Below are 144,179 nucleotides of genomic sequence, written 5' to 3'. Positions count from 1 at the left end.
CGACATGTCAGCAATTCGTTAGGAGATGTCTTCACAATAGATTCTATCCCCCCAACAGAATCCTACTGAAACTGGAACTCTTTACAAATAGTTTATTTAAGGGATTCTACTGGTTAAGATCGTCAGAGATTCAGATCTACATATTTTCTAGAACACTTTTTAGTGCATTGTTTGGTGAGAAAATTTCTTAGTAAATTTTCATATTTGTGATCTCTCTTTGAGTGTGATCGTGCTTCGAGCGTGGAGGATCGTGTGATTGGACTTCAGCCCCTAGAGCTCAAGGAGGAAAGCCAATATTTGAAAATCGCCAGAGGTTCTGGCTGCTACTGCAGTAGAAGACAAACGGGTCATTTGTTTGGGTAAGTAAGAGAGTCAAGTTGTAAAGGTTTTGTAATTGATGAGTCCTTGTAATTAATTTTCAAATAATAAGATTGAATTTCCTGGGTTTGGTTGTCCCGTAGGGTTTTACCTTTAAAGAGTTCTTTAAAGGGTTTCCCTTCGAAACCAATCATTGTGTTATGTAATTTATTTTATGTTATTGATTAATTATTAAATTAATTGCATGCTTGGATACTAACCAATTTATTAAGTGAATTGGTAGATATTTCCGTTGCATTACAGGGGTACTTGGGTAATTTCATTTATCTATAACAATATTAAGTTTATCTAAGAGATATTAGAGGTTGTTTAGATAAGTCATAAGTGGAAAAATTGAATCCCAAGGAATCTATACTTATCCAGAGAAGAGGTTGATCTGAAATCTGTTACAGTAGTGAAGAGTTATCACGAAATGTCATAATTCCGTCAGGAGACGACTTCGCGATTGTCAGCAGAGTTCTACTGAAGATCAAATTTCAACCAGACTCATTCCGTCAGTAGAATCCTACTACAGATCAAACTCCTATCAGGTTTGTTCTATCAGAAGAATCCTGCTGCAATTGGAATTGATTTTCAGATTGTTTGTTTAAGGGATCCTATTGGTTAGGATCTGTAGAGATTCAGATCTACATATTTCTAGAGCACTTTCTAGTGCATATTTTGGTGAGAAAATTCGTTAGAGAATTTTCATACTATTTTCTCAGAGAATGGTACTTGAGTGTGAGAAATGTTTTATCTCTCTTTTTGAGTGCGGGCATACTCCATGTTGGAGAATTGATTGATGGATTTTTAGCCACTGGAGTTCCAGGAGAAAAGCCAATGTTTGAAAATCGCCAAAGGTTCTGGTTACTACTACGGTAGAAGACAAATGGGTCATTTATCTAGTCAAATAAGAGTGTCAATTGATAAAGGTTTTGTAATTGAAATTTACTTGTAATTGATTTTCAAATAATAAAATTCATTTTTCTTGGTTTAGCTACCCCGTAGGGTTTTACTTTTAAAGAGTTCTTTAAAGGGTTTCCCTTCGATACCAATTTTGGTGTTACGCACTTTCTTTATTTTGCGTTATTGCTTAATTATTAAATTATTACATAATTAACGACTAACTAATTTGTTGAGTGCATTGGTAAATATTTCCATTGCGTTACATGGGTACTTTGGTAATGTCACTTATAACTCAATTAAAGTTCATTTCTAGATTCTATTTTATATCTTGCATATTAATATTATGCTGTTCTAACTACACCGGCAACATTGTTTTCTGCATTTTCGTCTGCATTTTCGTCTATGTCCCAATCTTTTTTTTTTTCTCAGGAAAAGTACTCATTCATTGATAATAGAAAGTAACATTACATATAAAGCTTTATACACAAGAGTGGTGGATCTTTCTCACTATGAAAATCTAATAAATATAGTGAAATTTCAATAAGGGGTATGCTTCCAATTACATTATTGGAGGCTGCCCATTGTGCAATTCCATATGCGCATCGATTTTAGGATCAATGTATTTTAACGTCCTCCTAGAATTCGAAATTGTTCAATATGAATCTTGTGTCTTGATTAATGCCTTGTATTATGCAATCTTAACCTTTTTTTTTTTTTTTTGTTTAATCTTTCAAGGCTATTATTGCTCTCTGGGAGTCTCTTTCAACTTTTATTTTCTTAAATTGCTTTCTTTGAGCTTCTTTCACTTCAATGTATGTTGTCATTGCTTCACCTTGGTTCAGGTTGCAGCTTTTTGAGTGGGCTACAACAATGAATGACATGTCTTTGTTGTGTGATCTGCCTATCGCCACTGATGTTCTACCACTTGGTCTAACTACCACATCAAATGTTACGGATGTTTGTTTTGAGGTAGCAAGGATCCATTCAATGTTTTGATTTTGCTCTTTCCATTCCCAAGCACTGCAATAGTCCCTATAGGACTAGCTGAAAAGTGCTACAAACTTACTTATAGACAAGTTTTTGGAATTGTGAACCACTTGATTTTTGTAAAACCAGAGGTTGTCCATGGCCACCACAGCAAAAAGTTGGAATTTATGAGTATCAGATGTTTCTATTTGGAGTTTGACTTTAGGATTTAGGATGCACATGATCCACGTGTTGATATCTTGATTGCCAATGCAGGAGAGGTTGAGGGGCCAAGGAGATTGTCTCCACAATACTCTAGAGTAAGGATAGTCAAGAAACAGGTGAGAGGCAAATTCTTCAGCCGAGTTACAGATGGGGCAGACCAATTGTTCTTCTTGGAGTAATATGTAATTTTTCAAAAGGACTCTGATGGGGAGTGAAATTCCCAAAGTACCCCTGTTATTCCAATAAATCACCTACCATTTTACTTGAACAAATTGGTTAAATCTCAATAGTAGGAATGTTGAAATAAATCAAATACTGTGATCAACACACAATGATTGGTTTCGAAGGAAAACCCTTTAAAGAACTCTTTAAAGGTAAAACCCTACAGGGTAGCCAAATCCAGGAAAGTCAATTTTCAATTACAAGTATTCATCAATTCCAAAACCTTTTCAACTTGACTCTCTTACTTGCCAAGACAAACGACCCGTTTGTCTTCTACCATTGTAGCAGCTAGAACCTCTGGCGATCTTCAAATATTGTCTTTCCTCTTAGAACTCTAGAGGCTGAAATCCTATCACTTGATCCTCTACACTTGGAGCACGATCACACTTAAGGAGAGGTGAAAAAATCAAAGTGAAAATTATCAAGATAATTTTTCCTTCATAAGCACACGAACATGTATATGAATGATCCTTAATCCAACTCCTTGCAGAGTCATGAAAACGAATTTCTTTAAATAATAGATTTGGAAAAAGTCCCAGTTGAAGTAGGATTCTGCTGACACATAGATTCAATCGCGAGTACGTTTCCTGACAGATTGCGAACGTATCACGATAATTCTTCTCTGTAGTTACTGATCTGTGTTCAGCATCTGTTTTGGGTAATCACAGTCTTTTTGAATTCAAATTTCATATTACTGACTTATCTAACCAACCTTAAAGACTTCTAGATAAGCTCAATGTTGTTCAAGATAAAGTCAACAATTATTTTACATTCATTCAAATTCAAACTTATAATGATAAGATAAACTTTATCATTTAGTCATCTGATCATGTTGTTAAAGACTTTCCATATGAAAAGCTTTAATTTGTCTTGGATTTTCAATTTCTAGATTTTTTTTTTCTAGAAATGAGAAGGTGTATTGCTACTGGCTTGGTTCACCAAAGCTGCATAAGCAGACTTGACAAAAAAGTTTCCAGAAGAATGATGTTTCCATTTGAGCATGTCTCTTAGTGTGTGGAAATGAAGTTAGGCTAGGGGATTTTCTCTATTTCACGAGTAGTGTCCTAGGAAAATAGAGCATTAAGCAGAAGAGAGTTTCATCTCCTACGTTCCTCAAGGATTAATTCAACCACCTTCAGCTGAGGGTATTGAGTTATGTTAGGAGATGAAGGGAATGGAAGCTGTGGAGATAGGGAAGGAATCCAGGGATCCATCCAAGCTTTGGTATTGACCCCATTTTTTATTTGTATGCACAAACTAGAGGCTAAGAAGTCTTTTTGTTTGAGCAAACCCTTCCAAAAAATGGAATCCGAAGGTTTATGTCCTAGTCATTTCTCTTTAGCTCTTGCTCCGACACATAGCAGAGAAGGGGTGGCATGTCACAGGTGAAAAGACACTAGGGTTGTGTTTGGTTGTTCATCTCAAACAAATCATTGATGGAACCCACTACTTTTTCAACTTTCTATAGAAAAAAAAAGTTAAATTCATCTCAACTCACTTTATATATTTCAGCTTAGAAAGTTAAATATATCTCAACCTAAAAAAGCTAAACACATCTCAATAGGATTCACAAAATATTACTATTTACAACTCAATTCAACTCATCTCAAACATCCAAAATGAGGAAGAAATTTTGTTGGGTTACAGAATGGCACTTGGGCTTATATAGGATCAAAGTGAGCCATAGACAGATATCTTTGATCACCTGACACCAACTTCTCCTTTCATGTGACCAATTAATCAGAAAAAATGATATACTCATCAAGAGAGTTCATCATTTTTTTATCGAAATGTGTTTTCGTAAGTATTTATATTTATTTATTTATTAGTATTATATTTTATATTTTTTGTATTATTTTAAAAAATATATAAAAATACTTTAAAAAATTAAAAATATATATATATATTTTAACACATCTTGGTTTAAAGTGTTGTGGCTTCTTTCGATGTGAGTAGCACGTATATTAATGAAGAGACAGTGGTCACAACCATTTGAGTGCCACCAAGGACAAGGCGCTCCAAATGCTCGTATGCATGAAGCAAACGTTTGACTCCAAGGTGCTCTAAATCTTGCAAAGACCATTGTTTATTTGGATTTACTTTGATGTTGTGAGAATTCATTGGGTTTCACGAGTGAGATCCAAATGTGAGTGAGAATGTGGGGCAAAGGAAATGGTAAGGTGCCTAAACAAATTTCACAACAAGGAAAGGGAGAGACGAAGATGAAACTGAGCAAAATGGGAGAATGTGGGGTGGAAGCTGGGCAAAGGGGAGAAGTGGGGTGGGAAATCTCAAAATTGGGGCGTAAAAGGTTGTGTTTCAACAGACAGTAGGTAAGAGAAAAAAAAAGGCCACGTCAAGTGTGCTATGGATCAGCCAAGAACAATGGCTAATCTGTAGCTTTTCTCATGTCTATATATAGGAGTTGTGGACGAGTTTAGGCGTAAGGGATCTGGGTTCATGGTTTTTATCAAATATGGAGAGTACAGCTAGAGGAGAGAGTGGTTGTCGTGATCATGTTTGGTGGACCCACTAAAGGTATGAACTTGTTTCATAATTTTTTGATTTGGAAGGAGAAAATTTCCACCCATTTATTTACTAGTCCCTCGGGAATCGTTTAATCATTGTTAGAATGGTGGCTTGAGTTTCTGTTGAAAACGTCATTCCAAAGACTTGGCTTGATTGTGGATCGAACTTGGCTCAACACTTCGCTCGACAATCCGCTCGAGCAAACTCCAAATAAATTATTTGCTCAACATCCGCTAGACCGAATGCTAGGCAAATTATTCGCTCGACACCTCACATGAGCGAATGTTTTTAAACTAGGGTGCTTGCACCGTTAAGTATAAATACACACGTTTTTGCATAGTTTTGAACAGTATTGCTGCCAAAACAGAGTGAAAAGAGAGAACTCATTTTATGAGATTTTGAGAGCTCATTGGGTGTATTGGGGCTTTTGGGATTAAGGAGTGACTTGTGATTTCTTTCTTATACTCTACCTTTGTGATAGTGAATTCCTTGGGACCGACTCCGTTAGTGGACGTATGCTTGTTCAAGCCAAACCACGTAAATTTTGGTGGTCTTTATGTGATTTTCAAATTTGGTTTTTGTTTGCTTCCGCTTTTATACTTCAAATTAGTCGTTGATAACAAATCAATCCTAACAAACTAGTATCAGAGCTCCAAGATCTGTGGGAGATCTTGAGGGATGATTATGGCAAAATTTGAAGTGGAGACGTTTGATGGTCAGAATAGTTTTAGTCTATGGCACATCAAGATGAAGGCTCTGTAACGACAACAAGGCCTGGCAAAGGTCATAGATGAGAAGGTGTCGGATGAATATTCTACATTGACAAAGGAAGATGAAGAGAAAGCACATAGTGTTATTCTATCGTCTTTCTCTATTGGAGTATTCCGAGAGGTCGCTAATGAAGAGACTGTCATTGATCTTTGGAAGAAACTTGAGAGTCTGTACATGAAGAAGTTACTCACCAACCGTTTGTATTTGAAACAACGATTATACAGTCTCAAGATGAGGGAAGGTACTCCTATTTTCGATCATCAAGATGAATTTAATAAAATCGTTATGGATCTAAGGAATATTGATATTAAGCTTGATGATGAAGATCAAGCATTAATTGTGTTATGTTCGTTGTTGTTTCATTTGATAATTTTGTGAACCCGATGCTATATGGTAGATATACTATCTCCTTGGTAGATGCAAAATCTGCTTTGAATTTTAAGGAGTTGAGAACAACATTAGGTGTACAAGGCATGAATAATCAAGTCAATGGCTTGTTTGTGAAATATTCTTTTGGTGGTAGATCTAGGGAAAGAAGTTCGGCAAAGAGTAAGGGTAACTCCAGTGGCAGTTCAAAATTTAAAAAGAAAAATGTTAAATGTCACTATTGTCATATATTTAATCATTACAAGAACGAGTATCCCAGATTGAAGAATAAGGACGAAGGTAAAAGTTCATCCAATGTTGTTAGTGTTGAAGAGCAGCCTAAAAGCTCTGATATTATCCTAGCAGTCAGCGGCTCTAGCGGCCGTTTTGGTGACAAGTGGGTCATGGATTCAGCTTGTACGTTCCGTATGTGTCCTAGGAGAGATTGGTTCACTATCAACGAATCAGTCAAAGGTGATTCTGTTTTGGTTGGAATCATATGGGTTGTGATATTGTTGGAGTCAGTTTAGTCGAGATTAAGATTCATGATGAAACCATTAGAACTTTGTCTAACGTTCGACATATTTCATTTTTGAAGAAATATCTTATATCTTTGGGCATTCTTGACTCCTTTTGGTTATCAGTATTCAGTTGAAGGTGGAGTCATTTGAGTCTACAAGGGTCCTTCAATGGCTATGACAAGGAAGAAGATAGATGGTCTTTATTTTCATCTTGGTGAGACAATGTTTGGTACAGTTGCATTTTTAGACGTTCCAGATTCAGGTATTAGTCATTTATGGCACGTGTGATTGGGCCATATGAATGAACGAACGTGGTCATTCGTGAGTATGTAGCTTTTGCTTTGTGTGATCATAAGACATGGAAGTTTGATTTTTTGTGCTGGCATTGTATTCTTATGAAGTAGTGCATAATCAGGTTTACTGCAGTTTATTTTTTCTGATTTTCGGGATACATCTTATGCAAGGTGATGCCCTATTTTTACATATGTTGTATGATGACCATTTTGAGGAAAGGTTGGTGTGACGCCTACAAATTCCGCTTGGGATCGGAAGGACATCTGATGCGTCCGGACATGCAACACAATGTTACTTGCCCCCGTTCATGACATATAAGATGCAATGTTCCTAACATGCATCTAGCATGATGCAATATTCGCAGCGGATAATTTTTTTTTTTTTTTTAGCAATACTTTACACCAAACTTATAATATCCCAAATACTTAAAACATACTTTATACATAAAGACATACTAAACAACTGGGATCACAACACTAGTCCAAAATGGTTGTGAACAAAAGAGTGCTGGAGATTGAACTCCACAAAATACAAGTAGTAACCTAAGGCAACTACATCTAAGTCGCACCGTCGCTTAGTCAACCGTTTCCAGTTGGTCGATTCTCGGTTCTCTATTAGATCTTGTAACAAGATCTACCATTCAGGAGGAATGGTAGTTGGGACTACCATAGTGAGATTTGATTACAAATATCAGCAAGTTAACAAAAAACCTCATACAGGTTAATGATGCATGCATGACAATAAAGGCATGAATGCACAATCAAAGTCAATAGTAAACATAACATAACCTAACATAACATGGTATGAAATAATAAGCATAACATGACTTGTCATAACATGGCATGAAATAATAAGCATAATATGACTTGTCATCACATGGCATGAAATAATAAGTATAACCTGACTTGACATAACATGGCATGAGCTGACATAACTTGAACTGAAATTGAAATTTAGCTTGACGTGACATAAACTTGAAACTTGACATAAACGTAAACTTGAACATAACATAACATGAAACATGACTTGAACATGAAATATATGAACTTGGAATCTTGCTCAGTAGACTTAATTAATAAAGTGACCATACGGGTGCTACACGGGTCCCCTTAAGCCGTGTGTCCCTACCGATTACTGCATCACAACACAGGTGTCTATACCAGTTGTGAGTGCTTTAATACGTACTCCACAATTGTTGTGGCCCTACATATTCTACATGTCACAATTGCTGTATCTCACGTAGTGTATGCTCTACAATTGTTTTGGCCTCATACTTCATACTCCACAGTTGTTGTGGTCCCATGATTTGTTTGTGCCACACTTGCTGTGGACACACGTAAAATAAAGTGGCTCCATCGGCATTAGTGTCTAGCGCACTCCGGTGACCAGTTAGTTAGGCCCCATTCGCAACTTGTTGACTGTACTTCATCAACCCAGGGAATTTCACACCTATTTAGACACTCCAGCGTGAACAAAGGAGTTCCACTAGGATATTACCCTATCCTAGAGCTTAGGGTCGTGATTGACATGAATAACTTAACAACACTGTTCTCGAGATACACAAACTGTATTCGAGACGGGATGACATGAATATGAAAAGACAGAAGTCCTGACGTAGCATAACGTGACATGAACGTAAGATGACAAACATGACATGCATATAACAGACAAAATTTTGTAACATGGAATAACATGTAATAGACAACATTTCATAACATGACATAGCATGTGACAGTGAATATTACGTGACATGACATACATGTAACAAATGGCATACGTAATGTGACATACTTGCAACAGATAGTAACATGAGACAAAATATATTATGTAACAGACAATTATTTCGTGACAGAATACTTCTAGTAAAAGATAAACATGAGATGACATAATATGGAATGTCATATATAACAACATACAAACATAAAATGTAGTTCCCTTACCCATCACACATACACAGTAACCTGATAGTAAGTTAAGATCTAACTTACCTCGATAGTCGCGTTCCACTAGAATAAGCGCGAAACACGAGGAACTGTAAGAGGGTATTCTAAAAGTTAGAAATTAATTATTAATGATTAGAAATGTGAAAAGAGATAACTTAGGGTAAAATGACCATTTTACCCTCTACAGGTGGGAAAATGACCATTTTACCCCTAACTTAAGGATTTCACATCCTAACTCCAAAAATTACCAAAATTTACATCCCTAATGTAAATTTTGTCCTAAACTCAAATATCAACTCAGAAAAATTTAAAATCATTCACAACTATGGAAAACTCACTATGGCCGAAACCTACATAGGCCATTTCTCTTGATTTTGGTTCAATTCTTTCAAAATTCAAAACTCATGATTAAACCAAAATTTTGTAACAACGATCTTTCTATCCTAAGTTTTTTAAAAAAACACACTATTAAGAAAAATCTATTCATCAACACCAAACTTTTTAACAAAAGTAAACCCTTAAATCACAAGTTTTGACCTTAATAAAAATATCACAAAGAATTCCAAAAAAAATCAAATCTTACCTCTAACATATTCATAACATCATTCTAAGATCAATCAAGCTTTAAATCATCAAACAAAAGTCACCAAAAATCACAAAACAACACTTGGAGTTTTTGGTTTTAAACATAGTCCAAAACAAAAACTTTTCTCTCAACTACCTTTGATCAATCTCTTGATTTATGGCTTAAAGACATGTGATCTTCAAACTAAAACATCACATAGTGTAACAATGTGTCCTAAAGATGTTCCAACCATAAAACTTAAAATCACATGGCTAAAATTCAACAAAACATGGATCTAACCCAAAAACATCAAATCTTAGGCCAAACCGAAATCCTCTTGCATAGAAAATCATATCTTTAAAAAGAATACTAAATATTTTTGAAATAACATCCTAACATGTATATATGAGGCTTAGGATCATCATATATAAATATCAAAGCCTTTGGAATAAGATTAAACCACGAAATATTCAAACATTCACAAAACAAAAATTGTTTTTCCACTTCCAGTTTTCAAGTTTCTAAAGCTAAAACATCTATCATAAAAAGCTTTATTCAGGTAACAAAACCTTAATTAAAATTCTTAAACACATGCTAGCAACACTCCATAAAATTTTCGGACCAAGATATGTCCATTAGCTTGGTCAAAAATTCCAAAACATATCATACTCTCCAGTTTCACGCCCAGAATGACCATTTCATGGTTAAAAATACTTTTGACCGAACAAATGAGTATGTATTGAGACTAATAAGATATCCACCGAAACTACACTCAAAGAAGAACAACTTTTATGAATAAGTTATCGTGAGAAAATACTTACAAAGGGTCGAAAATAGCCACACAAAAATACCCAGAAATCTACCTGAGAGAGCTCTTTTAGATTTCTCTCTAAGAACGGGGAAAAGAAGTGATAAAATGGAGAGACGTGTGTCTTGTACGACTTTATACTTATGGAGGGTGAATTTATGGGCTCGAAAGACCCTTGATTGGAGTTGGCTATGTGACATAAAGTAGAGAGTAATAAGGGCAAAGGACTGCCTGCAGCAGCTGTGAAAGATGGAGGTTGATGGAGTGAACTTCTCCTTCACATCAAGGCACTAATGGGTGCAGCCAATGGCAGTGGATGGTCTGCCATGTGGGGGAGGAAACTTCCTCAAGAAACTTTGCCAAGGTGGCCAATTTCGTGGGCCTTGGTGGGCCCCAACCAAGTGGGCTTCGATTTGGGGTTTAAAGGGGTTTGGTTAGGGTTTGAGATGCTATCAAGCCCAAAACTAATTTTTCTTGGCCCAATCAAATTTTCAAGGTTTAAAAGGTTGGATAATGATGTTATAACAAGGATTTTATTAATTCATAACATGTGGAAGTGATTTAATCAAGTGATTAAACACAATACTAGAAAATCGGGTTAGAAAGGGTTTGGAGGCCAACTTTAGGGTTTGGGAAACCGTTTAGGGTTTCGGTTTCAACCAAGCTTTTGGGGTTTCCATTAGATTCCAACCATTTAGGGTTTTGCTAGGGTTGAAACCCTCTTTGGTCTGGCACACTTTGGTTGATTAGATGAAACAAAGTTTTACTTAGGTGGCATGATCTCACACCTTGATTTCCTTCATAAATCTATCTAGTGGTTTCTCTTTGTGCCAAGTGTCTAATACCATTCACTATGTGTGGCTAAGATCTTGCCAAGTGTCCAAATAAAACTTCTCTAACCTAATTTGGACATTCCACACTGTGATTTTAAAAATATTGCACTAGGTGCGCTTATCTAGGTTACTATTCACTCCAAAAAAATGCATAATAAACTTAGTACTGAAAAATTCTAAATATTCATATTAACCTATAGTGAAAATCGTTTATCGAAATTCAACCCCAAAGTGCCCCTAAAAATAATTTCACAATTTCGAATAATCGTTTCGTTCGAATTTATGAAAATGGGTTATTGTGCCATAAAATCCTAAATAATCTACTGAGTCTAATGGTGCAGACCATAACGCATTCTAACACTTCTAACTACCTCGAATAATTAAACTTATAAATCTAGCACCACAGTGAGTGATAACACTGATTATGATGACAGACTAAAACCTAAGCGATTGGTTGATTCGTAAAAACGTATGGGGTTTTCACGAGGTTCCTAAGGTCAATAGAAATTCTACCAGTGAATTTCTTGTGGGCTGTTACAGTTGGACTTATTTTTCTGAAGCAATGAGTGACATGTTTGATGTGTTCAATTACTTGAGAAGGCTAGTGATATATAGACAAGAAGGTAGAGCGTTTTTCAGACTATACAATTGGGTCCACTCCACAAAAATGAGGTAGCTTAATGGAATGAATTAGAGTCTTGTGTGAGAGCCCGCAGTATGCTTTTGGTATGCTAGGCTTGTCTGGTGAAGCGGTCAACACAGCTTGCCATTAGATGAACATTTCCCCTTCCACAACTTTTCAGTTGTTGTTTCCACAGTAAAGGAGAGCAGGGTTATAGCAAGAAGGTGGATTTGTTTGGAGAGCTTCACAATAGAGTGCATATGGTATTCTAGATCATGCTATTGGAAAATAGCTTGATTTTGATTTTGGCATTGGCGCACAGTTAGAGCAAGTCTACAGTTTCATCATGTAGGTAGAGGAGGCAGTTTGGCCCCCTTCAGGATATGCTTATGCAGACTTTGTGGTGTACTTACTTTGGCAGAGAATATTTGGTGTTAGCCTTCGTGTGTATTCGAAAGTCATTGTTTAAGTAAGCAGCTATATAGTGTTGCATTGTTATTTTTGTGTGAAGAGGTTAAATCTCTTCATTAGGACCAAGCTTGTGATTTGGTCAAGTTGTCTATGGAATTGAAGATTTTTGGGCCGAAATAAGTTCTTCAAGGATAGACGTTGTGTTATGTTTGGGATTTGTGAAAGAGTTTTTTTTTCGATCATTGGTGGACATCTTTCATGTCTTTGTTGTCTAATGGTGAAATTCAATTTGGTGGAATTCATTTTTATTTAGGCGTGACGGAATTCAAGCCAAGGTAGAGATTTGTTAGAATAATGGCTTGATTTCCTATTGAAAATGACATTCCAGATACTTGGCTCGAATGTGGCTCGAGTAAACCATAGACAGATTGTTCGCTCGATAGCCCACTCAAGTGAGCCCTAGGCAGATTGTTCGCTTGACACATCACTTGAGCAAATGTTTGTAAATGTCGTTAAGTATACACATGTTTTTGCACAATTTTGAACAGTATTGCAGCCAAAACAAAGAGCAAAGAGAGATAACTCCTTTTGTGAGATTTTGATAGCTCATTGAGTGTTTTCGCTTAGGGCTTTTGGGATTGATGAGTGTTTTCTCTTTTGTACTCCACCTTTGTGATAGTGAATTCTTTGAGACTGACTTCGCTAGTGGACGTAGGCTTGTTCAAGCCTAACCACATAAATCTTATTGTTCTTTGTGTGATGGTCGAATTTTCTTTTGTTTGCTTTCGCTTTTGTGCTTCAAATTAGCCGTTGATAACCAGTCAATCCCAACCATCATGATGGTGAAACTTGACTGTTCGATTGAATTAAGGAGACCCTTTGCATATTTTCGTTAAATTTTATTGAAAATGTTGAAAATCGATCTGCTTCACATGGAAAAAAAATAGATTTTTTTTTATTGGAGAGCTTAAAACCTCATTTCGAGGTCCTTCAAAGCTGCAATGTTAAAACACTTCTGCATCAGTACATTTTACAGCAACTGCAAATAGAAACAATATTGTCTCAAGACACTACACTACGGGCAAAATCATTGAAATGGCAAAGGACATCTTAGAGAAGCTTGTTAGCGTGATATGCCAATCTGACGATGATTACCTATTAAATTATAATAGAAAAATTTTACTGCCCATCCTCTTATCACCATCCTCTCACCATAGATTAGCATAATTTTAATCAGCTCCTGACTCTGACCCCAAACACAAAGATGCAATATTGATCAAGGCTTATAAGCACACATCAATGCGAGCAAAAACTGTAGAAAATTAGTAAGAATGAGTAGACTGCATTTTTACATGGTTTCCTATGGTGAATCTAGATCATTGATAACCCACTTCACTTATGGGTCTCTAATGGAATCGATCACGATGACGCTGAGCCCAATAGATGTGTTTCACTGAACTGAAAAAGCGCATGAAATGATACCTTTGTTTTGATACCGTGGACGATAAGTAGAGGCAAGGCCCTCCCAGTCATCCCTCTTTACACTGTTACTTTCAGGGACACCAACGTTGGCCACCGTGGCGGGAACAAAAGGACCAAATTGGTAGCTCTTTGAACTCTGCTTTGAGTCATTTTCTAAATTCTTTCTATTAATCAACCTGATCTACCAAACTTTCATATTTCATCTGCTTTTGTATTTTCAAATCCTTTTTTAAATTCCCATCAAATAAAGAGTCAACTTTGTTCCTCTTAAAGCATATGTTTGTGACATCACTTCCAAACATTCGCTTCCTCGAATCATTTGGAATAGAAACATTGTCAGATTTTCCCCTGTGCCCTAACCACCTGAATGTAGGCTTCCTGGTGTCCTTTGTATGGGTCTGCATAGCATTCAAGAATTTGTGGAAATATGAGCAAATGATTGTAATAGGATAAGACTTGCTAGAATTGTAGAGAACTGAAAAGATCAATTTTAAACAGACTTCACACTAATGCACTAATGTTTTTGCCTTCTCAATTAGTTTGATTGAAGACAACACATTTGCAATATCGTATAGCCGTCTAACTTTTGCTGCAAAGTTTCAATATCAATAGATAGTTTGTTAGAGCGTGCTGAGAAATAGCAAAGCTCTATGAATGCAAATCATTTGTTGAAATGCCTCAATGGGCGAGTACTATTTCAGAGTTGGATTATAGAGTATATTTTCCACTTACAATAGCACTCGGTGCTTGTATAATTTTTATAGACAGAGTAAAAACAAATCCAATGATTTTACAGAATATTTATAGAAGCTTCTATAGTCTTCTTTCGTAGCTTTATGAGGTGGCCTCACATGATTTTTGCCTTTCTATTGTGAGGTATTCTGTTGGGCATTCGGTTGTGATACCTTGACAGTAGCTTAGGGATGTGAGCTGTTGTGCAAGGATGCAGAAGAATTAGTTGCGCTAACATCCCCGCGCGATGCAAGCGGCACCTCCATGATGGTGAGGCTTGATCATAAAAGGGAGAAGCGAGCTGAGGAAAGCGGCTTTGTAAGAATATCCGTAATTTGATCTTTGCTTTGGAGAAACTTGACAACAAGTGATTTGGCAGCAACACGATCACAGACAAAATGATAGTCCAAATCAACATGTTTAATTCTTGAGTGCATAACAGGATTAACAGATAGGTAAGTAGCACCAAGATTATCACAAAATAAAGTGGGAATATCAGTAATAACAATTCCTAATTCAGTTAATAAAGATTGTATCCAAGGTATTTCACAAGCCATATTTGCCACAAACTTGTATTCAGCCTCAGTTGAGGACCTTGCAACGGTAGGTTGTTTCTTTGAACCCCAAGAGATTAAATGTGAACCAAAAAAGATGCAAAAACCCCTAGTAGATTTACGATCATCAGGGCAACCAGCCCAATCCGCATCCGAAAAGGCAGTTATTTTAAAGGAAGAAGTAAGAGACAGGTACAGGCCAAAGGAAGAGGTGAGACGAAGATAACGAAGAATGCGTTTAATGGCATGCTAGTGAGTGAGACGGGGACAATGCATGTATTGACAGACTCTGTTAATAGCAAACGAGATGTCGGGTCTAGTAAAAGAAAGATATTGAAGGCTTCCAATAACACTTCGATAAAGTTGTGGATCCTCAAATGAGGGTTTATCAACATCAGTGAGTTGAGTGGAAGAAGCCATTGGAGTAGTCACTGTTTTGGACCGGTGCATATTAGTGTGGTGAGGGAAAAATAGAGGGCCGAAATAATCATCTAATCCTATAGAAGCCAAGAGTTATGAGCTGGGTTGGGTTTGTCATCGATGGTGGGAGGGGGAGGAGGAAAAGAACCATCGACATAGCCATATAGTTGATGGCTTTTGAGGAAAGTAAGCAGTTGAGCTTTCCAAAGAGGAAAGTTATCGTGAGAAAGTTTAACAGTGAGAAGATGGGCAGCGGTATTGGTGAGGGAAGGAGTTGGAGGTGGGGGAGCCATTGATGAATTGTAAACGGACAGAGGTCCTATATGGCTCGTGATACCATGCTGAGAAATAGCAAAGCTCTATAAATGCAAATCATTTGTTGAAATGCCTCAACGGGCGAGTACTATTTCATAGTTGGATTACAGAGTATATTTTCCACTTACAATAGAACTCGGTGCTTGTATAGTATTTATAGACAGAGTAAAAACAAATCCAATGATTTTATAGAATATTTCTAGAAGCTTCTACAGTCTTCTTCCGTAGCTTTATGAGGTGGCTGACAAGTTACCAACGTGCGTTGCTCCTCCAGTCAAGCCATCCATCACTCCTCAAGTCAAGCTCCCTTGATTCTCGATCTCTACTATATGGAAACATTCCTTACGTACTCTGTAATTAATGTGTAAATATCTAGATGATCTCCAGAATTTATTTCCTCTGTTAATTTCCTTTTCCACTGTCGTCATTTACGTGTATAAAGCCATGTATCATTTCGAATCAAATAAGACAAGTTTAATACTTTCTCTTTGTGGTATCAGAGCCCTAGGCTCTGTCTTCATTCCCTGTTGGTTCTTCAACCATGACTGAATCAAGTGAAGTCACGGTTATGTCCAATAGTGCAAACTCTTCCTCTATGGGGAACCCAAACTCTTCCTCCCCACATGTTGTCTCGATCAACACAGCCACACTTATTCCTCATAAACTTTCGAAAGGAGGAAACCATTCTATGTGGAACTCACAGATGACAAATCTTCTTCTCGGGTATGATCTCATGGGATTTGTAGATGGCACTCATCCATGCCCACCAGCTGATAATCCAGAGTACAAAACTTGGATTCGGCAAGATCGACTACTGCTCCTTGCCATTCAAACAGCTGTCACTGGACCAGCAGGTCCGATTGTATCTCGGTGCAAAAATGCTGAGGAGGCCTGGCGTAAACTCAAAGCTACCTATGCTAATAAATCTAATACTCTGATGGTTGGTCTCATTGACTCCCTCACCAAGGTTAGTCAAGAAGGAAAGAGTATTTCTGAATTCATGCAAACTGTTAAAACCATTATTGATGATCTTGCTATGATTGGGCACGACTTGAGTGATGGAGAAATAGTAGTACACACACTCAATGGTCTCACCAATGACTACAAAGAACTCAAAGCTGCTCCAGCCGAACCCCATCCTTATAATACCAGGCTACGTAATCATATTACCAAGCCAAAACAAATTTTTGATCTTCACATTACCACCACCACTCCCACCTCCGAGCCCTCCACATTTAAACAGGCCCAGCAACATTCCTCATGGCGTCAAGCCATGAGCGATGAATACAATGCATTACTCTCCAATCACACCTGGTCCCTTGTTCCCCGAACTTCCACACAAAATGTTATTGGATGTAAGTGGGTCTATAGAATTAAGAGGAATCCTGATGGGTCCATAGCTCGTTATAAAGCTCACTTAGTGGCAAAGGGCTTTCATCACCGACCTGGGATAGACTTTTCTGCAACTTACAGCCCTGTTGTTAAACCTGCAACAGTTCGGATATTACTTACTCTTGCTGTCACTAACCGTTGGTCACTTCGCCAACTCGACGTGAATAATGGGTTCTTGCAGGGCTCTTTATCTGATGAAGTCTTCATGGAACAGCCACCTGGCTTCACTCACTCGGACCTTCCTGATCACGTTTGTCACCTCCGTAAGGCCATATATGGGCTTCGACAAGCCCCTCGTGCATGGTACCATGAACTTCGCAATTTCTTGTCTAGGAAGGCTTCACAAACTCTCAGTCCGATAACTCTCTGTTTATGCTCCACTCTTCCAATTCGGTTATTTATCTCTTGGTTTACGTTGATGATATCATCATCACTGGGTCCTCTGCTGCTCATGTGAATACTTTTATCACCATTCTCGCCAAACGATTCTCTCTCAAGGACCTTGGTAATCTCTCATATTTTCTTGGAGTTGAAGCTCAATTTACCTCTACCGGCTTATTTCTGTCTCAAAGGAAATATGTCAATGATCTCCTGCATCGAGTCAACATGGCAGATGCCAAGGCTGTTTCTAGCCCTCTTGCTGCTACTGAAACACTCAAACTGTCTGATGGCTCTCCACCCACTGATGCTACTTTGTATCGTCAAACACTTGAGTCGTTACAATACCTCTCTTTGACACGTCCTGATGTTTCCTTCGCTATCAACAAGCTCTCTCAGTTCATGCACTCTCCGTCAACTCTTCATTGGTCTGCAGTTAAACGGCTTCTTCGCTATCTGGTTGGAACTCTTGACTATGGCATCATGCTTCGAACAAACTCTCCTCAGACTCTACATGCGTTTGTGGATGCCGACTGGGCAGGTGATCCTAATGATCGAACTTCTACCTCTGGCTATGTTCTTTTTCTTGGCACAAATCCTATCTCCTGGAGTTCTAAAAAGCAAAAGACCGTTGCTCGATCTTCCACTGAGGCCGAATACCGGGCCATCGCCTCTACCGCTGCTAAAGTGAACTGGGTAATGAACCTTCTTCAAGAACTGCGTGTACCAGTATCCACTGCTCCTATCATCTACTGTGACAATGTAAGTGCTACGTATGTTTGTGCCAACCCAGTATTCCATTCCCGTATGAAACACATTGCCATCGACTTCCACTTTGTTCGTGATCAAGTTTCTACAGGTCGTCTACGTGTTTCCCACGTTCATACTTCTGATCAGCTTGCTGACTCACTCACCAAGCCACTGCCTCGTCTACACTTCCAAACTCATCGAACCAAGATTGGTGTCCTCAAACGGCCAATCAATCTTGCGGGGGCATGACAAGTTACCAACGTGCGTTGCTCCTCCAGTCAAGCCATCCATCACTCCTCAAGTCAAGCTCCCTTGATTCTCGGTCTCTACTATATGGAAACATTCCTTAAGTACTCTGTAATTAATGTGTAAATATCTAGATGATCTCCAGAATTTATTTCCTCTGTTAATTTCCTTTTCCACTGTCGTCATTTACGTGTATAAAGCCATGTATCATTTCAAATCAAATAAGACAAGTTTAATACTTTCTCTTTAGTGGCCTCACATGATTTTTGCCTTTCTGTTGTGAGGTATTCTGTTGGGCATTCGGTTGTCATAATTTGACAGTAGGTGAGGGCTGTGAGCTGTCGTGCAAGGATGCAGAATAATCAGTTGCGCTAACAGAGCGTTGCAGCTCCATTTCAGACATTAGATAATAAATTAAGCAAGTAAGATTTACTACTTTCATTATTCAAGAGTCATGGCCAGCCCCAAGCAATAACCTCGCAGCATCATCGAGTGAGATCAATTCTGCCTAAAAAAATTATTGAAAAGCATTAACCAATGACTGATTACAAGGCAAATCAAGAGAAGTAGAAGGATAATGTTTCACTGACACTAGAGCAAACAAAGAGGTTGACAAAATTCTGGGCAAGAAGCGCCAAAGATTTTTCCCTCCGATTATCTGTGAAGAACCATAGAAGCACAGTTCCAGAATATCAAATTCTGCTCCAATTTTAATTTCAGTTTTTATGTGCTATCATTTCTTAAAAATGATTGATTTGCAACACATAAGTTGAAACACAGAGGATATAATCAATTTCTGTTTCCTTGAAGCTACGAGTAAAAATATCCAGGACGTAAAGGACGATTTTACAATCACATTGATTCATCAAATTCACATGACTATGATTCGTCAAAAAAAAAAAATAATAATAATAATAATAATTGAACTTAAAATCGTATCTAGCCCATGACAGCAATGAAATTCGTAATTCTTGTGTTAGCCGACTCATCAAAGCAATAAAGTTTGGTTGACTTTTTAGAAATATTGTAATCGTATGTAAATAGTAGCATATTATTGCAACAAAAAAACAAAGGAAAAAGAAAAAGGAACACCTTTTTTCAAGGATTTAACAACAGAACCAGGGTTTGACTTATCATTCTGACTTCCAGTGGTGGGATTAGAATCCATTTCATCGTCATCCTCATCATCCGAAATCTGCCCAGGGAAAAGGACATCTTCCCCCTCTATTACAATGCTCAAGAGACAACAAAGGACAGCTTTTTTTAAGGGAAAACTTCATAAAACCATGCACTTCACCTACTTTTGCATGGTCATGGCTGTCGATGGTATTGATGCTCTCGTTCAAACCCTCTTCCTGTTACAGCAATAGAATCAATATTAGTTCTATGTTCCGAATGATGAACATTCCAACAATATCTTCAACCCGCTTATACGAGTAAACAGCACCAAAAAAAACAAGTAGAGTTTTTTCAGCCTTTTTGGATCGGAAAACAACTTATATATCATAAATAAGGTACTCGTAAAAAAAGAACTAAAAAAAAAATAAACAACAAATAAACAACAAAGCAAGACACCCTTACGACTATAATAGTAGAGGAAAAGAAATTACCCTGAGCTTAGCTAAAGCCTTAGGGATTTCTGCAAACCCTTTCCAGTTATATCGGTTCTTCGCCTTCCTTGCAAGAACCTAACAAATAAAAGCAAGTGGCCATACATGTTGAAGACCCAATGTACATATAGAACCCGAAACAATAATCTAAGTTAAAAAGAGCTGAAATTTAAGAAGTTCAAAGCTCAATAGTCTCACCCCAATGCTCTCCAAAACATTTACAATATCGTAAATCCTTCGCCTCTCAACCCCTGAAAATCTCAAATCCGTTAGATCCACAAAATTAAAAAATTAGATAAATACCTCAAACATTTGCAATCCAATGAAGATCTAATCGCGAAGCCGCATCGTCCAGCACCATTGACCGGACACCATCTCGATCGTACAGGCTCAAGAAACTGTAGGAACCGAATTGAAAGTCAAAACAAGAAAAAATAAGAAGCTTTCAAGACGAAGAGAAGAGTACTTGGAGCAAAGGAGGCTAAGGATTTTTGCTTTCTGCTATAGGCGTGGGGGCGCGACCTCGAGGGCTCAGATAGAGCGGAAGACGAAGCAGGCAAGGCCATTGGTGATCCTTTAAGAAGAAAGGAAGCGCCCCTTGATTTGCTCTCTTTCTTATGGCTTTCAGAGTTTGGATAAGCGGGAAGCGTATTTGAATTTCTCAGTTTTTATTCTTAGGACTTGCCTCCGAATCCTTGTGGGATTTTCTCGGTTTTTAAATTTTAATAACCTTATCTCTTCTCTCTCTCTCTCTCTCTCTCTCTCTCTCTCTCTTTTAATTATTATTATTATTATTTTAAATTAATATATACAATAAAAATAAAAATGTTATCTATATTTACAATTTTATTTACATAACTATATACACTCATGTATCAATGGTGAATTTTAAATTTTAAATTCAAATTTAAAATAAAGTGCCGATAAAATGGAGTTGCTGTTCAGTATGTATAATATTGTGTATAAAATTATACGTATAGCATTACTCGAGTATAAATTACCAACAAAAAATCAAAACAAAATGAAAATAAACTTAAAAATTAAAATTAAGAAAATATATTTATGAAAAGCAACCTCCCAAAGGTAGCTCAAAAATCATGTGTAGTTCCCCTCTTAGGTTTCTCTAGGTGGGGGTCTGGACTCCTGTCTTCATATAGGTTTTATCAAGGTGTTGTTCTTTGGTTACACGAAGGTTTGGATTCTATTCTGTGGGGAAACTTTACAAAGGATGCTGAATTGAATGCTTTGTATGACAAGCTATTGTTGACAGAGCAAGAAGAGGAGGAATTACATGTTGATTCTAGACTGATCGAGGATGTTCTTTCGAAAGGTACCAAAGGTCTGATCATGAAACTTTTGACAAGTAAACACTTCAACAAGGAGGCTTTCAAGAATACGATGCGTAAGATTTGAAGGCCTGTAAAATCCATCAAATCTAGTGATCTTGATATTGTGATGGTGTTGGTGGAATTTGAGGATGATAGAGATAAAGCAAGAGTGCTGCGGGAGAGTCCATGGTCTTTTGATAAGCAACTTGTGTTGCTCAATGTGTAAGATTTGGAGGCCTATAAAATCCATCAAATCTAGTGATCTTGATGTTGTGCTGGTGTTGGTGGAATTTGAGGATGATAGAGATAAAGCGAGAGTGTTGCGAGAGAGTCCATGGTCTTTTGATAAGCAACTTGTGGTGCTTAAAAAATTTGATGGACATCAACAAGTTCACCAAGTGCGTATGACAGATGCCTCTTTCTGGGTAAGGATTTTTTATCTTCCTCTTATGGTAAGAAATCAATATGTGGGAAATTTGATTAGAAGTGCTTTGGGTAGAGTTGAGGAAGTTGATTTGGAACTTGATGAGCTAGAATGGGGAGACTTTATGCGTGTTCGTGTATGTATGAATGTGACGAAGCCATTGATGCACAGAAAGAAAATTAATGTGGGATTGGATTTTCTATGTTGGATTCATTTTCAATATGAAGAATTACCAGATTTCTACTGTTGTCGCTGTTTAGGGCATGGACAATGGGAGTATGATTGATGGTAGCAAAACCAATCTGTGTACGAAGCTGATGGATTTCCCTATGGTTCTTGGTTGCGAGGTGGTTATGTTGCTGATTATGGAGGGGAGAAAAGGCAGTTGAAGAGAGGGGTTGAACCAGTGTCACCACCGACAAAGCCAGTACGAGAAAGTAGTCCACCGAATCAGGAAACACATTCATTAGTTGCAGCGGAGTTTCAGGGAGTAACAGTGGATAAGGGTGTAACTAAGAATCAGGATGTAACTGAAAATGAGGAAGTTATTGGAGCCAATTACGTTATGGATAAAGTTTTGCATTCAATTTCAATGGAGGAGAATGCGAAATGTGTAGAACTGGGAGGTTTTGATCATTGCATCAGATCAGGGGTGTTGGATATTCAAAAATCTGTTGTAATGGTCGACGGGGATAGGAATGAGAGTTCAGTGTTGAGGCCGAAAGCTAAAGGGGCTCTTAATGGGCCGAGACTTATGGGCCCATCATCTATTACACAACCTGGCCTATTTTAGGAAGATTTTTCTCCAACTGAAGTACCAACATCCCGATTGGGAAGAAGGGGAATGCAGAGACAATTTCTGGGTATTCAAATACAAAAGGGTGAAGGAAGCCGCAGAGGAAGAAGACGTAGATAAGTTTTGGAGGATGACCAAGAAGTGGCAAGGGCTTAGAAGAGAACTACCAAACTTTCATCAGAAACACTAGAAGATAACATTTTGTTATCAGTGGAGGCTGTTTCGCAGCCCCGCCGGGAATAATGAAAACCTTGAGCTAGAATTCACGTGGGCTTGGAAACCCACATGGAATTCGAACCCTTCATGACCTTGTTGTGAAGGAAGATCCCGACTTACTGTTCATTCAGAGACAAGATTACAAGTTTCTGAAATGCATAAGTGTAAGTTTCGAATTGGTTTTTCTAATTGTTTGGTTGTTAGTAGTGAGGGGCATAGTGGTGCGTTGGCATTATTTTGGAAGCATGATGTTAATTTATCTATATTGAACTATTCCAAAAATCACATTCATGCTTTAGTAGTGAATAATGATCAGAGTGGAAGCTAGTGGTATTTGATAGGAGTTTATGGTTATCCCGAGGTGACCAAGAGGCATCATACTTGGGCTTTAATGAGATATTTGAAATGCAATGATGGATTACGATGGTTGTTCTTTGGTAATTTTAATGAAATAATCACTCAATCTGAGAAGTGGGGTGGTAGTGATAAACCAGAATGGCAGATGAATGATTTTAGAGAAGTTATTAACGATTGTGAAGTAAGGGACTTGGGTTTTCAAGGCTTATACTTGGTCCAATCGAAGGGAAGGGTCAACTTGCATTAGTGAAAGGACAGGGTTTTGGCAAATGCAAAATGGTGTTTACAGAATGCTATGGCAATTGTAGTTCATGGTAGTATTGCTTACTCTGATCATACTCCTTTATGGGTGGATACTGTTGAATTATATTCAGGATGGATGGGTCAAAAACCTTTTAGGTTTGAATCCATGTGGGTGGGGGAGGAATATTGTACTAGAATAATTGCAGATGCTTGGTGGAATAAGGGGGTAATGGTGGCTTGCAAAGTATGGAGGAACACATTAGATCAAAATGTGGTGTAACTGGAGATCTCGACCAGTGGGTTTTCTCAAACTTAATGTCGATGGGGTTCTATTCTTTGATCATATGAAAGCTGGTATTGGGGTCATACTTCGGGATGAGTGGGGGGATGTAATACTTGCAGCAAGTAAGGTGGAACATTTATTGAATATCCAAAAATAATAGAACTGGTGGCAATGCTAAGAGGTTTACAATTGTGCCTTCAAAGAGGTATTACTCATCTGTTATTAGAATCAGATTGCAAGATATTGGTTGATGAGTTACTAAAAGAACCAGCTGCTTCTTCAAGACTAGGAAATCTGCTTATGGAAGTTAAAAGACTCATGTATTATTTTGATGTTTGTTCTTGTCATTTTGTTAATTGCATGGGTAATAGAGTTGCTCACAAACTTGCTAGATTAGCATAAAATGTGAGATCTCTAGTTTCACTTGATTTTTATTATTTTAAGGTGTTATTCTATTGTATTAATTAAATATGTTATTTGTTTTGGTATTTTATTTTAATTTAATTTAGAGAATGTTATTTTAATTATTTGTATTGTTTTTATTTTTGGACTTGTGTTTATTTTTGGGCTTTTTATTTGCTTGATTATTTATTGGGCTTTGTGTGTGTGTTTTTCTCTGTGGGCCGTGGGTGTGTGTGTGTATTTTTGGTGACCCGAAATCCAGCCCAGCCCAGCAAGGGGGCCCAGGCCTTGTGCGGAACACGGCCCAGCCGTGCGGCCCGTGAGAGCCCAGTCTCTCATTTGTGGAAACGGCGTCGTTTTGATGGAGCCCTAGCTCCATCTTATTTCTCTTCTCTCGTGCCGCACTTTGCAATCTTCTTCCCGAATCTTCTTCTTCCTTTTTCTTCTTCATTTCTACTTCTCCCCCCGAATCTCCACGCAGCTACTGCCGAAATAAATCCCAGCCGAGAGCCACCTCCACCTACGTCTCACTCTCTCGTGCCTTTCGGCATGCACCCCGAAGGTTTGCTGTCAACCCGTGGCATCGCACGGTCGCTAGCTCTTCCGCAAGCTCCTCGGTGGCGATGGGCATGGCTTCCGTGAGTGCCGCCGTGCCACGCGTCCGCAAGAGGATTTCTTTTTCTCCACGGGGCATGCTGCCGTTATTTCCTTCCTCCACCGTGCGACATGCAGGCCATGCGAACCGCCATTTTTGGCCTATAAGTAGACCACGGCTTCTCATGGGTTGGGGATCTCCATTGGAGTGTGTTTGGTTTTGCTTGGGTTAAATTAATCGGGATTTTTGGTGTGATCCCAGAACAATTTTCTCTTGAAATTTCTGGGTTTTGGTTTGTAAATCCGTGAGGTGTTGTGATGTTTGCCGAGCTCTTTGTGCTTTCAAAATCTTGTATTTTGGTTGGGATTGTTGTTGAGTTTTCATCTGTTTTGTTCAACCCGTGAGTTGAGAGAAACGGTTTCAGCCGTGAGACGCCGTCGCCACTGTTGGCAGCACTTCCGTTCACGTGATCTTCCAGATTTTTTATCAATTTCATCGTGTGTATGTAATTTTCTCTTTATTTAAATATTAATTGTAATTTCTCAAATTTATAAATAAATTGTTATATTTATTGGCTTTATAAACTGTTGTTTATTTGTACATTATTGTTTGATGAAAATGTATTGTATTTTTGAAGTGTTGGGCTTTAAATGGTATTGTGAAAAATGGGCCTTGGGCCGTCAAAGTTGTTGGGATTTTAAATGTAATTAGGCCTTGGGCCGGATTAGCGGATGGGACTATGCGTGTATTTATGAAATTGTGTTTCGGCGTTTATTGAGAACTTGTAAAATGAAATATTTAAATGCGTTTTCTAATAAAACTGTTGATATGCATAAATTATCATTTTGTTAAATTATGCGGTAATGTCATGAAGTCTGTTGGTTATTGATACTGTTGTGTGGGTGCGTGTGTTTCACGACCCCAAGCCGAGATGGGGCATTATCTCGGTGGAACTTCTCTGGTCACTCGGAAGCGTAACAGACTGACGTGACATCCTCTGAGTTGTCGCAGGGCGACGACGGGAACGGACGAGACGGTAACGCTCTCGTACCGATTCCGAGACCTTTGGCTGGCGAGGTTAGAGGATGCTTGGCCATGTACGCGCTGGGCGCGGAACTGAGCATCGCTCGTTACGAAATCTCATGCACGGACGTTACCCGTGATGTGACGAAAAGAGCCAGGGTGTGCGGATTGTCCATAGGGGAGACTGTGGTGCATGCGTGAATTCATAATATATATGAATGGGTCAAAAAATGGGATTTTTGGGTGAAATAATACAAATGATATTTTTGGGAAAGAAATGTAAGTTGTTATTTGTCCGCATGGGAACACGTGTTTGTATAAATATGTTTTAAATCTCTTGGATGTTATTTTGGTTAATTACTTGCTGAGATGTCATAATCTCATAGTGGTGTTTACCCTACGGTTCCGTTTTATGGTGCCGTAGAGTTTGACGCAGAGCCCGAGTATGAACCTGAAGGACCGACTCTGCCAGAAGCTTAAGTCGCTGTTATGTTGTTCAACGTTTTGGGACTTGTTTCCATTATGTTATTTGCTTTCTTTAAATTATCTGACGGAAGACTGTAAAATATTTGTAAAGTTATTTTGCTGTTTTATGAACAATTCTGGTACTTAATAAAGAAAGACCCTTTTATTTTCACCGCTGCGAAAAATACTGTACATTTTATGTATGTTGTACATACTTTGAGCACTGAGAGTTATTGGGGTGCGTGATCCGTGTGGTCATCATCCCGGTGTCACGAACTCCATAAAAATAACACGTGGGGGTCGGGGCGCCACATAAAATGTTGAGGATTTAGTTGTACGGGGAGATTATGTACCTAATTCTATCGCCCAAATTATTTGGACGGATAAGAATCTTTTGTAATCCTTTATGCAATATATGAATATTTTCTTATAAAAAAATTCATGTGTAGTCAATTAAGCTTGGTAGACGAAAGATCTAATAGTGGAATCCTTCTTCACTAATTCAGTGCATATTTGAGACTGCGATGGAAAATATAATTTATAGCTTTAGGGCTAATAACTTATAGCTTAAGTAATAAGTTCTACTATTAAAAAGTTATTTATTGTTTGGTAATCATATGTTTAAGGCACTTTCAAACATATTACATTTGTTTGGAAATAAATTAAAAAAGTGATTTCTAAGGTAGAAATGACGATTATTTGAATTTTTTAAAGATTATGATCATATCCTTTAAAGTTTAAAAATTGTAATTATCTAAAAGTTGTATGGGTGTTTTCATCTATTGACAATGTTTTTAAAATTCGAATTACATTCCGCATTATCTAGAAAAGCACATTTGAAGAAAATACCAAAATGATGTTTTTCCTCAAATGTACTTTTTGGCTTAATTTAGATTAAAAAGTATTTGAACATGCAACACCCAAACAACTTAATTTTTCTATTAAAGTGTTTTTAAGGCTATTTAAGCACTTTCTAGAACTCCTAACACAACCCCAAATAGACCCTCACTATATCTGAAGTTGTTTTTTAAAAAAAATGTTTTAGATTGAAATTCTTGAACAAAGAAAGACAACAAAATTAAGGAGGCTTGTAGGGGCCATGACCCTTTTTTTTTACGGAAAATTGTCATCATTCATTCATCAAGAAACTTACATCCATGACTGGATACATTCTGAGATGTCCTCATATCAAACATGACATCATAAATCAAAATAATGTATTTGGACCTCCATCAGTACACTATTTCCTTTTGTGACTGGTCTGACATTCAGTACATAAACGTCCAAGATACAACACTCTCTGCCTAAATAAAGACTCAACCTCACCCTTCATAGAAGGAGAAAACTCAATCTCTACAGACGAAAGTCTGAGAGATGAATTCTTTTTTTATTTTAATTAGCAATAAGAAAACCAAAATGGAAAGCAATAAGATAGATACGAAAATGAACGGATTACAGTTTGGACCAACTCCGGTAGACTTTAGAATCTGTGATGGCACGTGAAAGTTTAACACTTGTCTCTTTTCAGCAACAAAAGTCAAATATGAAAGATCTGGTAGTGGCAAGTCCGTTGATCTAGCGCGTGTGGCGAGAAGAGCTGCCTGAAGGGGTGGCGCGTGAGGACCACGCGCAGATGTGGGCGGCGCGTGAGGACAACGCACGGTGATTTTCGTAAAACCGTCAATTTCCTTTGAACGATTTGAGGCCTATGAGTCTGCTTGGGCCGTGCGTGTTTCTCGAGAGTTGCTGAAAAGTTGTAAATCTATCTTTTTCTGCCTTAAAGGAAGCAAAATAAAACTAAGTGAAAAGAGCTACCTTGATAGACAAGATGTGTGGATGGAGGAAGGAGGGAAAGAGAGGAAGGAGGAGGAGGAAACTTCCTTCCTCCTCCGGCTAAAATCAGATCTGGAGTCCTTAATTTTTTACGAGAGAGAGGAGTAGAATTAGTTTTTCTTTTCAATTACTTAAATATATGTAAATATATAATTGAAAAGAAAATGTATTTAATGCATATATAATTGAAAAATAATAATTAAATTTGGTCCTTTCAAAACTAAAAGTCATCTTCTTATAGTTGGTAAATTGTTAAAAAATTCAATATGTTTAACCTAAATTCTATTTATAGTTTATAAACTATGTACAGAAAATAAATCGGTCTAGTGTATATTGTATTGGTTATTTTTTTCATTTGTGTTTGTTAATACTTTTAAATGAATTTGAATCATATTGACTTGTTTTGTTCTAATTTTACTTTTCATTTCCTAAACAAGCAAATATTAAAGAAAAACAAGATACATGCGGAGGGGTGTGGTTCCTCAACAAACACTTCATTACGACAACCACAACGAAAAAGTGAAAAAAAAAAAAAAAAAAAAGGTTTTAGGACCAAATACTTGGCCCCCACCCATATCTTGCAAAGAGGGGACCGTCTTAAATGAAGATTTTTTGTAGTTCGCATCGCTCTGGAGGTGTGGAAGTTGAAGGTGCACTGCAATTTGTCGTCTTGAGATGTTTCCTGAAGAGACTTGTATTTCCTTCCCCAAGATCATCCGTTGGGGATAGCGAAAACATAGTAGGAAGACCAACATCGGATAGACTAGGCTGTGGTAGGCCAAGTTTTTTCATGCGCACTTGTGGTGGCGTATGGAGACCACACGCTGGTGATTGTGAGATGGGGTGGGGTAGATCTAAAAGTTCTTGGGTTGGAGAATCTACTGGTATGATGCGTGTAGCCAACAAACGCATTTTGGCACGGCAGTGCGTGATGGCCATGCGGGGAACAAGCCGCTCATGAGCATCACGCGCTGAGATTGTCGCTACGGTTCCGCTTCGTCCCGATAGATCTGCAGCTGGGGAGTTGCGTGGTGGGGAGCGTGTCGATAGTCGGTCACTAGAGTGCGGCAAATTTGGCCAAAACTGAATCGGTAGAAATGGGAGGAAGAGATAAAAAATACTAACATGAAAACATATACACATATCGGTACTAAAAAAGGAAGGGAGAGAAGGATGGGAGCCAAGGCTCCACCCTCCTCTCTAGTGGAAATACTTGAAAAAAATGAATAGTTTTTCTAGAGAGAATGATGAGCTTCTCTATCTAAAAATGAAAAAAACGAGTTTTTTTTTTCTCTAATTGTTACTTAATAGAGTTGTGTTTAGACATCTTAGATGTGGGTTGATTTCATTTTTGGGTTTTCTCAAAATTTTAGATTTGATTGGATTATAACATTCTCTATATACTTGTTTTATATTCTCTGTAATTAAATGCATATATAGCTATTAGATAATGATATCTTTACACCTACTTTACTACTGCTTTACTATCCAATTATTTTTTTTCTTGAATTTAGATTAAAAATCTCATAACATGACTTTCTTGCATAATCTAAAAAAAAAATAAATTGAATCAACTAACATAATCATGTAATTTAGTTAAAAATAAATCCAATTTTATAAAAGTTGACCTTCTTTTGCTCTTTGAGTAAATTTTTATAAAATTGAATTTATTTTTAATTAATTTACATGATTATGTTGGTTGAGTTAATTTATCTTCTTCTAGATTATGCAAAGAAACCATATTTTGAAATTTTTAATCTAAATTTAAATAGTACAAAGGAAAAAAATAACTAAGTAAAAAAATAATAGTAAAAAAAATGTAAGGGTATCATTACCTATAGCTACTTATGTTATTTTAAGTTGTAAATAAAAACTATATATATGTTTTATCTATTTTTATTTTCAACCATAAAAAGTGGGACATTATCTCCCACTCTTTTACTTTTGGACTCTACATTAGGCAATGAATTGAATATTCTCTCTCATTTGGCCCCTCCGGCCAACTAGTTTTCACCAAATGCCTTATATAATCTTTAATGGGGGAAAATAAAGAGAAAAATAGGGAGAATAAAGACAAAAAAGATAAGAAGGAATGGAAAACGAAGAAATGGAAGAATTCCGTTTACGTGATGGGGAGGTAAGAAAGGGAGTGTTGGGTTTGTGGAGTCTAATTTATTTTTGTATCGGTTCAATTTAATGACTTAATTTGATAAGGATTCATTACAATTTTTTGGTAGAGTTTCAATGAGATTTGAACAATTTTTTTTAGCAAGCATGGCCAAGCATAATTTTAAATTTCGTTCCGTTCCTGCCAGAATTTTCCGTTTTGATGTAGTATGTGGTATACAATACCTCTTCATTCCGTTTCGCTCCAAATTCCCACCCGTTCAGGTCCATTTCGGCCATTTCGGGCCCTATTCCGGTCTAGATTGCTTTTGTAATTTTCTTGTGCTTAGATATCATTTTTGTAAATTTTAAATCTAGATGGTATGTAATTAATTCTAGAATAAAAAATGTATTTATATAATTTTAATTTTTTGTAACTTTAAATATGTCTCCTCATTCTTTTTTTCTTTTTTTTTTTTTAAATATCATTATTTGTAATAATTTCTATATATTTTTTCTTTGTTTTAATATCTCGACTTAAGTTTGTGAATTTTTCAACATATATTCATTTTATGAATTTTCAATTCTTCCATATATATACACATATACATGATACACACTTGCATATATATATATATATGTATTTATTCTATTAGTTGTTAGTTTATATATACATATAAATATTTATATATAATATATAGTTAATCCCAAAACAATACACTGGAATACACTGATATCGAAATATTTCGTTCTAGTACTTAAACCGAAATGATTACCGGAACGGAATTTAAAACATTGTGGCCAACCCTTGTAGAGGTCTACGGGCGAAAATCCTAGTCAAAACTTTTAACCTGGTTTGTGACTTAAAAGTTGCTAGACAAAAAGTTCGCTCGAAAATTTCTTGACTCCTTGCTCGAGCAAAGAACACGATGATTAAAAAATTAGGGCTTTCACTATGTAATAATATATATATATATATATTTATATTTGTTTATTATGAACAATATGACTGGTTATGAGCTTTGTAATTTCGCCCCACAATGTATTTTGATATTTTTCAAGAGAATAAACCTATACAATTCTATGGGTGTAGACATGTTGCCGAATCATGTAAATATTTGTGTTGTGTGATTTATTTTTTGTTTTACTTAAATTTTTCTTGTATCGTTTTCACAACAAGGAGAACTTGAAACTAGTATTTGGGGGAGAGAGCCTATGGAGTAGAAGGGGTTGAGGGGGGTGGGGAGGGAGGGGTGTTCATGGAAAAGAAATGGTCGATAGGTTGGAGTTCTCCTATGAGCACCTAGGTTTATGGAATAGTTTTGTTTTTCATCTTTATCTTTTAATAAAAAAGAGGAAGTGGTACAGTGTATTGAGTAAAGCTGGGTGTTGTGCACACCAATGTCCTTGCGTTTCTATATCCAAGTCCACCCATGAGAGCCTAAATGGCCTTTAATCTTTCATGTGGAAAATGGCCCCGTTTGGTTACACCACATAAAAGATAAGATAAAATAAAAGTGAAATAAAATATTATTAAAATATAATTTTTCTAATATTAATTTTATTTTAAGATTTAAAAAAGAATTGAATTATTTATTATACTTTATGTAAGAGTTTAAAAAAATTATAATACTTATATGAGATGAGATGAATCTATCAAGCTAAACCAAGCATGATTGTCAATGACAAGGTCGAATCAAGAGGAATATGAGTGGCAATGATGGGGGTGATGACAGTTTAAAGTTTTGCATATCCAGAGACTTTTGGGTGAATAAGATTTAGGTCTCGTTTGTTTTCACAATTCCTCTCAAATAATCTCATATCATCTTATCATTACTTTTTTTTTTCTAAATTTTAATACAAAATAAAATAAACAATTCAACATTTTCAAATCTCAAAACAAAAATAATATTAAAAAAATATATTCTAACAATATTTTATTTAACTGTTAACTTTAATATCAACACATCTCATCTATGAAAACAAACGAGGCCTTAAGAGTATCAGTAGTGAAGTGGCTAAACTTTGACCAAAATTTAGTTAAAGAATCTACTATTTTTCACTTTAGCTAGCCACTTTTTATTGATATTAAATAATAAACTCTCTAAATCTATCTATATTATATTAAAATATATATTTCTAATTTATAATTTTAATAATAAATACAATATTTATTCTTTATTAAAAAGCGCAGGTTAAGGCCTAGTTTGGATAGCAAAGTCATTCCAACTAATCTCATCTTATTTTATTTCAATATTCAAACACTACATACACAAACACTTAACTTTTTTATCTAATCATTACGTAATTATTACAACTTTTGTAAATTTCAAACAAAATATATATAAAAAAAAATCAACCTTTTCAAATTTCAAAATAAAAATAATATTATAATAATATTTTAACTTCATAATATTTTTATTTAAATTTTTCTCTATCATTTTCTAAAGCTCCATAAAATATATTAACTCAAATAATTTCATTATTATTCATAAATAATTTTATTATTATTTATATATAATTTCATGTTAACTCTAGATGCATTATTTTCCTATTGGGTTTTGGCAAATTAACAGTCCATTTCTGATTGTTGTTGGACCAAAAGTAAACCTCAAGCCTGGGAAATTCTCTCTTGGACCACCCATTTCTGATCCTATCTTTGATCTTCCAACTTGCACAGAAATAGTTAGGAAAAAGAAAGAATAATGCTATTATACTGTCTTATTTTGTTCTCTCATTTTGACCATTCATTCATTTACTTCTTTTTTTCATTTTTTTCTTTTACTTATTGATTAGGGAAGTGACTATTAGTGTATTAGTATTTTTTTTATATTTTTAAAAATATGAATAAAAAAATTTAAAAAATGAAATTTTGCCTAGGGGCACACCCAGCGCCAGTGGTCACTGTTAGACAGCACCCTAGTATCACTAAAAAAGAATAGTGGTTAACCCAATTCAAAAAGAGAACTACTATAGACACAAAGAGATTATACAAAAATAAACTCACAAACTAATGTGGTTTCATATGATGCGTTAGATCTATTTTACATAAAAATTAACTTTATAATATGACATATTGCATCAAGTCACGCCAGTTTGTGAATTTTCTTTTGTGTAATTCTTTTGTAGTTAAAGTATTTCTCATTCGAGAAAGTTGAAAACAATGGAAAGGCAAACGCCTAGGTGAAGGTTGTCGTCGCCAGTCCGATGGATCTCTTTGTATAGCTAACCCAATCTATTCTACGTTTTCTTTATTTTATTTTCTTCAATTTTTTCTAGCAATGGGAGAGGGAAGCTTGACTATATCTGTGACGCCCTCAGCCCCCGCTTGGGATTTGATAGTGATTGAATGCGTCGAGACATGTAACAAAAGGCTACATACCCCTCATACATGACAGTTAAGATATAATGCACCTAACATTTAGTAATATGCAATAAAAATCGTAGCAAAAAAGTTATTTTCTATCTACTTAAGCACGGTGGCAAAATAATTACGACACATGGTACCAGTAAGTGCAAATATCCCAAAAACTTGCATATAAGCATAAACACTTCAAAATAAGAGTTGTGTTTCCAAAAGACTTCCAAAATAAGTATTGTATCATAATTTCATTCCCAAAACTCGGGATCTATTAAAATAATGTCTAATCCTCAAAAGAAATTTCCATCTTAAGTCTTTAGGGCTTATTAGGCTTCGTTAGGAACCGGTCCTTGCCACGATTCCTAAGTTGCTTAAACTCGTCAATGAGTTTAATTACTTCGGTAATCATCTGGTTTATGATTTCCAGCTGCTCCTGGATGGGAGGCCCAGAAGAGCTCACTACCATTTTAGGCACTATTCTATCAGGAGGAAGTGTTGTCCTCTTCCTCTTCATTATCGAGGTTTTCTATACCTGTTACAACACACCATATATATTACAAACATATAAAAGCAAACCACAAATGAATGCATGAACATGTACTTTGACATAAAACCTGCCATATGCAACTTGACCTTTCCATAAAACAACTTTTCATCTTTTAAACTCTTAACACATGTTCATATCATTTGAGCTCAGGTTCTTGTCCATATTATAACATATCATGTCATTTTCTTATCATATCGTATTGAGATCACGTCTAATCATTTCATATTATTTCATGTCGTTTCATATCATAACATAGCACATCATGGCATAACAAATCATGTCATATCATATCATGACATATCATAACATATCATGTCATATAGCTGAAATGCCTTGTTTATATCATATAATTCACATGATTGGATACCTCATGGTTCCTCTATGCACCGTGTGTTCCCCACTAATTACCGCATCAACCAACGATCCACTTAATCGAGGTAACTACGTCATAAACATAAACATAAACATAAACATAAACATAAACATATTCTTTATGGCAATTCGCTTATTTCACCTTTACCGTATTGCACCCACTAGATTTAGGTACAACATCGCTCCGATATCCTTTCATAGGAATCATTCGAGACCCGTCAACTGTACTACGTTGACCCAAGGGTCTCTACTCGACTTTAAACACTCCAGAATAGACAGGAAATTCCACTAGAGCATTTTCTCATTCTAGCATTTGGGGTCGTGATAAAACATCTTTGACTCTTTCTTTTAAAACATGGACCCAAATGCATGTGACATGTGACATGGATTCATGATGAAATATTAATCTTGTTCATGCAACATGTAAAAGCTGAATAAATAGTTCATCCCATAGTATGCATCTCGTAACATAGCTTGAAAATATTAAAACATGTAAACAAGAATAACTTCATGCAAACATATTCGATTCACCCATCAAGACATGAAAACAGATTTTAAAACTACAAAAGAGGCTTAGGCTGATTCACATAGACCCTCCAAAATATGCATTTTTCATCATCTCAACTTCTATACTCATGCCTTCATTTAATCTTATGCATAAACAAACAAGCAAAATTCCTTTATAAAGCCAAACTGAAACCAACATGCATGTCATCCAAACTTTTTTTAAATGGAACATCACAACACATGGTTGTTCCTCCTTCTCAATCATAGCCGAATATAGCAATGTAATAACACAAAGTTCAAACAACATCTTCATGCAAAAATACACTTAGGCCGAATATGATAACCATAGAATATTGTGTTTCAAACCACAATTTCATACCAAATAGTCATAGCATCACAAAGGCCGAATACATATACAAGAAGTAATAGCAATAATCAAACAAATAATCACACAAGAGTTCACGTAATATATACGAATAATATCTAAGATAGGTTGTAAGTTTACTTACAAAAAGTCCAACGATAATAGTAGCAAAAATCTGGAAATATAACATAGCATATTAGAAGTCAACACACAAAAATCCTAGATTTCGAAAATGTGAGTGAGTGTGAGTGTCGGGGTATTTTTTCGAAATCTTTTTCTCAAGATAAAAACCCTAGGGCCGAAACCTTTGAAGATTAAAACCCTAGTTTGTCTTCCAAGTTAAAATTGAATCATAATTACTCTAAATCTCACGTTCATATGTTCAAAATATTAAGAACACTTCGGGTTTCAACTTCCTTGAAGAGAAAACCCTAGTTTATAGTGTGAAAGTGGGTGGTTGTGCTGAAAAACCCTAATACGAAAATGAAGAAACGAGTTCCTCCACTTTGGCTGTGCATACTCAACATGAAAGGATGACAAGATCCTTACCTCTAAGTGTTGAGCTCGTACTCGAAATATTGTGGGTGGTTTCTTGGTGATATGCGAAAATGGTGGTGAGTATGGTGTGTTTGGCTAGTGAGAAAATGTGAGAAAATAGAAACTTGAGAGAGAAAAGGTGGTGGCCGAAATACACTAAGGAGACAAGAAAACTTTTGAGCAAAATGACTCTCCCATTTTCGGCTACCTCCTTATATGGTATTTCTCTATGCTTTTTCACCAACCAATGTGTGCCCTTCTTCCTTTCTAAATCTGAAACCCATCTTTATTCTCTTTTGCCAACATGCCCTTCTACTCTTGTCTAGGTTCAATGCACCAAAAGGTCAAAAAAGTAATTTCCTCCAAAACCTAATCTTCTTAAGATTTCCCTCCAATGCATGGGTGACACATGGCGGGAGGAGTGTGTGTGCCTTGGGTGCCGAATCTGACAAACTTGAGGTGACTTTTTTTTGTCATTCCTCAGGTAACTTTTGGGTCTTTTTTTCTCCCTCCTTGTTGCTGTTGGTTAGCTCCCTTGATTCTTACAAGAATTCTTCTAGAAATAGGCTTTTTGTCTTTCCATGTATGATACATCTTGGAACTCTAAAAAACTATTTTCATCCTAAGTTTGACACGTGTCCATGTGAATCTTGTCTCTTTCAAAGGTGGCGCCTAAAATCCTTCATCCAAAACCCCTATGCCCTTTTGGGCTTCATCCACTTTTCTTCCAAGGTTCTAATACATGGTTGACAAGTATCACCTTAGTCCTTTTCTAGAAAGACCAAAAATTCCTTTCATTGCCATGTGGCGCCTCCTCCTCCTTGTCCAATGGCTTAACTTGGGCCTTCTAAAGCAAATATCCTTATGGGCTTATTTCCAAATCCCTCTATTTCCTTTTGAGGGCTAATAAGCCTTATACTAAAATATCCATATCCATCCATAAAAGATAAAAAATAAAAAAATAGAAAATGCCTAATGAATTCTTTCAACACTTAGTCAAAAATCCAAAGGCAAAAATCATAATCCATACAAAAATGTAAACGGGGCTCCTCATAAAAAATCCAGAGTTTCACAATATCTAAAACGCAAAACCTTATTATCTCTCAAACATTCCATTAAGATGACCTAATGATGGAAAGAGGCAGGTAAATAAAAAAAATGTAAAACCCCAAAATGAATTCACTTCAAAAGATTATAAGAGAGAAATAGAGCACCTAAAAATGGTGGAAATCTCCTTGGTTGCAACCCAAGAAATGGCACTTGAACGCAAGAAACAAAGATTAGAGAATGAGAATAGTGGGAGAGTAGAAATTGGAGCAAACACTTGGCGAAAAAAAATAATGTAATATTTTAATAAAAAATAAGAGATAGCTAGTTGAATCCGTAGGCCAATTTGGCCAGCCGAAATACCTCACTCCAAAAACACTGTATATATAAACAGCTTACTATTTGCCATATTTTGCACGGAATGACCAATCTTTAACCATAATTTAACTTTAGCCATTTATAGGGCTATAATCAAGCCAAGCCGAGTCAGTTTTTAGTAGGGGGTGCTATCAGCATGGTGCACCTCCAGGGCCGGGGGGGGGGGGGGGACCCTTCCCCACACCCCGCCCCGCACCATGCAGGAGATTTCCCCCTGCACCTTGGCCCAGTGCTAGGGGCCAGGGGAAAAAATGCCATCAGCCTCGCCCCCCGCCCAGACCAACCCATTGGGTCTAAAAAACTATTTTTGGGCCCAAAATTAATTTTTTGGACCCAAATTATAATATAATTAAAATTATAAATTAATATTTATAAATACAAAAAGAATTTAAACTCATTAGAGTTATATTTTGGATTCTCTTGGCCTCTTAGGCCAACCTTTCTATAAGAGGCCAAGACAATACAATAGTCATACTTAAGCAATGTGAGACTTAGTGACAATCCAATAACTTGAATACAATTTTAAGTTTTTAATAAATTGTATATATCTATATACAAAATATTTATTTATATATATATAAACATAAAAAAATATTTTTTTTATATAAGTGGAGTGAAGCGGGGTGGCGGGCCAGGACAGGGCCCCATTGGGGTCATCTCGCCCCCTGCCCCAACTGGTCCTTCTCCCTGTAGGGCGGACGGGGGTGGGGTAGCAGGGTGCGAGGCCCTGCTGCCCACCCCTAGTTTTGGCTTGCCAAGTTTAGCTCGACTCAAAATACTTGAACTCGAGTTCAAACTCGAGTTCAAGATTTTTGTTTATTCTTTGTTCAAGCTCGAGCTTGTCCCACAAACAAACTCGAGCTCAACTCAATATGTTTAATTTTTTTAATAAGATTTAATAATTAATAAATTAGATAAATAAAAAATTTAATTTTGAGTTTGTACAACTAACAAGTAGAACATGTATTGAATTATAATATTTTTAAAACTTATAAATAGTTAATATCTAACTAGTTGATATTATCCATAATAACAATATATTATATGCCTACATATATTATTAATACATATGCATAATATAATAGCATATATCTATTTCATATATGATTCCCACATATTAGTATATGAAATTATTAAATCTTATCAACTAATTATTATACAAATTATAAAATATAGCTATGAATTATATTCAATATATAGACATAAGTAATTAGGTTACATATTATATATTTAATACATATATATTATATATATATATGTTTATTAATATATGAATGAGTTTTAATCGAGTCAAGTTAACAAATTGACTGAGGCATAAACGAGCGGGTCTTAACGAGCTTTAGTCAAGTCGAGTTTTGTTGGGTATGTATTATTTACAAATCGAATGGATATTTGCTTTTACGGATGAGCTTTTTTTTTTAATGAATCGAGTTCGATTCAAGTTTAACCGGACGATTATTGAGTGGATTATTGAACAGACTGATTCATTTACAGCCCTGCCACTTCAATGCTCAAATGCTGGATGGGCTTGCGAGTCATTGCAGGTTTCTGGTATTTGCGCAAAGGGGTGTAGGCCGAAGAGTTTGGGTACGATGACATCATGTGGTGGCAGCGGCGTGGGAGTGGCATGGGGGTGAATAATTGGGCTCATCATTCACATATTGGCCCGGCCCATTCAGATCCAACTATTGAAAGAGTAATGAAGAACCGGAAAAGCGAAAAGCCCTCAGACTCTTTGTTTTCAAATTCAATCTTTGGGGGCGGGCCGCCGGAGCGCGACCAGCACACGCGGTGCACGTTAGAGGCGTCAATTGTTTGATTTTTTTTAACTCTTATGAAGAAGAGCGCGAGGAATTAAGCTAAGTGACTGTGTGTGAGAGAGCGAGAGGGAACGATGAATTCGAAAGAGAGTTGCAGAACTGAGCTCCGGACTGCGATTAATCAGCTCAGTGATCGTGGCCTTTACTCCGCCTCCAGATGGTACTCAACTATGAACCGTCAAAACCCAAACCCTAGTCTCTTTCCGATCTCATCGTTTGTTTAAATGTTGAATCGTGCGTTTTGTTGTTTGTGGAAATAGTATTTGTTTTTAGTTTTTGTTTTTGCCTTTGATTTTTAGGTTTTGACAGCTTCGCAAGTACTTCTGACATACCAATGTAGGAATCCGCCAAACATTTAAAATACTTTGTGATTCATATAAATATTATTCTTTTTGTTTCTATTTCCATGTTTGTATCCATATTTAGTGTTGAAGTTACGATCTTGATGCTCCATTTAGTAACCGAGGAACTTCGGAAAGAGGAAACGAAATCTTAGAATTCAAAACCCTATTCGTAAGTTTGAGATAAACTGAGTCAGATAAACCGACTGCAGTTCTTTATTTTCCCTCGTCAAATTGATGTATGAAGCCAAAATGACAAAGGAAGCCCAATCCTCAGTATTTGGATAGCATCCGGGTCTGTAGGGGTTGAGTGCCAGTTGAGGGTCTTGATCTTTGGCAGTTTCATAATCACTAGAGAGGAATTGAAGGAGGAGGAGCAGTTAAGGGGAATCCATGAGCTTACAGAGGCCGAAAGCTAATGGGTATACACATGCGATCTCCGTTATGCTTGGTCAAGTAATGAACCTACTTACCAACTAAAGAAGAGGAAATGGCATAGTGTAGTAACAGTTGGATGTGTATGGTCTCATTAGTGTAATGGCAGTTGATAACAGCTTTTTTATATTGGTTGATTAGGTAACTCTCAACGTGTGTTAGTACTTATGTTTGCATTCCTTATTTTCTGCATCCATGAATGCCAAAATATGTTTTTAGAATTATATTGCAACCCTATTTATTATTTTTTATTTTGATCTTTTTTCTTGTTATAATAATTGTCAGTAATTTTTTGTCAACAGTGGATTTTGATACGCCCTTTTTATTGCAGGGCAGCAGAACAGTTGGCAGGAATTGAGCAAGACCCGGCAAAGTTCACACCTGCAAACACCAGATTCCAGCGTGGAAGCTCTAGCATCCGCCGGAGATTCCGAACGAATGAGATCACTTCGACACCAGTTGCTGGTGTGTCATATGTGTCAACTCCAGTGATGGAGGAGGATGATGCGGTTGATGGTGACTCTTACCTTCTGGCCAAGTCTTACTTTGACTGCCGGGAGTACAGGAGGGCTGCTCATGTCCTTCGAGACCAAACTGGAAAGAAATCTGTGTTCTTGCGATGTTACGCTCTACATCTGGTTTGTTGCCTTCTGTTCCAGTGATGTATAATTCCCGTTAGTAGTTCTGTTTTTTTTACTAATCTGATTATATGATGGTGGATTTTGATGTGCTGGGAATGACAAGAGATTGAATTTGGTAGGGTGAAGGGGAAAAAATTGGTTAACTCCGTATGATAGAACAAGAATATTGGTCATAACACGCCAGGATATTGGTCAGTGCTACAAAAAGCATGGAGTTTGAAAGAATTGGTCTAGTTGCCAAAAAGAATCATGGTACAATGAGGTTTTTTTTGGATGAGAAAGGGCGACCAAAAGCTAGGCTTCCTTTACAAAATTTAGTTGTGAAATTTCATCAATGAAAAACTTAATAAAAAATGCACTAATGAAAAAAATAATGAAAAGAAACAACCAAAGGCCCTTGTATATGTAGGTTATAAGGTTAGCAACTTTTCAGAATTTTGTTTAGATCAAATGACTGTAGCACTGAAAAAAATTATGCAAAAACTTTGGTCACCACTGAAATTTCAAGAAAACTAAACAATATCACGGTGTACTTGGGGGACAGAAAGGGGTCATACCTTTCCTTTCCTTCTCTTTTTTTCCCCAACTTTGATCTGCTATGACCGTACAACTGACATTATATAAGTGTTGATTTAAAATGTATATGATCAATGTGATCTCAGAGATATTTCAGGACTTTTAGGTATAACGATATTGTTAATCTTATTGTTTTATGTAAGGCTGGAGAAAAGCGGAAAGAAGAAGAGATGATTGAACTTGAGGGACCCTTAGGTAAGAGTGATGCTGTGAACTGCGAACTGGTCTCTTTGGAGCGTGAGTTATCAACGCTTCGCAAGAATGCTGCAATTGATCCATTTGGGTTATACTTGTATGGTCTTGTGCTCAAAGAGAAAGGCAGTGAGAATCTTGCCCGTACAGTTCTTGTTGAGTCTGTGAATAGCTACCCTTGGAACTGGAATGCATGGTCTGAGCTGCAGTCTTTGTGCACTACAATTGACACCTTGAACAGCCTTAATCTCAATAACCATTGGATGAAGGACTTCTTTCTTGCCAGTGCTTACCAAGAACTTAGGATGCACAATGAATCTTTAGCAAAATACGAATATTTACTGGGAACTTTTGGTTTTAGTAATTACATCCAGGCTCAAATTGCAAAAGCTCGGTACAGTTTAAGGGAATTCGAGCAAGTCGAAGCAATATTTGAAGAACTTCTAAGAAATGATCCTTATCGAGTTGAAGATATGGATATGTATTCCAATGTGCTCTATGCAAAAGAGTGTTTTTCTGCCCTAAGTTATCTTGCCCATAGGGTATTTATGACTGATAAATACAGACCTGAATCTTGTTGCATTATTGGGAATTATTACAGTTTAAAGGGGCAGCATGAGAAGTCAGTTATGTATTTTAGGAGGGCACTCAAACTGAACAAAAATTATTTATCTGCTTGGACACTTATGGGTCATGAGTTTGTTGAGATGAAAAATATTCCAGCCGCTGTCGATGCGTATCGACGGGCTGTAGATATAAATTCATGTGATTATCGAGCATGGTATGGATTAGGACAAACTTATGAGATGATGGGCATGCCTTTCTATGCTCTCCATTACTTCCGAAAATCTGTGTTCTTGCAGCCAAATGATTCTCGGTTGTGGATTGCAATGGCTCAGTGTTATGAAACTGAGCAGCTTCGCATGCTTGAGGAGGCAATCAAGTGCTACAGAAGGGCAGCAAATTGTAATGACAGGGAAGCAATTGCCCTACACCAACTAGCAAAGTTACATTATGAACTTGGGCGTCCTGAAGAGGCAGCATTTTACTACAAGAAGGATATGGAGAGAATGGAAGCTGAAGAGAGGGAAGGACCAAATATGGTAGAAGCCCTGCTTTATCTTGCTACATACTACAAAGCCCAGAAAAGATTTGAGGAAGCAGAAGCATATTGTACCCGTCTTCTGGATTATACTGGCCCAGTGAGTTTTTGTATTTTTCTTTCTTCTGTCAATGTTTCCCAAAAAACATAACCCATCTTAAAATTTTTTAGGACTCTCCAAACAATTTGAATCACAAACTTTGCACTTCATTGTCCATGATTGCAGGAGAAGGAAACAGCAAAGAGTTTACTACGAGGAATGAGAACAGCACAGTCTAATATCCCTTCAATGGATGTTGAGCATTTCCCCCCTGAATTTCTTATTACTACATGGATGTTGTAGACCTCTTCTCCCAGTTTCTGGCTTAGGGAAATCAGTGATTGATAAAAGCTTTGGATAAGATCACAATACAAGCATAAGTTGATGTATTTTCAAACGCAATCAAAGTGGGGATGTGCCGAACATCGTTTGAGTCTGTGGAGCTGCAGTCATCTAGGATAGGTGCTGGTGCACTAGTGTAACATATGGACTTTTGATTTATCATCCTGAAGCCTGTGTACGTGTAGTTCTTCCTGAGTTAATATGTATTGTGATCATCTATTAATGTCATATCAGGCCTAGAAATGTCATTCTTGTTTTGTCCCTCCATGGTTCACATGGTGCTGCTATATTGAATTTCTTAACCTATTCGTGCATTCTCTTGCTTGCCTATTATATTCTTTTTCATCTTCTTACGGTTCAGTGGGTAACTCTATAAATTCAGATGCATAGAGTTCGAAACTGGTAGTCTATTTGGGTAGTAATTATGAGTGACTCAGTTTTGCTTCACCATTATGCATAAAGAACTGAAGGGCAATGGAGGTGTGAGGAGTAAGGATCCCAGTGTCTGGATCAAAGTTCAATTGGCAAGGAACCCGACGTTGAGACGCACAAACAGTAACTTAGGACGGACATGGAGATAATTTATGGTATGTTTCTCATGCAGGCACTTGGGAGTTGAGTTTCATGTACTCTTAGGTCGGAGGCAGAAATCATCAAACAGATTAGTTGAATAGATATTCTCTTCATCCAAGCATTTAGCTTCGCTTGATTGAAGAGGGACCATAAGCTATTTATATAATTTGGGAAAGTAAAAAGGGAATATAGGGTGAGAAACAAATGCCCGGCTGCAATTTGATCTCCAAACCTATTTTGATTTTCGTTGGGAATGATGGAACTTAATTGGCTGTGAAGGGCGAGATAGATCAGACGACCCCACTGTTTCTTTGTGAACCAATGAGCGAATTAGCAGTTAACCCGTATAGGAATCGTAGGTCTCAAGGCTTGTTACATGGTAATTGAAACCCTTGTTGTCTCTGTACATTGACTTCCAATCACAATCATTACAGCTTTAGGATGATAAAGACATGAAACATTGTCTTCTTGGAAAGCAATCTAATCCCATGTAGTTTGGGGGGAGCAGAAGCCCACGAAGATCACAATTCGAACGACATAAGCACCAAAAATCAAAAGCTCCTGCTTTTAAAAGTGTGGCAAACATACAGGGACTGCTCTTTCGGATGGCAGACCCCAAAAAAAAGGACGCTATAACACTGATTTGAGAATCCTGTCGCTGGAGAGCCTAACTGTGGAAGGGCGAGGAGCAGCAAGATAGTCTACTTGCCCCGTGCGCTGATTCATTCGTTGGGAGCCAGAAGCTTCTAATTAATATCGATATCCCTCCCTCCAACCTGACTGATGAAATATTTATACAACACTTCAACATGCTTCTTGCAGCACAGCCGAAGTGGATTCTTTTTGTCAGTCTCTCACGCTGCCCATCAGCTTGTTGATCTATCCTATACTTTACGAGCACGGTCGCGCCAAGACCCTTGTTGCTTTGCAAGCACCTAAATCCATGGAAACAATCAATCAAATTGTGCACAGTCAATCCCAAACCCCTCCCCCCTCCAACCCAAATGCAATAAAAACTACCTTCTCACTTAAGAGGCTTGTAACAAGACCATTTTCATTGCTCTCCTTTTTATCATCCTCCACTTCTGGCTCACTCTCCGTACTTATGGAAGGTCGAAGTGATGATGCTCCAAACATGGCCTCATCATGGGCAGCTTTGATTTGTTCCTCTCTTTTTGACTTCATATCACAAGAAATAACTTACACTGGAAACGAGGAACTCTCTCTCTCTCTCTCTCTCTCTCTCTCATGAAATCCATATTGAAGGAACTAATATGCATGATTGTTAAATAGACTATCACAGGTGACAGATAGGAGAAAGATAGCACACGGTACCTCAAATGCAGAAAAGCGAAAGCTCTGGCCAATGTTCTTGACTAATGCTGCATCATCTTCTGCAACTGCAGCCAAGGCAAAAACATGTGCAAAACATGTGCTATCAGCTCTCTGCTTTTCTTGACCCAAGCCCATTAGAACTCTTAGTTACAACATATACAGTACATCTGATTACCACATCCATAAATCATAGACTCAGTCATAGTATCATGATGTCTTTCAGATTCAACCATTCATCAGATTAGCCCTGTTGTGTGTGGATTCCAATTTATAGTATGTGCAAAACATGCGATTGAGAGGACATATTTGATGCAAAGACATCTTCAGCAGGCTTCATGTGCTTGGGATATCATATACGTAGTTCTTAAGCTTGTTAAGGCATTTCTTGGGGCAGGTGAAACACAGGGATAGAAGGTAAGGTGGCAATGCCCGATTATTTTGTACAACACCTATAATCTGTTTTAGGGCATGAAAGGTGACCTTCCAGTACTGTAAAGCCACCCCCATCTTCCCAGCAAATAAAAAAGGTAAATGAAATTATTATTAACTTGCTTTTCAAGAAGATTTAATGGAGGTTAAATAGAAAATTCCTTAAAAAGTGAGCTCAATTTTTCTGCAATGAAGTTTACAGAATGAGAACTCCACCCAGCACTTTATTACTTTTTGTTTCAATATAATCATAAAATCTGTAGATTCTAGGAGTAAGGCCTACATTAATAAATAGAAAAGCATATAATATTTTTTCTAGCATTCGAAGTAATTAATTGAAAATTTAGCAGATGATCTGGCGGTTCAATTCCATGGGAACCTCTTTGGATTTCTTAAAGGATTAGTAAAGCCCGATGAATTGAGTTTGATCGATGATTTCAAAGGAATTCAATAATAACAAAAGCATGGGAATGCAAGTAAAAACCAGTAACAAGTAACGGGTAGCAGTTGAATCACTCTCACAGCTTAGAAAACAGCACTATATATATTGCAGAATCCAAGCCTACTAGTAATAATATGCAAATTACAAACCAAGAGAATTACATGGCCAACATTTATCTCTTAGTACAAACCAAAAGGAAGTACAATGCAGTAGAAGAGTTTACCTTCAATCTCCTCATCATCAAGTGGAGCGTCCTTGTTGAATTCAAATCGTTCCCAACCTGAGCCCATGCCCTTTGTTGTGTCCTTCTCAGCTGCATATAAAGTGAGATACAATAACTGGGAAAAAAATTGTATAAGACAAATGATTTTAATTAGCAACCAGACATAGAAGTTTAACCATTATTTTCCATGTTTTGCAAATCTCCCTCAGTTAAAGACAAAGTAATGGTGAGAGCTTGAAATAAAAGAAGAGAGGCAGCTTCCTTTTTTATGGCATGGAAACTCACCAAGGCAGGACCTTTTGAACCCATACTAGGGGAGTAAAATTGTAACTCCACAAACAATAATGCTCAAAGATCACAAGGACGAGTAATAACATCATGTGCAGAAGTTGAAGAAGCACACCATTCAGCACTCCTTAGACAAAGGCAGTGACAATGCGGGTTGCTCAATCAAGCACAAAAACATAATCAAATCTTTTTTTTTCCCCCCTGGTATCATCCTTGTCTTCATGCTGCAAGGGTGTCCTTTTCGAAGGACAACTTTTGAGCACTTGGTAGGAGTATGGAGTTAAAAAATAACTGCAAATATTTTATTCTGATATGATGATATCAATGACTCAGATTGTAACCTTGGCTAATTCTTCTAGAATGCAAGCCCATAAATGGTTTGGCTTTCCTTGAGTCATTATTTTACAAAGGCTATTTTCCCATAAGAGGGAACTGCTGCCTCCTAAATAGTATTATTTTACGAAGTTTACTTTGACATTCCCTAAGCAAGATAAGAGTCAAAAGCAGAAAAGATTGAGCTAAAAAAGGACTGATCTTCGCCAGGAAGAAATTCATAAGAAGAATCAACATAGCTGATAATTTTCTCAATATTAACTATGTTCAACGTAGCACTGTATTTGTTGTGTCTGTGCTTCTGCAAGTAGTTATACCACTTTGTACACCACCTAGCTCGCTCCAGATCTGGGAGTCTCAAAATCTGAAACCTTTGTCCACATATAAGTACTTCCACAGCCTAGCACACATGAATTTTTTTTTACGTAATCGAAGAATCAAAAGCCTAGTAATTTGTTTGCTTTCATTCAAGCATTCTAGGTTAACTTGCTAGTCAAAAATGAAAAACACCATTACGTAACGATCACCCAAAATCTAAATAAACAAACAAATTTGATAATTTACCCAAATGACGTGAAAGGAACAAAAGGAATTTTTATTATTTTTTATAAGTGAACAAAAGGAATTTAACATCCGTTCAGAGTAACATCCGATATTTACCAGTTTCAGTAAGCTGAAGTTTCATCTTGGCCTTCACTCTTTCAGCTGGTGTCTGTTTACAACAGAGAGACAGATTGTTATGATACTTCACAACTGCTGAAAACAACAAATACATTAAATCGATTTTTCGAGGGTTCAAACACTGAAACATAAGCCCAAATGAAATTGACATCGATCACATTGTAATTATACAATATATAATCCAATAGATATAAATCGAAAAAGAAATTAAACAAAATTGAAAAGGGATTCATCAGAAAAAAGAGAATAAATGCAAAAAAATAAAAAAGAAAAATTAAAATTGAACATACCATATTTTCATAGCCTTCGATCAACTTTGAATAAACAATCCCACCGTTCTTCTCCCTCCCCACTTTACCGACTCTATCCCCATCCCCATTCCCATCTTCACTTCTACTCTTCTCCGACCTCCTCCTCTCACGCACTCTCTCCCGCGGGGACAAGCTCCGACTCCTTCTCGATTTCCGATCTCGCCTCGGTGACACACTCCTTCTCCTCCTCCTCTCTCTGTCCCTATCCCTATCTCTGTCTCTGTCTCTGTCTCTATCTCTATCCCTGTCTCTGTCTCTATCTCTATCCCTGTCTCTGTCTCTGTCTCTGTCCCTATCCCTATCCCTCTCCCTGTCTCTGCCTCTCTCTCTACTCCTACTTCGCCTCCTAGAGTGCCTATCCCTCTCTCTTTCGATTTTATCAGAAACCCTAGGAATCGCATGTTTTTCTGCTTCGGAGGAGACAGGTTTCTTCCTGAGCTTGTTTTGAATGGATTGGAGTTGCCCTTGCGTTTGAAACTCGGAGGCCTTGGTGGGGCTCGAGGCTCTGACGAAGTTGCTGAGGAAAGAAGACGAGGAGGGCAGAGCTGAGCCTTTTGCTGGGACATTGTCGGAGGAGGAGGAGAATCCAAGACCTTGTTTGAACCTGGCGGCTCCTTCGCCTTTGCGAGTCAGCTCGTCGTAGTACGCCGCGGCTTTCTCTTCCTCCATTCTCCCAACGCAAACAGAGACTTCACACAGCAGTCAATCTGCAATTTGTTTCGGGCAATAATGGCAGTACAGTATGTCAAGAAAATCTTAAAACCGGACGAGGTGAAAATGCAAGATTTACACCCTCCAACCAGGAAAAGACACCTCAAGGTCCTCAACGGTTTCATAAAACTCACCGTAGAATCACGTACTAATTTCAGTCCCTCTCTCTCTCTCCTCTCCGCAAAAGCTCATTCTCTCTCCAAGCTTTCTCTCTCCTCACTCTCAGCAAGATATCTCTCTCCTCACTCTCAACAAACTGGGATGTTAATAAAAGCTTAACATCAGGCCGATTTACGACTTTTTTTTTTTTTCCTTTTCTGAACCATCACCAACCGAAAAAAAGTGATATAGGAGAGAGATATAAATTATAAGATCAAAGAAAGTGATAAATTATTAAGCTTTTTGTCAAATGTCAGAAAGAAAATTTATGAAAATTGTTGAAACAAATTAATTTTCAGTAAAAAACCATTGCTTTTGAGTTGGTGTTGGTATATATTACTTATTTTAAAATTTATTCATGGTATTAAACGAACCAAAATACAATATATATATATATATATATATATATATATATATATATTATGATGGAGAACCATCCCCGGATCCTAACTTATCCATGGAATCTAAACACTCGAGGAAACTAGTACCACAACTCACCACCGTAACCTCTCACTTAATTCGAAATTTGATTATAGAGAGAATCGAACCTATGATATAGGGTTCATGCACACAATTCCGCCTTTACCACTTGGACTACCCACATGTAGTGAAAGAGGGAATCAAAATATGTTTCACCTTGGGAATAAAAATAAAAATATTAACTCATGATGAAATAAGGTTTCACCTTAATATATAATATGTTTGGTGTGTCAATAAACAAACTTGAAATAGGTTTTTTATATTTAATTTCCTATCTCATCGCCCATTTATAATGATAATAAATTGGGTGATTTGGAAGAAGAATCATTAAAAACAAAAAGGTGAGATCAAGGGTGTACTAGATTATGCATATTACCATATATAGTCATGAGCTTTAGGTCCTAATTATGAGTTAACATCCAGGGGTTAAATGAGAATGCAACTTCTATGTCTTAAGCAATGTAGAATAGATTGAATCTAAATGTACAAATATGATCACATAATACATGGAGCCTTAGAAATTGAGAAATTCCATCAAACACTTGGTGTGCTTTTTATATTTGTGTGATATGAATACAACATTTTTCTCGGATAGATAATTCAATTATATAGCGTATTTAATATGAAAAAATAAATAAGATAGAGACTAAGATAAAAAGATTGATGAGAGAATGAACCTAAAGAAAGAGTGAGAGAGAGTTGCTTCAAAACCTCAACTAGATGGAGAGTGAAGAGTATAATGTAGGACTCGACTTTGAGTCTACATCAATGTGATGGAGATCTAAGAATGATCATTCGTAATGCCATTAGGAGGACTAGGCGTGCTGAGGCTAGGAGTGTGACATTGGGGTGCATGCATGGCTCGGGTGATGGGTCCTTGGGTGCCCAAGACAAGGTCAACTAAAGGAGGATCAAGTTGTTAGCCAATTCCTTTATTTTAAGGGTTGGTTGGCAAATCTCTTGAACTTAGAGGAGGAGGCAAACCCCTTGATTTTAGGAGATTGGGCGGTTGCTAGAGGGTTGGCTGAATATCTCCTTCAAATTAGAGAGATTATCTATTTGTTAATTTGTTTGAGTTTGTTTTCTTTATTTTAGGCATTTGATAAGATTGTTTCCTTAAACTTAGGAGTTTGATTTATGTTTGAGATTAAGGTTGTTAGAGGGAATAATTGGGGGAGGGCTAACCGAACCCTAGTACTATTTATTTCGGTTTTGCATTATAATTGATTATGCTATTTTGAATGAATGAGAATTTTCTCTTCCAATCTTTCAAGAATTGAGTGCCAACCCGAGTTATTTTTAATTTTCACCATTATACCAATCGGATCTTGGTGTTCCCTTGAGGTAACTCTAGATTCAATCACCCACCACACCACAAAACTTGAGTGAGAGTGAGGCTTCCATCATTGGTGCTTTTGTTGAGAGTGTCCAACACAAGGAGAGGAAGCCATGACCTATCGACAACCAACTCATAGGGAGTAGATTGAGAATCTTGAAGCCACTTTGGAGGCACAATAGACTGCCACCAATGAAAGGTTTGGAAGGATAGAAGAGGTGCTCCACCAATTGGTGGATCAAAGGAGGAATGGAGAGAGGAGGCGCAATAGGAGAAGAGCCCATAGTCTAGAGGGTTCCGTTGGATTTAGAAGAAGCCGAAGCCAAGAGAGGGTGGATGACTCGGATTCATCCAAGATTCCTTAAGCACTCATGAGGAATCCACCATGGAAAGTGAAAGGGAAGAAGGGAACCGAGGTGAGAGGAGAGGTGCATGTAGGGGGGAAGTTCTCAAATAAAAAATGGACTTTCCCAAGTTCAATGGTAATGACCGGAGCACTTGGGTTAGTAGAGTTGAGCAATATTTCGAGCACAATCACATGGAGAGTCATGCTAAAGTATGTTATGCCGCCTACTTCCTTGAGGGGCAAGCCAACCAATGATGGCAATGGATGAGGAAGACCTATGGGGCTCGAAGGAGGGAGTTAAGATGGAGGAAGTTTGTCAAGGAGCTTTTGAGGAGGTTTGGGCCAACCAAGTATATGGACTACCATGAGACTCTCTCAAAGATTAAGCAAATCGGATCTTTAAGATATTATCAAAAAGAGTTCGAATACTTGTCCACTAGAGCACATGGGTGGTCGGAGAAGGCCCTCATTGGGACCTTTGTGGGCGGCTTGAAAAGTGAGTTGGCGGCGGAGGTAAAACTTAAGAAGCCGAAGACTTTGATGCAGGCCTTGGAGGCTGCACATATTAAGGAAGATCAACTCCAAGATTTAAGGAAGAATAGCCGCTTGGAGGTGAGGAAACCACCCCCAATGGTTTCCAAGTTTGATGCAAACCAAACTTTTGGCAAGGACTTCTCACCGGGAAGTCCTAGTGGAGGTGCGTCAAGTGGAACCAAACCATTATCCATGGGAGTGAAGAGGCTACATTGGGAAGAGATGCAACGACGAAGAGAGAAGAAGCTTTGTTTCAATTGCAATGAGAGGTTCACAATGGGCCATAGATCCAAAGCCAAGTAAATTTTTCGCATAGAGATGGAGTTAGAGGAAGAGGAAGACATAGGGGAGGAAGAGGAAGGGCGAGAAGAGCAAGAACAAGATGAAGCCGTGAGGGGAGATCCTCAAATTTCTATCCATGCATTGACGGGTGTTGTGGGGCCTAGAACGATGAAAACACAAACTCATATTGGCAAGATGGAGGTAATAGTTCTTGTTGATAATGGCTCATCCCTAAACTTCATCAACTCTAATGTGGTCGAGAGCTTGGGGTTGCCTATGACTTCTATCACTCCATTCGAGGTCAAGGTAGCTAGCGGGGAGAAGATGAGGTGTAGAGAAGTATTTAAAAAAGTATGTTTGAAAAAAACACAAGGCCTTGAAATTGTAGTGGATTTATATTATTTGTCTATTGTGGGGTTGGACGTTGTGTTAGGTGTGCAATGGCTAGAGGTGCTAGGGAAGATAGTCTCAGACTATAGAAAAATGACTATGAAGTTTATGATGGGGGTAAATGGGTGACCATCAGGATGAATGAAAGAGGGGGATGTAAGGCCGTGGGGCCTAATGAGATGGAGAAGCAATTGAGACAATGGGGGCAATGTTTTGCTATCACATTGGCCTCCCAACTGAGAGGTTTGAGTGAGGGACATGAAGTGGAAGATAGGGGCATGAAGAGGGAGTTAGGGGCCGAGGTTCCTAATGACTTGAGGGAGTATGTGAGGAAAGGTGGCCAAGTGGCAACCGAAGCCTTGGTTCAATGGAGGGGGCTCCCAACCGAAGATGCTACATGGAACAGTGTTCGAGTTGTCAAGGATCAATTTCCAGATTTGGACCTTTGAGGACAAGGTCGATCTTGAAGGGGGAGGATTGATAGAGATCCAAGAAGGGCCATTCGTAATGCCGCTAGGAGTCTAGGAGGGCTAGGCGTGCTGAGGCTAGGAGGGTGGTATTGGGGTGCATGCATGGCTCGGGTGATGGGTCATTGGGCACCTAAGACAAGGTCAACTAGAGGAGGATCAAGTTGTTAGCCAATTCCTTGATTTTAGGGGTTGGTTAGCAAATCCCTTGAACTTAGGGAAGGATTCAAATCCCTTGATTTTAGGGGATTGGGCATTGCTAGAGGGTTGGCCGAATATCTGCTTCAAATTAGGAAGATTACCTATTTGTTAATTTGTTTGAGTTTGTTTCCTTTATTTTAGGTATTTGATAAGATTGTTTCCTTAAATTTAAGAGTTTGGTTTATGTTTGAGATTAAGGTTGTTAGAGGGAATAATTGAGGGAGGGTTAGCTGAACCCTAATACTATTTATTTCGATTTTGCATTGTTATTGATTATGCTATTTTGAATGAATGGGAATTTTCTCTTCCAATCTTTCGAGAATTGAGTGCTAGCCCGAGTTAGTCTTAATTTTCACCATCATACCAATCAGATCTTGGTGTTGCCTTGAGGTAACCTTAGATTCAATCACCCAACACACCACAAACACTTGAGTGAGAGTAAGGCTTCCATCACAATGTCATGGGTGCTTATTAGTGGATTTTAGAATGAAGAGTTGAAGTTGAATGATTTTAAATTCTCTCTCTCACACACACACACACAATGTGAATTCATATTCAACATTTTAGAAAATAATAATCCAGCTTTGGATTTGGTTAAAATCTAATGTTTGATAAATAGCCCAAAAGAAAGGATTTTGGTTTTAGGTTTCAAACACTAATCTTTGAGGCATATGTAAGGTTGTTGATTAATATATTTTTTTTATTAGAATTATGGAATTACTCTTTGAGAGAGTTTTTCTTTATCCTTTGTGATATCAAGAATGGTTTTTTAGGTTTTTGGAAGAGCTATTTGTCTCGGCAAAGTAGATTTTGTTTGTATTGTTAGATGTACTTTGTACACTACTTAATCACATTGCCATCCATTTGTAACCACATTTTGTTATGACTACAAGCATTCAAATTGCAAAGGCAGGGGTTGTGTTGCATAATGGACTACGTGCCGTGCATCAGAAGTGAGTGGAGTTGTGGCATGGAAGCAAGCTAGTGAAGTTTGTTTGTGACCTTTCAGGTTTGGATATTGAGTTGAGATGAGATGAGATGAGTTAAGATGCAATGTGAAAATTAAATAAAATATTATTAGAATATTATTTTTTAATATTATTATTCTTTTGGGATTTAAAAATTTTGAATTATTTATTATATTTTGTGTAGAAATGTGAAAAAATTGTAATAATCAGATGCGATGAGTTGAGATGAGTTGGGGGACTTTTGTATCGAAATCGTTTGGATGTTGAGATGAGTTAAGTTGAGTAGCAAATAGTGGTATTTTGTAGGTCCCATTGAGTTGGGTTTAATTTTTTTAGGTTGAGATGAGTTTAACCTTTTAGGTTGAGATGTATGTAGAAAGTTGAAATGTGTTTTAACTTTTTCTTATGAAAAATTAAAAATGTAGAGGGTCCCATCAATGATTGGTTCGAAATGAGTTGAGTTGGGTTCATCTTCCAAACACACCTGTGGATTCTACAATATTTATTAGTGTCATTGTGATATTTATAAACGTCATTGAACATAATAAAAACATATCACTCTTATGTCTTTAATTGTTTATTTCAATTATCTTTATTAAAAAAGTGTTTTGGATATTTGCCCTCTGTTTTAGCTTCGTTAGGACTAAGCAAAACTTTGAAAATCCGACTTCGACTCCGACTTTGCTCTGGCTCTTCTTTGTCTCCGATAAGTCTGAGTTGGAGTCTGAGTGTTTTTTTTTTTTAGTTTGAAAGTTAGAGTTAGAGTTGAAGTTGGAGGTAGAGTTGGACCGACTCAAACTCCGACTCCGACTCTGACTCTGCCTTCGACTTCGATATTGTACATATGTTATGTAAATATGTATTTATATATATATATATATATATTAATCTTATATATTTTATATAACTATAACTTACATAGTGAATTAAATTCAATAATATACTAGTATGAGCTAATTATTATAAAATAATATACTTATACTATAATAGTAGTTTAGTATATGTAAACACTTTAATATTACTATCATGTATAATAACTAATGTATAATAACATTTAATACTAATGTATAAACACTAATCTATAAATTTATAATAATATGTAATACTAATGTATAAACAATAATGTATAATGACATGTAACACTAGTGTATAATAACTAATGTATAAACACTAATCAATAAATTTTTAATAACATGTAATACTAATGCATAATAACACTAGTATAATAATATATATTACTAAGTTTAGTATATAATTAAGCTAGAAATAAGTTAGGAATTGATACAATAACATGTAATTAAATACTAAAAGTACAAGTCTATAATAGGAATAAGTTAAACATTAATATAAATTATTATAATGTCTTTATATTTAATAACATGTAATTATATACTATGTTAAATAGTAATTGTTAATAATCAATACTAAAAATTAAACTCACAATTTAAAGATTATAAAAACCATAAATAAAAAAATTTATGGATAAAACAAAGATTAAAATTAGTTTAGGGTTTGATGTAGGGTTTAGGAAAAAAAAAGGGCCCAAAACACGACTCATATGAGGAGCCCAATACCCTGCAACGGTGCAACCTAGCCTAAAAGAGCCAAAACAGAGTCAAAACGGCGTCGTTTGACTATGTTTTGGTCACAAAACATCACACTAAACCTAAAACGGTGTCATTTTTGGATGTAAAAGCAGCGCTCTTTTACTTGGTTTCCCATTAATCCTTAAGGCTCCCCCCCAGATTCCCAAACCTTCAGCCTTCATACTTTGAGTTTGTGAAGATTTTTCCTCTAACCCTAGCCGTGCTCCCTCCCTCAATCGCAGCCAGTGGTCGGTGTCGTCTCTGTCTCTCTCTCTCTCTCTCTCTGTTGTTTTGATGTTGTGTTGTGTCTGAAGTCTTTTAGGGTCTCGAGGCTAATGAAGTTGCAATGTCTCCTTGAAATTGCCTATCTCTGTCTCTCTCTCTCTCTCTTTCTCTCTCCCTCTCAATATCACGAAATCAGAGTGAGTTTGTGTTGGCTTTCTTTCGTTTTGCTGATTTGATTATGAAATTTAAAGTGCAAATGGTTTTGTAAAATCTATGTGGTTTTGTGATAATATGGTTGTGTAAAATCTGTGTAATTTTGTGATGATGTGGTTGTGTAAAATTTGTGTAATTTTATGATGATATGTGTAAAATTTGTGTAATTTTGTGATGATATGATTGTGTAAAATCTGTGTAATTTTTTTATGATATGGTTGTAGCTTTTATTAATTCACTTCTCTATTTGTGCATTTTTTGTCTGCTCTATGGTTCTGAATCATTGGGCTCTAACGATCCATGACTTTGTGAATCTATAATTTGTTCTCTAATGTTAACTTCATGCAGCAACCTTTGCCAAGAATTCTTTGTTCTCTATAATATGTTCTCTTATGGCTTTTAGTGCAAAGGATTGTTGACCCTTGTCATAAATCATGTAGGGCGTTGAAAGCACACATCTACCTTTGCCCTAAAAATCGTAAGAGTAGATTGGACAAGAGTCAATAATTCTTGGTTCCGGAGACAAGAGTTGAAGGAGGAGAATGGGAGAAGACACTAGGGATGACCAAGTATAACGAGAAAAAAATTAGGACTACCCTTGTTAGGATGGTGATAGTTGATGAGTTGCCTTTTTTAGTTGTTAAAGGCTAGGGGTTTTGGGACTACACTAAATTCCTTGATCTTAGGTTTCCTATTCCTTCTCATTTTACGATAATGAGGGATTGTATGAAGCTATTCTTGAGAGAGAATGATAGTGGAGGGGACATTTAGACCCCTGAGCTGAGAGCTCGTCTAAGGCCAAGCCCATATCTGAGGCCGAGTCCATCCGCGAGCACAGGAAGACTTGTGGATGGCTTGAGGCTAAAAGCCCTATAAGTAAAGAACTCACAACCACAATTACGGGTGAGATAACCTTGAAGAGTGGGGAATGAGGTCCAAGGCAAAATAAAAATATTTTGCATGAGATAACTCTAACAAAATAGGAGATATCCTCTCCATTTAAATGATGGATCACGAAGGACTGGCGATCAGAGTTAGTTGCCACCACGCTGCATCCTTCTATAAATAACTCGGTGGAGGCAACATCTTCTATCATGATCTCTACTTTTATATACTTATTCTTATATTGTTACTGACTTAAGCATCGGAGTTTACACAAAGTGCCAGTGCCGTCTCTTAATTGCTGCAGGTGTCATCCATGTGATTGGTGGTGTGAAACACATCTTTAATAGTGGCGGCATCTGTGGGATCTTTACAGGCTTCAACGTAATTCTCACATGCCAACCGTCATGAGATCACAAGTCGACCGAGATCCGGACTTGTCGAAAGAAGGTTAGCGGAAGCGGAGGAAAAGCTGAAGCGAGTCAAGGCAGTTGTCGAACAACTGCATAAAGAGAACGAGGAACTATAGCGGTAGAGGGATAATCTCCCTGCCCATAACAGACAACCAAGAATGGATGCGCACAGTGCTGAAGGAGTTAATAGTGAAGAAATAGAGAAGAAGAAGATGCATGACGAAATATGCAGTTTAGTAGTCAAATATGAGGAGATTGCCAAAAGGATGGGTGGCTCCTCCTCCGTGGAGCAACTCCTCACACGTACGGGCCTCCCTTACAGTGAGGAAGTCATGGCGGTCCCCTTATCAGCTAAATTCAAAGTACCACAGATCGAACTGTAAGACGGATCTAAAGATCCCATTGATCACCTTGAGAACTTCAAAGCACACATGACTCTCCATGGCTTCCCAGGGTTGGTAGCTTGTCTTGCCTTCCCGTTAACTCTGAAGGGCCAAGCATGGGGATGGTTTGAGGCCCTTTGCCCCTGATCAATTGGCAGCTTTGAGGAGCTCGCTAAACAATTTCTTATGCAGCTTATGGCTAGCAGAAGACATCGCAAACCGGTGGCCTATCTGTTACCGTAAAACAAAAAGAGGGAGAAAATCTGAAGAATTACCTAACACTCTTCAACAAGGAGAGACTCACCATTGAGGATTAGGATGAAAAAAATCACTTTAGCTGCACTACTGGGAGGAGTCTGGCCTTGAAGCCCTTTCATGGTTGAACTGGCTAGACGAACTCCATCCACCCTAAGGGAGTTCATGGATTGGGTAGATGAATTTGTCAATACAGAAGGTACTCTACAAGCTATGATATAACCACAGAAGTAGGAGGCAAAGGCAGAAAACAGAAACTAGAGCAACTCTAAGGAAGACAAAAAAACCAAACGGACGAAGCCACCCAGAAGATAAGTGAGATCATGGGTGCCAACTTATGCATAACAACCACAATGTGCAAGAAGATGGTAGAAACACGAGAAAGGAAGAGTTTGTCCCTGACAAAGGACAACGCCATTGCACCTACCACCAAAGTTACACCCACTGGACCGAAGAGTGCATCACTCTGAAAAGGAAAATTGAAGAGATGACTGGAACTGGGGAGTTGGAAAGAATGGTGGTTGATTACATAAAGCCACCGAGGGGACCGAATTGGGAAAGATAAGGCAGGAGCCCCAAGCGCTAGAAATAGGAAGAGCAGAGAAGAAATAATTCCCCGCGACCCAAAGGAGATCAGGTGCATGCCCCCTTGGGCAAAACCCGCACTACAGCAGGCGGATTTGCTGGAGGCGGCACCACGACATCCGGAAGAAAGCCCATGAACGAAGAGCAAGATATCATGAGGTATATATGACAGATTAGCCATGAATCGTAAAGCAGAAACAACCTCGACCATCTCATTCGGGGACGGGAATTGCGGAAAGGTTATGTACCCTCATGACGATGCCTTGGTTGTTACATTGTTGATCGCCAACTACACGACCAGACAAGTCTTGGTTGAGCATAGAAGCTCTGCTGACATCCTTTTTTGGGACGCATTTGTTCGAATGGGGATCTCGATGGACAAGTTGTGACCATCTCCCTTCCCACTGAAAAGGTTCTTAGGAGAAGTTGTTCAACCTGTCGGTGCCATCACCCTTCCTATAACAGCAGGACAAGGTGCCCACACAGTCACCAGAATGACTGACTTTCAAGTAGTCAAGGCCCCGTCATCTTACAACGCCATATTGGGGCGCCCAACCCTTAATAAATTAAAGGTGGTCACCTCCACATAACACCTTAAGATGAAATTCCCAATAGAAACAGGAGTGGGCGAAGTCCAAGAGAGCAGATATTAGCCTGAGATTGCTATGTTTAAGAACTGAAGACAGGAGCACCGACGATATGCTTCATTGACAATTTAAAAGAGCAATTACCGCCAGCACCTCAACTAGAAGAAGGGCAAGACATGGAGACTAGGGATGAAGGTAGCCTGTTACAAGTTGAAGCCAACGAGCCCTTGCATGTAGTGAAGCTGCATCCAGAATGCCCAGTTGATACCACAAAGGTTGGCTCCAAGCTCCCGCCAGAGTATCAAGAAGCCCTGGAACAACTGTTGATCGAGCATAGAGATGAATTCGCCTAGAGCCACGAACAGATGCCCAGGATCGATAATTCAATCATAGAGCATAACCTTTGTGTTGATCTTGAAGCCAAGAAAGTACGGCAGAAGAGGAGGTCAAAAAGGCCAATGGCTCTCCAACATAGTACTAGTCAAAAAGGCCAATGGCAAGTGGAGGATGTGCGTAGACTTCACCAACCTTAACAAAGCTTGCCCCAAAGATAGCTTTCCACTGCTGCAAATTGACGTTATTGTTGATACCACAGCCAAACACCAATTTTTAAGCTTTATGGACGCCTACTCCGAGTACAATTAGATTAGGATGAACAAGACGGATGAAGAGAAGACAACGTTCATAACTAATAGAGGACTTTACTGCTACCAGTTAATGCCTTTTACATTGAAAAATGCCGGAGCAACATATCAAAGGTTGGTCAACCGGATGTTCAAACACCAAATCGGAAATTCTATGGAGGTATATGTAGACAATTTATTGGTAAAAAGTAAGGACACCAAACAGCACCTAACGGATCTCAGGGAGTCCTTCGCGATATTGCAAAAGTACCAAATGAAGTTGAACCTAGCTAAATGCGCGTTCAGGGTAAATTCGGGCAAATTCCTGGAGTTCATAGTCTCGTAGAAAGGAATAGAGGCCAACACTGTGTTCTGAAGAAAATGCACCCTTGGAACGAAGAATGTGACCAAGCTTTTCAAGAGCTAAAGAAATATTTAGCCAGCCCACCCCTATTGAAGTAACCTAATCAAGGGGAAGTTTTGTACGTGTACCTGATAGTATCCCCCCAAGCCGTGTCAGCTGTCTTAGTAAAAGAAAAGGAAGGAATACATGAGTCAGTGTATTATACAAGCACGGCCCTGCGAGGCATCGAAATCAGATACCCGCTAACCAAAATTGAAAAAATAAATCATTGTACAGATTAATGTTATTATACATTAGTATTATATGTTATTATATGTTAATGTTTAGACATTAGTATTACATGTTATTATACATTGATTATTATACATTACTAGTACATGTTATTATACTTTAGTTATTATATATTAGCATTACATGTTATTATAAATTTATATATGTGTTTATACATAATACATTAGTATTAAATGTTATTATACATTAGTTATTATATAATTAGTATTACATGTTATTGTACATTAGTATTTATACATTAGTTGTTATTATACACTAGTGTTACATGGTAATAATAGTTAATAGCATGGTGTTTACATATACTAAACTATTATTAGTGAATTTAGTATATTTATATTATAGTATAAGCATATTATTTTATAATAATTTGCTCATACTAGTATATTATTGAACTTAATTAACTATATAAGTTATAGTTATATAAAAAATATATGATTAATATATAAAAAATACATATATTTTTATAAAATATGTATAATATCGAAGTCGAAGTCGGAGTCAGAATCGGAGTTGTATAATATCCAACTTTTTTGGTTAAAAAAACTCTAACTCCGACTCCAACAAATTGGAGTCGGCACGGAGCTGGAGGCAGAGTCGGCGTGGAGCCGGAGGTGGAGTTGGATTTTTAGATTTTTGTTCAGCCTTAGCATGAGTGATGAGGGACAGGGTTTAGGGTTTCATAATGGGGGTATCTAGTTCATGGGAGAGGCAAAAACTGACCATTTTCTTTTTTTTTTTTATTAAAATATTAAACTTAGTTTAGCAAGAAAAAAGAACTAAAACACTAGTGATGTGCAGTGTAAGCAACTGGATAGCATTCCACTTTATCATATCTCAGACAACTACCATCTTCCTATGGGAAATGTTATTCCCACCGAGAATGGAGACAAAGTCTACCGATTTTTTTTTTCTCACTTAATGGTTATGGAAGTATTTTTTAATGAGTTTGTAACTTTTATTTTTATTTTTAAAATGCATAAAGGCATTTAAAAAATGTTTGAAAAAAATTACAATTTGCACTATCAATGCACTGCAAAGATCACCTTTCTAGTAGGACTGTTCATGCAAGTATCCAGGTATACTCGGCTCGGGTTAGCCCGGTTATGACCCGGGCTGAAACCCGGATGAATTCGGGTTTTGTTCTGGGATGTACCTTTTTTTATATATATACAAAAGTCTATATGTTATTAAAGTTTTTCAAAAAAATAATGTTGATAAGTATTATTTTTTAATCTAAAAGCCTATATTTTATTACAATGTTTTCATGAAATAATGTTGTTGATCAAAAGCATAATTTTATTATTATATAAAAGCCTATATTTTTATTGGACAATGATAAAAATATATCAAAATGAAAAACTAAATTTATGTCAAAAATAGCTAAAGCTATAAACAATTAGTTAGCTTTTTAACTAAATGCATGTAAAACAGAAAAAAAATAAAAAAAAAATCCAATATTCATCATGTAAAATGCATGCAATATATACAATGTACTCCACTACATATTACATTAATTGAACTAATTTGCTAAGAACATTACAAAACACATACATTTCTTTAATCAAACTCTAATACATAATAACAAACATGAACTAATTGGCTAAGAACATTCATGCTACCTCTGCCCGTATAGGACTATAAAAATTGACATTGCTCTTCAGAAGTCCAATAACAGTACAAAGAAAGCTAGCACCATAAACAACATTAGGAAATGGTGCAATCCAATAATACGAGCTCTCAGAGTCTCAACAAAGGTTTGAGGAAGTTTCTCATTCAATGCTAGGAGTAACCACTGGCCAGTGTCAGGAAGAGGAGGTGTCTCACTATCAAAAATTAAGAAGCCAATCAATAATCCCATTGTCAAAGCAGAAATGGCATGGAAAATGAAAGGTATCCTTATAATTCAATGACATAGGAGCCACGAGATGGTTGACCTTAAAAATCCTAAAATATGCAACTGGTGGATCTTACATTCAGAAAAAGATTAAACTACTAAATCGCTTACATGTTTACTATCTCAGGAAAAGTTACACTATAAGAAAAAAAGTATCTGTAACCGATTATTTGTGATGATAATGACTATTTGTGATGAAAACATATTACTTCTAGCAGTAAATAATCATTTTTGCAAGAAATAGTTGGCCATAAATAAACAGTTTTCTTGTAGGGTTACCACATGATGATTATTCAGGAACATACGGTATAACACTAACAAGTCAATTGTGCCTAGCATGCTCCCATTTTAATGTTTCTTACCAAGTCTACAGAAGGTTTTGTCAGTCGACAGCGCGTACACATCAGGGGGCAGCATATGTATCTATCAAGGCATATCCATAACAATTCAACACATCATGAAAGTAGTCCGATTTTGTTAATTTGTGGCTCATGTACTTCAAGCAGAGTGAATGAAAATTTACAGAACATACATTGACATATCAGAATGTATGAATGCCATATCAGAATGTATGAATGCCTCAACCATAAGATAACAAATTTTAAAATTTGCAAGCATTATGTCTAATTTTTAATGCCATAAGATAACAAATTTTAAAATTTGCAAGCATTATGTCAAATTTTAAAATTTGCAAGAACTTAAGTTTGGGAGGATACATAGCCTTTGCATTACCTACACATGTTTGCTACTCTATTATTGAAATGCAACCGTAAGCATGTTTCACTGAAATTACATGCCATTGTGAAGCTTTCAATTCTTTAGCACTAATGCAATACGACCATCTCTTCTCCAAGGATTAGTCATAGATTTGAGATGGGCTTTGTGTCATGTTTCAGATCTCAATGAACATCTTTGGAGGCTAATAAAAGAACAGATAAAGAAAGTTTCATCTATCCCACAAAATTGTAAGATCATAATTGTAAAGGACGTGTCCCACTACTGGTCTTGATCGTTAACCTAAAAATTGTTAAGTGGGCGGCTCGGTGTGCCTAGGGCCCATTCGATACTTAAGTCAGCGATAAGTGAGAGATAATAATTCAAGAATGCAAATCGTTAAGTGGGCGGCATCGTGATCGAAGGTTACCTATCGCCCCTATATATAGGCATGAAGAATATTAGATGAATACTATAAACTGATTAACTTTTCACAATACTTAACCATTAGGAGGCTTATCCTTGATGTCGGAATTATCTAATCATCACATGGTCCATATTCATAATGTGAGGTTTTATCACTCCCTAATAGATAGTGCGGCTAGGGTCTTCGTTAAGTTACACGATTCCTTTGAATCCTTTACGGATGATGGGCCTTGCTTCCCCAGTTTGGGCCAGACCAATATTAATTCCTCCAGTTACCCTGCTAATTCATCTCTCAGCAAGCGTGGGGAATTCATAATGAAGGAATTATAAATATCTTGCTTTACTCAGTTGAGGATGTTTGAGACCCTAGACTACCCCACTAGGGATTTTAGATCTATGGATTGCCCCGCTGGCCTATTTATTACTTTACTTGTTGTTTCCACTTATCAAGAGGTGGGAATTTCAAACTTGTAAAACGTGCGTACGTTACCCAATAACCGTCACCACGTTCTCTTTCAATCACGTCATTTAGTCAGGTAATAATGGTTTGCAATTATCACCTACTCTATATTTCCCTACTCCATAGATTTCGTCATCTTCTTCCGATTTCTTCCTTTCTTCTTTACATTCTTGAGACCCCACTATCTCGAGTTCTTTATCTGCGACTCTAACCTTCCCCTTCTTCCTTTCTTCTGCTTCTGTGTCATCCTCATGGCCCAATGAAACACATCCCAAACCCCTATTGTCCTGGAGTCTTCTTCTACTAAAGATGTTCTATACTTCAAAGGTTTTGGGTGGCGCTCCATCCTCATTGCTAGAGACTTGACGAATCTACCCAAAACCTACAGGATTCCAGATTCAATACTCCCGCAGCTCCCTCGCGGTGGCTGCATCGATGAAGAGGGGTTCTCCGAAAAGGTTGTTCTTCCCATCTATACTCTAACTCATGGTTTGCGATTTCCATTTTGTCACCTAGTATGTGACGTTCTTAATCTTCTTAGGCTAGCCCCTATGCAGCTTTATTCTAATGCGTGGCGGGTTCTTCTTTGTTCTTGTATTGTGTTTCGCTTGGTTTTGGAACCCGCTAGGGAAGAATACCCAGATTTAACTGCCCAAGACTTCGTAGTGTTTTATTCTTTGAGGAGCTCTCCAGGCAACATTTGCAGCTTTCGGATTAGGAAGCAGCGGTTAGCCCGTTTTGAAAGCCATCACTCAAACGCCAAACAATGGATTAGGAAGTTTTTTTGGGTCTCTAGCGTAGGTTGGGAATTTCCCAAATCAGAGGCTATGCACTGAGAGTTCGCAATTAGAGCTACATGGAGTAAAATTCTCGATTACAAGGGCTTGATGGTGGCTTTGGAACCTCTATTTGAACAGGAGCAATCCCATGTCGACATGGTTGCCGCCCACTTAACAATTTGCAAGTTAACGATCATGGCCTGTAGTGGGACATGTCCTTTAAAGTGGCACCGTCTATGGGATCATGTAATATGTGATTTCAGTTTTTCATTGGATTCCAACGTGGTTCTCTCATGCCGACCATGACATGTTCTTAAGCAACTCGTGAACCGGAAGCAACACCTATAGAGATGGAAACACAATTAGCAGCAATTGAAGAAAAGCTAAAGATGGTGTAAGACGCCATGGAAAACCTAAGGAAAGAGAATAAGGAACTTAAGAGACGCAACATTGAGCTCGGTGATGCTACCATACTCGGCCATAACGAATAGGGAGAAGGAGAAACACATAGCAATGAGGGAGTGAACGTGGAGGATGTGGAAAAGAAGAAGTTGCATGATGAGCTATGCAGCCTCACTGGCAAGTATGGGGAGATGGTGAAGAAGATGGGAGGATCTTCCTCTATAGAACAACTGTTGAGCTACACGGATTTGCCTTATAGCCTGGAAGTAATGGTTGTACCGCTCCCGTCGAAATTTAAGTGCCATAGATAAAGATGTATGATGGTCTAAAGGCCCGGTAGATCACTCGGAGAACTTCAAAGCGCAAATCACACTTCACGGTTTCCCAAGAGAAATTGCCTGTCGATCTTTTCCCCCAAACGCTGAGGGGAATGGCAAGAGTATGGTTTGGAACGCTCTGGACGGGATCAATTGATAGCTTTGAAGAGTTAGCCAGGCAATTCTTAACACAATTTATGCCCAACAGGAGGCGTAGGTGCCCAGTGGCACACCTCTTGACTGTCAAACAAAGGGAAGATAAGAGCCTAAAGACATACCTCACCCACTTTAATAAAGAAAGGTTAACGACAGATAACCAAGATGAGAAGATAACTCTAGCCGCCCTGTTAGGTGAGATCTGGCCACGCAATCCGTTCATGGCTGAATTGGATAGAAAGACCCCCTCTACCCTGAGAGAGTTCTTGGATAGGGCGGATGACTTCGTCAACCCTGAAAATACATTAAAGGGTCTTGTAGAGCTAATGAAAGGGGAGTTGAAGGCGAAACACAAGGGTAGTTTGGGAGACAAGAAAGTTGCACCGAACCACTAAGATATGAGGCACGAAAGGCGACAAGAGCATAATACCCTACTCATCCACATTAATTTGAACGAGCAAAGAAAACAAAGAGTTAGGAAGAGAATACCGCCAGCCTAGAACCGGCAGGCGCTACTGCAAATTCCATCAAACAAGCTCACACTGGAAAAATGGTTGCACAACCATGAAGAAGAGAGTGATCTAGCTGGTTGGCAATGGAGAGCTTGAAAGAATGCTCACGGAGCGAGCAAAACCCAAACGACGATTTGAGAGAGGACACAACCTCTGTAAAAGTAACAGTCCGGATAGGTGGCGCCCATCAAGGGAAGATGCCTATAATAACGACAGGGACAGGGCGCCTCATAAAAAAGATAAGGACAGGGCCCTTCAGCAAAATCAGAACAATAGCAGGCGGATTCGCTGGGGGCAATGCATCCTCATCTAGCAGAACGACGCATGCCCGAAGGGCAAGATATGAAGAAATTTATGTAGCGGACAGGTCGGCCAAGCACCAAAAACTTGACGCCTCAATAACTATCTCTTTTGTAGAAGAAGATTGTGAAGGAGTATTGTACCCTCATGATAATGTGCGAGTGGTAACCCTCCTGGTCGCTAATTACACCACCAGACGCATCCTCATTAACAATGGGAACTCAACAGACATTTATTTTGGGAGGCTTTTGTAAAGATGGGCATATATGTCACTAACTTGAGACCCTCACTGACACTGTGATAAGTTTGTTTTTTATGTAATTTTTATTTCTCTTTTATTTATGAAAAGTGTCAGTTTTCCTTCGATTCTGTTGATTTTATTTTATTTTTATATATATTTCTTTATTTTTTAGATTTGAAGGAATGAGAAGATTTAATGCAAAATGAGAGCATTTTGGTATAAAAAATGAAACTACGGATCCATACTAATAAGAGGCGACTAGATATGAAGAGAGCCGAGGAGATTTAGGCAAGGAGCCTTGTCCCGCGGGCAACAAAGAGATGTATCTCACCAAATGACGAGAAGACTTACCCCTTGGTAGGTGAATAGTCTTTCCTCTTGGTAGCCGAGGAGATCAGTATATTCAACGCACACGGCATCTATATGATGGAACCCTCCCGAGTTTCGCAATAAATCTGCTAACCACCAAATCATCCCAAGTTCTGAAATTCAAGTAGCATATCACTGAATCTTCCATTTAAGAACAATCTCGTTATTCTTGGGATAATTTTCTTTTACATTAACATCTATCTTTAGAAACTATTTTCTAGATTTTTAGGCTAGACTGTAGTCACATTTATCATGTTTCTGCATTTGAAGTTTTGACATCTATTTAATCCCAGCTTGTGGGATATGGATAAGGGAGTCTGAGTCTTAGAGGCCAATAGTCCAAACTTTATTCTTTAGGTTTCTTTCAAGGAGGCGGATCGGGAGAGCAGAGGTAAGAGCCACATGCTTCATCAATCGACTCCAATGAAGAATAATAATTTTATTCTTTTTCTTTTCAGTTTCATTATAAACTAATTTTATTTTCTAGAGCTTTGATGTAGTCTAGCATTGAACATACAATTTATATTCTAAGTTATTTTATTTTCAATATTTTCATGATTAAGTGTTTATTCTTTGTTCGTAATGCTTACAATCTTCTAGCTAATTATTGTTCGATCTATTCGATCGCAATGAGACCGAGAGGTGATTTTTTATTAGTGCTTTAGGATTAAGAACCATTAGTTAAGCGAAGGTAGAGATATTTTACCGCAATTAGTATGATTTTCAAGAAGAATCTAAAGAACTTAATGAGTCTCCAATTAGTTAAATTCACATAGAGGTATAGAGTTATTATTTGGATATATTTTTAGTATTATTTGAGAGAAAATATTGAATAGTTAAGAGATTTTTATTATCAACTTGGGATAATTGGAATTTTATAACAGGAAGAATAAATTGTGTGGGGTTCGTTAGGTGAAATCAAACGCTCTACATCTATTTTTATTATCTTTAAAATCTTAGTTTTAATGCTATTTTCATTAGTTTAATTTAGATAATCTATTATTTAAATTTCGGTTTTCCAAATAGTAATTAATTTAGTAAAATTCAATACTCAATAAAATAATTAATCTCTGTGAGTTTGACATCCGTTTTCTTTAAAACACTTTACTGCTTGTTACGATTTTGTGCACTTGTAGATATTTTCAGCATAATAGGTTTTTGGCGCAGTTACCGGGAATTAGTTATTCGTTATTGATATCAATACTAGTTAGATTTTTACTACTTTGGTTTTATTTTTAAAGAATTGGTTTAAATTATATCTCAGTTTGGTTTTTCTTTTTAGTAACTAGAAATGCCCCGATCTAAATCATTAGGGCATACACTTTTCGATCCCGAGATTGGAAGAACATTATGCCAGATTAATAAAGAGAAAAAGATAGAGGTCGCTGCATTTAAAGTTAATATGGCCGACCAGGAGCACAAGGCGTTAAGAGACTATACTATGCCCTCTGTCAATAGGGTGACATCTAGTATAAGGTGGCCAGCTATACAAGCTAATAACTTCGAGATCAAGCCGGCCATAATTCAAATGATTCAACAAACCGTCCAATTTGGGGGGCTGTCACGAAACGATCCTAATGTCTATATTGTAAATTTCCTAGAAATTTGTGATATTTTTAAACACAAAGGATTGACAGATGATGCAATTCGATTGAAACTTTTTCCTTTCTCACTTAGGGAAAAAGCAAAAGTTTGGTTGAACTCTTTGCTACCCGGCATCATCACCACCTAGGAGGAGTTCGCACAAAAATTCTTAGCAAAATATTTCCTTTCGACCAAGATAGCGAAGTTAAGGAATGATATTACTACCTTCACCCAATTTGAGGGTGAATCATTATATAAGGCATTAGAGAGATACAAGGATTTATTGCGCAAGCGTCCGCATCACGACCTCCTAGCCTGGCTTCAAGTATAGGCATTTTACAATGGTTTGGGACCCACAAATTGATCTATGGTTAATGCGGCCGCGGGATGAGTATTAATGAGTAAGACACATGAAGCCACATATGCACTTATGGAAGAATTGGCATCCAACAATTATCAATGGTCTGCAAAGAGAGCAATGCCAAGAAAGACGGCTGGAGTTTTTGAACTTGATTCTATTACCACATTGGCGACACAGATCGCAAATCTATCACAACAACTAGGTAAGATGAATGTTAATGTTATTCAAACTAATGTTGTTTGTGATCATTGCGTAAGAAATCATTAAAGTGTAGATTGCCAAGTGGGGAGTCCTTTTGCTGAACTGAGTTATGAACAAGCCTATTATGTATCCACTTTCCAACGTCAAAACAATCCTTATTCAAACATGTTTAATCCCGGATAGAGAAATCATCCAAACTTTTCATGGAGCAATAATCAAGTGCTGGCTAGACCACCTCAATAGTTTCCACAGCAAGAGAAGAAACCGACACTTAGCATATCATGCAAAACATCGATATGGTGATCCAAAACAACTCGGCTTCAATCCGCAATCTTGAGGTGCAAATTGGTCAGCTGTCAAACATGCTTACCGAAAGGACAATAGGGACTTTACCGAGCAACATTGTGACCAATCCAAAGGAACATGTCAAAGCCATAACATTGAGAAGTGGGCGGACACATGACCAGCCGCAAACAGTAAATATCGAGCAAGATGCAGAAGCTGCCAAAAATGTGGAGTCTGAGATGAAGGAAGCCGAGTCCGAGGTGAAAGAAGCAGAGCAGGATACGACCGACCAGCAAGCTGAAAAGACTAAGGAGAATAAAGGGGCCGCAAAACCCAAAAAATCCAAGGAGTTTATATCTGAAACTTATTCTCCTTCAATTTATGATCCACAATTCCTTTTCTACAGAGATTAAGAAAAAATAAGATTGATAATCAGTTCTCAAAATTTTTTGATTATATTTAAGCAACTGCATATTAATATTCCTCTCGTTGAAGCTTTACAGTAAATGCTTAAATATGAAAAAAAAATTAAGGATATATTATCAAACAAGTGAAAGTTGGAGGAGCCTGAGATTGTAATGCTGAACGAGGAGAGCAGTACAATTTTACAAAAGAAGCCGCCACCTAAGTTGAAAGATCCAGGGAGTTTCACGATCCCTTGCACTACAGGAAATAAATTCCTATTTTGATAAAGGTTTATGCGACTTAGGAGGATGTATTAATCTAATGCCTCTCTCTGTTTCCAAGAAACTTGGTCTTGGAGAAGCAAAACCGACCACTATCTCTCTATAGTCGGAGGACATATCTATTAAATAGCCGAAAGGACTCATAGAGGACGTACTGGTGAAAGTTGATAAGTTCATCTTCCTGGCCGACTTCATTGTGCTTGATATGGAGGAGGAAGAGGAGATCCCTTTAATACTAGGCTGACCTTTCCTTGCGACAGGGAGAATCTTAATTGATGTCCAGCAAGGGAAACTCATTTTGAGAGTTGGCGAGGAGCAGGTTACTTTTGAGATATTTAAATTTATGGAATTCCCTTTCGGGTATTACATCTTCCCCATTTAAAAATATTTCTTCCTCGAAATTTGCTACACTTAAGCAAATTGTTTCCATGGCTAATTTAATCCTCAACAATTATGTCGAACCTAACATTCAAAAATTCTAACTTTCCCATGGTTTGTGCCCGGTGCCTTAAATATCAGCTAATCTTCTTGGCATCCATATTCACATACCCAGTGTCAATCGTCGTACACCTCAGGATCCAGTTCGAGTAAAAAGTATGCACTTCCACAATGAAATTGAAGCCTAATAATAATCCCACTTTTTTTTTTCTAGCTAAACCTCACAAATAACTAAAAGAGAACTCCCAAAAATAATATTTAAAATCTCCGAAATAATAGTAAAATCAAAAGTTCCAAACTTAAGTCTTGAGAAACTTCAATTCACAAATTCCCAAATTCCTCAGAAAATCTACTTTCAACCTTAAATTTTTCTAAACTTCTCACTTCAAACACATACTAACTCATCAAACACCTAAAGCTAGAGCCTTGTAGATATAAAATATTGTGCCTAATCCCTTTGAAAAACCTCTTCAACCAACTTCAATATTCTAAGCTATAAAACTAGAAAAGTTCCATGCAAGCATGATTAATCCCAACTTAACTAAAACATCAAGCTTTCAAGAAGAAAAAGAGTGGGGTACTTGTGATCGCATTGTTGCCGTCCTCATCATCTTCAGATGTCAGTGCAAACACTCGAGTTGGTCCCATTCTATGTTGATTGTTTCCCTCAGTCGTCTGTCGGGGACCTGGAGGTGTGTTGGGTTTATTCTTGTTGTCCGACAGTAATAGGCATTCTCTGATGAGATGACCAGTCTTACCACATCGAAAACATGCCCCCATTTCCTTTTTACACTCTCCAGTGTGTGTGCGGTTACAAAACTTACAGGGGTTATTCGTTTGATTACCCTACATTTGACTCTGACTTGAGTTATTCCTCTCATTTCTCTTCTTCTATGGCCCTTGGTCCATACTAGAGGATCCTTGTGGAGTAGCTCTCTTTCTCTGTTCTTGCAACTTAGCACCTCTCTTAAGATTCTGCTTAACCAACATCGCCTTATGCACTAACTTTGAAAAACTTTGGATCTGTAGGACCATCACTCATTCATATATCTTGTGATTCAACCCCTCCTCAAACTTTCTGGCCTTCTTCTCTTCATCAGGAATCAGGTATGAGGCGAAGCGCTATAATTCAACAAATCTTGCAACATACTAGCACACAATCATGGTCCCTTGCACCAAGTTGGTGAACTCTCGAACTTTAGCTTCCCTGTTTGCTTTAGGGAAGAAATAGTCAAAGAAATTCTGCTTAAAGTGAGGCCAGCTAACTACTCCTGTCCCTTCAGATTCCCTAATGGCTTTCTCAGAATTCCATCACCTCTTAGCTTCTCCGATCAATTTAAAGGCTACGAATCATACTTTCTGCTGATCTGTGCACTCCAAGACACTAAATATTTCTTCCATGCCTTGAATCCAATCCTCCGCTGCGTTTGGATCGCCTCTTCCATCAAATGTGAGAGGATGGGTACGATTAAATTGCTCGAATGTGCTGCCTCGCTCATTGTTGTTTTCATTCAAATCCTCAAGATTTCGAACTTGGCGACGAGCTGCCATCCTGTGAGCTTAAACTTGGTTAAACTTTGTAAAGAAGAAAAACAAAATATAGGTATCAATAAAAACATATATATGTCAAATAAATATTTCAAAAAAATTCATCATTTTTTTTTTTAGAAATACCCAATCCTATCGATATCTTTAATAAACTCATAAAGCTCTCATTGCCATCTATAATAATAAACCTAGCATCACTTTAGACTTACATACGTCCTTAGAAATTAAACCTCAAAAGTCATGAATTTAACTCTTAACATTTGCCAAATCTACAACCTCAAATTCTATAAAACACAATCCTTGACACCTGTATATTCTAAGCCCTCAAATGTCTTAAAAGATAATCATTTCTTAAAATCTATAACTCTAAAACCTCAAATTTTGTTGGCCACCTACCATGAGTCTACAAATGATCAAATCAAATATCTTCAAAATCTTACCCTGAGGCCTAAAAAAAAATTCTAAAATCTTAAATGTCCTCAAACACCTTATTATATTATCTAGAATCTCAAATATGTCTCTGATACCAGCTGTAACGCCCCGTCCCCGGAGGTCTAGAGAGTTATCTCTTGTAACCTAAATACATCTTCCATAACATATTTATATACTCTAATCTTTCCAAAAAGTACAAATCCATTTATTCAAACTAAAAAATATATATTCCTCCACCAGGACACCAAATAAATACATCAATGAAAGAATTTAAAAATTCCATAAATATTTAGAAATATCCATGACTCCAAATATCAAATAACATAAAATCATAAACCTACTAAATAAGACTCTCCAATAAACTTGTACCCTCTGACACTTATTCATCTATGATCATCAAACCTTACTCTTGACTTCCAGTTGAGGCATCAAAATTATCTAAAAAATATTGTGAAGATAATGAGTGAGTTATCAACAACTTAGTAAACAGAAAACATATACTGGTATGTAAATATGAGCATTTTCAGAATTTAGAATATGGAACAAAATATTTACTATTAGAATGCAGAAACAGAAACATTTATTTTCAAAATGCAAATATCAAAACATATTACAAAAATATCAAAACGAAACTTTCAGAAAACATTCTTATTCAAAAATCTTTTGGCATATCAAAATCTGAGACCTCATCTTTATCATATCGGAGCATCCCATTGGGACATATACCATGTTTAAGTTAGAGGTGTCAAATCGTGTTAACGGGTCATGTTCATATCATGTCAAGACATGTATATTATACTATATAGGTTAACCCTAACCCGACCCGTTAAGCTTATCGTGTTAAGATCTCAAACCCTAACACAACTCATTAACATAACGGATCGTGTTGTGTCAATCCGTTTTGACCCGTTTATATAAATGGATTGAACATACCCAAAATTAACCCCCTTGATCTAGTTAAGTTTAGCATAATTTTATATAAATGTTAATCACTATATCTATAAAAAAAAATATAAAACTAACTACAAGTCCAAAATTACAACCCAAACAATAAAAATATCGAAATTAAAATCCCAAAAATTTTATTTTTTAGGTATAAGGGTATAATTGTTACTTTAACTTTCTTAACGGGTCATAATAGGTTGACCCGTTATCAACCCATTAAGCTATCGTGTTTTAACAGGTCAACCCGTTTTGACCCGAACCCATTAAGGCTAAACTCTAACCCACTTTTATCGTGTCGTGTTCGTGTTGGGTTAACGGGTCATGTCACATATTGTCACTCCTGTGTTTAACTCTTGTGGTAGGGTTATAAACCACAATTATAACCCGTGGTTGGGTCGTACACCATTTTTAACCCTTATTTATTCACATAAAAAACTTTTAGATTTGATGCATCAGAACATCTTTATTTCATCAAAATTTTCAGGAAAAAAAAGACTCATATTCGCACTTTTCTAGATCAAAAATAGAATGCACAAATGAGCTCATGTCTATACTAGTTATGATAGAAAATTCTTTCTCTTTATACAGTTTTCATGCATATGCAGAACACATATTTGAGATTGTTTTCAAATTTCTTTTCAAAACAAACATGCGTATTTTCAAAATCAACCTCATTTTATTTTATTTTATGCAAAGTCTAGCATAGGAACCCCATTACCTGGACTTCTTAGCTTTTCAGAAATTTCTTCAAAAATGCCGAACAAATATTATTGGCCACCTGTAACATAATAACGTAATTTTCATAAATTCTCAATCAAACACATATTTCAATATTTAAGCCAAAGATACTAAAATAACCTATTTTAATTCCTCAAAAACCTAAATTCACGTAATTCTAAAATATATTCACATTTCAAAATTCATCAATGTCCAATTAATTAGTCCGACTAAAACACAAAATCTAACTTATTTACTAATGAAATCAGATTATAAAATTTACAAGCTAATATATTTATACAAAAATATTTTAAAATTAAACAACTACAACTTAGATTCATTTTAAAAATTAACTTAATCACATTTAAAACTCATGTATTTAGTAATTTAACTTCAATCCGTAAATATAAATTCTTATACTACAAATAAAATCCTACGCATAGCAGATGATAAAACATGATCAATGTATACTCAGTCAAGGGCATTTTGAGAAAGAAATTCATAACCTGCATGGATCTCTGAGAAAATAAAATAGGATCTAATATTATGGAATAGGGCCATGTATACTGAAAGCTATGTGCAGCAATGGCTTGAGTGGAAGTCTATGGCAGCACGGTTGGGGGCAGTGGAAGGTCACGGTGGTCGAAGGTGTGGAAACGCACTGAGAGAAAGAGAGTGATGAGAGCAAATGAGACGTGAGAGGGAGTGAGAGCACCGTGAGAGAGACAAAGAGTAAGAGAAAGCGAGAGGGACTTACATACGGTGGTTCAGGGGGTATTACGACACGTTGCGACTGTGTGACGTAGCCATTTCCTACGAGGAACAAAGCCTAACAAAGGAGGGAACGTGGGTCTACGGTGGTGTCCAAAGTTGCTCTGTTTCTCTTATTTAAAACAAGGACTTACTTGCTCTGTTATCGTTGCTGAAAACAGAGGCTAGTTGGGCAGCGAAGGGAGGACCGAGAAGGTTGTTTGGTGGTTTGAAAAAGCCTGGGTAGTGGTGGTGCAAGTAGGTTTCGAGTGGTTGAAAACTGGGTTGTGGTGGTGCTAACGGTGGCTAAGCAGTGGTCTATCAAGGTGGTTTTCACGTTTTCCGTGGTTGTGGGCAGTTCCTACAGCAGCGTTGCTTCCAGTTTTGCTTTGCACTACTGCGCAATGTGTGATCGGGTGCAGCGACACCACGGGAGTCTGTTTTTTCCTCTTGATTTGTACAGATGCCGCAGAGGGGTATGGGTTCACTGTAACGGGGCTGGTGGCTTCATGCATGGAGGCTGAGGGGGGAAAACAGGTTGATGATAGTGACTGTGGTTGGGCAGTTTTCTCTTGGCATGAAATAATATATGTATATATATAAGTGAGTAATGGTAAAACCCTAGAGAAACGAAAGGGAGAGACATGCATGGCATGGAGTCCGGTCTTTGGTTCCCATGGCTTGGGCTCTTTAGCCTAAAAAACATTTGGCCCACATCTTGGATCTTGAATGGGATTAATGCATGGGTTCGACATTTGTTTTCTTCAAAACACTTTACTACTTGTTATGATTTTGTGCACTTGTAGATAATTTCAGAATAACACACCGCTTAAGGGCTTCTCTGGAGATCTGATCCAACTGGTAGGCGCCATTACCCTCCCAGTCACGGCGGGAAAAGGGATGTGTACCATGACCACCATGACCGATTTCTTAGTCGTGAAGGCACCCCCTTCAGATAATGCTATATTGGGGCGATCAACATTGAACAATCTCGAGGCATTTACATCCACAAACCACCTTAAGATGAAGTCCCCAACTGAAGGCAGAGTGGGGGGAAGCACGAGGGAGCAAGCCCTAGCACAGAAGTGTTATGTGCTGGAACTGAGGAGCAAAGGGGGAGAAGTATGCATTACCGGAGGCGGTGATGACCAGGCCGCCTAGGAGGATTGTTAGAGCATATTGCCTCCATCGGCGAGGAGAGGGGAGACTTACGGTGTGTAAGACCCAGCCCATTTTCAGGCCCAGGCCCGTGAAACACCTCCAGTTTCGACGTCGTGTAGATTCACGTCTACCTTCCTTTTTCATGCATGCCGTTCATCCCTCTTTTCTCTAGGTTTTTACCCTTTACTTCATATAGCTTATATATATATGTTATGCATTCTTGACCTAGATTTTGTGCCGCTCATCTCCTCTTCACAGAAAATCAACCAAGAGTCTCCACCTCTCACTGTGAACCTCAGCCAAGCCGCATCATGCACCAGCCACCACTCCCTGTTAAACACCAACTGGGTAGCTCGGTTAGCAAGCAGTGCACTGTCTCCACCAAGCCGATCCACGTGCCGCTGTCCCACCAAGCGCAACCCACACCGGTACCTCAGTCATTGGGAGTTCACCACCCCAGCCGTGCGCCACCGTCCCTCCGAGTTCCACGTCCGGTTTTTGCAGCTGTCGGTTAAGGCCCCCACCTCTGTTTTTACTCCAAGAAACAGAGGAGTCTTCTTGCATCCGTATGCCACAAATCTGCCTACCTACACTGCCAGCCATCGTTGCATCGCACCACTCTCTGTCTGTCGCACACCACCTCGACCTCTCGGTAAGCCACCACCTCCCTCACTGCATCTCCCCTTTTCGGCTTTGCTCTCTCCGCCTCTCGCTCACTCACCTCGCCCTCTCTTCTTCTCACGTGCTCAGGTCAGCTCAGCAGTAGCTCTACCACACTCTTGCTCTTCAACCGCACCCCACGGTCCTGCCAGCCAGCCCTGTCGCGTCGTACTCCATCACGCTAGCCTCGGTTTCCCTTGGGTAAGCCTCTGCCGCCGCATGCTTGGTTTATTCCCGTATGTTTGCTCCTCTGGTTTTGCTCTTGTAAGTTATATATATATATATAAGTATATATATATATATATATGTATATATATATATGTAAATTGATCACCTAATAGTCGAGTACTATTACCAGACTACCCTCAGTTTATCTTCCATATATATTTTCGGATAAGAGGTACATTTGGGTTTATATTTAAATGGGTTTGTTTTTTTTTTAAGTTTCATAAATTATTGTATTTGTGTAGATGATATTTGAATAATTTTGTAAATTAAAGGAAGTAAACCTATTTTTTAAGAGAAGTTTTTCATGTCGTATCTTATTAGATTTTTTTTAAAAGTAGTTAAAATATTCTATTAATTTGTAATACGTTGTTGGTATTCTGGATATTTTGATATTAGCATTTATTGAGTTCCGTAATTATCTTAATACGTGTGCGATTGAATTTCTTATTCGGTACGATTTCGATTAAGTGGATATTGATGATTTTAGAAAGTGATAATGTATCTTGAGGTTATGAGAATTTTAGGTTTTGAGGAATTAAAATATGTTATTTTAGAAACTTAGGCTTAGACATCGAAATACGTGATTGATTGGAAATTTATAGAAATTACGTGATTATCTTATAGGTGACGATTAATTCTTGTTCGGCTTTGTTGAGGAAATTTTTGGCAAGCTAAGAAGTTCAGGTAAGCGGGGGTTTCTATGCTAGACCTTACACGAATTAGTGAGACTGAGGTTGACTTTCTGAAAACTTTGCATATTTTTGTGATGAAATGAGAACTTGGGAAAAACCACCTTCGATCACTTATTTGCATTACTCATGAAATTTGTATGAAAAAGAGAAAATATTTTCTGACATGCATTGTGTAGACATGAGCTAAATTTTGTCATTTTGTCTCTGAAATCTGAAAAAGAGCGATATTGAGAATCTAAAAAATTGTGTATTTGTTTGGAAAGATGCTCCGACTTTTATTTTCAGTATGTGAGAATGATCTGATTATGTTTTGGTACTCTGTTTTATTTTGATATGGCATCTGAAAACCTTTGGCATGGTGTACTGATTTTGTATTTGACTCTGTCTCTGCTTTGCTCTGCTCTGCTTTGTTATGCTCTGTTCTGTTTAGGTTGGTACCAACTTCTCTGTCTCTGAGTGCACCCACTTTGGAAATAAAGTGGTTTATTTGTGGTCTTTCCTGTGTGCACACTCGGGGCTCCAAGAAGAATAAGGAAAAGATTTCACCTCCGTCTCTACTCGGTTTGGCCACCGGGGATAGCACAACCCTACCACGGGGGTGAAACATGGTCTCTGCTCTGTAAGATGCTCTGTTTTGATGTGATGATGATGTTCAGGTTCTGGGTTTTACTTGACTTAAAGCCATCGCTCTGTTACTTTTGAAAACATGTTTTGTTCTACATGACAACTCTGGAAAATATTTTGTTATGCATACTGTACTCTGTAAATGCTCATATTTGCACACTAGTATACGTTTTCTGCTTACTGAGTTGTTGATAACTCACCCCTATATCCATAATATGTTTCAGATAATTTTGATGCAACAGCTAGAAATCAGGAATAGAGAGTACTTGCAAGTTTTGTTGATCATAGAAGGCTAAGTGCCTTGGGGTACAAGGATTTTTGGAGGATCTTTTGGTAGTATTGATATTTTATGTGGCCTAGGTATTTTGAGTAAATGATATTTCTAATTTTTGTGGAAAAGTTTATGTATATCAATGAGACACTTTTGATGTGTCCTTATGTAGGATCACGGATATCTGTGTTGAATAAATAGGCTAATATGTTATGGAGATTCTGGTTTATTTTAAAAGTATTATTTGGAAATGATTTTAAGTGATATGAGTTAACTTTCCAGACCCTCGGGGGACGGGGCGTTACACGGTGTACGCTGGGGAGAGGGAGGAGAGAGAAAGGGAGGGAAAAGTGAGGGAGAAAGAGAGAGGGTTTGGGTTTTAATCCTGATCCCTTCGTCTTGGGATCTTTAAAACGATATAACGGTGGAGGATTAAAACACTGATCTGAAAATGCGTAAACATAAACTTATTTAAAAACACTGAGAGGAATTAAGGTAAAATATTATTTAAACTAAACTTTAGTTTATAAAATAATATTCCTTCATCATTAATAAAATGATGAAGTCTTATTTAATATCTTTAAAGAATAAAATCATTTAATTTAATTAGAGTTTTAAACATAATTTTAAATCACATAATATTTTAAATAACTGGAATCATTTTAATAAATGATATTAAAATGATTTCCGACAATTATAATATTTTTGGAGCTCTTAAAAAATATTATAATTATCTTATTTAAAATCAAACTTAGTTCAATAACATTGGAAATACTCCATATAAATATTTTCAGTGCATTTAAAATACTGGGCATACTTTAGAAATCACATAATATCTTTAGGAACACGCCATCGAGGTTCGACACGCATGACGAGGCTCGAAGTCATTAGAGAGAAGGGCAGATTGTTGCATAATTTCTGTCCTCAAAGTTTGCTTACGTCAGAAAAGAGTGTACATAAGAAGGAAGGAGCAGGGTGTTACATGGCCACCTCAATTCCAAGGAAAAATTTCAGCTTGCCTAAGTCTTTGATTCTGAATTTTTCATGAAGGGTGGTTTTGAGATAGTTAATGCGTTCAATGCAATCACCAGCCACTATAATATCATCTACATATACCAAAATGGCTGTGAATGAACTTTTAGTGCTCTTGGTAAACAAGATGTAATCAGCTTTAGACACTGTGAATCCTTGTTCAACAATAAAATTGGAAAGCTTAGAGTACCATTACCGTGATGCTTGTTTCAATCCATATAAACTCTTATTTAATTTGCACACTTTCTTACTGTCATCATTGGAATAACCAGGAGGAAGTTCCATATACACCTCCTCATCTAACTCACCATGCAAAAATGCATTGTTTACATCAAATTGGAAAAGGCCCCATCCCCTTATTGCTGCTACAACCAAGCGAATTCTGACAGTGACAAGTTTAGCCACAGGTGAGAAGGTCTCATAGTAGTCTAGTCCTTCTTGTTGGGTGTATCCCTTTGCTACTAGTCTTGCTTTAAGCCTCTCTACAGTCCCATCAACTTTAAACTTAATTTTATAAACCCATTTACACCCAATTGCTTCTTATCCGGTGGTAAATCAACTAAGGCCCAAATGTTATTAAGTTCAAGAGCTTCTATTTCAGCTCTCATGGCTATGCACCATTCAGGTGAATTTTTGGCTTCTTGATAAGTTCTAGGTTCAGGTTGGGATGCAATTGAGACAACAAAAGCTCTATGCAAATTGGACAACTTTTCATATGAAACACTATCACTGAGAGGATAAGCATTACCTGAGGTATTTTGCCTTTCTGTTTGTCCAACATTGGAGACGGGTGAAGAGAGGTATCTTGCTGACATATGAAATCCTGCAAGTGGGAAGGTGCACTTCGAACCCTTGTTGACCTCCTAGGCAAGTGACTAATAGGTGTGGTATTTGATGCATAGTCATGAGTAGCAGAATATTGAGGGTTGGTTTCTGACTCAGTTTGAGAGAAAGTATCAAGAATTTCCTGTTCAGAGATGGTATTTTGAGAATTTGCTTCAGTTTCTTGAGGAATGTTTGAGGTAGTGGTGACAGATTCTGTGAAAATGGTAGGGATTTGAGTAAAACTGATATTGTTTTGGTCTGATTCCACAAGAGTGTCAGTGAGGATTTTATTTTTGTAAGGGAAAATATTTTCATAAAAAACCACATTTCTAGAAACAAATATTCTCTTGGTTTCAAGGTCTAGCAAAGTATATCCTTTAATCCCAAAGGGGTATCCCATAAACACACGCCTCTTTGCTCTAGAGTCAAATTTATGCCTTCCATTAACAATGGTTGTAGCAAAAGCTAGACAGCCAAAAACTTTAACGTGTGTGTAACTGGGTTTCTTTTTGAACAGAATCTGATAAGGGCTTTTATTGCTCAACATAGGTGAAGGTGTCCTGTTTATGATATGCACAGCAGTTAAAATACAATGATTCTAATATTTTAAGGGAATGCTATTTTGAAATCTTAATGCCCTGGTTGTATTTAAAATATGTTGGTGTTTTCTTTCCACCACAGCATTTTACTGTGGTGTCTCAACACAACTTCTTTGATATATGAGGCCCTTTTTGGGATAAAAATCCTTCATGTTAAACTCCCCTCCATATCACTCCGAATGGTTTTTATTCTGGTCTCAAATTGAGTCTCTATCACAGTACAAAAGCTTTGAAGGGTGGTGGTGGCATCATATTTTAGTTTCAACATATAAGTCCAAGTGCATCTACCAAAATCATCCACAATAGTTAAGAAGTATTTTGAACCATCACTGCCAGTTTCATTGCAAGGACCCCAAATGTCACAATGTAATAATTCAAAACACTTTTCTGTTTTGTGTGTGCTTATAGGAAAGGGTAGTTTGTGGAGCTTGGCTAAAGGATATATGGACCAAAGATTTTTACTAGGAGTTTTTGAAAAATGAACATCACCATCTATGTTAGAAACTGAGTAAGAAGAATGTCCTAATCTATAATGCCAAACATCAAAATTTTGGTCATTATTGGTGACTGAAGCAGAAATTGGGAGTGAAGATAGTGGACTCATTTTGCCCAAGGCATCTGACAAGACTGAGGGAGAGACTTCCCTTTGTAGTATATGGTACAGCCCTTTCCTCACTTCACCCATGCCAATCGTCCTCCAAACTGAAAGGTCTTGTATGTAGCAGAAATGAGGAAATAAAATCAAACAACAATGAAGTGTTTGAGTTAGTTTTCTAGCAGAAATCAAGTTGAAAGTGATGCTAGGAATACAAAGAGCATCTTGAAGGGTTAGAGAGTTTGTAATTCTTATTGTTCCTATGTGAATAACAGCAGCTATATTACCATTAGGTAAAGCAACAGAATGAAAAGCTTGTGATTGAATTGAAGAGAACAGTGAGGGAGAAAAGATCATGTGATCTGTTGCTCCTGTGTCAATGATCCAAGGCACATTCAATTTATTTGAAGGCTTGGAATTAAAAACAAATATACATAATGACATACCAGAAATTTGATGAACATTTCCATCAGAAGATGAGGAAGCAAAAATGTTTTGAACATTGTTGGCAAAAGGGTTTGAGTGTAAGGGACTTGTGGCTGGTTTGAGCAAAGCCAGGAGCTGTGAGTATTGTTTTTGGCTTAAGGACACTTGAGACTTGTCATTTACCAAATCCTGTGCAGAAGTTGGAGATGCAGTGGCTTGGTTTCCTGAAGATCTGTTCGTCCCATCAAACTTGTGAGTTGATGGGTATCCATGAAGCTTAAAACACTTGTCTGCAGTATGACCTGGAATTTGACAGTGAGAACAAACTGGTTTGCTTGGGTTAGCCTTAAAGCATCTTTCTAGAGAGTGTCCTGATATTTTGCAAAAAGAACAATAATATCGATCCCTCTTTTTGTGTAGAAATGTTTGGTTTACCACCCTCCTTGTAGTTTCCTCAAGTAAACATTGCCATGGAGTCATGCACAGGTCCCTCAGTAGATATTTACCTTCTTTTCTCTTCTTGTTGTATTATGGAATAAACCTCGTTAAGACTAGGGAAGGGTTTGATTAAGAGGATTTGAGCTTTGATTCCCTTATAAGAATCATTCAAGCCCACTAAAAATCTCATAACCCAGTCCCTTTGTTGATTTTGTATAACTTTTTTTAGGCCTCCACAACTGCAACTAGGAATGGCCTCATAGTTCAAAAGTTCATCCAGCAAAGTTTTGAGTTTGGAAAAATAAATACTTACAGCATCTTGGTTCTGCATTAGCATGATTATAGCATGCTTAATCTCAAAAATCCGAGGAGCATTTTGTTGAGCAAAACGTTGTTCTAACTCAAGCCAAAGTTGGTGTTCTGTTTCTGCATACACTGTGCTGCACTTGATGTCAACAGCTATGGTATTTTGCATCCAAGTAATCACAATGTCATTACAACACAGCCAATGTTCCATGAGGGGTCATTTGGATCAGTTGGTTCATATAGACTTACATGAATGAAGCTGAGCTTATTTTTTATTCTTAATGCTCTCTTCATTGATCGAGCCCATGAGTAATAGTTACTGGCATCCAAGCTATGAGTGACAAGCATGGAGCCAGTACCATCATTGGTGCCAATGTAGTATGGACTGCTTGGGTGAGTAGGGTCTTTGTTGGGATTGGGGTTTTGATTTTGGTTTTGGATTTCTGAGTTGCTATCTTCCATAACCTTGCTCTGGTACCATGTGAGAAATGTAAAAACAGTGTATGTAAATCACCAAGAGCAAAACAATGGAGGAGGTTTGGAAAGGATTGGATTTCTATATTTCCTTGTCTCTTTTTGTCTGTACAGAGTGTGGCTATTTATAGCATTACATGAATATCACTAGCATACAAAAGAGCACTGTTGTGCGCACTACTAACTAAATTTATTTTTACAGAAATGAAAAAGTAGCATATGACAGACAAAGGACAAAGCTGTGCATATAAAACAAAACTTCATGCTTTAGAATTTTCTCCTCTCATTCCCCCCGGTTGGTCCTTTTTCTCCTCTCTATTGACTTGCCATCCAGTGCTGATGTGGGTGAGAGTGATTGTGTTCTTGCCTTTCCAACTCAGCAGCTCCATTGCTCTTCAACAGGGGTGGCTTTGGCTTGTAAAAACAGGGGGCTGCACAGGTGTACTATTTCCCATATCCTTGGTTTTGTGAAGCAGAAATGTCCCTGATAATATTGTGACAAAGCCACACAACTCAGTTGCAATCTGTGATGCATCTTGTGAGTCCCAATCCTTAAACATGATCATACTGGCAAAAATGGTGAGTGATGTAAACATGACATAGTAAACTGGAGATACAACAGCAGTGTTGTAGGTATCCAGAGCCATGTTTAAGTAGTTGATCTGCAGAAGACAAAATGCTATCACAACTATTGTGAAAAACCATGTCTGGAAGTAAATAAATTGATTCATTCCTGAAAATGTAAGCTTTAAAGCAATCCCTACTGCTTTCACACTCACAACCGTTAGAGAGCCCGTGAGAGAACAAATTCCAATGTACACCACCAAATGGGTCTGCCCATAGCGTGGTACGTACCGGAAAATGAGAACAGCAACCACAACCACAACTATGCATGTGTAGACAATGAATCCTGGCTCTGTAGCAAGATACCACACTTCCTTAACAGAATGAATTATTCTATCTTGAGGAGCATGCAAAACAATAGTTACAGAACCAACCACACAGAGAACACATCCGAGCATGCCAAAAATAAGCAGTTTCTCCTCCAAAATAAAATGAGCTAGCACTGCACTGAAGATAATACTTAAAGCTCCCATTGGAGTTACAAGAATTGCAGGAGCATATGCATAAGCAGCGAAATTTGCTATCTCACCTACAATCATGGTTACCATTCCAGCCCACCACAAAGGTTGATACAGGTACGAATGCCCTCCCGACCCTGCTCTGGTTCCTCTATCCCTAGCTTTTATAAGACCTTTCTTCTTGATGATAGAGCTACAGCCAATAAAAATGCTTGATGAGACAGCCAGAACAAGTCCATGAACATTGTCAGATGATATCCCCATTGACCAGAAAAAAATATATAGAGAAGAAAATATAATATTTTTCCAATTCTTGCAGGGCCAAGAAATCCGGTCCAAATCTCTTCTTGGCACCCTGGAAAAATGGGAATGGAGGTTAAAATCTCCTGTTCGTCATTTCAACAAATGACTGAAAGTATTTTGTTCGGTTTGAGATTGAATTCTGGGATGGTGATGTTGGATGAAGAAGTTTGATGGGTTTGGGTTGCGATCACAGAGAGAGAGAGAGAGAGAGAGCGAGCGAAAGAGTAGACGGAAAGTCCGTTGCATTAGCCTCAGTAATCTCTCTCTGATCGTCCTAGATATTATCATTGAAATGAGTCATACCTGCTAATGTGAGACATTCTAGTTATTTGCTTTCCATTTAAGTGGTAAATATAATTTAAAATGTACAACATGCATTGTAATGTCATGCACAATTCATGAGTTATGATTATTGATGTTATAATGAGTCGATTTTGCATGGCTTATGAAAAGGATCAACTAGATTGGCTCAAGCGAAATTTGCAGGGAACCTTTAATAATGCCCCATGTGGTAGATAGTTCCAGATCACACATATATTTGCATATATGCCTGCCTTTACATGCACGTTAGGAAGTGAGGTTCTTTTGGAATTTTGGTCACTACTGATTTGATTTATAATATAATGAAAAAGTGGGATTCAAATCATGAAAAAGAATGCAATTATATATCAAGCGTCTTCAAAGAGTCAAAAGAAAAGAAAACCAGCACTAAGAAGATGTGTTAGGGGATGATAGGACGTATATATTATATACATGAATGGTCGCTTTATACAAGAAACTTTTTTTTTTTTTAATTTATAACTGGTTATTTGTTATAAGAATGATTATTTGTTACGAGAATAGATTTATTCTGGTTACAAATGATATTTGCATTACAAATAATTCGTCACAAATAATTATTTTTTTAATATTTTTTAATTTGTATTATAAATTTTTTATATTACCATTTCGAATAATGCTAGATATAGTCATGAATTATGTAACCGCTGCAGATTCCTTTTAAGAAAGAATATGGTCCACAATTAAAAATTAATTTATTACATTTTTTAAAGACCAGAGAAATTCCTCAATTGCTTTATAACGTTCGGATAATACTCCTCCATCCAAACTTGTTTCATCTCCGGCCTGAGCGCCAAGTTTGCAAGCACGATGATACCTTATTTCCAAAACCCTTCCAACACTAAAATAGGTAACCTCATGTTAATTTATTGCTCAGTGGAAACATTGAATCTCACTACAAGAAAAATAAAAGGAAAAGAGCTAATTTTGTAGATGCAGGAGTACATAATCTAATTTGCAAAGGGACCATGCTTGATCTTCTTCCATTAACGAATTCATGGAAGAGTTTTGTTACACAACTTCCAGCACACTCCACACTCTATATTTTTTTAAATTTTTAAATTTTTTAATATTTTTTTAAATTTTTTTTTAATTTATTATTTTTAAATTATTTCAAATTTTCTATTCATTATTTATATAATAAATATTTGATAAAAGAAAAAAATAATAAAAATTAAAAAAAAATGTAAAATGTAAAATATGAAGAAGTTGTGAAAATTTATTCTTCGTGGAATACCTTCTCCCTGCCCAAAATAAAAATATTGGACAAGCTGACTGCATGCATGCGTGGATATAACTTAATTGAATGGTTCCTTTTTCTTTTTTGGGTTAAATACTATTTTAGTCCATGTGGTTTCTTCTTTAGATATATTAATCCCTGAACTTTGAATTTGTATTTTATACTCTCCGAACTTTTAACTTTGATCAAATCAATCCCTCCCGATAAAATATCGGTACAAATCCATCAAAATGACAAGTCATCCTGCACCAATTATGGATCAATTGTATATTATTTTTTTTAATATACACCCTCGATCCCTTCACTACTACTGCAGTCTAGTACTCTTGTAGTGTTCATAGTTTTGTTTCTAACTTTTTTCTTGGTTTTCGTCTATAGCATATATAGCGATGGTCTGATTTACTGCCTTTTGGCCATGAACGATCAATACACGTCATCTTACGTACAAGTCTTCTTTTTGATACATTGGGAGAGGGGTTGAACCCATAATTTCCATTTTCTTTGACTAGTTGAAGAAATCTAATAAAAAGAGCGGCCTGTGAGATCCACGCACCGCCTGTTTTGGAGTCGGAGGACCCAACCTCTGACTCCGACTCCGACTCCGACTCCGACTTTGTCGGAGGTCGAATCCGACCTCCGACTCCGAGATGTGCAAAATCCGCTCCGACTCCGACTCCGACTTGTCGGAGCGGAGTCGGATTTTTTGATTTTTTTTTTTTTAATCTTTTTTAACTTCATATTTGACCTACTTTTAAAAAAAAAAATTGTGGACTTTTAAATTTCAATTTTCTCAACATTACAATCTAAACTAATTAAACTTTTGATTATAACAAAAAATACAACTAAATAAAATAAGTAATATACTAACATGCATTCAAAAAGTAAAAAAAAAAAAAAATCCTATTTTTACATATATTCTCATCATCCATATCCTGATATCCACATCCAACTAAATACTAATCACTACAATAAACATTCACATATCACACCTACATCCATCATCCATAAAAATTAAAAAGAAAGTTCTATTTTGACATGTACTCCCATCATGATATCATCCATATCCTGATATCCACATCATTCTAACAACAAAAAAAATCCAAAATATTCTAAGAGCCAACCAAAATAAATGTTCCCAAGAACATTTAAATATTTAATTACAAACTTTCAAATGCACCAAAATAGAATAAATTACAAACTTCCAAATTACAATATTCTAAATGCCCAACAAATGAACCAAAATATATTAAATGTTAGAAACTTCCATATGTTCCAACTTCCAACTTTCAAGTTGTGCCTGAAAAGGAAAAAAAAAATATTAGTAAGGAAAACAACCCAACTTTAATATCATATGAAAAAAAAATTTAAACAAATATAAAAAACATGTATATTACATCTTATTAGGAAGATGCAAAATCTTATATAGTTGTAATATTCTCAAAAAACCTATTAGGAGGAATGGATCCATTTAGCTTTTTTGAACTAAGGTCTCGGAAACTTAAATAAATATGAACTTATGGTATAAACAAAGTAGAAGTAAATAGCAGAGTTATCTTTGAAAAGTAAACAGAATTCAGCATGAAGCATTTAGTATTTTGGATAGTAACTCAAACCTCAAATGCTCAATATGTCAAATTGTCAATCATCTTCACGAAGTAAGTTGGCCATACCAGTGATTAATTCTACATTAAGATGTTAAAGTATAGGAGGTTAGTATCAGAAAATGGCAAAATCAACATATATAACAACTTAAAAAAATCTCTAAATACATTACCTGAGTCTAACTTATAACTCTCCACATCATCAATGGCATCCGTATAATTTTGACTCAAGCATATAGGAGTTGTCTTCAACCAGTTTTGTGTGCACACAAGAGCTTCGACAGTTCTAGGAGCCAAAGAACTCCTAAATGGATCCAGGACACGGCCTCCTGTGCTAAATGCCGACTCAGATGCAACGGTGGTGATCGGAATGGCCAAGATATCTCTTGCCATTAGAGCAAGAACTGGATATTTGCTTGAGTTGACTTTCCACCATACCAAAATTTCAAAATTTCCCATAGGAACCTCAACATCCTCCAACAAATACCGCTTTAGTTCAGACTTACAATCCATCAAGGATGCTGATTTTCGATCTTTATGGAATCCCAACAAAAAGTCCATAGGATCATCATCATTACAGGCACTACTACTACTACTCCCCATTGATGCACTAGCCTCACCACTCCGACTCCGAGTTGACTTAGACCCAGTTACGCAACCACCACAAAATCCTACATATCGTTCATACAAATATTCCATATCCCTCTTGAGGAGTCTAACAAATTCCTCACCCCTCTCATCGCCCAATGTTTTGTTGAACCAATATGCTTGAGCAACCAATTTGTACCATGGATCAAGAATGGCAGCAACAAACAACAATCGATTTATTTTTTCTAGATCACCCCAATATTTATTATACTTTGTCTTCATTCTCAAAGCCATTGAACTCAAGCGTCGATTACTATTGTTACAAAAAGTATTCAAGTTTTTATGAATATTAATGAGCTCTTGGACATACAAATTTGATGTGACATATAGTGTACCGGAAATACGCAGGGTGACATTATAAAATACATGAAGAAACTTTGAAAAGTTTCTTATGGTCTCCCAATCACCAGCCCCAGGAGCTCCTAGACCCTTTTTCCCATGCCCATCCTCAGACAAATAAACTCGTGAGTAAGGATCCTCATCAAGCAAAAGTTGGAAGGCTTTTTGATACTTCTCAGCCACGCCCAACATAAGAAAAGTCGAGTTCCATCTAGTAAGCACGTCAAGACACAAGAAACTAGAACATGACACTTTTGACCTATCAACACAAGACTTGAAAGTGACAAGTCTTTGGGGAGAAGACTTCACATACTTAATCAAATTTCTAACTCTTATGATCGAGTCATCAACATCTTTCAAACCTTCACTCACAACAAGGTTTAAGATGTGTGCTGTACACCTCATGTGAATAAACTCGTGAGCTGCAACACAATCCTCACTTCCTATTTCCCTTGTTCTCAACCAATCAATAGCAGAGTCGTTAGAGGTAGCATTGTCCACGGTAATTGTAAGGATTTTGCCAATGCCCCAATCAAGCATACACTCCTCCAACTCCCTCCCAATTGTTGCCCCCTTGTGGTCGCTAATCCGAACAAATGAAATGATTCGCTTCTGCAAGTTCCAATCACTATCAATAAAGTGAGCGGTCACACACATGTAATTAATATTTTGGATAGAAGTCCAAGTGTCGGTGGTCAAGCACACTCTTTGTTTGGTGGTCATAAACATTTTCTTCAAGCTATCCTTCTCTTTCAAGAATAGCCTCATACAATCACGCATTACGATAAATCGAGAAGGAATTGAAAACCTAGGATCAAGGGATTTAGTGTATTCCCGAAACCCTTGGCCCTCAACAACCCTAAAGGGTAACTCATCCACTATCACCATCCTAGCAAGAGCTGCCCGGATTTTTTTCTCATTGTACTTGGTCATTCCTAAGCTCTTCTCCCCTTGGCCTTCAATTCTTGCTTCTGGGACTAAGAATGTTTGAGTCTTGTCCAACTTACTCTTACGGTTTTTGGGGCAAAGTTGGATGTGTGTTTTCATGGCCGAAGTGCCTTGCCGTTTGGGATGGCATTTCCATTGCCTCCCACAATGGTTACAAGTAGCTATAGGCTCTTCGGGATCACAATCGGGCACTCTTGTGAAGTGGACCCATACCAAAGACCTGTTCTTAGGAACTCTACTACCAGGTGGAGGGCGAGGATTAGAACAGAAGGCACTAGGAGTGCCTACCGAAGATTCTATTGGTCCGCTAGACTCTTCAACTATGGGACATGGAGCATCAATAGACTGTTCTGGGATGCCAGGGGAAGATGTAGCTGTGGATGTAGGAGTGTTTGTGCCTTCTATATTCATGATTTAAGAACTAAAACACAACAAACAAAAAAAATCATACGATTAAGACAATCACTAAAACAGCCAAACACAGCCTTAAAAGCATAATACAAACTCATTAACTCAACTAGTGGATGTTTTACAATCACTAAAACATAAATATATTTGAGAAAATATATACTCATCTTAAACAGAAAAATAGAAAAAAAAAAGACCCAACATTCAACAATATAAACGAAAACACCACTAAAACAATATCAAAAATTACATATTTTTGGCCCTTTTGGGTAACAGATTCCCTAATCAACAATCAACAAAATAAACCCAAACTTGATGACTGATGAGTGATGAGCTTTCTGTTTAACATCAAAGATTCAAAATTTGTTTGTTCACTTGGCTCATTTAATTAATTAAAGTGCCAGAATGTCAGTGTTGTGTTTGCATGAATGCCAAAAATTATGGAGATCATTTTGTTATGAATTAAACTATAATGCCAAATTTAGAAATAAACATAGAAAAAATCAATGATCAAAATAAACATAGAAAAAATCAATGATCAATCTACCAAGAGCCGAGAGGAGCTGAGCGAGAGGGGGGCTGTGCAAGAGAGGGGCTCCGCAAGAGGGCTGCGCCGCCGCGAGGGAGGAGCTCCGCGAGAGGGCTGCGTGAGGGAGGGGCTCCGCGAGAGGGCTGCGCGAGGGAGGGGCTCCGCCAGGGAGAGGCTCCGCGAGAGGGCTGCGCGGCAGGGCTAGACTCGAGAGATTGCTGTGCCGGTGCGAGAGAGTGCTGCGTGAGAGAGTTGTGTTAGTCTACGACTACAAGAGAGGGCTGCTGCTGCGCGAGAGGGAAGGGAGGGCTGCGGGCCTGTGCTGCGGCGCTGCGCGAGAGAGGGACAGAGTCTCATCAGCGATTCAGCCGAAATGCATTAGCTATTTAGCCCTAATTCACCGAATCACATGAAGATGAAATTGAAAAGGGGGGGGAAGTATAAGTATAAATCTAAACGGCGCCGTATTATATATATTAGTAGTATAAAATCTATTTTATCTATTATATATATATATATTAAGATTCATAAAAAAATATATGATATATATATTATTATATATGAATATTAAAAAAAAGGTATCGTATAAGAAATATTAGTAATACACTAATATACTTGATATATTATATATATATGTATATAGATTAAATCTCTAACCTCTTAATTCTTATACTTGTAACTTGATATATATATTAATATATATAAATATTAGTAAGACACTAATAGTATTAGTATTAGTATTAATATTAGTTATACTAGTAGTGATATTAGTTATACTAATAGTTATATTAGTATTAGTTATTATTAATACTATATATTATACTAATAGTGATATTAATACTATGTAATAGTATTAGTATTAATATTATACTAACTATATCACTAATAGTAATTAGTATTAGTATACTAATACTAGTATATTGCTATAGTTAATAGTACCCTATAGTAATATAACTATATTAGTATTACTTATAGTGATTTAAATTTTAGTATAACTATATTAGTATAAGTTATAATAATTTAGTATAGTTATAATACTATAAGTTATAACTATAGTCTATATTAGTATTAGTATTAGTTATGATGATTAGCATAATTATATATTAGTGTTTGCTATAGTGATTTTAATTTAGTATAACTATATAATAGTATTAGTATAAATGTTATACTGACTATATCACTGATTGTATTAGTAAACTAATATCTAATACTAGTATATCACTATAGTTAATAGTATCATATAGTAATACTGTAATATAATATTAGTAATTAATACTATAGTGATTTATATAGTAATTTATATATAGGCTTAAAGTGGTTTACTAATTTATATATAGTAATTAATACTATTAGTAATTTATATAAATAATACTTTAGTTATTATACATTAATATTATATGTTATTATAAATTTATAGATTAGTGTTTATACATTAGTATTACAATATTACATGTCGATGTTATTATGCATCTTAGATTCTTAGTGTTTATGGTATATTATATATACATTAGTATTATATGCTATTATATTTATACATTAGTAATTTAGTGTTGCATGGTAGTATTTAGTAATATTGTAAATTTGTAATAGTATGATATTTACATCTAGTTATATACTAAACTATTATTAGTCAATTTAGTCCATATATTATAGTATAAATATATTATTTAACTAGAATATTATTGAGTTTAATTAACTATATAAGATATAGTTGTATAAAATTTAAATAATTAATATATAGAAAAACACATCTTCTAAAATATATATAAAATCGGAGGCGGAGTCGGAGGCGGAGTCGGAGGGACAATCGGAGACGGAGTCGGAGTCGGAGGTGGAGGCGGAGGGTCGGAGTCGGAGTCGGTTCATCCGAAAATCCGACTCCGACTCCGACTCCGACTTCTAGGAGGAAAAAACCTCCGACTCCGACTCCGACTTGTCGGAGTCGGAGCGGAGCCGGTGCGGAGCCGGAGTCGGAGTCGGATTTTCGGATTTTTGCTCAGCCCTACACCCACTGTCACGCTATGAAAGGCTTTCTACCACCACTTGCGGAACAAGAGGGTTGAGTGCACTTGGGTATTTCATATCCGATTGACATCGCCTACTCCCCTCTTGAGCAGGGCCCCCATGCACAGGTACAATCACTGAAGGTTGTTTGTAAGCGATCTAAACCATCTTCCGCATACTATTTTCTTATATTCTCGCTTCTAACAACCATGAATTATGAGTAAGAGGACTTCTTCCATCAATCCAAACTATTAAAGACTTTTAAGCCATGATATTATGGTTCGAAATGGACTATATCAAAACCACTAATGGCGGCTCCTCCTTGTAAGAAATGGGCGTGGATCAAGTTATTGGTCTCATATCTCCATTTTATTTTTTTTCTTTTACTATACTAGTTGAAATGGAGCATTTATTATTGCCTCCCTTATATATATATATATATATATATATATATGTAGATGTAATTAAAATCGTTGTCACGATACTAAAGTTTCCTTATACGAAAAAAGTTTGCTCTGCTAGGGTTTCTGTAAAGATTTATTCAACAGTCCCTTATATACAGAACTCAGAATAACAAAGATTGATATAAAAAATACACTGGCAAAACCAACAAGATTCGAAATAATACAAATCTTAGAACAGAACCAAGAAATATCAAGAAACAAAATAATATCAAGAACAATAATCAAAGAAATAAAAGGAATAAAGAAAATAAAGAATCAACACAATTGATTTATGTGGTTCGACCCTAATGGTCTACGTCCACGGTAGGAATGGCTTCATAGTTTTATTGATGATCAATATCTTTCACAGAGAAGCCTCAGAATCACTTGTATTTACAAAACCCTCACTGTAACGCCCCATACCTGGGTGGGTAGGAAAATTATTACTTGTCACTTATAAACATGTCTCCCAACACATCTAAAAATCTCCAAAGACTTCATAAGCAAAAATCAATTTCATATCTTCTAAATAAACACATTATAAACTCCACAAAGTCATTACTGCAATAATAATAAACCAAGGAGTCCACAATCTCCCGGTAGTCGTAATATACCAAAATGATAATTCCATAAGTCCTACTAAACCAAAAAAAACATAATTAAATCTAAAAGACATCAAATCTAAAAGACATCAAAATTCCTTCTTTTAGCACCACTCCTCAGCTTAAACATGCTCACAATTCCTAATCTAGGTCCTCAATTGGACTCTCCACATTATCTGAAAATATTATGAAGATAAGGAGGGTGAGTTATCAACAACTCAATAAGTAGAATACATATGCTAGGGTGCAAACATGAGCATTTACAAAGTACAGTATGCAGAACAAAATATTTTTCAGAGTTATTATGTAGAACAAAACATGTTTTCAAAAGTAACAGAGCGATGGTTTTAAGAGAAGTAAAACCTAGAGTACTTTGGCATAACATAACCTGAGCATCCTCATCACATCAAAACAAAGCATCTCACAGAGCAGAGACCATGTTTCACCCTTGTGGTAGGGTTGTGCTAATCCCGGTAGCCAAACCAAGCAGAGACAGAGGTGAAATATTTCCTTTATTCTTCTCGGAGCCCTGAGTGTGCACACAGGAAAGACCACAATAAAACCACTTTGTTTCCAAAGTGGGTGAACTCAAAGACAAAGAAGTTGGTACCAACCCAAACAGAGCAGAGAATAACAGAGCAGAGCAGAGAAAAGCAGAGACAAAGTCAGATACAAAATCAGTATACCATGCCAAAGGTTTTCAGATGCCATATCAAAATAAAACAGAATACCAAAACATAATCAAATCATTCTCACATACTGAAAACAAAAGTCAGAGCATCTTTCAAAATCAATGCACAATTTTTCAGATTCTCAATATCGCTCTTTTTCAGATTTCAGAGACAAAATGACAAAATTTAGCTCATGTCTACACAATGCATGTCAGAAAATATTTTCCATTTTTCATACAGATTTCATAAGTAAAGCAAATAAGCGACCGATGTTGGTTTTTTTTTCCCAAGTTCTCATTTCATCACAAAATATACAAAGTTTTCAGAAAGTTAACCTCAGTCTTAATAACTCGTATAAAGCCTAGCATAGGAACCCCGCTTACCTGACTCCTGCAGCGTATTATCTATGCCGTGAATTCAAGCTCTAATAATCTCGTCACCTATTGATAGAAAAAAAATATATTCCAAGTGTTAAATGACCAATGACCCAACTTCAATCTAAATAATTAAAACCCATAATTCCAAACCATATTATAGCAAAATAACTCAACTCAAATAGCCATATAATAATATGGACAACCCACACTTCAACCCAAAATACGATAGACCAATTTTGATATTGACCTATACACCGACCAAAGTCAACGTCAAACTCAAATAATCAATATATCAACCCCACTTCAATGACCCCTAACTCCAAGCAACTACCAACAACTCAACCAAAACAACAATAATGTACCTCCAAATAATTTAACCTCCACTCCAACGGTCGTATAAAAACCCGAATAGTACAAAAACAACCACTACTCAATCCCGAGTATCCATTTGATCACTGCACATCCAACCCAATTAATCCAAACTAAAAGACCATTCCAACACAAGGTATTTGTTTACACACAAAAAAAAAATACCTAGAAAATTCACGGACTACATATTTTGAAATCATATCACAGGAATTTCATTGGAGTGAAAAAAAAATAACATGGAGTGAATGTGTGTGTGTGAAAGAGAAACAGAGAATGAGAATGGCCTACCAATGATCGATAGTATCTCTAGTGATGGGCTTCAACAGTTACCAAAACTTCAGGGACCCACGAAAATGCCATACCAAAAATCACAAAGCAAAAATCTGCATGTGATGAGAAAGAGGGGGGTCGGCTGAAAGGGGTTGTAGTTAAGAGTCTAAGTGTAAAAAAAAATGAGAGGGAAAGAGAGACTGAACTTACCAGTGTAGGAAGTGATCGGCGGCACCAAACTGAAAAAAATTCTAGCAAAAAAGAGCCACACTAAAATTGCAGGAGGGCGAGAGAGAGGATGCTGATTTTTTTGTTGTATGTGAGGGAACTGAAAAATGATCAAGCAACGGAACAGAGGAAGTTGGGAAAGTGAGATTTCATGGGAGAGAAAAATGTGTGAGGAAGAAAAAATTGATGAGAGGAAGAATCGGGAAGGAAAAACTGATCAAAGGGATGCTTACCTAACGGTTCCGTATTTGGTTCTCCAAGAAGGCTGGGCCTTGTTCACGAGCCTGGGTCTCACATCCTCTCCCCCTTACAAAAATTTCATCCTCAGAATTTGTTACAAGTTATCAAAACTCCCATCAGAAAGGCATGGGTGTTTATCTCGCATCTCTTCTTCCAATTCCCAAGAAGCTTCATTAGTAGCATGATTATTCCACAATACCTTAACCAAGGGAAAAGTTCGAGTCCGTATCACTTGTTCTTTCTTTTCTAAAATTCGTACTGGTTCTTTCGCATAAGTCATATCTTCCTGAATCTGAAGTGGCTTATAGTCAATAATGCGGGTGAGGTCAGGGACATACATCCTCAACATGGAAACATGAAATACATTGTGCACCCCCGCAAGTACTGGTGGAAGTGCTACCCTATAAGCCAAAGGTCCAATCCGATCAAGAATCTCAAAGGGTCCGATAAATCTAGGGCTCAGTTTGCCCTTCTTTCCAAATCTCATAACTCCTTTCATCGGTGCTATCATCAAAAATACCTTATTTCCAACCTCAAACTCTAACTAGCGGCGACGATTATCTGCATAACTCTTTTGTTGACTCTAAGCTGTTTTCAGTCTAGCTCGAACAATATCTATCTTCTCCGTGGTCTGCTGAATAATCTCTAGCCCCAAAAGTTTCATTTCACCTACTTCATCCCAATACAATGGAGATCTACACCTTTTGCCATACACAACCTCGTAGGGTGCCATTCCAATGCTAGCATGGAAACTATTATTATAAGCAAACTCGACCAATGGTAGATGTCACATCCAAGTTCCCTTAAAATCCATCACACATGCCCTCAACATATCTTCTAAGATCTGAATAGTCCTTTTTGACTACCCATCTGTCTGAGGATGAAAAGTAGTACTGAAACTTAACTTAGTACCCATTGCCTCTTGTAAGTTTTGCCAAAACTTGGAAGTGAAACGAGGGTCTCTATCCGACACAATGGATACCGGAAGTTCATGCAACCTCACTATCTCCTGCACATACAGCTCAGCTAGTTTCTCTAGCTTATAAGAAACTTTGATGGGCACAAAGTGAGCGATCTTCGTTAAGCGATCCACGATCACCCATATAGCATCTTGTCCGCTTAATGTCCTTGGTAGGCCTATCACAAAGTCCATAGAGATATGCTCCCACTTTCACTCTGGAATCTGGAGTGGCTGTAATAATCATGCTGGTCTCTGATGCTTCGCCTTCACCTGTTGGCAAGTTAGGCACTATTCTACAAATTTAGCAATTTCTCTTTTCATACCATTCCACCAAAAAGACTCTCTCAAGTCCCGATACATCTTGGTACTCCCTAGGTGAACTGTGTACAAAGAACGGTGTGCTTCTTCAAGAATTACCCTTTTTAGTTCATCATTAGCTAGTACGCATAATCTACCTTTAAACCTCAAAACTCCATCCTCGGAAATGCTAAAATCAGGTTTGTCCCCGTTCCCTACTTCTTCCACTAGCTTCACCAACCCTGGGTCCACTTTTTGAGCAGCTTTGATTCTATCTATCAAGGTAGGTTAAATTATCAAACTGGCCATGAAAGTATTTGTATCACTAGTGATGACCTCAATTCTGGCTCTTTCTAAGTCCATTAACAACCTATGTTGAGTGGTAAGGGTTGCAACTGCAGGTCCCATTGACTTCCTACTTAAGGCGTCGGCTACAACATTAGCTTTGCCTGGGTGATAATTGATGGTGCAATCATAATCCTTGATCAACTCAAGCCATCTCCTCTGCCTCATAATTAATTCCTTTTGGGTGAAGAAATATTTCAAACTCTTGTGATCCGTATAAATTTCGCATTTTTCTCTATACAGATAGTATCTCCAAATCTTAAGTGCAAAAATGATTGCCACGAGTTCCAGATCATGTGTGGGATAATTCTGCTCATATACTTTTAGTTGGCGTGAGGCATATGCTATAACCTTCCCATGTTGCCTCAGTATGCACCCCAATCCAAGCCTTGATGCAATGCTATAGACTACAAATCCACCTCTAGCAATGGGGACTGTTAATACCGTAGCTGTCACTAATCTCTATTTCAACTCCTGGAAGCTTTCTTCACACTTTGCTGTCCATTCAAGCTTATTATTTTTCCTGGTGAGTGCAGTGAGAGGAACTGCTATCCTGGAGAAATCATCAATGAATCGACAGTAATAACCCGCCAATCCCAAGAAACTTCTAACCTCATGAACATTCTTCGGTGCCTACTAATTAACTATTGCTTCAACTTTTCCCGGGTCCACTGAAATGTCATCTTTTGAAACTACATGCCTTAGAAAGGTGATTGAATCAAGCCAAAATTCACACTTCTTCAATTTAGCAAACAACTTTTTATCTCTGAGTGTCCTAAGTACCAACTTCAAATGTTCTTCATGCTCAGTCTTATTTTTGGAGTATATCAGTATATCATCAATAAAAACAACCACAAACTTATCCAAAAATTCATGGAACACCCTGTTCATCAAATCCATGAATACTATTGGGGCATTAGTCAGGCCAAAAGGCATGACCAAAAACTCATAATGGCCATATCGGGTCTTGAAAGCCATCTTAGCCACATCTTCTGCCCTGATTTTCAATTGATGGTAACCCAATCGAAGATCAATCTTTGAAAATACCTGAACACCCTAAAGCTGATCAAACAAATCTTCTATACGGGGTAGCGGGTACTTATTCTTTATGGTCACCCGATTAAGTTTCCTGTAATCAATACACATTCTCATCGATCCATCCTTCTTCTTCACAACCACGGTCCTTCTGGGCAAGGGCGGAGAGGTGAGGGATGAGCTAAACCTATAGCAAGTAGAGGTGAATGAGCCCTTGGAGATCATAACGTTATACCCAAATTGCCCCAACGCAACAATGCATATTGGAACTAAAATCCCCCTAGAAGACCAGGAGGCCCTAAAGCAATTGTTAGTAGAGCACCGGGATGTATTCGCCTGGAGTCATGAAGCTGTGCCTGAGATTGATAACAACATTATCGAACACCAATTGTGCGTGGACCCCATGCACAAAAAGGTGCTTCAAAAGAGAAGATCGTTCAAGACAAAGAAATACGCAGCCATCACTGAGGAAGTAGAATGTTTGCTCTCTGCAGGGTTGATCAAGGAAGTACATTATCCTGAATGGTTATCCAATATTGTTGTGACATCCCAAATTTTCATAAGGAATCGTGTTTATATTTTTATGGATGAGATGTGTCTTTAGATTTTTGGTTAAGTATGGAAGAGCCCATTAGGTTAATTTCTATTTTTATGTTGGATATGGATCTTTTTAGTATAAGGCTTATTAGCCCTCAAAAGGAAATAGAGGGACTTGGTCCAAGGAAATAAGCCCATGAAGGGTATTTGCTTTAGAAAGCCCAAGTTAGACCATGGGACAAGAAAGAGGTGCCACATGGCAAGAAAAGGAATTTTTGGTCTTTCTAGAAAATGGCTAAACTGACACATGTCAACCCCACATTGGAAACTTGGAAGAAAAGTGGATGAAGCCCAAAAGGGCATAGGGATTTTCGGATGAAGTGTTAGGCGCCACATGCATGGCACAACCTTCTAAATTGGACACATGTCAAGCTAGGATGAAGGAGTTGAGGCATGTAGCTGACGGAAAAAGGGGGAGAGGGAGAGACGCAGAAAGCTACCTAGGAATGACACAAAATTCACCTCAAGCTTGTCAAATTCAGCACCCAAGACACATACTCCTCACGTCAAGTGTCACCCATGCATTAGAGGGAAATCTTAGGAAGATTAGGGTTTTGGAGGAAGTTACCATTTGACCTTTTGGTACATTGAACCTAGACAAGAGTAGAAAGGCAAAATGGAAAATGGAGGCAAAAGAGGGAGTTTTGAGGAGGGAAGGCTACACGACACCCGAACCCCAAGTCACCCTTTGGTCTTCTTCATGCAAGTCTCATCTTGAGGGAAAAGAGAATGAGGGTTTGCCACTTGTCTTACATGCATTGGTTGGTGAAAAAGCATGGAGAGATACTATAAAAGAAGGTAGTTGAAAATGGGGGAGTCCTTTTTGCAAAAAGTTTTCTTGTCTCCCTAGTGCATTTTAGCCACCACACTCATTCTCTCTCATGTTTCTATTTTCTCTCATTTTCTCACTAGCCAAACACCACCATACTCACCACCATTTTCGTATATCTCTAAGAAATCATCCTCCATATTTCAAGTGGGAGCATAGCACAGGGTGGTAAGGACCTTTTCACCCTTTCATGTTGAGCATGCACAACTAAAGTGGAGGAAACTATTTCTTCATTTTTGGTTTTAGGGTTTTTCAACACAACCACCCTTTTACACACTAGAATCTAAGGTTTTCTCTTCAAGAAGAATGGAACCCGAAGTGTTCTTAATATTTTGAACACATGAACGTAAGTTTTAGAGGGATCTATGATTCAGTTTTAGCTCAAAAGAAAAACTAGGGTTTTAATCTTCAAAGGTTTCGGCCCTAGGGTTTTTAGCTTGAGAAAAAGATTTCGAAAATACCACGAGACTCACACTCATTGACATTTCGAAATCTAGGGTTTTTGTGTGTTGATTTCTAATATGCTACGTTATATTTTCAGATTTTTACTACTATTATCGTTAGACTTTTTGTAAGTAAACTTCCAACCTACCTTTGATATTATTCATATATATTACATGAAATCTTGTGTGATTATTCGTTTCATTATTGCTATTATTTCATGTATGTGTATTCAGCCCTTGTGATGTTATGAGTATTTGGTATGAAATTGTGGATTGAAGTATGATCTTTTATGGTTATCACATTCGGCCTATGTGTATTTTTGCATGAAGTTGATGTTTGAACTTTGGATTATTCCATTGCTATATTTGGCCATGTTTGAGAAGGAGGAGCAACCATATGTTGTGATGTTCCATTTAAAAGAAGTTTGGACAATATACATGTTAGTTTCGGTTGGCTCTATAAAGGAGTTTTGCTTGTTTGTTAATGCGTAAGATCAAATGGAGGCATGAGTATAGAGGTTGAAATGATGAAATATGCATGTTTTGGAAGGCCTATGTGATTCGGCCTAAGCCTCTTTTGTAGTCTTAAAAATTTGTTTTCATGTTTTGAGGGGTAAATCAAATATTTTTGTATGAAATTATTCTTATTTATATGTTCTAATATTTTCAAGCTATGTTACAAGATGCATGCTATAGGATGAACTATGTTATTTGGCTTTTACATGTTGTATGAACAAGATTAATGTTTCATCATGAGTCTATGTCACATGCAATTGGATCCATGTTTAAAAGAAAGAGTCAAAGATGTTTTAGAACAACCCCAAATTCTAGGATGGAAAAATGCCCTAGTGGAACTCCCTATCCACTATGGAGTGTCTAAAATTGAGTGGAAACCCCTGGGTCGACAAAGTACAGTCAACGAACCTCAAATGGTTCCTATGGAATGATACTAGAGTGGGGTTGCACCTAAAGCTAGTGGGTGTGTATTATGGTGAAGGTGAAATATGCGAACTACTATAAAGAATATGTTTATGTCTATGACATAATCACCTCGATCAAGTGGATTGTTGGTTGATGCGGTAACTAGCAGGAAACACACGGTGCTTAGGGGAGCCGTGAGGTATCCATATATATGAATGATATGATATGAACATGACATTTGAGCTCTATGATATAATATGATATGTTATGATATAATATGACATGATATGATATAATATGTTATGACATGATATGATATGTTACGACATGATATGATATGTTATGCCATGATATGAAAGAAGGAAACCCTATGTAAATTAATTATAATGACCAGAAAGCCATTGAGCTTCTGAAAGAACCCTATAAATTTTTTGTAGCAAATAATAGAGTACATCATGTCACTAAGAGGGAGGGTAATTATTTGGTTTGTGTGGTGGAGAAGGATGTGCTGGAAAAGAATTTGGAGTGTGGAGTGGAGAATGGGTTTGATGTGAGAATTGGGCATGTTCTTTCTTCAATACAATGCTTAGATGTATCCTATTGCTAGGAGCTAACTATCAAGGGATTGTTAGCTGTTGTTGAGGATTGTTGTGAACTGAGAAGCCGACATCTTACTGATTGTAGATATGTTACAGAAGAATTATTACATGCTCTTTCCAAAACATGTCAAGAGTAAGGGCTGCACGAATGCTCTAATATAACTAATTTTGGATGCATAAATCTTGTAAATGGTTGCCAACGTATTAAATTTGTAGATAGCAACAAATGGAGGAGTGTTAGGGATGGTGGGGTTTTAGTGTTTTTAAGGCCTACACTTCTTTTCCCAAGACACTCATGTTTTTGGATTGTTACAAAATTGGGAACGCCTCTATATTTTTGAATAACTTACGGATGGATTCGTGTACAAATATCTCCAACTCTGCATTGAGCGGCATCATCAATCAGTGTGTAAACCTAGAGGCTCTCGACATTGAGTGTTGTGAGGAGGTGACGAATGCTACTTTAATATGCAGGGCAATTGTTAATGTTGTGCATAATGGTCACTTTATGGATGTGATGCATAGGGACCTTAAGCCTAAGAATTTCTTGTTATCTATCAAGGATGAGAATGCACTTTTGAAGGGCATGGGTTTTAGGATGTCCATTTTCATTGAAGAAGGAAAGGTGTACTGGGATATTGCTGGGAGTGTTTATTATATTGCACTTGAAGTATTATAACAAAGATATGGGAAGGAAATAGATATTTGGAGTGCAGTAGTTATCTTGTATATATTATTCAGTGGCATACCTCCATTTTGGGCAGAGACGGAGAAGGGGATTTTAGATGCTATTTTGCAAGGGGAAATCGACTTTGAAGGCACCATGGTAATCTATTTCAAGTAGTGCCAAGGACTTGGTCTGCAAGATGCTAACACGGGACTCTAGAAAAAGGAGTACTTCTACTTAGATTCTAGAACGCCCTTGGATTAAAGAAGATGGAGAAGCATCAGACAAGCCAATTGACAGTGCGGTTCTTAAGTATGATATTGAAAATGCAAAGCAATACCCGAATTTAATGAAGAAGCCGTGAAGCTAGAATTGGATGGGCTTGTTGATTTTGGTCAAGATAACTCCAACACTAACTCCCACCTCTGTACTTAGAATTGTAGGGTAAGAAAATTTTTACACCTTATCTGTTTGTTGTATTGTCACTTAAATGGGTTTTTGCACCCTTTGATTGTATTGTTGGTGTCATGGTCTTTACTATAGATTTGACTAAGAGAGTACTTAGGTTGACTAAAATTCTTGAGTTGCTGCTATCCTGGGAAATTTCTATGTAAGTAGTATGGAAGTTGTTCCACAACTGTAACTTTGCCCTAAACCTTAAGGATAAGGTCATTTAATGGGAGGAGATTGTTATGATTCCTTCCTGATGCTACATCATTTTCTGGGAGGTGTTTTGGCATGCAACAAAGTGTTTAGACTTATGGTAGGAACAAGTAAGAAGAGTAAAGGAATTTCTAATACGAGGTTGTTTTGAAGGAAATTCTAGAAGCAGCAATTAGTTATCAGTTTCCTCATCGCATTGGACACGTGTTTTGACATGATTCCAACAATTCCAATTATTCTCGTTATTTTATTGCTTTCTATTGTCCAAAAGGGAATTTGTATCCCATATATAAATAGTAGAATTAAGGGGGATTAAATGTCTTTTGTCTAGTTGAAGATTCTAAATTGTACTGGAGGCTGAGCACCTCGAATAGGTCTTATCCCTTTTTATCAATGCAAACTTATGATTCTTAGAGTCCTTTTCATAACCATCTTTCAGGCGTCTATCATTTTCATTACAACAACTTTCATTCCATCTCCCATTCATTTCCTTGTTACAGTACAACAATTCTCAACAAGTTCCTAACAAAATGTTATGATCCTGAGGGTTAAACGTTCAACCAAATTAATATCCAACAGTCCTAGAGCTTTTGGATCAATGATTGGATCTTTAACAATTGGTATCAGAGTAGGGACCACGTCATAGATTCAAGTCACAAAGAGGACGACCTATAGATTGGATTAAAATGTCTTGACACTTTGTATGGGCATAGTGTTAAGTTATTGGATACTGATATATGAATGAAGCCACCAAAATGGAAATAGCTACCATTGGGTCAGCTTCGATAGAGTGAGCCGCCGTAGACATCGGATTCGAAAGGTTGGTGGAATGTTATGATTCTGAAGGTTAAAGATTTAACCGAATTAATATCCAACAATCTTAGGGCTTTTGGATCAATGGTTGAGTCTTTAACAGAAGTTGGCTTCTCCTCGAACACAACATTACCAACACTAAGAACTTAGACATCTCCTTGAACAATCAACCTTCATGATCATCAATGCGCATTCATGGATCATCAACGGCTCTCAGATGCAACCTAAGCCAAAGGAACTTTTTCCAAAGCAGAGAAATAAAATAATCTTGGTAGATCTGGCCAACCAAAATACTATTCACGTACTACCACACGTGAAGTCACTGTATTTGGCAAGATTCTGCTCTTTAGCCTAATTTAAAAATATATTTGGGTAGCCAAAACATAACAGGTTATAGATCTGGGCAACGAAATAGAACCCGAAAGGAAAAATCCAGATCTAGCCAAACGGTAGCCTCTGCTAGTGACCGGAGGCAATGGCTAGGGTTTCAACGCTCAAGACAAACAGACAGACAAAGAGAGAGAGGAACATACTGAGAGTAGCGAGAGGTCTTTTGTGGATGGCGGCTTCTGATATCACCGACGGCGATGGTTGTGGTTTCGGGGCAAGAGGGAGTATAACACTCCGCACCTTTCTAACATAAGCAAATTCCAAGGACGAAATTTATTACAAGGAGGAGAGGATGTAACAATCCACCCTTCTCTCTAGCGACTGCATGCCTCATTATACCTGCCGAATCTCGATGGTGTGTTTTTAAAGATATGATGTGATTTCTAAAGTTAGTTCAGTATTTTAAAGCCACGAGTATTTTAAATGGGATGTTCCTAGTGCTATTTGACTAAACCTGATTTTAAGTAAGACAATTATAATATTTTATAATTGTAGAAAATCATTTTTATTAAAATAATTTTAGTTATTTAAAATATTATGAGATTTAAATTATATTGAAAACTCTAATTAATTAGATAGTTTTATTCTCTTAAAGATATTAAATAAGACTTCATCATTTTATTAATGATGAAAAAATATTATTTTATAAACTAAAGTTTAGTTTAAATAATATTCTATCTTAATTCCTTTTAGTGCTTTTAGTTAAGTTAATGTTTACACATCTCACCGTTAGATCGTTTTAAAAATCTCAAGATGAAAGACCTGGATTAAATACCCAAGCCCCTAGCCTTTCTCCCTCACTTTCCCTTTCCCACTCTCTCTCCTCTCCCTTTAGCTTACACTGCACGTTCCCTCTCCCTCTCACCCAATCTATTCCTTCATCTCAGTCCGGCTTTGCCATGCTCCACTCAGCCTCACCGTCACCACCAGCAACTCCCCCTCACGCTGGCAACCAAGTTAACCACCACCGAGCTCTTCCACACGTAGCTCTCTCTCTCTCTCTTCCTAAGGTAGCCCAATCGAAATGGGTTTCGCCCATTTCTCTCCCCCTTGCACCGCCGTACGCGGCCACCCAAGTCACCACACTACCACCAATGGCCTCTCCTCTCACCAGCGACGCTTCCACTCTCCAAGCTCAGCCTCCCTCTCCCTCTCCATCGCACACCTACTACCCATAAATGGGTTTCACACGACTTCACCACCACTGACGACCCTAGCACCAATTCTAGCTCCATTGCACCTCCCTCAGCTCCTCCATGGCCAGCCAACGACCAGCCGAGCTCCCCCTCCATTTCTTCTATTTGAGACACACAGATTCCCCTTGGAAACCCACTGCTCCGCCGTGCTCTGCCCCTCACAGCCACCATGAGGCCACCATGAGCCATTCCAAGACCACACCTAGCTATTTCCACGCCCAAACAGCCACCATACACAGTGGACAGCCACTGTACATGGCCTTAGCTGTCACCCATGGACTCCCCACCATGTCGGCCACCCTCTTACAGCCTAGATCTAGTAGCCAAAATCCTAGATCCGATCCCCGAGATAGTCCCGTTCCAAGGTTATAGCGGTGACCGCTACTACATAAGCTAGTGGCTTCCGATGCCACTAGCTGTGCAGGACAACGACCAATGTATGAGTTATCTCGTCGATGGTATAACTCTATTTCCCTTTATCCTCATTATTTATGTTATATGTTAATTGGTTGGTTAGGTTATAGACTGTGCTGCTAGCATTTGTGGAGTTCGCTATGTAGTATGGTAATGTGATGTGCTATGTTCATGAAGTGTTGTGCGTAGTTGGGAAGTGTGTTGTATAGTGTTGTGGACTGTGCTGGGAAGTGTGGTTGTGAAGTATGTGCTATAATGACGACGTGGCGAAATGTGGAATGGGAAGAGTACATATGGAGTGTACTCTATGTGGCGTAGCATAGTGTGAAGGAAGTACACGTAGAGCATACTCCATGACGTAAAGCGATACACCGTGTGGCGTCTCGCAAAGATAAGGATGGTTGCGTAGTTGATAGGTGTAGAGCGTGATGAGTAGTGTCGGAAATTGCGAAACAGTGTCCCGAAGTAATTATGATGTGGCCTGTAGTCTAAGGTGACAGGTGTCACCGTATAGTTAACTTATGGCTGGAAATATGTGTGAAGTGACATAATAGTGTAAGAGAAGCACAACAGAAGTATGCCGGGAGAATGTCATGAAGTGACATGGTTAAATAAGAAGGCATGCTTGTGATGGGTGAGGAGTAAGTGTAAGAATGACGTAGCGGGAACGTGACAAGATGTCACGATGTGATAGGAGTACGTGAGGCACCGTACTCATGATGAGTTAGGAGTTAGAGTAGAAGTGATGTATCGGGATGTCAAGTGATATGACAAGGTCACAGTGTAGCTTGGGAGTAGTTTCGAGCTATGACGTGGCATAAGGTGTAGTTATGAATGGAGTCTTGTCGTGTCCAGTGTTAGGATGAACTGTCAAGAGGAACGAGTAGCATGAAGAGTCATGCTAGCTGGGTTAAGAGAAGGTTGGTATCGAAGTATGGGCTTGTTTACATGAGCAAGTGATCAACAAGTTATATGTTGGTCTTAGGTGATAAGGGATAAGGTACGTGTGTAATCTAGTTAGGCACATGTGTTTGATGGATTTACTATGTGTAATGGGTAATCTGTCCTAAGCATGGTTGCATGGTGCTTAAGCCTCAGAGTTAGCTTAAAGTCGTGTGGAGTGTATGGATGGGAATGAGAATTTAGTGTGAGCTAAGATGCATGAAGGTAATGAACAAGTGTGTTTTCTAAGATTGAGATGCATGACTTCGCCAGTAGGAATCATGTGTTAGAATGTGGTAAATAACAAGAATAAGATGAGGGTCTTAGTGTCTTAATCCTAAGGTGAATCGTGGGGGTTCATTCTAGTGGATAAGCACTTGAAGTAAGACCTTGAGTTTGAAAGAGGTGGTGACCGTCAGTGGATCCTGAAGGTTTTAGCCTAGTAAGGGACACGTAAGAGCACATGATAGAAGGAAAGTGTTTCCAAGTAAAGTGTAGTTATATCTCTAATTTTAGTTACTTATGCATTAGATAGATAATGACGCTAAGGTTATGTGTATGTATGTAAGTTGTCATCTGACACGGATATGAATGGACTACATGATATGAAAGTAGCATGAAGTCCAGGTGAGTATTATGTTCATACTCTTCTAGAGTTTTCTAAATGATATAAAATGAATATGAAATGTTTTTCCTTTACGATGTTTTACAAAATAAAATTTAACGATGTTTTATGAAAAATATGCTAAGTGTTTAAAGGTATACGTATGTATGGCCCTTCTTGGCAGCCAATTTTTATGCAACCAAAGTATTAATTGTATGGATGACTATACACAGTATCTTTTGTATGTATTTTCACGAAATGAGATGTAAGGCTTATGCCTCATGCTTTAAGTAATGCTTTAAACGACGCGAAAAAAGTGTTTTAAAATATCCCTATGAACTGATGCTTTATAGATGCCATGAAAGATGATGTTTAAGCTCATGCTTTTAAATGACATTTTTTCATGAATAAACTATTAAATGAAAATGACTGAAAAGGAAATGACTGAACTAAAAGGAAAGGATTGAAAGGAAATGAACGTTTCAATGCATGAAAATACGTAACGGCCATATGAATGAATGATAGTACCAAAGAACTGGGCGGATTGTAATGCCGAGTAAGTAGTACTGGTAGTGCACCCTGTACTGCCCCTGACTGAAAGGGATTTTCAAATCGTGATCACGGGTGGAATCCAGGTCCAAAGAAAGACCGCTAACCCCAACACACAGGGTGTAAAAGTGTACCGACTAAAGAAAATGATAAGAAAGAATGTATGAATGTATGAATGCATCGAACTCTTTGAGAAATGAAGGCACTGACAGAAAATGCTTTACGAAAAGAAACCCATTTTTAAAGAAAAATTCTGCCTAGTGATGTTTCCAAAATGAATGTATGTCTTATGTACATATACTATTATGTAGTGATGAATGCATGAATGAGCACCTATATTAGTATATTTTAACTGTATGAAGTAATGTTTACTGAGTATTCGACTCATTTTAGTTTTTATGTATGCTCATCTCCCCACAGGAACTAAATGAGCAGAACGAATCAGGACAGATACGGCCCAAAGGGAAGAGTACGGAAGTCTAGGCATGAGAGTTTTAATTGTATGAGAGGCCTTTTTATTTTAAGGTTTGATGTTTTCTGCTATAAAACTCTTTTATTCTCAAAGCACATTTTATTTTATAACGTAGAGGTGTAACACCCTGGGTATGGAAATAAAAAATTTTAAAACGAACGATAATTCTCATCGTCTTTTCTAAAATCATTTTTTAAATGTCCCACCACAAAAACGAGTGTTACATAGATAGAGAGAGATGTTGCAAAAGCCCTTCCGAAGGAGACGGTGAGAGAGAGATGCATTTCAAGACATGCATTGCGAAGAAGGCGTGGGGGTAACTAGAGTTTGGGGATTTAAAAAAAAAAAAAAAAAAAGATGTTGCAAAAGCTCTTTCGAAGGAGACGGTGAGAGAGAGATGCATTTCAAGACATGCATTGCGAACAAGGGGTGGGGTAACTAGAGTTTGGGGATTTAAAAAAAAAAAATATATATATATATATATATTTATATATATATAAACCGGATACCTAGGTGTCATTCCTGTGCCCAAACCGTGTATGTCCGAGTTGGGTAACGCGGCTTTCGGACTGGGTAAAACTCTAGCCGAAACCTGCAACCGAAATCCGGTTATTCTTGACTGGGCCAGCCTGCTTGAACATGCCTACTTTCTAGATGGCGCTAGCATTGTCGTTTTCCACTTGTCTTTTCCGCGTAATAATAAAGTCTAACGAGTCAACTCAAATCATGGAGGAGAGAATTATGGATTGTCAAGTTTGTGATTGAATAGTTATTTCACCTTTAATAAAATATACTATTTACTATTGTTTTAATTATTATTTTTTATTTCTCAAAAAAAAAAAATCTTTTAAATCTATTGATGTAATATATAATTTAATTAAAAATTATTTAACATCTTCTTATTTGAAATCACAAAAATAATAATATAAAAATAGATAAGTAATATTTTTCCATGTCCAACGACCATTGCTTATTTTCTTTTTCTTTCCATAACTGATTTTGGGAATTGCTCATTAATGACGAATCAAGATTTTTAAACTTTTTATGCAAACTTAAGATTCTCAAGTGCGAGAGAGATGGATATAAGGTAGGTCACGTAACTTATAATGCTGCCCATTTGAAGGGCGTTGGCTATGGGGCATTGGGGCCACCGTCGAATTTAGGATGGCATATATGGAGTCATAGCGAAATCTCTTTCACTCAAAGTCTTCAGATTTAAATAAGAACAAAGAGATGTTTTTCACTCAATCACAAACATATAATTAGTTAGCCACAAATCTTAAAAGGTTCAAGTGAAATAAATCCTAAAAGCCAAAAACTTAAATACAATGGCGGCAGATATTGAGGTAATTTTAGATGATTTGAATTGATATGTAAATAATAATATTTTGTAAGTTCTATTGAGATATGTTAGAATATAAATAGATTGAAATATGCGTTTGAATATATGAAATATGTTTATATAAGTTTAACTTTTTATGAAAAGTTGAAAACGTAGTGGATCTCATCAATAATTAGTTTGAGATAAATTAGGTGATCTTGACATTCATATATATAGCCTAGATTATCTCCAATTATCTGTAAATAATAATGTAATAGTAGTGTAAATAATTTATAAATAATAATTAAGTAGTTTAACGGTTTGAATACACAGTTTAGATAAGATGAGATCAGATATTTTAAATAGTAATGAGATTTTTTGAGTTAAGACTAGATGAATAGTTTATAAAAAAAATATATATATATTTAAATAGTAAAATAAGATAAGATAATTTTAACTTTTTAAAATTTAAAAAAGGTGCAAGTCTCACGATATTTATAAAGTATCCGAATCCTTAAGATTTTGCGTTGTTCACGTCAAATTGTACAGTTCATTAACTATTTAGAACTGTCTATTATCAGTTTTACGTTCTTTATTTATTGTTTATTTAAGTAGATATTTTTAAAATTTAGAGATAAAATATAATATTTGAATAAACAAAACTCTGAAAGCGTACAACCAATAGAAAATACAGATGAATGTCTGAAAATAATTATATAAAACTGCGTCAGACAAGGTGGGTTAGGATTTAGGAATCCAACGAGACCTTCAAGTCAAGCAGCTCGTCGCCGAGGGGCAGGGCAAGAGAAAGAAAATGAAAAGAAAAGACAATGAAAAAGAAGAAGAAAAAGTAAAAGAGCAAGTTGTAGGATGCTTCCCCCATTTACAAGGAAAAAATATCTCAAAAAAACTCACCCATTTTTTTTACTCTTCACCTTCTTATAATCTGCCGAACAACCAATATAAATAATTTAAAGGGTAAGGGTACTTTCTGCAACTTCAAACTGATTCTTTCCATCTGAACCGGTAAAATTGCAGAAGAAAGAGCTCAAAACCATGGCCAGTGGAGGAAGTCTTAGGCTCGGAGGCGTCATAGAAATGGATGAGAAGCTGATCCAGAAAGCTTGCTTTTATGCCACCGAATCTCAGAAGTCTCCAGAGAAGCCATTTATTCAAGAGAAATTCCCTGTTTCTTCAAGTCATACAGTCATTTTCAGCTTTCCAGCAGGATCTTGGTCTGTGGACGATTGGGTTGCTAAAAATCCAGTTGGAGAGACAGAGGTCAAAGCCGAGCTTTTTGGTTCTGTGATCAGAAGTATAGGCACCGATGAAATTGCCATGGTTAATAAAGCTTTTCAGCAGAGATTTGAGAACAAGATCTTGGGGAGTTCGGATTTCCGAAAAAAGGTATAATCTGCGCCATTGTCTTGTTCTGTATCTCATTCTACTTGTAATTTGGTTGTGTTCCTGCTTGCTTTGGTTTCTGCTGACAAAAGTGATCTGTTTTTGGTCAATCCTATGTAGCCTTCTATTTTTATCCCATTTTCCATTTATTTCATGCCATTTGTTAAATTTACACTGATTTTGTCATGTTTTCTGTTAGAATTCTTGAAAGGGATTCGGATTATCTAAAAAAATTTAGCATAATTCTATACTTTAAATTGATAGACAAATTGAATGAGTTGAATACAACTTGGATCATGTTGACTTTACCGTTAACAATTCATGAGAAATTTTACAGATCAGCCACTGTAAACATCTCATACCTATAGTTTTTTTCTCTATAGTATAGAGATATTTTTTTATAAGATGTAGAGTGTGGAATGATGAATAGTCACTGATGAAAAAAATTTTTCACAATTCATAAAATAATTTTAGTTGCACTTAAAACAATTAAGAAAATCATAATAACTTATTAAATATGACTTGTTGAGGTGTTGACAATTTCTCACCTTTTAAATCGGTTCACCGTATCATACTCTTTAAATCAGATCTCAATAATCATTGACTCTCTCTCACGAATAATTCGGTACACCATCAACTAGTAATATTCATTTATATAGTCATAAAAAAATATCATAAAAATAAACTCGTAAATTGACATAGTTTTATATAATACATTAGATCTATATTATAATAAAAATAATTTTACAATCTAATGTATCACATCAAACAATATCAATTTTTAAATTTATTTATGTAGAATCTCTTTGATACTAAAGCATTTCTCTTTATTTATTTATTTGTATTATATGTAAGAAAATAAGTCAAATATCAACATACAAATTTGACATGATTCATTCATTTCATTTACGTTGTATACTTCATGTATACTTTTCAAGTGATTAGGCCCCCTTATGCAGATTTTACTTCTCTAAGTGTGGTAATATAAATTAGGATACTTATATACTTTAAACGGAAAAAATAAATCATAATGCACTGAAAAAATTACAAAGAAATAGGATTATTAAATGCTATAAGTATTATGATCATTTGTAAACCTATGCAATGCAAATGAATAACTGAATTGAGATAGTTTGTGAATGGTAGAATAAAAGTTGAATTGTTTATTATATTTTGTATGGAAATTTAAGAAAGTTATTTTAGGATTTGAAAAAATTGAATTGTTTATTATATTTTGTATAAGAATTTGATAAAGTTGTAATGATGAGATGATTTGAAATGAGTTGAAGTGAATTTTGAATTCAAACGAGACATTATATCTGGTATTGACTAATGGAAGCTAATATTGACTTTCATTGGATTGGACAAGATGAAATTATTCAAACTTTTAGCTATAGTTACTTAAAGAGGTTCAATAAATTTGACCTCAATTGTAGAAAAGTCATTTTACGTTTTAGTTGTGGTTTAAATAGTGTGAGATTAGATGAATTGAGGTAGTTTTAGATGAGTTAAATAAAATATTATTAGAATATTATTTTTTTAATATTATCATTATTTTGAGATTTGAAAAAGTTGAATTATTTATTATATTTTGTATGAAAATTTGAGAAAATTGTAATGATGAGATGAGATGAGTTTGAGTGATTATTGAATCCAAACCGAGCCTTATTCTTATTTCACCAACCAAACAGTACAACTTACAGCTAACAAGAAAAATTCTTACAAGTTAATTAATAACTTCATAGAATTTTAGATATTTATCGTTAGATTCTCACTTGCAAATAGTAATTATTGAAAATATAAGCAAAAAACGAGAATTTAGTTAGAATGAAAGATATAATTGTTATGTTACAAAAAAAAATTAGCAGAAAAGTGCACGTTATAAATTAATAAAATTATATATTTTATTTGATTAAAAATAATTTTAAAAAAATAATAACAAATTTAAAAATAAATAATATTCTATTCTTATATAGAATTTAAATGGATAATTTGGGATTAAATTTTGAGTTTGATAGGCAAAAGGAAAAAATATATTTAGATAAAATTTGCACCAATCCAATGCTAATGCTAAGACATTATAGAATATCTAGAGCTTTTAAAAGAGTGTCAATGCTAGTGTTTTGATTTTAAAATTTTGGTCTAGTAAAAACTCCAAAGGATTGGCTCAAGTGGTGAAGATTTTGGTTTTGGGATATCACTCCCTTTAAAGTTCAAGATTCAACATCACATAGGTACAAACAATGTTTTGTGGTCATACCCTTTGATGAAAAGCTAGCGATTTAACCAATTTTGTGTAGAGAAATATTTAAGAGTGCGGTGAACTGGACCGAAGTTTACTCTGCAATAGTAGGTCCGAAGGGCCTTGCCTTAGAAAGACTCCCAACGTATAAAAAAAAAAAAAAAACTGGTCAAGTAAATTAATCTTCTCTCTTTTTACTTTAGTTTATTTTTATATTAGTAATGAGAAACTTCACAAATGTTATTTGAGATTAAGATTTATTTATATAGTGTGCCGAGTCGCCGACCTAAAAGTGCATACATTGATAATTAAAAACGTATGCATTAGGAAAACTAAAAGAATATTTAAAAACGTATGCATTAGGAAAACTAAAAGAATATTAATTTTACATAAATATTAAAAAGTTTATCAAATATCAGAGTTCATTGTCTTCGACCACTGTTGAGACTCTCGTTTGCACACAGAATTGGTTAAATTCAAAGTTCATTGGAGTAGATATTATTGATATCGAGTGCTATAGACTTGAATCAGGTAACTTTATGATTTTAAATAATTTTATTTTTCATTTAGTAATTTAATTTTTAAATGAAATTAGTGGTTTACTTGGATATATTATTTTATAAGTTTATCTTATTATATATATATATATATATATATTTATACACACACACACACATTACATAATAATAAAACAAATGAGTGGTTGATTTGGCTTTATGGTACCAATGGTCATCTAATAATTATATAGTGAAATATTCGTTGACATGATTTATAGGAGTAGATTTAAAATTATAATTTTATTTAATAATAATAATGCAGAATAAAGTTTCATGCATTAAAAGTTATATTGTATATATAAATTTATAAGATACAATATTTAAAAATTTTAATAAAAATTTTATTTTTATAATAAAAAAATTGTTATTAAAAAGGAAAAAAAAAAAGAAAAAAAAAAAAAAAAAAAGCCCTAAAAGAGAACATAAAAGTTGTAGATTTTCTAAAATTGTAGATAAATGAATGAAGGTCTATATTTCTTTCAAATGATAAAACACCTCAAGAATGTTGGTTTACATTAAACCAAACTCTACATTCTTATTTTAACTTATTTCATTTACTAAATGGAATAAATATAGTAAATAGAATATCTACTCATAACACATGAAAGGTTTAAAAAAAGAGGAATGATATGCATCAACCATTATTCACTTTCACATCCACATCTATAGTTTTTTCATAAGATGTGGAGGTTTTCATAAGATGTGAGAATGTTTTTCATAGAGTGTGAGATGATGAATAGTAGCTGATGAGAAGAATTTTTCTTAAAAAAAAGGCAAATAACATTTTTTATATCTTTATTTTTTTTTTCGACAATATGTTCCATTGTTATGTTTTGTATGATATATCTATTAATCATTTTTTTTTTATTCTTTTAAAGCTTAAGAGTAATATTTGAACTTAAACTTCATGAGTTATTATATGATTCTATTAAATTAAAAAGTCTAATTTTGAATTTTGCCTTTAGCCTCCATTCATACTGGGCTGCCCTTGTTCAATGAAATGAGTATAATCCAGCATAGTAACATAGTGTTATGGAATTAGAAAACATATAGAATCTTGTTGCTGATTATAAGTATATATATTCATATAATTCAGGTGGAAATGGCTGTGAAAGCGAAGAAGCAAATAGTGTTTACAGGACACTCAGTGGGTGGTGCAATGGCCATCTTTGCAACACTTTGGTTCCTGAAAAATTACTCCATACCTAAAAAATCACCTCATTGTCTGACTTTTGGATGTCCTCTGATTGGAAACCACATAGTTTCCCATGCTCTAAGGAGAGAGAACTGGGCTTCCTGTTTCAAACATTTTGTCATGAGATATGACATTGTCCCTCGGATCATGCTTGCTCCCATATCATCCATTCAACAAAAAATTTCACCAATTCTGCAATTCTTTTCTGCAAGATCCAAAGGTTCTGCACATCAACCCCCTCCCGCTTCCGACTTTTTTAAAACTGTAATGGAAAATGCATCGGCCCTGGCAAGCCACACCGCCTGCAATCTCATGGCGAACACAAATCTGCTATCGGAAACTTTAACAAGCTTCATCAAGTTCAGCCCTTACAGACCTTTTGGAACCTACATCTTCTGCAGTGGGAATCGAAAACTGGTGGTCTTGACCAACCCAGATGCTGTTCTGCAACTACTGTTTTACTCCTCTCAATTGAGCAGTGAAACTGAGGTGGAAGACATTGCCTGCAATAGTCTTAAGCAACATTTCGAGTACTTAGATGAATTGCAAGATTTGCATATGAAAGATGTATACGATGTTAACTCGAACCAATTGGAAACCATCCCTTTGTCTGCAGAGGAAGTAGTCGGTAACAGTACAGCACTTAACTCAGCCTTGACTGACCTTGGCTTGGTGAGTTTTATTTCTTTTGTTATCAAAATCGTTTATTGGAGTTCAACTTACAAATGCCAAAAGTCTAGACTCTCTTAAAAGAGTTTGTTGCTCAACTTTGACTTGCAAAAGACTCAACAAAGATAAAACACCAAAGTGATAGTTCATCTTGGTATATGTATATATGTATTATAAACTATTTGTGCTCGTAAAAAAAATGTATGATAAACTATTTGTGATTATTTCTCTGTGCTTGAGGTTCTAGAGTACCAGAGCTAGACGTTGTCTTCGTTCTGCCAGGGAGTTAGAGAAGCAAAAGCAGAGAAATAAAGCTCATATTATAGCAAAGCAGCGTGACATGGAGGAAGCAATGAAGAAGCTAGAAGACTATAGAGAGAAGAGTGCAATTCGCAGAGTAGGCTGGTACGATGCCTTCAAGCTTCAAGAAACATTTGACGACTTCATAGCTAATGTGAAGAGACTCGAGCTAGCAGGTATATGGGATGAAATCATGGAGATGTTGAAAAGATGTGAACTCCCAGATGGATTCGAGAGCGAAAAGGAATGGATAGAGCTTGGAACTAGTTACCGCCGCCTTGTCGAGCCTCTAGATATTGCTAACTTCTATCGACACTTGAAGAATGAAGATGCAGGAGCCTATATGGAAAGGGGCAGGCCAAAACGTTACAGATACACACAAAAATGGCGTGAGCATGATCTGAAGCTGGTACCTGGAGCCAGCGGAGAATCACATTTCTGGGCAGAAGTAGAGGAACTCTGCAGTAAAACTAGAAGCAGAGAAGAGTTTGAACGTGAAAGGGATAGAGTTCTGCAGCTAGAAAGAGATGTTCGGAAATGGGCCAATGAAAAAGATTTGGGTGGGGATGTGTTCTTGGAGAAATCCACCCTGGTGAAGTGGTGGAAAGCGCTTCCTGAAGAGCATAGGAGGGAATCTTGCCTTTCAGAATTCATAAAATGATAAAGAAACGGAGATTTTTTCTGTTCACCTCTGCTTCCATATGTTTGAATAAGAAATATGTTGAGTGCTATTCTCCACCCCCCCCCCCCCCCCCCCCCCCCCCCTTCCTTGTGGCGAGAGGATGAGTGCTATGATGTGTACTAAATACAGTATCTCTATAACTTGAGCTAAACGAACTTCAAGACTTGAAAGGCAGCTATTCAGTTTTGTCATTTTTGTATGGACATGAAATCTGAAAAATAAAACGAAGAAATTCTTAACATGAGAAGTGTTGATCTGCAGAATCACATTCCCATGCTATTATTGGCTATGATCAGTATTATTTCATGAATTCATGTTTATATATGTATGCATGTAAGAACTAAAATTTGAACAAGTCTATCTAATGCAATATTACAAAGCTAATAAATCTGGTAGGTGACTGAATAATCTGAGAGTTCCAAAGACAAAATGATCGCCATATTACAGTTATACCAACATGTACAAACCTTTGGCTGAAGATAAAAGCTCTTTGTTCATAAAGCATGAAAGTAGCTGCTAAAATCCACCCTGAAATTAGTATAGAAATTGAGGTGCACAATCACAACAAAAATCAAAGTTACAACAATAGTAATTGCAGCCGGATCTAGTGAAATAAAGTGAATAAGGTGTAGAAATTAGAAAACCCAGAAAGCAACTATCTCGGAACCAATTATAATTAGGTGAAAGACCCATCTAAAATCTAAATGAATGTTGAGGGGAAGTTAAATTCCTCAAGTCCCATCTAAATTTACAGAAGGTTCGAAACATCAGACACTGCATAAGAGAAAAGGAAGAGTATATAACTTCATCCTGACATAATCCGTATGTCACACCAAAAAGGAATGCTACTTCACCCATGACATACCCAATCACAGTCAAATCTTGAGGAAAAATATGTTCCAATGTAGAAAAAAAGAGTCCGACTACTCCTCAACAAAAGGTAGATGCCACCCTAATGTAAAATGCAGAGCCCACAATATTATGTCAGCATGCTGAGATTCATCAGGCTAATTAGAATATAACTAAAACAATCAATAGGTCTTCTGGAGATTTTCTTTTTCTTTTTCTTTTTTTCTCTTCTTGAGTGGTGCTTCCAGAGGACCAAATGTACCAGCATCGCTTATCAGACTTCGAAGCAAGAAGAAACACCACAATGATTTCACTAGTAAGGAAAAAGGCCGCAAAAACCAAGAACATGTGTGTGAAGCACAGAAGAGTAATTAAGCTAGATATAACTTTTCTTTCAGTAGGATTCTTGATTCTCATTAAAGAACTCCTGACCTGTGACTGCAAAACAGTGAGCAAAAGTGCTACACAGGTATCATTAGATTCATTATGGACGGATCTCGTTCGGATCTAGTGTTCATCTGCCATAATTCATAGAGGATTCGAAAACTCTATTGCTCTACAACAAATTACCTCAAGATCATACTTTGAATATCTTTGTAGTACCTAACAGATATCAGAGCCCCTTATATTTATTTAATCATTAAGGTTTTATCATCAGAAGTACATAGAGGATATACAACAAATTCGATCTAGGAAGAGAGAGAAGAGAGCAAGAACATCTTAGAAACTGAAACTAGAGAGACACAGGTTGTCTATCATCCAATGGTACTCTGCAATAAAAAATAAAGCCTTGAGATCCTACATATCAAGTGTACACAGATTGTCTATCATTTCATTCCACCTTCCATACGCACCAAATATCAGAACCCCTTAAATTTGGATGAGTAATCATAAGATGTTTAATTATGAAAATTGCTAGATAAATTTTTTTATTTGCTAATATACACATCATACGCTGGCAGACACTCCACCAAAGGAAGAAAGGATAGAAAGAGAAGCACGTGCTCAAGGCTTCACTGAATTAGAGATGGGGGAGAAAGAGATTTAGCACAGATATGCATTTAACACAATCCAGCGACAATGAAATACTTCAAAAAAGTCGCCTTCCAATAGATGTTGAAAAAGAAGTGGCAACACCCAAACTGTATCAACTAATAAACTACAACTAATTTTACACCAATAAAAAAGATATGGAAACGAGCATAAACAAGAAAAGTTAAAAGTTTTCACTGTGTATCCCCTTGCAGCAAAGACAATAAGGAAGTTACGTACACCACGTCAGAAAAAATAAACAGCTGAATGAAGATCTAACAGTAATGGGGGATACAAACTGCAAGAACTATTGTACTAGCCTTTGGATGCCCCATGAACTCACCACATACCATGGAACCAATTTGAGAATCCTCAAGGAACACAGCCAAAATGGCAACAGTCGCTTTAAAAGTATAAATGAATATTGGGTCATCACAGGAATTTTCTTTTCAGATGGACAAGTAACATATAACCCCAAATCTGTTCAAATCTATTAGAGGAGACACCAACAATCTCTCCTCTTTTTTTTATAGATATCATTTCATTTAAAATGATCACAGTATACACGAGATAACCCCTTCACTGATTGAAGAAACAAAAATGAAAAAACAGAAATATGAGAAACAGGAAAGATATTATACACCCCTCCAGCCTCTACTTTGTTCAAACATAAGCACTACCCCGTTTAGACAGTAAAAGTGTTTCATCTCATCTCATCTCATCATTACAACTTTTCCAAATTCTCACAAAAAATACAATAAACAATTCAACTTTTTCAAATCCCAAAACAATAATAATATTAAAAAATAATATTCTAACAATATTTTATTTAACTTTCAACTTTCATCTAAAACCATCTCATCTCATCTTATCTCACTATCCAAACCGCACCTAAAACTTCCCTTACACAGTAACGTCCCTTGGGAAGGGCACAGCAGCCTTGCAAATAGATCAGTGCAAACCATGACCAACATATACAGGAACTGAAGGAAAAATGCAAAGTATAAGGAACTCCAATTGAATGAGTATCCACTAAATATATATATATATATATATATATATATATATATATATAGCTCACAGTGCAACCACGTTTTCCTTTTTCCCCTTCTTTTCTTCTCCACTCTCCACTTTTGATCAGTTTTCCTGAATCGCTGAAACTCATTTGTACCCTCTCCTTTTTAATTCTTTCTAGAGTAAGCCACTATACTCAAAGCCGCCCTCCTCCACTTGATAAGTAATTAAGAAAAGTATTAAGAAAAACAAAGTCCCCACCCCGTACACTTGTGACACTTTTGGTATATCTTTGTAACATATACTATAGGAGTGTATTGGTGAAATCCAATAATAAACAGCTGCCCAAAAGAAAAACTGCCTGGAAGTCCGAGGACCTTTAGTACTGTATCCTAACCCCAAAATAGCAGCTATCACACCAAGCAAGACTGCCCTTGTCCCTTTCCTTTCTCCATTCTGCCTCCCTCTGCTTTTGGCAGAATAGTAAATCCATAGTACAAGTAAAACAGGACATGTAAAACCTTGAACCATAATACTCGGTAAGAGAATCATTCATGAGAAAGAACACCATTCAAACCTTCAATTTAGGGAATAACAACGAAAAAGATCCTAGCATAGGCTTCTCTCAAAAAATGACTACACCACTTTTTTAGGCCTGACATGACATAGCAATAAAGAGAATAAGAATCAATCTTTAAGAAGATATGTGGAACCAAATAAAAGGGGAGATTCTTCAGTAAGCATGCAAAAAAGAGATATCTGAAGGTATGTGTGATGGATCAGAAAGCAAGCAATGGGATGAATGACTCTTAAAGAATCTAAAATGCGACCAAGTTAGAATTTTAACCTCACCTGAGGCAATATAACTTAGTAACCTGGTCAACATCAAGAAAGTTGGCCTGAGCTGCCAATGACACGTCCCTCGGCTAAATGGTACATCTATTTTGATAGGTAAGCAAGAACTTTTATTGATAGCAATAGGCATAGCCCATGTACAAGGGTCGTATACAGAGAAACACCTAAGCATGATTAACAATTGATACAAGAAAGTTATGGATGCTCAATCCATTGAATTCTATTACAACTGACCATTGGAATAAAGTATTGAAAAAGAAAGTTCTAAGCTCATCCCTAGTCCGTTTGTGATTTTCAAAGCTTCGATCATTTCCTTTCCCTCCAAAGACACCACCAAAAACATCTCAAATAAAGAACATCTCTGATTTTTATTAAAACTGAAACAAAAATAAATATTTTGAATGAGTGAACCAATAATACAAAAAAAAAAAAAAAAAAAAAAAAAAAAAAGGTAAGGCATGTAGAACTTAATTTTTTGAAGTCAAGAGCTCATTTGTTAAAAGAGAGTGACAAGTGCACTAAGTTTTTCCATAGTGACCAACACTAATTAGAGAAACAATACTATTGAGATGCTATTGGTTGATGGCTCAATGTCTACCGATCGGATGACATTAATAGCCATATTGCACAGTTCTATGTTTACATGGAGGCCTAAGCTTGATGGCCTAGCTTTTAAAACCATTGGATAGGAGAAAGGCTTGTGGCTTGAGAGGCCTTCTGAGGAGAACGTTATGTATGAAAGGCTTTAGTGAGTGGGATTTAAAGATCATCTCTAAAGTTTTTACTAATAAATTTGCATATGGTGATAGAGAATCATCTCGAAGTCTCAAAATGCCTTTGTTGGGGCAGGCAAATACTGGACTCCACTCTTATTGCCAATAAGAGCTTGTGGATAATAGGCTAAGAAGCCTAGGTTGCTTCATGAGGGATATATTGAAAAGGCCTCAGATTTTGTCAAATGGGGACTCCTTCCATACATAATGAGATGAGGTTTTGATAAATAAAAAATGACTTACGGATTCCACATTGTATCTAAATTCCATACCGGGTGCTCTGCTGTTTTAGTGAAGAGCTCCTTTTGATTTTTCAGTGGACCACATGGCTAAGGCAAGTAAATCTTTTGTCTCCTTGCTTTTTGTCATTGGCACGAAGGCACTTAACAAAATTATATCTACTCTTGCTGGCAGAGGTTTTCTATCTAGTTTTTCGGTGGGGTGTAGGAAACTCTGAAGTGCTTAACACATCTTCTATACAAATATGGTCCACTATTGTTCTGTGGAACCAACACAAGCCACCCTCACTGTTTGCATGCTCCATTCTTATGCTTCGAGGCAATTTTGGGTTGAAAGTTAATCTAGGTAAATCTGAGTACGTCTCAGTGGGTCCAGTAACCAATGTTGACAGTTTTGCCGATACACTAGGGTGTAGAGTATCCTCTCTACCAATGAAGCACCTCGGTCTTCCTTTGGGACTGCTTTCAAGGACAAGTCAATTTGGGATGGGTTATCAAGAGGATCAAGCAAAGTTTGGCTAGCTGGAAAAAGATGTATTTTATCAAAAGGTGGTAGATTCCATTTTGATTGAGAGCATTCTTTCTAATCTACCCACGTATTACACGTCTCTCGTTCCACTTCCTTTTAGGGTGGCTCACCAACTAGATAAAGTGCAACGGGAGTTCCTCTAGGTTGGGTCAGAAGATGAGTTAAGACTCCACCTAGTAAGCTGGTCCAAGGAATGTTGTCCAAGCTTTTGAATTCTGAAACCTGCTCTTGTTTAATAGTGCACTCTTGGGAAATTGGTTTTGGTGCTATCAAAATGAGGGAGAGGCCTTGTGGAGGGATGTGGTAGATACTAAATATGGAAGCCAGTAGGGTGGGTGGTAATGAGGTCCAGTGGCCCCATGAAGTGGGATTACGAGAAAACATACCAAAAGGTTGGAGACAGTTTTCTAACCATACTAGATTTGAGCTTAGAGATGGTTCCAGAATTAGATTAGGTAAGGTTCTCAAAGAAGCTTTTTCAAAGCTGTACTACGTTAATCATGCTAAAGCTGCTTCCATGGTAGACTATTTAGGGATATACTGGCTTCCCTCAGTGGGATGTAACCTTTACCAGAGCAGCTCATGAAAGAAAACTGATGATTTTTTTTTATTTTTTATATAAGTATAAAAAAACTGATGACTGTTATTTAATCTGTTAAATTCCACTAGATTGAGATGATTTCTATGTTGATCTTTCCAGCTCTTAGCTTGTAATTAAGTGTTTTCTCTTGTATATTCCTTGTGAACTGGCGCTATGCCTAATTATGTGGATTAATAAATTTTCTTACTTCTAAAAAAAACAAATCCACTAGATTGAGGAAATAAAGGGTTGTTCAAGGTTTGTTTTTCTACAATGTCCTCATTCCTTATGATAAGGTCACTTTGAGAGCTGCATTTTTTGCTTGGGCAGCCTCTAAGAAAGATTCTCACAATGGATAATCTAAGGAACAGAAACATCGTTGTGACTAATTGCTGTTTTATGTGTAAGAAGAGTGGAGGGTTGTATTTCCTCTTATATACTTCCTGTGTAGCTGGGCTATGCCTATTCTTGGAAATAAAATCTCTTATTAATTATCAATAAAAGAATAGTGGAGGGTCTGTTGATTCTTTTTTACTCCATTGTGAGATTGCGAGTGTGTACTGGAATGACTCTTCAGTCAGGTAGGTTTGACTTGGTTAATGTCCGGAAGAACCAAGGACCTTTTGGTGCTTGGAGAGGGTTAAGTGACAATCAAGAGATTGCAGTCACGTAGAAGATAGTCCATACTTGCGTCATTTGGTGTATTTGGAGGGAAATAATGATAGTAAATTTGAGAACAGAGAATGGACATTACAGGAGATCAAAATTTCTTTTTCAGTACTATTCTTTTCCTTTAGACAATTGCCATAAACTTTAATAGGCTTCTTCATAATTTTCTTCTATCTTTTTCTACTTCTAGATAAATGTTTCTCACACACACACACACATATATATATCCTGTAAACCTAGGTTGAGCCTTTTGTTCTTTTTAATAAAATTTATTACTTATTCTAAAAAAGAGATTAAACCAGTAACCATAGACAGCTTAAGATAACCTTCACCCCTAGATAACAAGGTGACATATAAATCAGAAATAAGTTCCCACAAACCTTCACCATAAACCAATGAAAACCAAATATAAGCTTGGAGATATAAAAATGCAGAGAGAGAGAGAGAGTAGAAGCGTCAAGCGAGAACTTCAAGATAAAATTAGACATGGCATTCAATTCCAAGACCTCAAACCGTGATTCAAATAAGTGAAAACTATGTTTGTACATTGTAATCCATGTATAATTGATCCCCCAGTAATTTTAGTTCGAAGGCCTGACCCCAGTATGGCCACAATGGCCACCACATCAATTACCTTTAACATAAAGTCCAAGCAAACAGTTAAGCATAAGAGGGCATATGCAGAAAAAAGACCAATTCATATTGTAATAATCTGTTATGTATTGAATTTCTATACCACCATATGTATTCACATACCAAGCTAGGCCCTCTACACCAACGAATGCACCGAACATATAAAAACAGAACTCATAAGAGAAGTAGCTTAATTCCCTGGTGCTCAAAAACCCTATGCCAACATCTACCTCTACGGAGAAAAAGAAACGAAACAGAATCTAAGAACACACAAAACACGTAGAGAGAGACCCGGCATACATAATTGACGAAAATAGAGACTCTTCTAAGACCTTGTGATCATGCTGCAAGAACGAGCCAGCCGGAATGTCAGACTGCCCCCATTAACACTTGCCTCCACTTCGACAGGATTCTCATACGGCTTCCTGCAGCCAGGGCAGCGACCATCCTCCTCAAGAATCCTCTTGTGGCAGAAAAGGCAGAGCCGAAACCCGCACAAGCAAGGTAAAAAGCTCGAGTCCGTGAAATCCAAATCCTCATAGCATACAGGACACGAAGACGGCGCAGGCACCGCACTGTTACAAGCCCACGCGATCCCTCCGCCATAATGCCGGTGCGGATTAGGCAAGCTTTGCTGCTTAGACAAATTGGGCAAACTCTCAGGTCGAAATGCATCGTCAGGCCTCCACGCCCGGCTGTTCCCCCATGCCCCAGGAACCGTTTTCGGACAATCCGGCTTCGGAATCCCCCCTCCTAAGCCCATGCTGTTATCCGTCACTTGGATCAGAGAAACCACTTGACCAACGGAGTCCCCCTGAGGAGGCGATTCGGAACACGGGTTTTGGCTTTGGCCCTTGCCGTCCTCGTCAGCCGCTAAAGCATCTGCCACGGCCTCCCAATCGTCCAAACACCCATCATCTTCCCCTCCTCCTTCCTCATCTTCTGTAATGCACCCGGAACAGCTACCACCACTGCTACTGCTGCCACTGCTGCTACTGCCAGTGAAGTTTGTTCCCGAGTCGGCAGCGCCTAATACGCTACCAATCTCGCTGGTGGGACTGTTCGACGGCGAATCCAAATCGCTGTATTGACGAATCGATCCATCCATCTCTTCGCCTCTGGAATTCATCTCTAAATCCTCCAACCGGTTGCCCCCATTGAGGAGCTGAACGCCGCCGTTGTTTTCATCCTTGCATCCCTTGTTCTTTGCTGTACTTAAACCCAAATTTCATCCCAGACACGATAATCGATTAAGCAAACCAGAATTTGAAAATTAAATCAATAAGTAGAATCAAAGAAGTACGTTTTTACACATGCATACACATGCAATTAAAAGAGGAAAATATATTCAAGGGATAAGAGATCGTGGGCATACATTGAGAAAGCCATTGCTCGCGACGAGCGTCGAGCTTGCACTGCTTCAATTTGGCTGACCTATGGGCCTGAAATCCCCAAGCCCAATCAACAAATCACGAGAGAGGGAGAGAGAAATTAAAAAACAAACATAAAATATACGTTTAAAAATAGAAAGAGAAGAATTTAATTCTCACCCTTTTCTTCTTGCCAAAATCCCTGGCGTTTTGGGCTGGTGGAATCGAAGCGGTGGTGATCGAGTCGGAAACCATGGCTGAGACAGTCGGATTGAGAGTCGGGTTTGAATTACGCAGAGGTTCTCCCAAAACAAAAATCCCTAATTCTAGAGGAGAGAAAGAGAGCTAACTTCTAGAGAAGAATTTGAGAGAGAGAAATAAAGTGGATAACGGAAACGTCCCTGCTCCGCTCGGCCTTTCTCACGCAGATGACGCAGATGGCCGAGTCTCTATATATAGTAATAATGTTACGAAAATGCCCCTAATTCTTTACCTGATTTCTGTCTTGCCCAGATGGTATAACGCGTAATTTTGAGACAACATTATCCTTGTAATGTGCCGGGAGCAAAGCTGGGCAGAGGCTGGGTTTTTGCTCTTTCGGGAGACAGTGAGACTGGGAAATGTTGAAACGACGCTGTTTCAGTTTTTCAAATTTCTACTCTTTAATTGCTTATTTAATCATTTTCCTTGGTGTCAAGTAAAATAAGTAATTATTAAGTACTATTAGAGTGATAATTTAAAAAAAAAAGTACTATTAGAGTGATAGATAACCTCTATAAGGGCTGTTTTGTTTACAGAGATGAGATGAGATGAAATGAAATGAGTTTAGATTAAAGTTAAAAAGTTAAATAAAATATTATTAAAATATATTTTAAGGTTATTATTTTTATTTTGAGATTTGAAAAAGTTGAATTGTTTATTTTATTTTGTATGGAGATTTGAGAAAGTTGTAATGATGAAGTGAGATTAGATAAGATGTTTTCTGAAAACAAACAAGGCTTAATTGTCTAAGTGGGATTTAGACAATTTAAAAATCTGAAAAGGACAATAGTAAATGTGAAAATTCAGTACTTCACATTTTTATCCAATTGTATAAGATGTAGTATATTTATTACTATTAAATCATTTTTTATTAGATAATTATTTATCATCGAGCACTAGTAATGAGCTAGCCATAGATAAAATTTAGTCAAAATTTAACTAGTTAGTCTAAAATAAATCAATAACAAACTCTCCAAATCTACAGTAAATTTAACTATAGCCAAAACTACTGGCCAAATATATTTTTGTTTTTGTACTTTTGTGAACTACAGCCTACACGTTGTGCAGAAGAGTTTTTGCTTTACGATAATCCAGCATTATAATTTGTGAGCTACAGGTTGTGGAGTTGAGTATACACATTTTTATGCATATTACATTAAAAAAAATTAATTAGAAGCCCAAACTCATCTTTTATTTTAGGTGAATACATAGATGCACGAGTGTTTTTTTAATAAGGAATAAATATTTTAATTACAATTAGGATTAAAATAATTGAAAATTATAAATAGATATTTAAATAGAATAGTGAAGGATTTAAAGAGTTTGTTATTTAAAAATAGTGTTTGACTAAGAAAAGCTAGGCCACTACTAATCTTCTAGATATCCCCTCCAGTTATCCCCTAATTTTTTTTGTGCTGGCATATGAGAAATTTAACTTTTGAACTTTTTATGATCGTTGCTTACCTCGCTAGTGCAGGGGCGTGTGACTTACCCCGCTAGTGCAAGGGCGTGCGCTTGCACTTTTCCTTACCTGTTGTGGTTTATGATAGTAAGTGTGGTCGAGCTCGTAGCCCTTCTTTTTTTCTTTTTTCTTTTTTTTTTTTCTTTTGAGGGATATGGCTTATATTAGCGGTAACCATTCCTGCTAATTAAATGCATTTCAAAAGAAATGGCAACCGTCGGGGTATGCAGTTACCATTTTGGATTCCCAAGAATCCTCATGATTATTTATCTTGATCCTTCTCAATTCGCTACCTCCTACCTATACTTCCTTTCTTTTGCATTTTCCTTTCCTTCACATATCTTCTTTTCACTTTCAACATGTTTCTTCTCCTTTCGCATTGCCCCTTTTTTCCCCCTTGTGCATTTCCTTTGCCAGTTTCTCACTTGATACCTTCATCTTTCTTCGATGGTTGGTCGTGGTTCTGCTCATACCCTTGTCTATTCCTCTAGCCCATCTCCGGCGAAGAAGAGCCCCCCTCTAGAATCTTCCCACACTCATACCCCGACCTACTTTGAGGGGTTTTCTTGGCACAGTACTCTTTTCAAGAAAGACTTAGTGAAGCTGAGGAGGACTTATCACATCCCTGATTTTGTGAAGCTTTCTCTTTCTCCCACAGGATGTGTTGATAAAGAAGGGTATGCTGGCGATGTGACCCTGTCAGTGAGTGCTCTGATGCATGGCCTGCGACTTCCTTTCATCCGCCCCCATTCGTGACGTCCTGGATTTCCTAAAGCTATCCCCTGCCCCAACTTCACTCACACACTTGGCGTGTTTTGATGTGTCCCTGCATGGTCTTTCAAATGGTTTTGGAGCTCCTGGGAGATTCTTACCCATATTTGACAGCGAGAGAGTTCCCTTTATTTTTACGCAGTGAAGCCGTTGACAGGTAACATTTGCGATTTTCGAGTTAGTTCTCAACGTTCGGCAACCTTTGAGCCCCGTTATTCCAATGCCAAACATTGACACAATAAATTCTTTTTTATTTCTGGTACCAATTGGGAGTACCTCACTGGATGCACATTCGGAATTACCCTGTCCATACCAATTGGGGGAGGTCCCCAACGACAAGAGCATATTGCTGGATTTGATCGACAGAGAGCGTTCTTGTGTGGACGTCGTCCTTAATTGGGCAAAAGAACATGACAAGACTGGTTTGGCAATGGAGGACTTACTTTCTGCCGCCAATATTGACAGGTTCTTGGTGACCCCCTTCTGGGCCCATGTCTAGGGTCACAAACTTATACCCGTTTCACCCTAACAACCCTCGGCAAAGAGGCACGCTCCCCAGCCCAGGGGGAAAATGAAAGCTTCTGGAACTGGTGATTCTTCACCCAAACGCCCTCGTGACCAAGTTGAAGTGGGCAAAGTTGTTGAATCCACCATGAGGGCAGATGTGGAGACTCTTGATGTTAGTGGGGATTCTCTCAGCGTTTCCCCCTAGGAGGAGACGCCTAGAAACTCCCTGGTGAATGTTTCTTTTTCTTTGTCGCCAGGTCTCAATTACCTTACTGGGCTCATAGGGCAGGCCCTCGAGGACTTGTTGACGGCCTTTGATTTTGACTTGCCCGCCAAGGGTGCTGAATCCGTGAGTACTTCGCCCTTCGAATTTCTTTCTCTGTTCTAGCCAGCATCAATGCCTAGTGTTGGCGACCTTTCGGCAGACATGAATAATGCGTTCGCAATGGGGTTGGAAGGGGTTGGGGTGCCTGCAGCTGTTTCCATTGGTGGCGCCCAAACCCATGCCGAAGATGACCGCGGGGAGCAAGGGTCTATGCCGAGTTCTCTTCTTGCGACTACTTTTGGGGGTGAGACCCCGGTTACAGACCCAGAGAGGGTCTCAATCCTTTCTCCCTATCCCTCCTCCTTTGGAGCTTCGGAGGAGCTCCCCTCTCCTCCGAAGGGGGATGGAGATCCCTTAGAAAATGGTAGGGTTGACCTCAAAGATGGAGGCAACGAGAGTTTAGATGGCACCAACCTTAAAGGGCAGGCTGAAAGTTTGGGGGCGAGGGCGAGTGCGTTGAAGGTTCGTGGGCACCAATGACTAGGTTGGGGAATTTGAGCATTCCCTCTACTATCCCTGCACACCAATGCCAGAGGGGGGTGTTGTGGTTAAAGGACCAAGTGGGGTCGAGGAGGCTGGTCCCCGGTGCACTCCTTCCCCCTTGGAGTTAGTCATTAATATGTCAAAGCGCTTACGAGCCATGCTCTTTCCGGTACTGTTAATCATTTGCTTGTGTAGGGTGTTAATGAGTTGGCAGCGTGGATAATGGGCGAGCATGCTGAATTGGAGTATGAGGTTAAGGAGCGGCAAAAGTTCAGATATTACACCAAGAATGAGAATATCGAAATGGAGTGCTACTTGGACCAGGTGGATAGGCACATCCGCCACTTGGAGGCTGATCTTAAGTTCCTTCGGGATGAGGTGTGCGAGCTTCGCGGCGAACTGCTTCGAGTTCAAAACATCCAAGCGTGTGACAGTTTCATCTTACAACAGGCAGAATCTGAGAGGGTATATGCTCGGACTCAAATATTAAGGTTGAATGAGGCTCTAGCCGCCTCCAACCAGTCACAGGCCGACGTCGAGCGGCATTCCCAAGAGTCTGCTCAAGCATTGGTTGCTTTGGAGGAGAAGCATAAGGGGCTTGCCCTTGAACTGTTGGAGGAGAAAGCGTCGTGCGTGGAGGAACGTAGGCAGTTCAACCTCCAGCTATCCAAGCTGAAAGGCGATTATGAGGGGTTGCCGTCTAGATTTTCCAAGTATAAAAGGGTGCAAGAGGATACTGACGATGCTCAAGACATCATAGCTTAGAGTTTGCTCCACGTGAGTGATACTACTAAAGAGGAGAAGCAACAATTGGGAGAGTTGGGAGCATAGTTAGCTTCAGCCAACGAGGAGCTAGTTCATCTGCACCCTTAGCTGGCTGCCGCACCGTCCATCAGAGATCGTGCTTTCGGGTATGGCTACGGGGCTGGTATGCTTCGCTTGCAAACCCACCTCTTGGCTAACCCTCGCACCAACCTATCGCAACTAGACTTGAAGTAGTTCTAGCCTGATGAGGTGTCTTACCAGTTAGTGGACACTTTGGGGCGCAAAGAAATGCCTGACACATTCCCACGTCCCTCGCCACTAGAATGAATTTTACTAGAATGAATTTTACATTTGTTTGTGATGAATGTAGGGCCTCTGTTTTGGGCTTTTGGTGATTTTTGGATGTTGTATTTGAACACCTTATTTTCTTTTGTGGCCCTCGCATTAGCCTTACCTTTTGTATACAATTTTTGGGTTCATTCTGAACAATTGCAATGCTTTGTTACTCCATGTAGTTTTGCTTTTACCTCGTGGTAGCTTAGTTTGTATATCCAGACATCTGTTGTAGATGACTGCTTGTTGAGAAGGCTAGTCAACAACTGGCTGTGGGGTCTTCTTCCTCATACGCCTTTAGGCTTGCATTGTGAATTATACTCGAGCCTGCTGGATACTTGTTAGGAAGTCGTGGGGTCTTCTGACCTCCACGCCTTTGTTGGTTGCATTGTGAGTGTGCCACTTGATCTTTGGTGGCTAACTATTGAGAGGGTCGTGTAGTTTTTTGACCTCCACGCCCGTTTTGGTTGCACCATGAGTATGTAACTCGACCTTTGGTGGCTATCTATTGAGAGGGTCGTGGGGTCTTTAGACCTCCACGCCTGTTTGGGTTGCATCGTGAGTATGTAACTCGACCTTTAGTGGCTAACTGTTGAGAGGGTCGTGGGGTCTTTTGACCTCCACACCCATTTTGGTTGCTCCGCGAGTATGTAACTCGACCTTTGGTGACTAACTGTTGAGAGGGTCGTGGGGTCTTTTGATCTCCATGCCCGTTTGGGTTGCACCGCGAGTATGTAACTTAAACTTTGGTGGCTAACTGTTGAGAGGGTCGTGGGGTCTTTTGAACTCCACGCCTGTTTTAGTTGCACCGCAAGTATGTAATTCGACATTTAGTAGCTAACTGTTGAGAGTGTCGTGGGGTCTTTTGACCTCCACACCTGTTTGGGTTGCATCGCTAGTATGTAACTCGACCTTTTGTGCCTAACTATTGAGAGGGTCATGGGGTCTTTTGACCTCCACCCCAGTGTGGGTTGCACCGTGAGATGTAACTCGATCTTTGGTGGCTAATTGTTGAGAGGGTCGTGGGGTCTTTTGATGTCCACACCCGTTTGGGTTGCATCACAAGTATGTAACTCGAACTTTGGTGGTTAACTGTTGAGAGGGTCGTGGGGTCTTTTGACCTTCAAGCCTGTTTTGGTTGCACCACGAGTATGTAACTCCACCTTTGGTGTCTAACTGTTGAGAGAGTTGTGGGGTCTTTTGACCTCCACACCTATTTTGGTTGCACTACGAATATGTAACTCGACTTTTAATGGCTAACTGTTGAGAGCGTCGTGGGATCTTTTGACCTCCATGCCCATTTGGGCAATGGGCTAAATGCTTACCCACTTTTATTGCCTTGAATTCCATCAAAATATACATTTCAAAAAACAAAAATTGTCTTTGAAATAAATGCATAAGAAAATAAGCTTTCTAAGGGTGGAACATTTTTAGGTGTTCAGCTTTCCATGGGTGATGTAGCTCCCTTCTTCGAGTAGGTCTAGCTGTTCACCAAGAGCCTGGTCGTTCTCCTTTTGGTCAAAATGGCTGGTCCGGTAAGTGGGTAGGCCAACCTCCATGGGGGCGACTACTTCCCTTCCGAATGCCAAAGTAAAAGGTGTCTCCCCTATTGGGGTCTTCACCACAGTTCTGTAGGTCCATAAGACCCCTAAAAACTCTTCTGTCCACTCGCCTTTCTAGTCGCCCAACTTCTTTTCAAGATCTCAAGTAGGAATTTGTTTGTCGATTTTGCTTGCTCGTTTGCCCGAGGGTGCCTAGGCGATGAGTACCTTACTTTTATCCCGAGTTGTGGCACCACGCCCTGTAATGCTCCGAATCAAACTGCCTTCCATAAGAACCTGGTGGCGGCTTTGGTTGTTATGGTGGCTAGAGCTTCTGCTTTCACCTACTTCGTGAAGTAGTCTATTGCTACTATCATGTGCTTCACCACGCCCTTTTCTAGTGGGAATGGTCCGATCAAGTCAACCTCCCACTGGGCAAAGGGTCATAGGGAGGTGATGGAGGATGACTTTTCTGGTGGGCAGTGTGGGACCGGGGCATACTCTGGGCACTGAGTGCATCTCCTGGCGAACTGTTTGGCATCCCTGAGGGCGTTGGGCCAATAGTACCCTGTCCTTAAGGCTTTCCTCGCTAAAGTTTTCTTGCCCGAATGGTTACCGCAGACGCCCTTGTGTATTTCTGTGAGGACATACTGCACTTCTTCTGGTGAGATGCACCATAGTAAGGGTGTTGTGAAATCCTTTTTGTACAAGACACTGCTGATTTTAACTATCCGTGCCGCCTTCCTTCTGATCTTCCTCGCCGCCTCCTTTCCATCAGGGAGCTTCCCTATCTCTAGGTAGTTTTCTATCTCGATGGCCCATTCTGGCGTCTCAGGGCCCACCTGTGTTACTATGATCCTGACAGCTGGTACCTCGATTCGTCCTTCGCTAATGCCACCCTTGCCAATCTGTCTACCACTGAGTTATCCGCCCTTGGAATTTGTACTAAAGAGAAGTACTCAAACTGGTCGCGAAGTGCTAGTACTTGCTCGAGATACTTCTTCAGCTTCCCCCCTTTGGTGGCGTAGGCTACCGTTACATGGTTGACCACTACCTGGAAATCAACTTTCACCTAGACTTGTTTGGCGCCTAGCTCTTGGGCAGCAAACAATCCTACTATCAATGCCTCATACCCTGCCTCATTGTTGGTGGTCTTGAAGGTGAGTGTTGCCATATAGTAGTGCTCTTGGACTAATTCTGTGATAATATGGATCCCTATGACGCCCCTTACTCGACAGGCAGACCCATAGACAAAGACTATCCAAGGTTGGCCAATGGTGGCACCATGATTTCTGTTGGGAAACCATTCAACTTGGCCATAAAATCTACAAGGGCTTGCCCTTAATTGCTCTTTTGGGTGCATAGTTGATTTCGAACTCACTGAGTTCTATTAACCACGCGACTAGTCGCCCTCAGGAGTCCGATTTCTGTAGCACTCTCGAGAGAGGGTTTTTTGTCAATACCTTTATTGGGTGAGCTTGGAAGTATAGTCGAAGCCTTCTGGCAGCTACTACTAGTGCAAACGCCAGCATTTCCATCCGCGGGTATCTGACTTCGACGCCCCTTAGGGTGCGACTCTTGTAGTAGATTGGAACCTAATTTCCTTCTTCTTCCTTTACTAGGATGGCAAATACGGCTTGGGGGGATACCACTAAGTACACATACAAGGTGTCTCCTTGATTAGGCTGCTTCAACAGGGGCAGATTGGTCAGCTACAACTTCAGTTCTTGGAAGGCTTGGTCACACTCTTCATTCCAATGGTGTACTTTCCTTAGAACCCGAAAAAATGGGAGGCATTTGTTCGTGGACCTCGACACAAACCTGTTCAAGATTGCCACCTTTCCTGCTAATCGTTGGGCGTCAATGATAGTTCGTGGAGGCACCATGTTCAGGATTGCTTCTATCTTCTTGGTGTTGGCTTCTTTTCCTTTCTCTGAGACTATGAACCCCAGGAATTTGCCCGAGTTCACTCCGAATGAGCATTTGGCTGGATTCAGCTTCATTTTATACTTGCGTAATACTGCAAAAGATTCCTTGAGGTCTACTAAGTGTTGGGCGGCTTCCTTGCTCTTTACCAGTAGGTCATCTACGTATACCTCCATGGTCTTCCGAATTTGGTGTTTGAACGTTCGATTGACCAACCTTTGGTATGTCATCCCCGCATTCTCCAATCTGAAAGGCATCACTCTGTAATGTTAGAGTCCTCTGTCCGTTATGAATGCCATCTTCTCCTCATCCGCCTTATTCATCTTGATTTGATTGTAGTAAGAGTAGGCGTCTATAAAGCTCAAAACTTTATGCCCTGCAGTGGTGTCCACGATGATGTCAATCCAGGGAAGTGAGAAGCTGTCCTTGGAACACGATTTGTTGAGGTCAGTGAAGTGCACGCACAACCTTCATTTACCATTGGTTTTTTTGACAAGCACTACATTTGAGAGCCATTCGGAGTAGTGCACCTCTCGTATGAAACCTGCCGCTAAGAGCCTATCGATCTCCTCAGCTATAGCCATACATTTCTCTGTGCTGAGTGACCTCATTTTCTATTGCAGTTTCCTAGCTTCTGGGCTGACGCAGAGGATGTGCTCTATGACTGTATTATCGATCCTGGCATGTCTTGATGGTTCCAGGCAAATACATCTCTATGTTCAATCAACAGCTATTTCAGGGCCTCTTGGTACTCTAGTGGGAGCTTTGTACCAACCCTTGTGGTGGTGGTTAAGCGTTCTATATGTAGCCTCACTATCTGTAAGGGCTCATTGGCCTCGGCTTGCAGTAGATTGCTTTCATCCTTGGCTTCTATGTCTTGCTTGTCTTCTAACCGAGGCGGTGGCGGTAGCTGCTCACCTGAGTTGCCTACCGAACATATTGTCGGCATTCCTGTCTTCAACTCTTGGACATAACACTCCCAAGCCAATATTTGCCCACCTCGGACTTCGCTAACTCTTGCTTTTGTTGGGAACTTCATTTTAAGGTGGTACGTGGAGGTCACCACCTTTAAGTTATTGAGGGTCAAGCCCCTAATATGGCGTGTAGGATGACGAGGCCTTGACCACTAGGAAGTCTGTCATGCTGGTGACTGTGTGGGCGCCTTGCCTTGTCGTAACCAGAAGCGTGATGGCGCCGATGGGTTGAACGGCTTCTCCTGGAAAACCCTTGAGTGGGGAAGGTGATAGTCGCAGCCTGTCAGGATTGATGCTCATTCTAGTGAATGCATCCCAAATAGAATGTTCGCTGAGCTCCCATTGTCGACTAAGACTCGTTTGGTTGTATAGTTGGCTACTAGTAGCGTAACTACCAAGGCGTCGTCATAGGGGTACATGACCCCCTCACAATCCTCATCCCGAACGAGATGGTCAGGGTTGCCCTATCTTAGGGTATTTGCATAGCCTGTCTGCCATGTATACTTCATGATACCTTGCCCTACAAGCGTGGGCTTTTCTACTAGATGTCGTGGTGTTGCCCTATCTTAGCGAAGCCACCTGGTCTCTCCTCGGTCGAGGAGAGTTATTCCTCCCTTGCCTCTCCTGTTTTTGGCATTTAGGGCTTCTGCTTTGTCTATGCTCTCATTGCCAATTCTCTTCGACTCGCTTCTTCAAATTAATGCAATCTTCAGTATAGTGGGAGTTGCTTTGGTGATACGTGCAGTGGCGTTGACCTCTGCCTGACGAGTGTTCTTCCTTCCTTGTCGCCCTAATGTTCTCATGTACATTATGGTTGTTATGGATTAGTCGGCGCCCTTAGTTCAAGTGATTGGTGTATCGGTCACGTTTATCATCTTGATGGCCCCGATCGTTTACTCTTTTTTCCTTGTCTTTAGAATTGTTCTAGTTCCTATTCTCCAATTTTACTTCCTGCTTCCATGGTTCTAAGAGAGCCTGTAGTGTGTCCTCTGCATTAACGAAATCGTTCGCTCGGTCCATGAACTCCCTTGATGTGGACGGAGTTCGTCTGGCCAACTCAACCATGAATGGGCTTCGAGGCCTAAATCCTCCCAGGAGGGCAGTCAAGGTGAGTTTTTCATCTTGGTCGTCTGTGGTGAGCCTCTCTTTATTGAAGTGCATCAGGTAAATCTCTAGGTTCTCCCCCTCCTTCTGTTTTATGGTTAGCAGATAGGCGGCTAGCTTACGACGCCTTATACTTGCCATAAGCTGTGTGAGAAATTACTTAGCTAGCTCCTCAAAACTACCAATGGATCTGAGGCAGAGGGTCCCGAACCATCCTCGTGCTATTCCTTTCAATGTTAATCGAAAAGTGCGACAAGCCTCCTTCCAGGGGAAGCCGAGGAGGGTCATGTGCGCTTTAAAATTCTCGAGGTGATCAACAAGATCCTTGGATCGATCATATAGGTTGATCTGCAATACCTTAAACTTAGACGGTAGCAGAACCGCTATGACCTTCTCATTGTAAGGGAGGTTCATACGTGTAAGGAGCTGCTCCCTAGAAGAGAAACCACTTATCCTCTTCGCCATCTCCTCGTACTTGTCCACCAAATTGCGCAGCTTATCATGCATATTTTTCTTTTCCATCTCTTCACTATTGACCCCCTCCACATTGTGTGCATCTCCTTCAGCTTGCTCGTTTTGGGCTAGGGGATTATCTCTTTGCAGTTGCTCAACAACCGCCATCACTTGCTTCAGTCTTTCTTCCATTTTTGCTAACCTCACATCTACTTCCGTCATGATTGTTTCAAGATCCTGGTTGACTTGTGACCGTCATGACGGTTTGCAAGAGCAAGCACTAGCCTAGCTAAAACGGACTGTTTCTTTTAAGCCAAACAGGACGTCGTCTCATGCAGAAATCGTTTCCCCTTTCTTCCTTTCCTTTCCCCCTTCTCCTTAGCAACTGAACTCCTATATACTCCCGAGATTTGACTCCTCCTTCCTCTCAAGACTAAAACCCAAGACACCGAGGATGACGACGCATTCGTACCCACCGAAGGTGGTTGTTCCCTTTGTTCCTTCCTCCTGACCTTCGTCTATCCCCAGTACTGAGCCCCGTCTTAGCCCTAACTAAGTCCCCTTCTTGCGTCGTCCCCTTCCTTTGTATGAGTTGGTTCCTTTATCCCTTCCTCTATGCCGTGAATAAAATCTATAAGAGGTCATTCAAATCTATCCCAAACTCTTTTTTCTATTTTTGTCTTGTTGAATATCTCCATATCTTTGCATGGTTGTTCTTTTACTTTTTATTGTTTATTTCCTTGTCACCCATTCTTTTTGGTAGCTAAAAAATGCACTTTCACATTCTCTTTTTGTTGTTTATGATTTTGGAAAATTGATGCTTGTTGGTTGGGAGGGATGGCTTGTGCGACTTGTTATAGCCATTATTGTGATTTTCTATTCTTATTTTGGATTTATTCTTGTCTCTTGTGTAAATATGTGGGTTGATTTTGGAAGATTAGTGCTTATGATTTCAAGTTGGGACTTGTTATAGCCATTAATTTGATTTTCTATTTTTACTTTGGATTGATTCTTGTCTCTCTTGTATAAATCTGTGGGTTGATTTTGGAAGATTAGTGCTTATGATTTCAATGATTGACTTGTTATAGCCATTAATTTATTAGTGCCATATCTCAAGTTTGACACAACTCATACTGCAGTGAGATGGGGTCTGGATCCCTAATCCTCTTTGGATTTTCAGTCTGTTCTGCCCTTTTCAAATTTGCCAACCTTGAGTTATATAACACAATTTGCAGTTTTTAAAAAGTGGTTGTGCTAATTAAATTGTGAATCTTTATATGATCTTGGAATATTAGTGATTTTGGAAGATTTTGTATAAATCTTCTTCTCGATCTTGCATTTGTTAAGTAGCACTGATTTTGAAGGAACCAATCTTGTTTGTATTACTAGTTGTGGAAATTATCTTTTCACTCTTAAATGAGCTTTTCATTGTTTTACTTTGTGATACAACTTTATTTGATGTTGTTGGAGCAAAACAACCAGCTGCAGTTTTTTCAGCAATTCTTTTCTAGCTCTGGATCAACATATCTTCCAGATTTCTTCTTCCTGTTAACAAGCATTTTTCAATTTTAGTACTTGGTTTCTTGCTTTGATCTTGGTTCTTTATTGGGGTATTCAAAGGAAGCTTTTGGTCTACATGCTCACATGTTCCAGCACCAGAGCATTTTCCATTAGCTTCTATGAGTGAGATGTCAATTCCATAGTTCATACTCAAAGAAAACTTAGAAAAATCCACTCTGGAATCTCATTCAAATACTCAAATAGAGAGGTTGAAGTCCAAAGGAGAGAGAAAGAACTCCAGTATGCACGGAAAGAGGTCCGTAAAAGAGAGGAGGACATCCAAAAGAGAGTGTTAGTTCTTCTTAATGAACGGGAAGAGTTTCAATTATAATATCATGTAATGCTACGATCAAGATCAATGGAAGATTAAGTTTGTGTTAGGGACTTTTTGTATGTTAGTGTTTTAGTTGAGCCAGACTAGAGACTTTTTGTATGTTGTTAAGTTTGTTAGTGTTTCAGTGTATCCAACTAGTGACTTGTGAACATTCTGCATTAATATGCAGCCTTGTTAAAGTTGTAATATGCAGTGTAACCAGGCTTATGATCCCTTCAATATAACGTATTTTCCAATAGATTTTATACTCTATTAGTAAGCTTGAATATGTGGCAGCTTCTCTTCTTTACATACCAGTACATTAATAAAGTGTAAAACTGATGTATATCTAACACTGAGAAAATAGCAGTAAATTTGCAGTACATTACACTTCCAATTACCAATAAATTTGCATTCTTCATTAAAAAACATAAAACAAGTACATTGCGTGTATAGTCATACAGTTCATCCATTTGTCTAAAAATAAATCGAGTGCCAAATACAAACAACGACCACACATAGAGATCACAAACAAGCAACTTAATACAAACAACCAGCTTAATACAAACAACCAACTTCAATAATACCAACATCGACCACAAACAACCAAAGTCAATACTGCCAACTTCCGATTGTCAATTGTCAAGAGATGTATGATGTTGAGGATCCACCTGTAACCGGGTAAAAGAAAAATACACTTAAAATCACATTTAAAATTTGTCATACTTAAAGTAAACAAATTCATATATATGAACTACTGCATACCCAGTATGTTTTCCATATTGCTTATAGAAGTCCAACAACTCTTCCTCAGTTTTAAATGACATCCCCGGCCTTGGATCCATAACATCATCATCATTTCCACGACTGCTCGGTGCTACTTCCTCAACCAGTGCATTATCAGACTCCTGCAATATACCATAACACAGATCAAGGCAAGAAAGGTATAAACCAAACCCAATGCAACAATTTGTGGTATACCTACTATTGTTCAATAAACTTGTCTCCCACATTTGAGCTATCCTGACAAGTATTGCTTTCAGAAGAAAATAACGATCGCCTAGTAGACGAGGTGGGTTCTATATCTCCTTAGGATTACTTGAACATTTCGAATAGGGAATTGGAGGAGCAAAAGGATAAGGAATTGGTGATCTAAATGGTACTCTCGTTGGCTGCTGTAATTTATAATAAAAAATCATAAATGTAGCCTTCACAAAGTGGATTTAAGCAAGCATAGAAACTTCCGAAACTTCCAAATCATAAAGTTTATCACCTCGTTTCTCCATGGATAAGGGTCGGCATTTGGACGAGGAGCAAACGGTGGGAAAAATGGTTATAGCTATATGCTAACCAATCTAGATAATATGATCTTGGTATTTCCTTAAATAATATCGAATAACAATTTATCACCAAATTATAAATCACACTAATAACATGGTTTTTGGATGGAAAAAGAATACCTGAGTGAATGCAGTAGTGTTGGTTGGCCTTGTAGCACTACTGGTAGGTCTTGTGCTCTCTTCCCCTTTGTCCATCGACTTGTCCACTAAAAATGGACCCACCTCTATGTAATATTTAATAATATTTAATAAGTAATGACCCAATCTTAAAAAAATAAATAATTGTGGATTTCAATCTACTAGACCCCATGTTCTAATTTCTGACCTCAAAAAAATAAATGAATGTATATGTATGTCTATTTTTCATCCTCATTTCTTACCAAAATCTTAGATTCAAAAGCTTCAATGTGCATACCACTGGCTATTACTCATGAAGCATATAACATTGCACTATTATGCTAAATCAACCTATTTTTGTGAGAGGGGACTCACATTTATCTAATATCATCATTATATAAATAAATATTGACCCAAAAAGATTTGGATCCACCCACATTCAGCAAATTTAATATTAAGCACTGGTTGAGAACATTCAGATTTGGGCAAAAAACATTTCTTTAACATTTGGGTCTATATTACCTCTTATGGATGTGGAGGAACAGAGGACAACGCAGGTGGTGGAGGAGCTGAGGACGACACCGATGGTGGAGAAGCTGAGGACGACACCAATGGTGGAGGAGCTGACCACAACGTTGCAACTCGAACAGTACTCCCGTTGCAAGGAACCTTGCATGGATTGTGCTGGGTTGGGTCTACATTACCGATGGTGGTGGTGGTGGTGGAAGAGTTCAGGACAACACCGGATTTCGAACGGCACAACGCACAGGAGGTCACATAGGCTAGGTGAGCAGCAAAATGAAATTGAATGGCTCCTTCCCGTATTCGGTTTCTAGGCAAATCGTATGGCATTTGCTATTCTGGGCATTTTGGTCATTTGCATCTGCTAATATGGACTAAAAGACAAACAATGGAGTACACGGGGCCTCTTTATAAGGACTGTACCTAGCACCTCTCTTTATATAGGGACATGGACGTGGCGTATCCTTCATGATCCCTTGTAAACCGAGGGAAGATATCTCTTGCTTTGTAGGAGTTATCTTCCCTAGGATGATCATGTATAACCGTAGGCCAGATCTCCAACTCTATGGGACTTATCCACCACATAGCCACAATGACGGGCTCAACTTTGGGTCTACTTCTTAGTCATGGGCCTGGGCAACTAGGGGGATCCAAATATCCCTTCTAGCTCTAATGATGATAAATGTGACACATCTTACATTAGGGAATGAGAGTATAGTGTATAACATTACTCTAATAAATATTATAATATCTTAGTATTCATGTAATATCTATTTAGAGAAGAGTAATGTTAAGTATAAGTCTTAAGTGTGCATGTTTTGCACAAGCCTTTTGTAAAATGTTAGGGCTCATCGAAAAATTGAATTTTTTACACTTTTTCATGGTGGAGTATATTTTTTTTATAAAAGCCCTGCACAAGGCTTGTATACTTGGAGTTTACACAAATCATTACTCTTTAGATAAATGATTTGTAGAGCCCTAAGATTAATCTATTTTTAATGGTGAGCCTCATTTAAAAAAAAAAAAAATGCACGAGACTTGCACAATTGGACCATTCAATTTAAACAAAATCTATATTGCTCTAGGAGTCATGTAAGTAAATATAGTGATTTAAGCTGGGTTTGAATGTTGATGTGATTTTAAATAATCAGAATTGATATGTGAATAGTATTATTTTGTAAGTCCTATTAAGATGTGTTTAAATGTAAATAGGTTGAGATATATGTTTTTTTATTACCTTTTGTAAACCCGAAATGTTTGTAATTTCCAATTTTAACCAACGTTGACGTATGCCTACCATTATTTAAAGGTCACCGAAGCACTTGAAAATTAAAAAATTAAAATAGAAAAAAAAAACTAAATATGTAAACAAAGTTTTGTTATTAAATAATAAGGGATTTATATCTCTTAAAGTTAATGACCAAACTTTAGGCATCACTTGTAATAGGAGAGAAATAGACACATAGTTGCTTGAGTAATTTTCACAGACAGCATTAGATGTTCAATAAATATTACAGGGTCCATTTTATATATCTATTTCTATCATAGTTGAGGTCCTAAAATTTAAAGACTCTAGAAAAATTCAAATCGATTCAAGTCAGCAAGCCAAATCCGAACCAAAATTACTATAAAGAATTAAGTAGTACTTTTCTTCTTTGATCACAAATAACAAATATGTGATTACCTACAACTGTGAGTTAGGTTTTATATCTTCAAGGTTGGCATATTGATATATTATTAATTTATGAAATTTCTGAGATGATCTGAGTTGATTTTAATAAAATGTTTTAAAATCTTGAAGAAACTAAAATAGGTGGATTTGGCCAATGTGTATCCCTAGTAGTTCAAAGGCACCTCTAGGTGGCTAATTCCACCCGAAATGGGTGGTGGCCACCCCTAGAGGTGGCCTGATAACCCTTGAAGGGGTGAGCAGCCACCCAAATTGTTTATTTACATTTTAATATTTTGTGTATTTTAAAGAACTTGATTTAGTGTGTATGTTGTTTAAATTTTTTTTGAGTAGTCACCCAATTGTTTTTATTCATGTGTAATGATATGCATATAACTCTTTTTACAATCATTTATACATCGATGTTTTAAATTAATGGTATTGATGTAGTATTTTACAGAAACATCTCTCATGTAAAACATGATTGTGTAAAAGATTGTGAAAATAATTGTATGTGTATAATTTTCCTTTATTTTAAAATGGATGCGTTTTCCTCTGCCATTAGAGATAAGTTGTTTTAAGGCTCGTTTGGATAATGAGATGAGATGAGAAAATTTTAAATGAATTGAATAAAATATTATTAAAATATTATTTTTTAATATTATGTACATATGTGCATGATTTCACTCTCCTACACACAAAAGACGAATAAACTATTTTACTTATAATTTAGAAACAGCAACTTTAATCATTTGAAGCGTACAAATGTATACACTTCGATATAATAATATTGGTATATTAGCTCAATAATTAGCTAACTTCGGCCATAATGGCAAGCTTCGGAGTGAGTCAATACTAACTCACGAGCCACCTTATCTTCAGTTGTGGAGATTAGTTTACAACAACTTTGTATTTTAACTGGAGAAAGGTTGCGTTGAAGCAAGTGTCTTAATTTTAAATTGTTGCATTTGGATGCTGAGGTGATCTCAGATAATCTGAGATGAATAATAGTATTTTGTAAATCCTATTGAGATGTGTTTGAATGAAATATGTTGATATATGTGTTTGAATGTATGAAATAAATTGAGATAAGTCAAGTCACATGTAAAAATATCAAAAATTAAAGAATCTTATTTACATAAAACATCGCAACAAATGGAAATGAAGTCAAAATACTAAGCAAAAAGATAACACAAAACTTAGAATTTTTGTTTTGAATTATTTAAAAAAAAAAATCCTAATGTAATGCCCTTAAGTCACATAGCTTATAATTTAAAATGACTAGTCAATGATACAATTAGGGACTCATTAAAACATTATAAAGAACATAAACTTTTTATTCGCATGTAATGTGAGATCTTAATCGCCAACCCTTATCATAATAGGGAACACACCTACGCTACCACTATAACCCTTTTCACCCAAGGAAGGGAAGAAGGGGCACCGAGCGAACCGACTCAAGGCCAAAAAAAAAATAGGGACCAGTTGAAAGAGATTGCACAAATGCATAATCTAAGTCCTAAGATGCTATTTTTATTGAATTAGATACCTATTGCATATAAGTCGATATAGAAGGCATACCCACCTAGAGAGCACATATCAACGATGAGGAGGATCCTCCATGTCAATTTATTAGTAGGATTCAAGCCCTCAATGCAATTCTTTCTTATTTCAGAGAATATCCTCATAGTATCCAATTGGATTTCAAGTAGCGGAAAAAATTCTATACACCATATTATTATCTCACTTTTATTCCACTATGTAAGATATAACACATTTATCACAATTAGATCATCCAATAAAAGATTATCTAATGGTGATAAATATAACACATCTTACATAGTGAGATAAAAATGAGATGGTAGTGTGGTGTATAGCATTTTTCCCGTTGTTTGAAATCCAATTGGATACTATGGAAATTGTAATAAATGTGTCACATCTTACATAGTGAGATAAAAGCTAGATGGAAATGTGGTATATAAGATTATTCCAAGCATCCGTATTTGTTCAAAGCAAGACAACACAGAAAACACAAGGATATCCACGGCAAACCGAAGTCACATCCTGATCAAGATATTGTTGTTGCGAACGGCTATCCCTAAATATCAAAGATCTCCATACGAATTTGGAAAGTAAGTCCCAGTAATTGAGGCTTATTGGCCAGGCATTTAACTTTATAGGTGAAACATGAAATGAGGATATGAATGTTTATGTTGTATAAATTCAAAGACACAAAAAGAGCCAATATGTGGTATTCAATATGGCAGCAAAATTTTCAATCATGGGGCATGTTCACTGGTACCTTGCTTCTCGATTTTCAGCAGAGAAAAAAAAAAAAAAAGAAGAAACAAGAAAAGCTGAGTCCGAGTAACCAATAAACATTATTTGACAGAAATATATTGAGAAGATCTTTTAATTTTACAGAACAACAGCTAAAACAATTTTTTAAATAGCAAAGTAATTCTCAAACCCAATTCCACATGACACCTCTTTTATGAATAAAGATAAGAATAAGATCACAAGTTCAACTGCGTATGAGCAAGTGTGAGTCTTAAAGTCTGTTTTTCACCTTCTGACATAAATAACACAAAAACCAAGTACAGCTAAATTGCCTTCCTAAATATTAATTTTTTTTATAAGTAAAAATATTATATATATATATATATATATATATCAAAAGAGCAGTGCTACTCTGTCGCCCGAGTAGCACCGCTCAGTGTTACTGCTAGTTGTAAAACTAGTTTTTTTTTTTTTTTAATTTTTCTATTCACGTTTTTTAATGTATTTAAATATTTTTAAAAAATAAAAAAAATACATCAATATATTT

At 37.5% G+C, this 144,179-nt stretch overlaps 8 protein-coding genes and 1 non-coding gene across 11 annotated transcripts; 3 read left to right on the top strand and 6 right to left on the bottom strand.

The window, feature by feature from the left end:
* Positions 1-13,341: 13,341 nt before the first annotated feature.
* LOC121236605 (E2F transcription factor-like E2FE) lies at positions 13,342-20,834 on the bottom strand. The gene is given in 12 exon segments (XM_041133048.1): positions 13,342-14,219; positions 14,349-14,410; positions 18,179-18,381; positions 19,085-19,116; positions 19,169-19,266; positions 19,701-19,803; positions 19,910-19,963; positions 20,219-20,296; positions 20,417-20,469; positions 20,522-20,616; positions 20,685-20,706; positions 20,709-20,834. Coding segments are annotated over 12 exon segments (1,107 nt in total). The 5' UTR covers positions 20,785-20,834; the 3' UTR covers positions 13,342-13,988.
* Positions 20,835-39,123: 18,289 nt separating this feature from the next.
* Positions 39,124-43,153, top strand: LOC121236890 (anaphase-promoting complex subunit 8). Its single transcript, XM_041133392.1, has 4 exons — positions 39,124-39,382; positions 40,330-40,636; positions 41,359-42,609; positions 42,736-43,153. The coding sequence occupies exons 1-4, from the start codon at positions 39,297-39,299 to the stop codon at positions 42,850-42,852; spliced, it is 1,761 nt and encodes a 586-aa protein (XP_040989326.1). The 5' UTR covers positions 39,124-39,296; the 3' UTR covers positions 42,853-43,153.
* Positions 43,154-43,822: 669 nt separating this feature from the next.
* On the bottom strand, positions 43,823-48,282 carry LOC121236891 (serine/threonine-protein kinase prpf4B). Of its 2 annotated transcripts, XM_041133394.1 has the most exons (7): positions 47,775-48,240; positions 47,486-47,738; positions 47,175-47,226; positions 45,894-45,983; positions 44,800-44,864; positions 44,485-44,643; positions 43,823-44,399 (listed from the first exon to the last, which is right to left on the bottom strand). In XM_041133394.1, exons 1-7 carry the CDS (start codon positions 48,173-48,175, stop codon positions 44,349-44,351), a joined length of 1,071 nt encoding a protein of 356 aa, XP_040989328.1. In that variant the 5' UTR covers positions 48,176-48,240; the 3' UTR covers positions 43,823-44,348. The 2 variants fall into 2 exon arrangements, with proteins under 2 accessions (XP_040989328.1, XP_040989327.1); XM_041133393.1 differs by having other exon boundaries at positions 47,486-48,282.
* Positions 48,283-64,892: 16,610 nt separating this feature from the next.
* Positions 64,893-65,330, top strand: LOC121236604. Its single transcript, XM_041133047.1, has one exon. The coding sequence runs from the start codon at positions 64,893-64,895 to the stop codon at positions 65,328-65,330; it is 438 nt and encodes a 145-aa protein (XP_040988981.1).
* Positions 65,331-68,143: 2,813 nt separating this feature from the next.
* LOC121238000 lies at positions 68,144-68,250 on the bottom strand. The gene has a single exon (XR_005935046.1). It is a non-coding gene; the product is annotated as a small nucleolar RNA R71 (small nucleolar RNA).
* A 14,780-nt stretch (positions 68,251-83,030) lies between these two features.
* On the bottom strand, positions 83,031-84,212 carry LOC121236603 (probable magnesium transporter NIPA2). The gene has a single exon (XM_041133046.1). The coding sequence runs from the start codon at positions 83,979-83,981 to the stop codon at positions 83,031-83,033; it is 951 nt and encodes a 316-aa protein (XP_040988980.1). The 5' UTR covers positions 83,982-84,212.
* Positions 84,213-95,370: 11,158 nt separating this feature from the next.
* LOC121236602 lies at positions 95,371-95,775 on the bottom strand. Its single transcript, XM_041133044.1, has one exon. It carries the CDS (start codon positions 95,773-95,775, stop codon positions 95,371-95,373), a length of 405 nt encoding a protein of 134 aa, XP_040988978.1.
* A 14,182-nt stretch (positions 95,776-109,957) lies between these two features.
* LOC121236870 (protein EDS1L-like) lies at positions 109,958-116,624 on the top strand. Its single transcript, XM_041133357.1, has 3 exons — positions 109,958-110,741; positions 114,634-115,404; positions 115,649-116,624. Exons 1-3 carry the CDS (start codon positions 110,391-110,393, stop codon positions 116,360-116,362), a joined length of 1,836 nt encoding a protein of 611 aa, XP_040989291.1. The 5' UTR covers positions 109,958-110,390; the 3' UTR covers positions 116,363-116,624.
* Positions 116,625-123,602: 6,978 nt separating this feature from the next.
* LOC121236869 lies at positions 123,603-125,361 on the bottom strand. 2 transcript variants are annotated; one of them, XM_041133355.1, is made up of 3 exons: positions 125,107-125,361; positions 124,932-124,998; positions 123,603-124,765 (listed from the first exon to the last, which is right to left on the bottom strand). In XM_041133355.1, the coding sequence occupies exons 1-3, from the start codon at positions 125,179-125,181 to the stop codon at positions 123,882-123,884; spliced, it is 1,026 nt and encodes a 341-aa protein (XP_040989289.1). In that variant the 5' UTR covers positions 125,182-125,361; the 3' UTR covers positions 123,603-123,881. The 2 variants fall into 2 exon arrangements, with proteins under 2 accessions (XP_040989289.1, XP_040989290.1); XM_041133356.1 differs by having other exon boundaries at positions 123,603-124,770; positions 125,107-125,360.
* Between the last annotated feature and the right edge of the window lie 18,818 nt (positions 125,362-144,179).

Source organism: Juglans microcarpa x Juglans regia, chromosome 6S (assembly GCF_004785595.1).
Source record: "Juglans microcarpa x Juglans regia isolate MS1-56 chromosome 6S, Jm3101_v1.0, whole genome shotgun sequence".
Lineage (NCBI taxonomy): Eukaryota > Viridiplantae > Streptophyta > Magnoliopsida > Fagales > Juglandaceae > Juglans > Juglans microcarpa x Juglans regia.
This window is presented reverse-complemented; position numbering and strand designations above follow the sequence as displayed.

Excerpts from the sequence above, each read along its gene's own strand:
- LOC121236890 (XM_041133392.1), top strand. The coding sequence starts at position 39,297 with ATGAATTCGAAAGAGAGTTGCAGAACTGAGCTCCGGACTGCGATTAAT. Across the intron at positions 39,383-40,329 it reads CTTTACTCCGCCTCCAGATG|GGCAGCAGAACAGTTGGCAG; the intron begins GTACTCAACTAT and ends TTTTTATTGCAG. Across the intron at positions 40,637-41,358 it reads GATGTTACGCTCTACATCTG|GCTGGAGAAAAGCGGAAAGA; the intron begins GTTTGTTGCCTT and ends GTTTTATGTAAG.
- LOC121236891 (XM_041133393.1), bottom strand. The coding sequence starts at position 48,175 with ATGGAGGAAGAGAAAGCCGCGGCGTACTACGACGAGCTGACTCGCAAA. Across the intron at positions 45,984-47,174 it reads ACTTCAGCTTACTGAAACTG|CTGAGAAGGACACAACAAAG; the intron begins GTAAATATCGGA and ends CTTTATATGCAG. Across the intron at positions 44,865-45,893 it reads TGATGATGAGGAGATTGAAG|TTGCAGAAGATGATGCAGCA; the intron begins GTAAACTCTTCT and ends CCTTGGCTGCAG.
- LOC121236604 (XM_041133047.1), top strand. The coding sequence starts at position 64,893 with ATGGCAAGAGTATGGTTTGGAACGCTCTGGACGGGATCAATTGATAGC.
- LOC121236603 (XM_041133046.1), bottom strand. The coding sequence starts at position 83,981 with ATGGGGATATCATCTGACAATGTTCATGGACTTGTTCTGGCTGTCTCA.
- LOC121236602 (XM_041133044.1), bottom strand. The coding sequence starts at position 95,775 with ATGAAAGGAGTTATGAGATTTGGAAAGAAGGGCAAACTGAGCCCTAGA.
- LOC121236870 (XM_041133357.1), top strand. The coding sequence starts at position 110,391 with ATGGCCAGTGGAGGAAGTCTTAGGCTCGGAGGCGTCATAGAAATGGAT. Across the intron at positions 110,742-114,633 it reads GTTCGGATTTCCGAAAAAAG|GTGGAAATGGCTGTGAAAGC; the intron begins GTATAATCTGCG and ends CATATAATTCAG. Across the intron at positions 115,405-115,648 it reads CCTTGACTGACCTTGGCTTG|AGTACCAGAGCTAGACGTTG; the intron begins GTGAGTTTTATT and ends TTGAGGTTCTAG.
- LOC121236869 (XM_041133355.1), bottom strand. The coding sequence starts at position 125,181 with ATGGTTTCCGACTCGATCACCACCGCTTCGATTCCACCAGCCCAAAAC. Across the intron at positions 124,999-125,106 it reads ATTTTGGCAAGAAGAAAAGG|GCCCATAGGTCAGCCAAATT; the intron begins GTGAGAATTAAA and ends TGGGGATTTCAG. Across the intron at positions 124,766-124,931 it reads CGAGCAATGGCTTTCTCAAT|CAAAGAACAAGGGATGCAAG; the intron begins GTATGCCCACGA and ends GTTTAAGTACAG.